Source organism: Amblyomma americanum, chromosome 6 (genome assembly GCF_052857255.1).
Source record: "Amblyomma americanum isolate KBUSLIRL-KWMA chromosome 6, ASM5285725v1, whole genome shotgun sequence".
Classification (NCBI taxonomy): Eukaryota; Metazoa; Arthropoda; class Arachnida; order Ixodida; family Ixodidae; genus Amblyomma; species Amblyomma americanum.
In genome coordinates this window covers 107620275-107722634 of record NC_135502.1, presented here as the reverse complement: position 1 = coordinate 107722634, position 102360 = coordinate 107620275, and the positions used below count along the sequence as shown (strand labels likewise).

General features: G+C 48.6%; 1 protein-coding gene across 4 annotated transcripts; it reads left to right on the top strand.

The window, feature by feature from the left end:
• Positions 1-5452: 5452 nt before the first annotated feature.
• LOC144093952 (uncharacterized) lies at positions 5453-86110 on the top strand. Of its 4 annotated transcripts, none has more exons than XM_077627723.1 (19): positions 5453-5563; positions 27798-27902; positions 31536-31619; positions 33300-40442; positions 42351-51380; positions 51462-51545; positions 51656-55993; positions 56522-56649; positions 57432-57702; positions 59186-59326; positions 60617-60692; positions 61034-61080; positions 64367-64617; positions 69482-69589; positions 72036-72197; positions 74141-74457; positions 75467-75587; positions 82598-82690; positions 85005-86110. In XM_077627723.1, exons 3-19 carry the CDS (start codon positions 31592-31594, stop codon positions 85059-85061), a joined length of 22395 nt encoding a protein of 7464 aa, XP_077483849.1. In that variant the 5' UTR covers positions 5453-5563; positions 27798-27902; positions 31536-31591; the 3' UTR covers positions 85062-86110. The 4 variants fall into 4 exon arrangements, with proteins under 4 accessions (XP_077483849.1, XP_077483850.1, XP_077483853.1 ...); XM_077627724.1 differs by lacking the exon at positions 5453-5563 and having other exon boundaries at positions 27804-27902; positions 42351-48107; positions 48447-51380; XM_077627727.1 differs by lacking the exon at positions 5453-5563 and having other exon boundaries at positions 27804-27902; positions 47307-51380.
• Positions 86111-102360: the final 16250 nt, after the last annotated feature.

The following is a 102360-nucleotide window of genomic DNA, read 5'->3' as shown; positions in this document are numbered from 1 at the left end:
GCAAGCGTTCGGAAGCAGGAAATGATTCCTGTAATGACACTTTAATTGAACTTGTATCGACAGGGCACAGGCGCTTATATGAAACAAAACATACCCCAGCCAGGGGCGACATTCATTTTTTCGTTTGCTTTTGTTTACCTCTACATTATTCATTGTTTATAGGCGCGAAACACACATGAACACAAGGCAGGTAGATGGGACGGAGCGCTCCGTCCCGTCTACCTGCCTTGTGTTCATGTGTGTTTCGCGCCCTTAGCCAAACAAGAGCCATTACCAATTGCCCAACAAGACATTCTCCGAATGTACACTCTTTGACGACAACTATTTCCCAATGAATGGTTTGGAGGGTATATAAAAACAGAGTCTTGCCTTTCCTCTTCGTTTATCAAAGAGGAACTTTTCTTGTAAGAACGGGTTCGTGAAGTTGAAAAGCGTGTCTTTTTTCTTATGATAGCCTGAATTCCACTAAGTGTGGTTTGTTATTCAATATCGAACAAAAAGGGTTTCTTGCCTGAAACCTGTTAGTCTATAATACTAAAAGCTTAACAACTTCCCAAGATCAGTCGTTTCGGTGTCTTGATGTACCGTGAACCGAAATTATTCTGTGGCTAAACCCAGTCTCGCTGTTCCTTTGAGGACAGCCACATATATTGAATAGCGTACTTACATGTCTGAACTATCTTTTGCTCAAATAAACAGCATCTTTGCCGTTACCTAATCAGCTGCGTTTAATTCATAAACAGCGTAAACTAATAAACGTTCTCGTCTGTCAGGTAGTTTTTAGCATTTTTGTTTTTTACTTTTTCAAGAAGTGTACCACTGCGCAGATATTTTAATTTTCGAACAAGGTGAAGAGAACTAGCCTAGAAATAGTTTAAAAAATACCCTTATCACTAAGTACAAATAGCTCACGCAATCGGAGTAGTGCCTCCCGAGTAAAAATAAATTGAAAATAGAAGTGCAATTCGCAGTTGCCAGCGCATCTCAAACAAAAGAGTGGATGTCTGATTGTATATGCACTTATGTTAGTTAAATTTGCTGTTATTACCGGGCACGACATCCGGTGAACACACTATTCTCTGCGGTCGGTCTGATCCTACATCTTGCGAATGCTGCATGCACTCTAAAAACGAATACACCTGTATCAGAGTAAAAAGGGTGTAAACTGCCCTCTAGCACCTTACTCCCTTCTATAAGAGCGAGTGTGCTATTGAGGACAGATTACTCTTTTTTGACTCCTTTCTGTTTACCGTGTGCAAAGTCGAAATGAGACGCTATATGCCTGCATATTTTTTTTACTCCTGTCAGTTTCGTTCCTTTCGTTTGTCTACGAAACACTGTCAGCGCCACGTCAACGGGGGAATGGGGCATCCAAAGAATCCTGCCACTCTTGTTTAAAAAAAGTTAATTGAAGTAAGCTTCAGAAAACTTCGCCCGCAGCTTTCCCGTCGTGCCTGAAGTGTCGCAAAATGCTGGGCGATATTTGATTTGCTATCTTAGCTCTCTAGAAAATCCTCGAAGTCTCTGCGACATTGGCTGCATTTGTGGTGCGTTTCATTTGCGCGTGGGCGACCTTCAACGAAGCCAACAACAACAACGTTGAATGCCTAGTCACACGCCGGAGGGGAAGTCATTTCACGGGTTTTAAACAGCGTAATTGCTTTCGAAGAAAATTTTCAGGGCTAAATGCAGAACCGGCAGCTTCAGTTCTGCTTACGGAAGAATGCATTTACGAGGGGGCCGAAATCGCTGACTTACTTATTCGTGGGGTTCGCGAGCCCGACAAGAAGCGCCAGCTTCGCGGATACGCGTTGACCAAACACTAAATTATATGAACTGTACTATAATCGAAGATCAATTTTCTATATCGTTAGCTGTGTAGCGTACTGAAAAAAGCATTGTATATACACTGTGCAGTGAAGTATTTGCCAGGAAGTATTTGCATTGTTTGATCAAACCGCATCCGGAAGCGCTTACTTAAATGAAGGAATACCTGGAGATCATCGCTGGTGTTTCCTCAGACCCATATACGTGACCGAACGTTATGGAAAGTAAAACGTATGCGTGCATGGGCTTGAGCACTCCGTATTGTTGGAAAACACGTGACAATTCCACGCTCTGTGTCATGACCGGAAGAACCACCGGGCGCCAGAAAAAAAAAAAAGCGAACCAACGGAGCAGAACAGGTGCGTCAAGCGCGGAGTTGGGCGCGCCAGGTAGACATTTGCCGACGCAACTGGGGCGTTGGCTGCGTAGCGGGAAGGGCTAAAATAAGTGCCAACGTTAATTCACCGCGTAGCAGCTTTTTGTCGCCGCCGCCGCGATTACACACGTGCATATGCGGGCGGGAAACGCGAGGGCCCGGAACAACGTAACAGCGGCCCAGCCGGCAGAACTGGGGCGTGGGAGCGCGCCAAGATCACGTGCGCATGCGCGAGCAGCACCCACTGTTTGTTTCCACTGAAACGCGACGCTTTTTGAATGCAACGCGGCGGTCAAAAACGCGGCTGCGTCTGCGTTCGCCACGAGCACTCCGGCACGGCTCTGCAATCACGCTTTTCAGTGCGCCAAGTTAATTTAGCCGCTGCAGCCTCTTCTGCGCTGTTCCGGGAGGCGCAGACGAAAAAAAAAAGAGCATACACAAAGGCACAAAGCTAAAAAGGCAAAGTGGCAAAAAACAAAAGCCTGATAGGAGAAGGCTAGCACGAAGGAAAGGCATTTCTTGGCCTGTGCCTGATTAGTGCATTTCTGGGACGGAGACCAGAGTCGTGCGGCGGCTGTGCGGCCACTCGCTGCTGTATTCCCGTGGTTGGCCGGACGAAAAACAGTCCGAGATAAGAAAGGTTCTCGTGGTTGGGCGTGCCTTCTTGCCTTTGCTCTCTTATTTACTCTTTCTTTTGCTTCTGCGGCGGGCTGTTCCCCGATCAAACCTTATTTAATCGCGGCGATGGCGGTGCGGCCTACATAGACCACGCTCTGGCACGGCCGGAATGCAGCACGTGACTAACGGCGGCCTTACGCGGGGCGTGGCTGTTGGCGCTGCGGTGTCGACGGCGCACCGCGCAATGCCGTCCGCGCCAGCGCGGACTGCTTCTCTGTTGGCGGTGTCGCTGAAACGTGCGGCGAGCTCTGTGTCGCTGATTTTCTGCGGTATCATTATTGGATCTGTTCACCCGAGAAACGACTGGCACCGCCGTAGTGCTGAACGTGAGCTGATACGGCGGAGTTGATGTAATAGACCTCCTCTGCCCACCCTTCCGTCCGGAAATAGCCCTAATAGAGGGCGGATTTTCTTATACAAACTGTAAAGACGGAGTGCAGGAGATTGATGCGACACAGAGCAATGCACGAGGTGTTATGCTAAACAGCTTAAAGGTATGCCGTTAGTAACGTGCCCTTTATTCCAATAATCGATATGCGTTCATTTAACGAAGGTGTTTACATTCGCCGAAGGGTCAGCGAATGAAAACTACTAAATGTTGGAGTAGGCTAATGCAGCGCTAACGTTCGTGATGTCAGAAACTGTACTATCATATTGAAACAGCTTTTCAGATATACCTAAACTCTTTCCATGCCGAGTGAATGTGCAATTAATGAGATGTGGACTAGTGTGCGCGATTACAAAACATTTCTTTTCTCGCTCTTGTTGCGTCAGTGTTTCTTCATCTAAGTACTTCTTTTTCAGTGCACTGCATTTTTAACCCGCGTGCTAGAGTGCCTTGACCATCCAGTTGCGGCGGTTAAAGATGTACTGTCAAAAACTGAACCTCGGCTTCACAAAGCGAAGAGCTTAGATATAGATTAATGGCGTGATAGGAGTGCTCTTATCCACTAGGCATTATTCGGCAGTGCACTTGCGGTTATGTCAGTTTACACAAATTGAATGCTTTTTTTTCAACTTCTTGAAACAACAGTGCGGTGCAGAGGCTTGTGCCGATAATTGCTTTTGGGGCGGTCTTCTGGGCGTTCGGCAGCATGCCATCACGTCCGCCGTCTACCTCTGCTTTGCCGAAAACCGCTGAAGCGTTCAGCATCGTTCTCGCGGACTCATATTTCAAACCACCTCCCCAGACAGCCGACGGGTCAACAGGAAGTGATCCACGGGGCGAAGAAAATCGAAGAGCGTTATTCAACCGCTGGGATTGCTGTCGGCGTTCATTGGTGCAGAGCAACTTTCACAGCGCACGCACGCACTCTCGGCGGCAGCGGTGCTTCGCGAGCCCCACGCAAAGCACTCGAAAGTGCGCGCGCGCGTGCTCGCCGTAAGGGGGCGCGCGGCCACTGCAAAGCGGCGCGCCGAGCTTAACGGGATAAGGAGCCGCAACCAGAACAGCAGAAGCAGCGGCGGCAAATGAGATCGCTTCGTGAACATCGTGCTGGCCCGAGGCAAGGGCGGCTCGTGGTGCAACGACCCGGTTCCCCCGGCTATTTCACGGTGTTGGACGGCACAATATAATCTCGGCCGAGCACACGCGCACAGCCCATTGCGAGCAGTACACTACAGAGAGCACCAGGTCTACCGGCGCTGACAGCTGGATAAACACGAGCCGCCCTCAAAATAGAATGGCAGGGGCCGGGCTACCGCGGCGCGGAGAAAATGGCGATTCATCGAAGGGGGGAGAAAATGGCGATTCATCGAAGGGGGAGGGGGAGGGGGGCTGCGGTGCTCACGAAGGGAGCTTTTTTCTTTAATTGCCTGCATACACACACACACGCACAGACTTGCTGAACGGCGCGGCGAGCTCTTTTCTCTTTTGGGGACAAGCGCTGCGGGCCTTCGTGTGTACACCTAACCACGTTCGTTGAACGCGCCCTTGTTTATGTCTGTATGCGTTGCGGCTGGTGGGGAGGAGGACGCGGGACGCCCCGCCGCCGATGTGCAAACACTGCGTGCAAACTACGCTGTGTAGGGTGCGCTTTGGAATGAGCGTAGTTATGGCTGGGCTCGAAAGGGAGGTTGGGTGCCCGTGTGTGGGGGGTGCGTGTGGACGAAGATTTCGGCTGTCCAAAGCGCGCTACGTACGTGGTCGTCCCTCCTTTGCGTTCTACGAATTCCTTCGCTTGAGTGCCCCTTTTCGTTCTTCAATGATCATCGTCATTCCAGATGCGGGCTCGGGTACCACACGTGGAACGCCCTCGGAGGGCCATTTCGACAGGAAACTTCGCTGTCTTTAACTAGACGATCAAAATATAAGAAACAAAAGAGCTTGGAAACTTTTTCGTGCAATTTCCCCCCTAGTTCTATGATTTTGAGAAGGCAGTGCCCGTTGGACATGAAGGTGTCGGGAATGATAAGGTAATGCGTCATTTTGGTGTTGCGAGAATGGTAGGCACGTGCGCACCAGGCTTACTCGAAAAACAGTGCAGTCGCCACATTTAGTTCTTTTCACTTTTATTCCTTTTCCTGGGGCTTATCGTGGCTCAACGTGATTTTCTTCTCTTTTGCTGTTTTTGCGCGCAGCCTGCCACCGAGGCGAGTTTCGCTGCCTGAGCAACTACTTCTGCATTCCGGAGCGGCGCGTCCGAGATGGCTGGGAAGACTGTCCCGACGGCTCCGACGAAAGTGAGTACACCTGCGCGTCTTTGGGGCGTCTTCGGTGGCGACGGAATGCTCACTTTATCGCTGGAATCAGTCGCTCAGCCGTGTAGGTTGATTCTCTTTTTTTTTGCTTCTTTTTTTCAATTACTTTGCCACATTCCTTACTCGCTGCGTCTGGCAGTTGGCTGCCTGTGGTGGACGCAGTTTTCGCTTTTAGGAGAGCCTGAATGCGATTAGAACGGTAAACATGACGGCGATTAAACATTTCTTCCAACCATTGCACGGTGTAGAAGTTTTTTGGTTTTAAGGGGGTTTAACGTCCCAAAGCGACTCAGGCTATGAGAGACGCCGTAGTGAAGGGCTCCGGAAATTTTCGACCACCTGGGGTTCTTTAACGTGCACCGACATTGCACAGTACACGGGCCTCTGGAATTTCGCCTCCATCGAAATTCGACCGCCGTGGCCGGGATCGAACCCGCGTCTTTCGGGCCAGCAGCCGAGCACCATAACCGCTCAGCCACCGCGGCGGCACGGTGTAGGAGTTCAGCACTATGATCAATGTGGGCACTGATTACCACGCGTCGGAGTTTTTGTCTAATTTGGTTCATTATCTCGTTGCAACGAATTCAGCTGATTCTTACACAACTGATGTGTTTTGGCTGTGCGAAGCACCGATGTGCGCTTCGACGGACTTCATCGTTGCATCCTATTCACGGGCGATGCGACTGGTTTGACAGTTAACCGGAATATGCAGCGCAGAACTGTCTGAACTGCGAAGGGAGAGACAGTTTTCGATCGAGGTCTTAGGGGGGATATGTGTAACCGACACAATTTTCCGAAATTCCATAGTCAGATTGGCAACAGTTCACATATCGTGCTCGTGGATACCACCGCTCTTGCCCCTGGCGTTTGCACATGTCGCGCGCTTTCGATAACTCTGCCGGCGGCTGCGCTTTATACGCGACGAGGCTAAAGAACTTTACGCGATAGCTTATACAGCTCGTTCGTTCGAAAAGCCGTCGGCGTACTCGGCACCACGTGTCGGAAATAATCGGAGACTGCGTAAAAAAAAAAAAAATCGTATCACGCCAACCGTTTTCCGTAGAATGTTCCGGATGGTGTCGTACCATTCATCGTTTCGTGCAGCATAACATACTAGTTAAGTTAGAGCCTAGCTCGCGGCAGGGATTCGAACTGGCGGCCTATAATCGGTGGCTGCGTAAAAAAAAAATCGTATAATTGGTAATATGTGGTTCTAGTGATTGATGATTGATTGGTGTGTGATAGGCGATGACGAGTTAATGAAATATTTTTAATGAATTGATTAATTATATAAATAAAAACAAATGAAAAAAGTGGGTTCAAAGGTGTCAAAATGCTCAGAATGAAAAGCCAATTCATGAGGATGCTAATTAAGAAAATATAGTGTGTGTCATTGATTTGATTAATTGAAAAAAATGAAAAAATGCGTTAAAAGGTGTCAAACCGCTCAGAATGGGAAGCCTGACCCACTACGATATCGCGTCATACCCTTAAGGCGGAGCTTAAGTGTCATCTCCGATTTTTCTGCTGTTCTTTTTGTTCATTTAGCGATGTACGAAGGGAATCGCAAGTGTTTTTATTAGTTGAAATAACAAAGCATTTCCTCTTTATTCACGTCACATTCGACAAAGCCAGAAGGCACTAGCATATGGTGCGATATATAGAAAATTGAATACAATGCAAGGATAAAGGAATGACAGGGATATGGAATTAGGCTTGTGAATTTAAAAATGAACACAAGACAAACGATGTTCTCTTACCTTTCTGGGGAGGTATGTGGCGGTTGACATTGAAGGTGAGGGGCATAAATGAGCATTATGTTTTGTCGCGCACACTAATTGCTTCCTGTTTGGCCATTGTGCCCATTTAACTGCTTAACTAAGTTCTGTAACTGTCACTGGTGAAATTTGGCCCAGATTTGAATTAAGCTTTTATGTCCTTACCGCCAATACGGTGGCATATGGAAACAGTTGAACAAAAGAGAAAGCAGGAACGCATGACCGTTTTTTTTTTCTTCCGATTTCGTACCTCGCGAGATTTATAATCACAGCCGCGAAACTGAACGCGGCGGCGGCGGCAAATTGCGCCCCTGATTCATTCCGGTTCCCTGTTCGACATGTGAAGCTCGAACGAGTTCGCTTCCTGGCAGGTTGCCGTTGTCCGGAAGCTCGCAATGGCAGAGCCGCTACAGGGGAGGGGGATTCAGTCGTGCGACACGTCGGCTTTAAGCTGATCGTCCTTCGCCGGGCGAAATTGGCTCGGTAATCCTGCGCAGCTTTCTTTTGAAGAAGCGAGGTCTAATCTTTTTCTTCAGCGGTTGCACCGGAACAATTAGTAGGCAGGCTTGTGTTTTACGTGCAATGGCTAAGGTATTTGATTTCACAGGTTGCTGAGAGAGGCTGCTGTCATTTCTACATTAACGTAAGGAACCGCATTGTTTCTTGCTCTAGCAATATAAACCGGAGTGGACAGGTGTTTCTTTTGAGCCTATAACCTCTGGTGCTTCTTAGTGGAGACACTGCATGCTCGAGAATATGCGCTTGCAAAGTTTTACGAAAAGATGGAGAACGAGTGAAGAAAAGTGGATTCGTGTGAAAGGCCTTACCTTACATTTGCCATGCGAACAATATCGGCGCGTGAGCACTAATCCGAAAGGTATACAGCCCCGAGCAAATTCGTTCATTGTCGCGTTGTCTCTTCGCAATTGGTTTAGCGCGAGCGCTCCGTCGTCGCTGTTGTTGTTGCCTCAATTACGATGGCACATACCCACGGTGGGGGATTGGCCAGGGTTTGGTGCAGATACAAACAGGAAAAATCTCATCCAGGTTTATCTCAAGTGCGGCACTGCCCTCTCATCGTCGTCTTCTACGTAGCACAAGTGCATGCTTTCGCACTGATTCTAATGTAGTAAACATTCTCCGTGGAGCTTATTAAACTTAAGTTGAAGCTTATGTGTGTTGCTTGCCATTGTAGAGGCTCAAAGCAGATACAGAATACAGGACTACCGGCCAGCAGGCTTGACAGCGGAACGAGATGCGCTTAAAGCCCTGATAAATAGCTCAAAACTGAGCTCACTCTCAGTAAGTCGAGGTTATTACAGGAACCACAAAAACTTATATTTTGCTGAAGAGGTAAATATGTAACTATGCGTGCCCTCAGTGACGACAGGCAAATGAGAACTGAAAGGTCCAAAGCGGTGGGCCCTTCAGCCTGCATCCCTGGAAAAGCTTGTCTTCCACTTTTAGCGCGTGCCAGGGGCAATCCGATTAGAAAGTTATCTGATCTAATCTAAGCGCAGCTAAAAACAGCGCTCAAGAGAGAATGCTTTGGTCCGGACATTAAAGCAGTTGAAGCAATCTATGCGCAACTTATAGACATTTATTGCAATCAAGACAAGAATGCATGATTGCGCGCATTTATGAGGTTAAGTTCAAGAACCACGATTCGTTTTGGTCACGCGGGAACCTCGAGGCCCGCCGCGGTGGCTCAGTGGTTAGGGCGCTCGACTACTGATCCGGAGTTCCCGGGTTCGAACCCGACCGCGGCGGCTGCGTTTTTATGGAGGAAAAACGCTAAGGCGCCCGTGTACTGTGCGATGTCAGTGCACGTTAAAGATCCCCAGGTGGTCGAAATTATTCCGGAGCCCTCCACTACGTCACCTCTCTCTTCCTTTCTTCTTTCACTCCCTCCTATATCCCTTCCCTTACGGCGCGGTTCAGGTGTCCAAAGATATATGAGACAGATACTGCGCCATTTCCTTTCCCCAAAAAAACCAATTATTATTATTATTAACCTCGAGGAACTACCCGAAACGTGTCCGGCGCCGTTCCGTGCTCTAGAAGAATGCTTGCGTGCAGTTCCCGCAAGACTTCTGGAAGCGAAAGCTTCGAAAATGAAGCGATTCGAGGCAAGAAAACAATGAAATGAAGCACAATCTGCTCCTTGGCCTTCTTTAGTGCATTGTACGCGCTTGTTCGCGATACAAATAAGCGCAAAGAGCTAGATTGGTTGAGGGGAGTCAGCTGTTTACTGCTCTATAGCCGCCGCGGTGGCTGAGTGGTTATGGTGCTCGGCTGCTGACACGAAAGACTCAGGTTTGATCTCGGCCGCGGCGGTCGCATTCCGATGGAGGCGATATTCTAGAGGCCCGTGTGCTGTGCGATGTCACTGCACGTTAAAGAACCCAAGGTGGTCGAAATTTCCGGAGCCCTCCACTGCCGCGTTCCTCATAGCATGAGTCGCTTTGGGGCGATAAACACCACTTACTGCACTGCTGCCAACTGGAACTGCGGGCCGAGAATTCGAAATTTTGTTACGTTTCACTTTTTAAGAATAAGTAAGCGTTTATAGGTAATGGCGCGACTGTAAGCAGAGACTATGGACAAAGCTATGAAGTGCAACAGCTATGCTAACTGCCCCGTCGTGGCCCGTTGTCTACCTGTTATTTTTTCTTTTTGCTCGAAAATATTTTCACTCCACCGCTGCTAACTCAGAACCAGCGTGTCTGCATATTTCTGGGTGCTTGCTTACGTTCTTTTTGTTTTTGTTTTGCTTCGGTTCACTACGCCCATATTCTTGTCCTGCTTGATTTTTTTCATCAACATAGACCTCATTAGTTTTCCGTTAAGCCGAACTAGACCGGCAGAACTGAGTAGCCCCCTGGACGGGCGTGGCTGTTTTGCCTAAGGACTCCGGCCAGCACAGAGTGTCCCCTAGGGGGCGCTTTATTGCTTCCAGCTGTGGCCTTCCACGTCGGGCTGACATTTTCTCCACGCTCCGGCGAGGCTGTCGTGGGTGGCGGGTAACGTATGGGCATGCAGCCCGTGATAGATAGGCGTCCATCGCTAAAGTAGAAGCAATTTCAACAGCCTCGTACAGCTCAGAAATAACAGCGTGCGGACAAGTACACCCTCCAAGTGTTCGCGCTGCGTGAAATTAGCTTCATTTGTTTTCACCCCTTCCTCTTTGTAACCGCGAGCCTCGAACGAAAAAAAAAAGAAACGTTTTCACGCTCTTTGTCGATTTCTTAAGCGCAGAAAATGACTTTGCAGAGATCCAGTAGCCCGACTACAGACGCTTGAGAATATATTTGGTCATATTTCTTTCTTTAAATGAAGTGAAAAATGAAGGCAGACCATCTTAGGTAAATATTACTCTTGCTCGTAGTTGGCAGCGGCTGGATGACATGAAAAGCATAAAAGTGCACCAAAAAGCAGGCATTGGGTCTAGCTGAGTTTTCGTTTCATCTCGCAAGCCCGCGCGTTTCCTATTTGTCTGCCGTTTCCTCCCAGAAAGCTGCACTATTGAACAGTAAACGGAGCACGCATTAAAAAAAAAAAAGCATTTTAGTACAAAATATTGCCAGCTTTTTTTTAAATTTTTTCAATTCCAACGCAGCGCGAGCAAAGACTTTTTTTTTTTTACGGTAGAGAAGAAACCACAAATAAAGACTTGAGCGTGTAAATAGCGACCTTCCCACATGAGAAAAACATTTTACGTGGAGGAACTGTATAACGGGAAACTGCGTGACTAGCTGGATTATTTCAACGCGGACGAGGTTTTTAAATTACTAATAATAGGTTTCTAAATGTCCTAGCAACTGACCACTGATGACCAACCACCTTGTGTCTGGCGATTTTTGGCCAAAGATGCCCTTGCGTCATAAAACCCATCGCCATAATCATCAAATGTCTTAGCGCTTCACATGTTGAGCCTATGACACCGTCTTATGCTGCGTTCTGTTTAGACTTTCGCGGACTCAGGGCTAGCTGGGCGTGCCATAATCTTTGTCGGAAATTTGAGCCGGAAGAAGAGGTCTGTAAATTCAGAAGAGAATGAGTTTGAGCAAGTTGGTGATTAATATTTGAAAAGAAAACAGCGCTGAAAAGAATACCAGACAAGAAGCGAGGCTTGGAAAAGCGCAGGAAAAGTGATCCATAACACTTATCTGGGGGTGTCGTCAAAAAACACCGCGTGGAAAGTTCAACAGTCAGGCAGCGTTATCATTACAGCAACACTATAATCTACGCATTCATCTTTCGTGATCTCAATCGTGATAATACATGCGAGGGTGGTGGCGGAGGTGTAAAACATTTACTTGCACTATTTACAAAAAAGTATTGCTTGGACCGGGACTGGAATGCCTGGCCCTCACAATCGCTAGGAGTGGTGGTCCCTAATCCGGGGCCCCTGTGGCGTCCACGGCAGCCTGGGCTTTTGTCACCAGGGCTCGTGGGTCCTGGAGAGTTAAGCAGCCGATCAGGGTAGCCTCCCAGTCCTCTCGGGTGGGGTGGGAAAGCAGGATTGGCAGGGCATGCTCACACCATGTGGTAAGTGTCCGCAAACACTTCCCCATATGCCCGAAAAGGCCGGATTGAAGTGTTCAAGCACTGCCGGGCACAGCGCCGTGTTGGTGTAGAGGCGAAGAATCCAGCGCTCCTCCGCCTTCTCGAGGCCTTTATAAAGCGCTCTGAATGCTGTTAGCGCTATCTTCGGAAAGAGCCTGACCGCAGTATTAACCTGATTTACTTTCGGGGTGATGTAAAAGCAATGTGTGCCCTGGTTTTCGCAGTAAATTATAAAGAACAGCATTGGAAGGCTCCGAAGAATCCGGCAGGGGTGGCGCCACCTCGCTGCAATCAGACTACTGCGTTCAGAATCTCCGGGATACCATTGGCAGGACTAGGATGAAAACGTAGGCGGGAAGCTATCTATCTGGCCTCAAAGGTTAGATGTCGGCACCAATTTTTCACGTTTTGAAGTTTGAGATCGCCCGTAAGGGGCATCATTGAGCGTCTCTGAAACACGCTTGCTCTTCCTTTTTCTTTCTGATTTTGAGGAAGAGCTGTTAGCAGACTGTACGCGAAGTATCTCTACTAAAATTAGCCAGAAGGCACTGAAGGTAGTACATGAGGGATCGTCGAGTGAAAACAATATGCAAAGAAAAGGAACATGATTTGGGCTCAGCTGGACAAAAGAAAAAAAGAGATAAAGGAGAGATGGCACAGATGCATAGGTAGAGATGGAAAATGCGAGAGGACAGGAACCAGAGGAAGTGAGGGCGAGTCAGCCCCACCAGCTGATGTGGAAGGGTGGATGGCGTATCGACTCCAACACATTGACGAAGCTCTTGATGGATTGACGTTTTCGTACGAACGTATCGACGTGAAAGCTTTTTCTCACCCACGTTTCTTGACATTAAAGAGAACAAAAAAAAATGGAGAAAAGGCACCTCAAGGCTGCAGCGGAGAGCGGAGGGGGACGCGCTTTTGGAGCTGAGAAAACGCACAGTGAGGTCGTGTGGGCGCGGCTGAAGACAGCTCTGGAACCCACGCACATGAAATATATCCCGAAAATTTCGAAATGCGTTCAATTTTTGCCCTACCTCACGCTTGGCTACAATTTCCTTTGCATTTTTAGTGGCCAATATTTAACAAAATTCAGCTCAAGCGTATACCGGTCTACACTGCACTTCGCGCTGTATGCGTGGAAAAGCTGGCTATAGCAGCGATGTTCCATTCGGGGAGTTTTCTCTCTTTCGGGGAATTCGAGGAATACAATTGAGCGGAAATGGAGTTTTACGAAGTTTCAGGGAAGCCTAAGAACCAAAATTGGCTCACTTTTCTCCCCACTGCGGGATTTTTACGTTCCTGCAGAGAAAGAGGACCCGAAATGTTGAATTTTTGGGTTTAATTGGGAGTATTCCATCGTCTAACATGGGACACCACCGTCCTATAGCAGGTTTCGATGGACAAGAGTTGATAATGTTGTCCGTGAGAGCACGCAGAAAAGAAAAACTGAAGTACACTGATGCCTGCTTCGAAGACCGATTGTTTATTATGCCCTTGCTCTGTTTACATCCCCGCCGTACGCCACTAAAACGGAACCTTAACGGCAAGGCAAGAGGTCATGCTGTATGAAGTATGACAAAGACTGAGAGCAGTAGTGCGACGAACAATGGGCGTTGATGACGTCACTGGACATCCCAACGGCCTGAGATGACACTCCTCTGTCAGACTGCAAAACGCTGAACAATATCTCTAGCGAAGCTTGCACCTTGAAGCGCAACTCTGTTCCTACGCACTAAACAGGAAGCGGTAGGCTGGCTTCTAGCGCACTAACATTTATAAAAGGGAATGCGCTAGAAGGCAGCTTACTGCCATTTTAATCCCGTATAGGCGTATTTGTGTTTAGAGTGTATACACCGGTCATACGGGCCCTGAGCAGGGAAAGGTAAAAAAAGAAGGGATTGGGTGGATGTTTCTTCTGTAAGGTAAGTTAGTAAACACAAGACAAAGAAAAAAAACAACTGCGAAATCAAGATTATTGAAGTACAACCGCGGTATAACATACGAGTCGATCCATGAACGAATTAGTGCGATATGCGTACAGCCGAAAGGGCTTCACACACGCCACGTCGTGGATGTGTAGCGGAGGCCGACGCAGGTTTCACGCGTCACGAGGAGCCAGCGCGGAGCAGCGGAGGCGCACGAAGGCTGTCCAAATGCGGAACTGCATTACATCCCGTAAAAAGAGGCTGGCAGCGCCTTTTGCGCTGCTCTTCAGCGCTGTGGCCGGCATGAAAGAGACGCCGTGTCTCGTGTATACACAGGAAATTCGGAACGCGCTGTGACCCAGATGCGAAAGAGAGCCGCCCCGGGAGGGCCGCTGCTGCCACTCGACGACCCCTTGGGCGCCGGAATGCAGGAAGGTGTATACCTGGACGCCGGGGCCTGCTCCGGCTTTTCGAGTAGACCCCCCCCCCTCTCCTCCCCCCTTCCTGAGTACTATGCCCCGTTTCTGTGGATCGCGCGATGGCTTTTCTTTTTCTTTTTGCCGCCAGTCCTCTTATCGAGCGTCAGCACACCTCCCTGCGATGACCTCAGTAATGCCGCTAGCTATCAGGCATACGTTGCTTCGATATCGTGCAGTGCGCTTCTGGGGCAGAGTAGGAAGACCTTTGCTTGGTGAAGTTGTGGCGAAGGTACACAAGCAAGGAACTGTTTGTTGGACGAGAACGGAGAGTTGGGCTGGTTGGTTGTAGTAGAATATGTACTAAAACGAACTTAACTTGTTCTTGCTTGTAGCGCTCCCCACATTTCAATAGGAAATTTTTTTTACAAACTCTCATCTTCGCTGCAATCATAGAAAATGCGCTCTGATAATTTTGCCGGGAGAACTGGGCAATTCTGTTTTGCGTTTCGCGTAAATATGCCATATACGTTACGCGTACAGCAGCCGTTTTGAAATATTTGCAGTGTTCACATAGAAAGCCATAATCGATGGCGTATGGTAACGCTAGTTAACATATCCATGACTATCATTTATTCTCCCTAATGGTTCTTCCTAAGTGTAGGGATTATATAGCGTGCCAAAGAGGCTGTCGCTACATTGGTGCATAGATGTGAACATAGAACCGACCAATCGCTGACGCATACAGAATACTCTTTCGGGCGGAGAGGAACCAATCGATTTTGTGTACAGCACTTTCGACCAGGCTATCGCCTGGTATTGCATACCGCAAAAAAAAAAAAACGTTTGCGCCGTACAAAGCGAGAAGATGCCTCGCAAGATCCGCCTTTGCTGCAGTCAGAGATGCAGGTGTACTGGCGGAAGAAGACGAAGACCTAGTGGGTGGATACGTGTCTGCTTCTAGGTCTGTGTTTTCGCTTTTCGCTGTCTTCTCGTGTGTGGCGTGGGTCGGACAGTGCCCTCCGTGCGACCGAATGCTGACGACGCCCCTACGGAGAAATTCCCGGCACGGCGGGCGCATTCTCAAGTGAGAAAACCCAACCGGAACCCTCAGGGGCAAGCTAGGCTTAGCTCGGCGCTGCCGAGCGAGGCCGCGCTACGCATCTGCATGGATTCTGCGTTGTCGACGACGGCTACGCGGATGCCCGCTGTGTTGCCACCTGACGCAGCCTCCACGTCCACGCAATCGTCAGCGCCTCTAGGCCTCCAGCCTGCGCCGTCTTCCGATGCTACGACTTTGGCCTGTGACATGGACTGCTCTACCGCCTCCGTGCCCGTGGCACTCCCTCAAGAAACTGTGCCCGTCGCGCCAGTTCAGTATTCCCACCAAGGGCCGTCACCAGCGTCTGAGCCTCCTCCACAGATGCCTCCCGTGAGTCAAGGCTCTCTTTCGCCTGCTGCGAACTCGTTCCGCGTTACCATCAAGCCTACATTGCGCTTTGATATGACTGCCATCCCTGCCCGGAATGTTCAAGCCACAATTGACCATGCCCTTGGCTCTTCGAACTACTGCGGGTTTGTCGTCCATCGCCCATCGAACACCATCACGGTAAACTTGTCATCCTTGATGGACGCCCAGAAACTTTGCGCAGTTACGCGGATCCCCCTGGATGACAGCAAGCATGTCCCGGTGCAAATATATTTTGCATCTGGTCCTGACACACTCCGCTGCATGGTTTATCATGTCGACAGCACGAGCCCTCCCGAGGAGGTGCGCGCAAATATTCGCTGTTCAACTCATGTTGTACTGCAAGCACGGCCTATGGGTCGCCGGGGCTCATATCTGCTCATCCTGCAAGGCCCGTTGACTCTCCCGAAGTACCTTACCTACTACGGTGCGATCGCCAAACCACAGCCCTTCCGACCTCGTCGTATTTTTTGCTATCACTGCCACAAAGAAGGACATATGCAAAATACCTGCCCTAATCCAGCAGCTGTGGCCGACATGAATGAACCAACAGCTCATTGTGCCCTGTGCAAATCGCCGGACCATGACATTCGCTCCCCCGCTTGTCCAAAGAAGAAGCAAGCGAAGAAGTTTCACAAGTCGCCTGCAAAAATGGATGTCCCTACAAGTAATCGCTTTGCAGCTCTCGCATGTGACGACAACGACTTCCCTGAACTTCCTTTATCTGAGCCTGCTGCTCACCATACGTCTCCTCGCCAGCGTACATATGCACAAGCGGCTCACCTTCCCGGATCAAATGGTACGCCCAAACATCAAGTGCATCCATCACATGTGGATACTACAGATGAAGACACAGCTTTAGACAATGCAATCGCGGAGGCTCGCCGCCGACTAGACGAACTCACCCAGCGCCGGGAACAGCGTCGTTCTCAATCCTCTCGAAGAATTCTCATAACTCGGGAGCAATCATCAGAGGAATCACCTAGGGTAAGCACTGGCCCACAATCAGGTGCCGACCACCTGTTAGCCGTGACTACCCCGACAGTGGACAAGATATTAGCGCTGATGAAGCAGGTGACATCCCTCATCGTGGAAGCTCTTCGGCCTCGTCATGGATAGCGCATCATCATCGGTGGTGGTGCAGTGGAACTGTCGAGGTTTCGCTAATAAGGCCTCTGAAGTGAACATCCGCCTTCGCGACGGAAAGCTGAGGGCATGGGCGTTCCTACTGCAAGAGCATAATGCACTGCCACGCCTTTCAGGTTTCTGCGCATACCATTCACCATCTATCCCTGATCGCCGTTGCACCGCTCCTCCCTCAGCCCAGGTAAATCTGCAATTTATATTCACAGTTCAGTTCCGCACACACCGCTCGACCTTTCACGGTGGTGCAACACACGTCAAGAGGTTGTCGCCCTTCTCGTAAAACCTGCACGCACACCCCTTATTCTAGTCTCTTTTTATAGTCGTCCTGGCTCCGCATCTCCCAATCTGGGATGGGTTCGTTTTCTACGTTCTACCAACTCGGGTATCCCTATTCTAGTTGGCGGTGACTTCAACGGCGCACACACTGCGTGGGGTTACCCATCGGATTCCTCAAGGGGTTCACACATCCAAGGGAGCTTTTCAGATCATTCCTTTCAACTTTTAAACCACCCGAATACTTCTACCCGCCCACGAGGTGGCCCGTATTCACCTGATTTGACTTGGTGGTTAGGCCCCGGTAACCCTCGTTGGGCTGTTGATTCTGATACTTGGGGTAGCGATCACAGCCCTATTTTTATCTCCCTCACGCCTACGCGTCTACGGAAAATACGCCGCACTGTACGAATAACATCATGGGATTCTGTACGCGCAGACAATCATTTATCTACATTCAACCCCTCTTCAGCATTGTCTACTCTATCTGATGTTCTCGCTACTCACACTATTACCACTACTGTAAATGAAGATGACCCAAACCCGGACATACATCTCTTGAATCTGTGGGCTCTTCGTCGCCAGGCGGATCTTTACGCTACTCGTCACCCCGATGACCCTTCGGCTCTTCCTACTCTTCACCGCGCTACCGCACGGGCGCGGCGCTATGCAAAGCGGCTAGGCAGGCAACGCTGGGCTGCATGGTGTGCCCGCCTGTCCTCTACGCAGGGCAATCGACATCTTTGGAGAGTGTTTCACGCCATGGAGCGCCCTTCTCAGGTTGCAGATTACACAGAGAGCATTCGCCTCGCGCTAAATGTGGATGAGGACACATTTGCACAACAAGCGGCCCGTCAATTTTTTCCAAACCATGACTGCACCGCTACGTCTCCACCTGACTTATCGGTAACAGAGCCCCCCGATGGGATTACTTCTGACCTCACCATGGCAGAGCTGCTGGCCTCCATTGACCGTTTAAAAACTACTACTACTCCCGGGCACGACGGCATACCTAACTCCTTATTCCGTAACTTGGAAGGGAGGGCTTTGGAAACCCTACTTGATACTTTTAACGAAGTGTGGCTTTCTGGCATCATGCCGGGAGACTGGAAGCATTCTATTGTGGTTCCAATCCCCAAGTCAGGTCAGCCTCCAGTATCTCTCTCGGCCCTTCGTCCAATTTCCCTTACCCCTACCATCTGCAAGCTTTATGAAAACATTCTAGCCGCACGCTTATCATGGTGGCTGGAATCCCATGATTGTTACCCAGATTCCCAAATTGGTTTCCGCCCACATATTGGAACGGAGGACGGCCTTGCTACTTTGGCTGCTGACGTGCTTGACCACTCTCCACAGAGTCACCTTGTACGAACCGTAATCGCTACAGACATAACAAAGGCATATGATAACATCCTTCACTCTGCCATTCTTGCCTCCCTTCAAACTCTTGGTCTCCCTCACCGGTTCCTCCTCTCCATTCACGCCTTTTTAGCAAATCGAACCTTCAGCGTGCGTGTCCACGGAAAGCCCTTTGGTAATTTCACTTCCAATAGAGGAGTGCCGCAGGGCTCCGTTCTCGCCCCCACATTATTTAATGTGGCTTTAATTCCTCTGGTTCGAGCCCTAGAGACCATCCCTTCTATCCGCGTGCTTGCATATGCCGATGATATCACCTTGTGGTGCTGTCATCCAGATGCGTCTATTCATCAGTCGGTCCTTCAACACGCGCTGGATGTATTGACATCTCGCCTCCCACCTTTGGGTCTAACACTCTCTCCTACTAAATCATGTTTCATTCGAATTGGAAATAAAGCCGCCTTACGGAAAGCTCCCCCTTTAAATTTTACGGTACATAATTCTCTGATTCCTCAGGTAGAAACTGTTCGTATTCTTGGTCTTCTCCTCCATACATCTGGGACTGGCACCCCGTGGCTGACAGCCACCCGTAAATCGGCTCACGCTACTCTAGGTCTGATTCGTCGCATAGCTATGCGCTCTGGTGGCGCACGTGCTCATACGGCCCGCCAGCTTGTGCGCTCTATCCTTCAGCCACGGATAGTATATCAGGCTCAATTTCAACGTCTCACCCGCAGGCAGTGGGACTCCCTTGAAGCTATCAATCGTGAGGCTATGCGCGTCATAACATATCTGCCTCGTTTAACACCCATACCTGTGCTACAGGAGTTCGCCCAACTTAATACACTCAGTGAGATCATCGACCAACGGGTGGCAAATAGAGCTCGAAAACAGTCTCTCAAACTTCATCGTTTAAAGACACTTCCACCGTGGTCCTATTGCCAGCTCACTGACAATCGCCCCACTGTTTCCCCGTCGGTATCAGCAGCGTATCTGCCTGAAGGGTGCATATTATACACGGATGCATCTCATTCTGCAGAGAGGAGAGTTACTGCTGTGTATAGTCCATCTCATCCGCATCTCAACTCTCGCGCGACGTATACTGCGGATACGTGCACTCCCCTGGCATTGGAACTTCAAGCCATTTACAATGCCATTGCTTCCCTTCCGCTCGTTCCAACATTCAATACAGTTCACATTTACACCGACTCCCGCGCCGCCCTTAAACAGCTGAAGGCTGTTCGACGAACGTTCCAGATCTCACAATCTATTCATGTGCTCTGCGCAAAGTATCCATGTCCTGTGCGCATACACTGGATTCGCGGCCATGCCCAGGATCCACATAACATTCAAGCGGATGCTATGACTCATCTTCATACATTAGACGATCCGCCACCTTCCCCTCTTCCCCCAGATCCGTTCCTGTCCCACGTTTCCGATTCCGAAGTTCTGCGCCAGCGAACACGCGCTCTAATTCCTCCGTGTTCGCACCCTCTCCCCCGTAGTCTTACTCGGCAGGAGGAGGTATCCGTGCGCCGGATTCGGGCAGGGGCGGCTCTGACACCATCTGTCCGTCATCGGTGGCGTGCCAAAGATCTGCCACTACCTGACAGGTGCCCTCACTGTGGCGCTGCACCGGACATATGTGATGTGCGGCACTTCAGGGAGGTGGGCTCCTCAGGGAGGTGGGCCTGCGGTGGAACCGCGAAAGTGACTTCGTGAAGTGGACAATGGACAACCGCTTCATTAACAACCTCTGCGACTACCTCAGCGCAACGGTTCTTCACTCCTTCTTTTAACTTTCAATCCCGTGCATTCCTTCCCCCCTTTCCTTTTCAACTTATGCCTCATGGCACACTTCTCGAATAAAAAAAAAAAGGTGTACTGGCAGTGCATGCCGTGCGTAAGCACTGAACAGTACGCAAGTCACGCTTGAGGAGCCACTCTTTTAGGCAAGTCAAATACGGGAGTAGGACGCAAGTTGAAACCATCAAGTACGACACAGACATGTGTAAGAATATTTGTGGACATATAGATGTGTGTACTTTAGAGGCAGGTCCTTATACAGCGGCCGCAAGAAAGATGTAGTCAATAGGACTAGACAAGCAGCTCGTCTTTGAACCGCTGTCAACACCATGCGAAACAAACTTGTACAACCTCAGCTCTTTTACAGCTCGCTTCCGCTCAGCGGACTACGGGCAGAGCTACAGTGTCTGTCTGCGCTGTGCGTTTCTGCGTCCTGCTTGGTTCAAATTGTTTCGGGTTCGAACCCGACCGCGGCGGCTGCGTTTTTATGGAGGAAAAACGCTAAGGCGCCCGTGTGCTGTGCGAGGTCAGTGCACGTTAAAGATCCCCAGGTGGTCGAAATTATTCCGGAGCCCTCCACTACGGCACCTCTTCTTCCTTTCTTCTTTCATTCCCTCCTTTATCCCTTCCCTTACGGCGCGGTTCAGGTGTCCAACGATATATGAGACAGATACTGCGCCATTTCCTTTCCCCCAAAACCAATTATTATTATTATTATTATGCTAAACAAACAAAACCGGTCTTCAGCTCCTGAGGCAGTTCACAAGCGGGCGGCACGACAGAGTAAATAAGTTAAGAGACCGCGTGCGGAAGAGTTAAACAGGTACAGCTTGACAGGCTGACCACTGTAGACAGCAGATGTGTCCCATTTACGAAAAAAAAAAACAAAGGTTCGATGAGCCATGATGTCGACAGAGAAACGCGCCGAGAGCTTCCCACGCATGTTCCACTCCTGAAGGAAACGGTGAGCTAATATGAAGTGAGCCGAAAAGCACTGCGCTTTGCAGGTGCAAGCAGTAAAACCGTGAGGTGAAGCATGAAGCCGAGGGCCTTTTAAAGAGTATACGAGGGATTCACTGTCACGTCTGCAGCTCGAGAGGTACGAGAGGAATGCACGGCCCAGCGGTCAGGAGACAAGCTTGCGTAAGCTTGGTTGCCTGTGCGCCGTCAACATGACAGTCGTATGTATGTTCGCTTAGAGACGACAGTCGCGTGCCCTTGCGTCGACCTCGTAATCTACACTGAATTTCAAGGGATGCACCGAGCCGCTTCCCGGTTCGGTCTCTGGTTTTCCTTTGCGTGCCCTGCTTCGTGGCCATGTCATTCAACGCCGTTTTTGTCTAGCTCTGTTTACCTCCTATAGTGATTCGCGCCGTTTAGTTATAGTCGGGTACAACTCAAGAACGAAGCGGCTTTTCCCCTGCAAAGGACCTCCTTCCAGTCAATGGCGTCGGCCGATTCTCATCACCCTACTAGCGTGACAGTGCAGAGAGGGGACTATCCCCGACCACGGAGGGAGGGGGGACTATCCTGTTTCACCTGCCGCTCTCCGCACTGCCACGCTATAGCAGGATCATGAGAATCGACCGACGCCGTTGGCTGGAAGAGCCTCCTTTGACGGGGAAAAGCTGCTTCGTTCTTGAGTTGTATCCGATTACAGTGTTAATTACCCTCGGCGCCGCATTTTCGTGCTTGGAATCCGGGATAAAGAAGTACGCTAACTGTTGTTGCTGGTGGCTATTTATTAATAAAATAACAATGGAAGGAAAATAAATTGCTAGCCGCGGCATCGGCCATCGATAAATGAAACACCTGAGCGGTGGCGAGTGGGAATAAAAGGACAGGGAGACGACAGGGGGAGGGAGAGAAAGGGGCGAGTGATAGTAATAAAGGATAGGGGCAGGGGGTGAAATACACTATGTACAAATACAGAATAGGAGTCCTAAGATAAAAGCGAAAAGATACTCTTCTCGCGTGAAGCACTCGTAAACGTGTGTGGTATTTAGAAGGCTTCATCTTCTGGAATGAGAAGACACATCGAAAGAAAAAAGTCCATTTAACAGTAATGAAGTTCTGTACTGCGGACTGTTTGGCTTGCTGATGAAGGATCATTATAAAAAGTTTTTCGCAATATCTTTTTTCAGTGCCAAAATAACCGGACGTCTTTGGCATGACACTCACACAGATTTCCCCAGGGGCGAGTAGAGTATATGCTGAGATAGAACAGCAGGTGGAATACGGCCTGGCTTGTCGCGCCTTTATTGAATATCGTCGGACTCCATAATTTCTTCACGCTTTAGGCAGTAGCATTGTAGGCCATGCACTGCAAACAAATCGAAGGAGGGTGCTTGCTTTTGCAGTGTGGCTTTGGATTCTTCTTCGCTGGCTGGACCGCCAGGGTGATCATTTCATATGTGTCTTTCGTCCTGAGACTTAGGATGTTCCTTTACACAGCGACGTCCTCTTGTATGCTTGGCATATTGAGCGGAAAAAAAAAACGCGATGGCGAAAGGCAACTCACACGAGCGCTGGCTCATCCTGGCCTGTTTATTGTTTTAGTTCTCTTCTCGTTCTCATCAAATATATTACATAACCTCCTTAACGTAATTTCAGTTGCGAGACTGAGTTCTTTCGAGCTACCTTGCTTTTCGCCCTCGTCTTTTTTCGTGTTGAATTTGCCATACATGCACCCACTCCAGCTCGCCCATTTCAGCATCCCGGTGACGTTCTCTTGCTTTTGAGTCATACGCACCGGGGGAAAGCCCTGCTCTTTCCTGCCTACTGGATCAGCACATGTCGTTCTCCTCCCCCATTAGTAAGAGAGAAATTCTGGCACTCGGTGTGACACGCATTCTTGAACAAATAGAGCTTCCGGGAAGCGAACTGTGCTGCCGAATATCTCGTGCGCTCGCTCGGAACGTAATTCTCGCTCCCATTCGATCAGCGCAAATCGGCTACAATGGGGTTATCGCTCGAGGTGCGTGTTGCAGCCCCGTAAAGTACGCCTCAAAATGAAGAGATCAGCGGCGACGCTTCGTACGTCTCAATACGAGGAAGGGCCGGCACGTCAGTCTTTATGCAAATAAAAAGAATAAAATAAAAGAGAGCTAACAACGACAATGAGCTAAAGACAAGTAGGGGTAGACAAGCTCTGCTGCGCATCCTGCCTTCAACGGCGTACGAGAAAACCGAGCGGAATAATTTGCTGAGCGGAAATCACTTCCGGGACTGTTCGCGGGCTACTGTCTGTGACCGCCAGTCAGTCACTCGCGTTCTGTTGACACGGTCGCACGGAAAACGTTCATCTCACCGCCCTCGTCCACTGTGCGCACAGGTGGCTTGTTGGAGGCAGTCGCACAGCGCGCGCTGCTATGGCACAGCCACAGCCGCCTGTGTAGATCACGCCAGCGCTGGCGGATGTGCGGCTGCCACATTAGTTCCGGGTTTGCGCCGACGGAATTGCGGGAAAAAAGATTCCTCGCGCGGGCTGGTGGACGCAGCCCGTTTCGGGGCATCACGCTGTTTGGCCGTGTACTACGCCCAACCTTGCGTCTTCTTTCTCTCGAGCGCCTTCGCGTTCTTTCTGTCTCTTATTTTGTTTATATCTTTCTCGTTTTCGACGCCTCACTCTAAACCGCGGTTCCGCGCGAGCGTCCTTCTCATCTCAAGAAAACCTGCTCTGCTAGAGATGCGCACGAAGAGCCTGTGCTTTCCGCTTTTACGTTTTTATACCTTCATTCGTTCCGCTTACAAAACTTGATCCGAGCGTGCCACTCAGGACATTACTCACGTCATGACTCGAGAGTGGAAGAAACACGAGAACACAAGTCGGAAAAGCAGAGGAGGGTCGTACTCGCGAGTCACGGCGCATTCATTCCTCCTCAAAGTAGACTGTTCATAATCGTTGAGGAGCCCGGCTGCTGTGCGGCTCGGACAGGCGAGCGAGCCAGGTGCTTCTCTTTCTTTATTTCCCCCTCTCCACCTTACTTGGCCGCACGCGACCCGACAGTGCCGCGGAGTCACGAAAAGGAATCTCAGTAATTGGACGACCTGGAAAGAAAGAAGAATAGAAAGAAGCCCAACAGGAGTGACAGAAGGAGGAGAAAGAAGAAGAAGAAGAAGAATCGCACAATGGAAAGCAAATCTGGCGACATCTCGCGTGCCCTTCCTCGGCATCTCACGGGTTCCGACAAAAGCGCGGCACACCGCGGCGGCCGTTCTACTTTTCCCGACCGGAGTGGGGCTGTGCACGCACGGGGAGGAGGGGGGGAGGGGTGCCCGAGGCTCATTCCCGTGGGAAGACAAAAGGGTGCTCTCCCCTCGTTCTCTTAGTGAGTTACGAAACGGGTCCACTGGCGAATTGTCGCCCGTGTCACTTTCTGTCTCCGGTATGTACGCGTGGTCTCGGGTCACGGTATGCGGAACGAGCTCGCCCGTAGCCCGGGGATGGATCAATTACCTGTCACAAAGTGGCCTGCAGGTTGCAGTTTCGCCGTGCGAGCTTGTTTCCGCCGCGGACCGTTCGTTCGCGTTCTCGCTCGCTTCGGGGGAACTGGCGAGCCGAAATGATGGCTGCTCTCTCGTGCGCTGCTGGCCCGTACTGGCTTTTGCCGAGCGCTTCGCCTGTCTCTGCTGAAGCGCTGTCACCTACCTGGCTCCTCTGCCTTTGTCGCGGGGTTTTCCTGCCCTTCTCCGGTGAACTTGCAAACGCACTATGTTTGCTCATTCAGGCCCCTGAGGTCTGAGGTAAATGCCTTTCGGGTCATCCGAAAGCCGAACAAAGGGCTAAAAATAGAATGTTCCTACTGACCTTAAGCCGCGCCGTTGGGCCTAAATACACAAAACGCGTGCTATTGGCGCCAGAACGTAATGCACGACTACCGTGTGTGCAAGGCTTTAATGCAGACTGGCTGAGAGAAACTGAATTGAGGCCATCGCTGTAGTTTGGATTTTGGGCGATTTCTAGCGTACTATATTTTTTTGTATCCTATATTTCGAACTCCGTACCTTGCGCTTTATCAACACGCACACACACGCATATATATATATATATATATATATATATATGCACCGAAACCAAGGCGCATAGGGTATTGTCTAATTTTTTTATGTGTTGTGGTAATCAGTGGGATAATAATACTTAAATTAATCGATCGCTTAAGAATAATTAATTATAAAGCAGCAGAAAAAACAACCATGCCGCCGGTGGGATCCGAACCCACGACCTCCGAATATCGCGTCGGGTGCTCTACCAACTCAGCTACGGCGACGGCTCTCCAGTCTGCTGCTCTCGTGGGTATTTATGTTTATTGGGTGTAACCGAACCTTGAGAGTGCTCACCTGCGCCACCCTCGTCCATCGCGGCGGACGTAGCAAATTAGACATTCCCCTATGCACCTTGGTTTCGGTGACTTTTGGCTCCCTTCATAAGTTTGTTAAAACAAGCCCCTCATTTCCCTTTAACTTGTCTGCTAATAGCTTAACGAGGGTCTCGATTCTGGCAGTCTTGATGCCATAGGTAGCATAAGAGGGCTCTCGCACAGCTGCCGCCCTCACCGTCAGATGACGTTCCACGTCACGCTCGCGGTATTACAGGACGTGCTACGTCCGCCACTATAGACGAGGGTGGTGCTGGTGAACACTCTCAAGGTTCGCTTACACCCAATGAACATAAATACCCACGAGAGCATCAGACTGGACAGCCGTCGCCGTAGCTCAGTTGGTAGAGCACCGGACGCGACATTCGGATATATATATATATATATATATATATATATATATATATATATATATATATATATATATATATATATATATATATATATATATATATATATATATATATATATATATATATATATATATATATATATATATATATATATATATATAAAGGCAACATTAATTACAAAGCAGAAAAAAAAACCCCGAGCCGCTGGCGGGATCTAGAGGGTCATTAAAAGTACTACACAAAAAAAAATGTAGAACAGCCTTCCTTCTAAGGGCGTAGCCATGGGGGGAGGGGGTTCGGTGTCAGAACACCCCCCGAAATTTTCTGAGCGCTGCATTCCCCACTCCTTTCAGCCTTTTTTTTTTTCGCCTGTGCTATCCACACCGCATCTATGCAATAAAATGTAAAAACGAAAATACGAAGAGTGTCGGTTTATTCTCGAAAAGATTGATGTACGTTGTCGCTGCTCTGCAATAACAAGCGGAAGTTTCTGTAGAAAAGTTTCACACTTCTTCGGCATCACACGACGTATGGCACTCCTTTTAATTGTGAGAACAACTCACGGAATTAAACATACATTTTCACGTCAGCCTACTTTTTCATCCTTTGTATTGTCCTCAAAAGATAATTGGAGCGAAAATAAAAAAAAAATATTTTTTTAAAAATCGCCTCTGCGGCCGGTCGCAGGTTCCCATGCACGGGGTAGAAGTTTTGGCAAATGCCATTCGTTCGCAGTTGCTGACTTTGTTGCCTAGCAGAAGCTACTGTGCTGTTGTACGTTATTCGAAAATATTGTAATTTGCCGCGATTTTTCGTACGTGTGTTTTCTGTGAAAAAATAAGTGTTCTTTACGACTCAAGCGCTCGGAGTCCTGCGTGCACTCGTATTCGTATGTAGATATTAGTGACCGCAACAACTAACCCTCCGGCTTTAAAGTAGAAAATAAGTAGAAAATAAGGTAGAAAAGTGACTGAGATATTGTTCGGGTGCAGGCTGTCTTTCATTTTATTTTTTTTTACCTGTAGTGTGTTACACATCCTGAAAGATATTTCTGGCTACGCCACTGCTTCCTGCACTCGCGTATTCAGTGGAAATCGCAGACGCTCTTCATATGACATTTGGTTCCAATCTGCGCTCTTTACTGTTACACGATGCGGTAGTGCGCTTATTGAGAAATTGGTCCGCCAGGCTTTGAGTGCTGTCATATGTACCCAAAACAGCAGGCTCTGATTTGCAATGTAATCTCTGCACAAATTAATCAAAGAGTCTCTAATCAAGATGCTTGCCTGTCAATGCCGTAATAGGCTAATTTCAAGCAACGAAGTAGAATTCCGTCGCTTGTCCGATAATTTGATTGCTTTTAACCTTTCAGCTTATATTTCATCAAGCGCCTTCCAGCGTGGATAGTATATTACTCCAGTTTGATGCCCTCTTCAGTTGAAAGATTTAGGTGTATAGTAAGCTGGGTGTGGTCAGGGCACTTTACGCCATCATCCTTGCATCTCAGCTGTGGCCATTCACTCAACTGCCCCGAATTAGGCAGCCTTCGGCCGCAATTGAAAGTCGCCCCGTAGCGGCAGTCAGCTAGTATGCAGCTGCAGGCTGTTTAACTTCAATGGTCATAGGAATATCCCCCATGTGGGATCAGTGCAAATCGTCTATTGTGTTTTTGCTGGTTGAAAGGGTTATCGTCATCCGTCCGGAAAATGGCGAAGCACTAATTATTGCCCCTTTTTATCTTGCAGTCTGCCAAAAGAACGAACACCGGTGTCGCTGCGGCTTCCCTCGCTGCATCAGCTCCGACCGAGTCGGCGATGGCGTCAGGGATTGCTTGGACGGCTCCGACGAAGGTGAGCGCAGCCGCAGGTCACTTTCAAACCTTTCAGATAGCCTTTTTTTTAATCCATGCATGGTGAGACAGTTGAGGACTATTGCGCACAACGAAACTTCTTAAAGTGATCCGGTTGTTTAATGATCATCTGAAGGTCCAGCCCAGTCGAAAAACCTCACAGGAACGTTCCTGTCGTCACAGCTGATTTTCTGTAATGTTTTTGACCAATGACTTGTTGAAACAACACGACTTTTTGTAGTAACAACAGAACTTTCTGTTGTTACTACAGAAAAGTACTACAGAACTACAGAGTGCAGGAAATGCTACAGAACAAAACTCCAGTACTACAGAAAAACATTAAAAAACAGTACAAAAATCTGGCGTTCAGAGTTAACTACACAATATTTTGCCCTATTTTTGACACGGTTCTGTCGTATTTTTCGACTGGGTGCTGTCTGGACGAGACGTAACCGCCGGACAGTCGCAATAGGATACTTTATCTCAACTCGCCCGTGCTTTGTTGCACGCAAAACCAGGTGATATGCGACGTGCAGAACGCACAGCATGCTCTATGCACCCGCGTGGGGAATCAAGATAAGAGACTGCGTTTATCTGAAAGTCTCGATGGGCCGCAATGACTCGGTCGCGTTAAGCCTTATTGTATATTGGATGCCGTGTCGTACAAAAGTACCGCGTAGTTACAACGTGACAGGTTCTACTTGAGCATGTAGACTTAAAAAAAAAAGACACCGCTGAATTACGGCTGAGCGTCACAAAAGAGCTAACAGGATTTTGCGGTTTCTGAAATCCGCTTTCGCGCAAAAAAATTCCTGCTTGAGCCATAGTTTAAATTACCGTACGTCTACTGGCCGTCAAGCAATGAACCCATCCATGAATTCAGATATTGCCGGAATGTAAAAAGGAATGCACTTGCGGATATCGAACAAGTATAAAAAAATATTACCCTAACGTAAGAAGTGTGCGCACAAAGAGCCCCGACAGTTAAGACAATGCGGGATGATTTACCCATTCGACGGCTCGCTGCACTGCCAGTGCCTGATGTTAACTGTACTGATGAAACAGGGAACGGGCAGGAGGAGGAAAAAAGAAAAGAAGAGTAAAAAGTAATAAAAACTGGTGTTATATTCATTGAGACTCAAGAAATATATTACGAAGTGCGTGACACTTTCGGAGCTGAAGCGAATAAGATGGCTCTGAGAAATAGGTTGCCGAGCGCACAGACCCTTATTTACCTGAAATGCAGGAGCAGGAGCTCGAAAGGTGTTCCATTGCAAGGAAACAGATTATGCGGGCCCTATGAGCAGAGAAAGTTCACGAGAATGTGTTTACAGTAATCGACGAACTAATCGGATGGCTTAGTCAAGCAGTGGATAGGTAATTTTTTTAGAAGGAAGGACAAAACACGCCTTTCTTCATTTAGGTTAGGAATCAGAAGTATGTCTAGTTGTTCTCGAATACTAGTCTCCTTTGCCGTCATCCAGGCGAATTACGTGACAGCTCACACCTTGGTCTTTTAGTTTACGCCATATGGCCTTTTAAATCCACGTGGTTGCGGTACTTGACCTAATCCCCCGCGAACACTGTCAGCTGCGTTTTAGCAATGAATATAAGCTACTAGGCTAATGCTCACAGCACTGCTGAGACAGGCATTTTACTGAATTTTGACAAGAGTACACGACAAGACAAGCCTGTCTTCATCGCTTGTTTAGTTCTGTTCTCTTCTCCTTGAGCTTTCAAAATTCGGCAGAAAGTAGCCAAGCAGACAACTTTGTTGAGACTGGTACGTTTCATTGCGAAAACATGAGCTTTTACGTAACGCTTTCGTGCTGACTACTGTGCCTCGGTGTCACGGTGATTAAACAAAACAGAAGCGTTTACCATAGCCTGTCTTATTGGGCAAAGAAGCCCGGGAACGGATTCGAAAATGTTTCTCGTACCTAGGGTTAGTTTCGCAATTCGCTTACGCTTCGGCTGTTGTATTGCCAGCTGTCGCAGTCGTCTAGCGCACAGGCACCAGTCAGTGAAAAGTTGAACCAACGTGCGAACAGAGGTTTTAATCCTGCCTCTGCTTTCTTGTTTGTCAACAACAGAAAGACCTCTGAATGCATAATGCGCGACTTATTTGTACCATTTGCCACTGTAAGTCTTAGTTCAATATCCTTTCTGTACGTATAACCCGTGCAGGTGTAAAGGAGTTGCAAGCTTCTAGCACTTAGAATCCGCGGTGCTCGCTATAAATAACTGCATTTTATTGAAGAAGTGAAATGCACAACTGTCATGAGCAGGAATAAGGATTAAGAATGAGAAATCACGGGAGGCAAAATAAATTGGCTCACCGCCGTGCGGAATCGAACACTATATATATTACCCCTACTCCTTAAACAAAACGGTTTCAATATGCGAATAGGCTCGACGAAGTTGTTCATGATGGCAGTAATCCCCTTCTCACACAGGAGAATTTTCGAATTTGGCGTTGTTCAGTTGTGGCTAACAAGAGAACAGATGTAGAAAAGATGAATAGTTTAGTCATTAAAGCACTTCAGGAAATGGGTGCTGCTTGAAGAATAATAAGCTGCAAAGCGCACTGCCCAATACAGTGCCAAAAAACAAGTAGTAAAAAAAAAACTGCCCAATCCATTTTCGTTCGAATAGACCTAGGCACAGTTTTACCACTAATACCTGCTTAGGACCACTGTTCTCGTCACAGCAATCACCACCCCATTGCTAGGAGTCCTTTTTTGATTTAGCTTTGGGAAAAGGGCGTCATGAAAAAAAAAAAAAACTCACTGAAGGCTTCAAGGTGCTGAAATTACTCTTGGATGACGTCCTGTCTTAAGGGACAAAATTCAACGGTATAATGAATCGCGTATCAATTATGCAGGTACAGCAACATGAAAGGAAAATACGGAAGTAAAGATTGCAGGGCAATGGAATTGGGAGGCAATTTACATACTGAAAGCTCTTGGTGACTGTAGTGTCATGTCGCCTAGCCACAGCGAAGTTTAAGTGTCGCACCTTTTAAGTATTCTTTTAATTTCTCGCGCATTTAGATGCTCAGCAACTTAGGGGGCCCGAACATCGTTTTCTTGCTCTTTTAAGAGGAAGTTACGATGTTTCTTTCTCTTAATGACTTGGGCGAATCTGGCTCGTCATAAGCCGACTGCCATTTCTAGCTCTTGACGAGTCCAGATGGTCGGGTGTTTTCACTGACTGTGTGTTTGGTTTACGGCGAGTAGGGCTCCTCGAAAGCGTTTTATTTTCATTTGCTGACATATGGCAGCACGAGTACTAAATGAACATTTTGGCAGATTTTATAAAATAAAAAAGTGCGCTTTAGAGGCTTAATTGGCCTAACAAAACCATGTACGCGTAAAGTTGAGAACAATACCTCATAAATAGTTGTTTCGCAAAGAAGTGAACTGGTGCAATGTATTAGCAGAGATGAGCGAATAAATCTGTCCCTCAAAGGAGGGACCCACGACTATTGCGTGGGGAAAAGGGGACAACGTTCGGGACTATGTTTACACGAGAGTTTGAAGCGGGCCCCGGCGTACTCGCGACCAACGCAGAACCAAATGTCAGAGGCACGTGTAGTCACACCCTCGCTCGCACTCGCTGTTTTGGTTGGCAGACGAAGAGAAAGGCAAGGCCTACAAGTGCCCCAGCGACAGCTCCTTGCAGGACCTCATGGCCGTCGAGCGGCGCCGGCGTTCAGGTACGTGGGCTCTCATTCATGTGCCGCTTTGTTTCGCCGTGTCCAGTTTCCAAGCGCCTTAAAACGGGGGGAACTGAAGGGAGAATGAAAGAGAGGGCATAAAAAGAGGTGAAGACACCGTTCGTGCTACTCTTGAGCAATAGGAGAGGAGAAAGGGAAAATAAACAAGAGCGGCAATACTCTTGCACCTTGAAGTACTTGTTCGACTGCCCCCTTTGTGGGCACCTGAAAAAGCGGCAACACTGAAAACAGTGGAGTTCTTTACTGTTAAGCGCAGTGAAAAGTTCATCTGGAATAAATGACGTCAGCATATCTCCAATTAAGCAGCCGTTCGTTGCGGCGGCCCTCGCAGGCATTGTAGTTTAAACGTTTCAAGTGCTGGCATTCAAGGTAGCCACTCACAAATGTTTGTGAAGAGATTGAATTCGAACCGTGGCGTCGTTCAAGTGCTATGCGCTTCTTTGTTGTCTCGTATTTCTCCTCTTCAATTGACTCTATGCCATCCGCGTTTGCTTGAGGGTTTGCTGCGGTCTGCGTGGTAGCGGGAAGGTCCCCCCGTCGATCGATCGGAGTGCATTAACGGTCACCCTTTTGCCCCAAGGAAACAGATTCGGCATGTGTGCCTTGTACGCCGTTCCCCCCATTCACCCCCCGTGGCCACTGAACCAACGTCCCCGAAATTAACCGCCGTAACACTACCATGGTCACATTGTGTGCGCCCCTGACATTAACCCAATGACTGCCCCGTTCCACCCGTCTTCGACGGCAACTCCACGCGGAGACGCAACCCAAACTCGTTCAAGCAGCCTTTCCTTTTCAGTGGTATATGGCTGAACGAGGGAACATTGACGCCACGCACCTTGGTCTTAGGTTTCGCTTTCTGCCCTGGATACAGCTTCATTGAACTCCCTTAGAAAATCAATAAAATGATTTTGCTTTCAAGAAAGGGCTGGAAGAGCCGGGATATGGAATTTGAATAGCCTGTAGCCAAGCCATCAATGTCTTGCAGTCATGACTAAGGAGAATGCTGTTGTAGATATAAGGTTCGAGAAATTGGCCCGGTTTCCCGGCGGACAGCGTCGAACTCAAGAATGGAACGAATGTAGGCTCTCAAGCTAGTCTCTTTTCATTGCAGTAATGGTAACGTTGTCAGGACTGCGTTTTGCACTAAAATGAGCCAGATTAATTAGAATTGATTGAGCGGGCGGTTTGGGGAGCTCCGCTTCAGTACTGTGATAAAAAGACAAATTAAATATATGTTCTTGTCATATTGGCTTCGTGAGAGAGACTGCGCACTACTGAGAACCCCGACCTAGCACGGCTACATTACTTTATTAGGCATACATGGATGCGTCTTTTTTTCTCCAGTCATTCTGCAATAAACATGATTTTATGAGTAATACGATGCATCCTAGACATGCAGTACATAAAGTAAGAGCAACCGCACAGCGCTTAAAGTTTTACCAAGTGATCTTCCTTGCCGAGAGCACGTTCCTAGTAGCATAGCCAGCGTAGAAAGCAGTATTTGTTGCCGCCGCTGAGATAGTTATGAGATGGTCGCGTACGGCGCTCAGTTGTCGGAACGGGTTCCTTTTTCACGAACGTGCCGCGCGTGCTCGACTCTGTCGGCAGAGAAGGTCGCGGTGGCACTGACTAGTGCTGTGCTGTTTGTCTGGCCAGACTCTGAACGGAGGAGGAGTGCGCGACACTCGGGCCTAATGACATACACCGTGGGACTGGACCACCAGGCAGAAGCGGCAGAAGTGAGCGTGGCTCTGATCGAGCCCACGGGTGCCCTGGCCACTCTCACTCGCACCGAGGTCAACGGCGAACAAACCACACTGCACACGACCGAAATACGGCGAGAGTACGTCGAGGGCACGTACACTCAGATCTTGTCCACCCATTCCACAGTACTCGAGCTTGCGCCGTCCCTGAACGAAGTCGACGACTCCGCCCATCACCAGGGCAGGAGACAGCGGCCGCAGACGACGCACGGCGTGCAGAGCTTTGGCTCTCTCAGTTCGGGAAAAGTATTTCAGACAGCCGTTAATGAGCTGTCCTCGACAGTGACGACCGAGATTCAGCCGACCAAGACAACCCAGGCTTCCCTGTTGAGCGCAGTGCCAGGCGCAAAGTCAACCACCGTCGTAGGCCTCAACATCAAGAGCGGCCAGATATCAGAGCTGAGCGAAGAGAGAGACAGCGCGGTGCCAGTGATAACTGTCACAGGCACTGAAGGTCTGCTTGTGCAGGGAACAGGCTCCGAACACGTAACGTACAAGGTTTTCACTGGAACCTACGTCAATACAGAGGGCCACGACGCCAAGACATACATGTTCTTCTTTGGCAATAGACAGTTGCCCGTCGTTGCTACGCCTTCGCTTCCAGATGCGGCCACAATGTCGGAAGAATTCGACATCCGGCCAGGCAACCAGAAGGGCGTTGTCCTGGACATTTCGCACAAGATCGGAGTCCTGCTGCCTTCCCAGACTGTTCATTCCATCTCCCCGACAGAAGTACCCCGTTCAGATTACCTCCTTTTCGGCTCGGGCAACGCACAGGGGGGTGAAGCCATGACAGGCATGTTGATCGAAGGCTCCGAACCCATAACAATAGAAGGAATGACGGGATCCCAGATGTCGACATCAAGTACTATGCACGTGACTCTAAGCGCCATGCCCACTGAGAACCACCGAGAAAGAAGCAGTTCTTCATCTCACAGAAAACCCACGCCGACACTCTACCGGCATGGGAAGAAGTTTGAGCCAACAGCTACTGGCCGAAGGGCCGCCGCCATGGACGGAGCAACAATAATAACAGACAAGTTCTTCCTGCCTCAGCACCTGGGCCTTTACACTACTTCGCCGGTTTCAGGAGCGTCCAGGACAGCGGACGAATTTCTAGAAGACGTTGACCATGACTATGACCTTCCGCCAACACAAGAAGAACCCGTGGTTATGGTGAGGATGAGGCCTCCTCTGGACCACATTAACTTAGAAGCTCTCAGACATGAATTGCTGACGCCTACGCCGCTGAAGGACATCAGGCCAACGAAAACTGTCGGTTCGCATACACATCATGATGACTTCGCTGATGATGTCGGTGATATATTTGCTACAGACGCCTTAAATGGACCTTACAGACGCGGACAGCATGAAGACGAAAGCACATCCTCTAAAAAGACCAGAGTGACGCTGTTTGGTTTCGTAGACTTTACGACGACTATATCTGGCACGGAAGTCGTATTTCAACCGGCGGCCACAGGGACTGCACTTGACTTTGGGAAGACTAGGCGCCCTCACGACGAGGATATATACAACCCATTCAATATACCCACACGAAAGCCACAGACCACTTCTTCCTCAACGAAGCGAAAGGATAGTCTCTACGGAACGGCAACCAGAGAGTTCGTCTCTAAATTGTCTATGCTAACTTCTACATTTAAAGGTGGCGTAGAAATGCAGAGTACAATGTACACATCTACAATCCCAATGCTAGTCAATTCTCGCGTGCCGAAATACAATGACGACGAGTCAGGGAAAGATTTTCACTCTTTCGCTCCAGAGCCCGACATGAACATTCCGGAAAGCTCGGAAGACTACCTGTATGACAGCCACGTTCTTGAAAATCTAATGCCTTCTTCAAGCTTCAGCCCCGAGGACCTTGAAACGCCTAATTTCTTGTCGTCGTACGCACCTCCGCAGTCAAAGGAGCACCCTGTGGCGTCACCAATCTTCGGACCGCCAAAAGAGAGCAGCTCTCTTCACCCGTCAGAAACAGTTATGGTATCTATGATTGAAGGAACAAAAACAGAGAAATATCCAGTAACTCCTACTCGACCATCGCTCTCAACGCCTAAGCCGAAAAGAAAGAAAACATACAAGACTGGTTTGGTCAGCTCCATAACAGGCACAGATATCAATGGGGACATGACTACTGAATGGACAACACTTATCATTGGCACTGTGATTAGCGGAAGGTACGCCCACGTAATTCAGAGCACATCCAGCATATTTTACACGCAATCAAAGACAGAACAGATGGAGCAGGTTACAACGCCAAAGGCTCCGCCACCAGCGCCAGGCCTTGTGCTTCCTAGCGACATCCAGATTGAGGGAGTGTCTGATCGAGCCGTGACCGAACAGGACATTCAAGAAGACACAGAGACGCCTGCTCCGGTAACGGAAGAGTCGCCCCCTGCTGAAAGTGCAGAAGGAGCTCATGATTCCTTGGACGTGTATAGCATCACGTCTAACTTCGCTGTCCCGCTCATAAACCAGTCACGGGTAATAGAAGAGAGCTATGAAACGGCACTGCCTGGTCGAGATCAGCCGTCAGTAGTGGACTTATCCGATGGCCTGCACGTTTCTACTCTAGTTCCATCAATCGAGCCGTCTTATGTGTCACCGTCGTCTACGTCCGAGGTCGCAGTTTTGACGGACGGGTTCATCCTCCCCAGCGTGCAAGATAGTGCTAAAGAATACGACTATGACCAGCAGACCTCATCGACGAACACCGAAGAAGAGAAGCCGAAGATCATTACCATGGGCTTTATATTGCCTGGAGCTGACCCTGCAAAGCAGTTTGAGGATGACCTTGTCCACACCGAAGAAGTGAGACTTCTAACTGACGGTTTTGTGCTGCCCGGTCACGATCTACCTTCCCAGCTTGGAGACGATCAGACTCAATCAACGCTGCAAGGAAGGATCATTGACAGCGTGGCGCCTTCACAACAGCAAGCAACGACGGTCACATCATACCCTATTACTCACTACTCTACATTCACGTACTATTCAACTATCCCGGGACCCAGTGGTAGCACAGTGAATAGCAGAGAAGTTACAACGTCTCAAGTGTTTCAAAACAGTGAGGAATACGAAGAAGCTCGGAAACGTGGCTTCGAGACCATCGCACCCGAGAAGTCAATGCTTCCGCTCGATCCTTCGCAGACAGCGACACTGATGACCACCTATACCTACCACAGCACCTACACGTCTGACGGCTCAACACTCGTTGCGGTCAGCGAGAAGACCATGTCTGATCTGCTTGCTCCTTCTGAACAAGATGACAACAGCGTGGAGATTTCTCCAACTGCTGTAAGAAATTCAGCCGTCACTCAGACGGATCACGAAATATCTACTCACCATTCCGATGCAGCAAGCAGTGCACACGCACATATAGAGGAGCCGAGTGAAGGTATTGTGCCTGATGTTACCAGCTCGACGAAAGCAACGCCGCCTTTGTCCTCAGAAGGAGCACCTACAACCTACTTCACGACCTACACATACCTTACTACGCTGTTCAAGGATGGCACTTCGAGTGTAACGAGCAGTTTGGAGACGGTTTCCAGCGTAGTTTACGGCTCCTCAACTGATTCAGCTGGCCAGGAGCACGGCAGCCTCACGAACGTTGCCCCAACGCCCATGGTCCCTGTCACAACGTACTATACCACGTACACCTATTTCACGACGCTTCTTAAAGATGGAACTTCGACCGTTACCAGCCGGGAAGAGATTGTTTCGAATACTGTGCGTGGACACGACAGTGCTACAGCGACAGACTCAAGTGTTTCGATCCAGCCGACGAAGACGGATTTGCTGTCGACGGTTTATACAACGTACACCTACTACACGACGTTTGTTCGCGGAGGAAGCACTACGATTCGAAACAGAACGCAGGTCGTGTCAAAGGTGAAGACTGTTTCCCAGCCAAGTACAACCGAACTCATCACTACTCCTGTCGTTTCTACGTACTACACTACGTACACGTATTTCACAACAGTCAACAGAGGAGGTACGAAGTCGGTGAAAAGCCGAGAAAGCGTAAAAACGAACATAATCACAAAGTACCCGAAAACGCATGCGCATGAGTCCACGCCGCTGCCATCTATTACAACAACCTACACTACGATTCTGTCACCTGTTACAGTTTACCGCGACGGAACACCCCGGGTGTCCTTTATATCCAGGACGTCAGCCATAGTGAAAACTATCGATGGCTCTTTCACATCACCGTCTGCAGAAGCCACAGAACCGGCCATTCAAGCTACCCCGACGAGTGATATGGATTCCATGTTCACCACTTTCACGTATTATACGACCTTCTACGAAGACGGTGCGCCAGTGATATCGAGCCGAGAAGAGACCGTTACAAATACGGTGTCAGAGCCGGCAGAGACTCCTCGCCTCGAAGAAACGCAACGGGATCTTGAGAGCAGTACCATCGTGCGCACCTACTACACCACTTACACGTACTTCACCACATTTGAGACTGACGGAAGTCCGACTGTAACCAGCAGAGAGGAGATCGTGACAAACTATGTGACAATGACGCCTCACGACATAATAACGGGCGTTACACCAACCAGCGTCTCTTTGGAGGTCCAGCCAACAGACACGTTAACGACGGAAGAGACGCCTCCGTTGCTTAGCTCGCTTCCTGAAGGCCTTGACCTGCGTGAGCTTCTTCGGAACGTCCCGGTGACCCACTACACTACGTACACTTATTACACCACGTTCTACACAGACGGCAGCTCAGTGTTGTCAAGTAGGACGGAAGTTGTCTCGAATGTCGTGGGTCCTACTGCTGCTACTGCGGCCACGCTGCCAGCCGGCCTCCAGGTTGACGACACCGACTCAGAACCGCCAGCGACGTCAAGCATCTCAACAGAAGACCTAAGTTCCAAAGGTTCTAGCAGCGCTTCCACTGAGCCTCAGTCTGAAGTTGAATCTCAGGCCTTCTCTGGTTCTAGCGTTCAGCAAACTGCTACCACCCCGTTGAGCCCTTCTTTGACAGCCAAGCTTGAATCGAGCTTTCACAAGGCCTCTTCAAAATCCCCGACTGCACCGTTTAAGTTCAGGCTCAGGACCCCACTTTTGAGAAGTCGACCAAGGCCTCCACCACCATCAGGTGCACATATTGCCAGCGCGTTGGGTGCACCTTTGATCGTTGTGAGAAACAAACGGGAGGTAAAGCAACACGATCTCGACGTCGCGGAGGCAAGAGGAGATGAAATATACGCGACGCCTGTCACCTACTACACGACATTCACGTACTTCACCACATACCTAAAGCCGGATGGACGCACATCGGTTGCCAGCAATCTTCAAGTCATTTCTTCAGTTCATTATCCCACTCAGCGGATTGTGCCCACACGAACAATTTTCCATGACCAGATCCATCGCACCGAGAATGTACAAGTCTATCCGTCGCACCAAGGCGTCGCAGGGTGCATCCGGTGCAGATCAGACATCAAGACCGCTTATGTCACACATACGGACTATATCACCGAGTTCGTCCACGGAAGGCCAGTGACTTCAACGCGCTATGTCACTCTCACGAATTACGTGACCGTCACACCGGGACAAACGGTATACGAACACAGGCCTTCACAGATCGTTGCCGTTCCCGGTTGCCGCCACTGTCGACAGCAACCGCAGTATACTACTCACACCTACTACACGACTGTCCTCGTCGCAGGTCGACCGGTGACATCTACGCGCTATGATACCGTCACGAATTACGTCACCGTCACAGTCACTGAAGAACCTATACACCAGAGGTCAAGACCAACCGTGGTTCAGCAAGTCGTCCCTCATCGGCCGGCAACAGCGGTTGATACAATTTACACCACTTATACCTACTTTACGACTAGCGTGATCCACGGAAGGCCAACTGTACTCTCCAGGTACGAGACGTTAACAAATTACGTTACGATTACTGCAAGAGACGACGCAGTAGCCGGTCGCGCGATTCAACCCACGGGCGCCTATCGACCTGTGATCATCCGACCCACGCCCGTCACAGATACGGTCTACACGACGTACACTTACTTCACGACAAGGCTCATTCGAGGACGACCGAGTGTCGCGACGCGCTACGAGACGGTAACAGACTATGTAACTGTTACAGTAACCGAGCAAGACCGGATACGACCAACGCAAGTCTATAGGCCTATTTACCCAACTCAACCTGGTTACGAGCCTCATCATACGGCCTACACTACTTACACTTATTACACCACACGCTACATAGACGGCCGACCTGTGGTAAACACTCGATACGAAACCCTCACCAACGTTGCCACCGTAACTTTGACCCAGCACACTCCTCAAGATGTCGGAGCACGAATCAGACCTGCGGAGGCGGGACCGTACAGAACATACCACACAACGTACACCTATTTCACAACCCGATACGTTGACGGCTCAGCCATCGTAAACACGAGAAAGGAAACGGTGACGAACACGGTGCTGGGCGCCCTCTGCCGCACTTGCCCGGCGGGCTTCGTGGAGGCACGCTCGGACGATGCTGGTCCGCACCACCAGACAGCAGCGATCACTCGCACGCTGGCGCCAGGGCCACAGATACACGCTACGCCCACCACTTACTACACCACCTACACCCACTTCACCACCATCCTCGAAGCAGGGAAGCCTGTCATCCAGACCCGCTACGAAACATACACGGACATCGTCTCGGGCCTTGTGCTGCCGACTAGGGCACTTGTAGCGCCAGAGCCCAGCAAGCAGGACTACCAGCAAGCCCAGGTCCTGGCCACGACCGACTACGCACAAGAGCGAGTTCAAGAGCAGCTTCCAGTCTTCCAGAAGATAGAACCATCCAGACGCCGGCGCTCCCTTCTGACGGCCACTGCCGCGCACGACACTGACGGCACAGGGTCGGCGCAAGCCGAGTACGAACTGGGTGGAGGACGCGGAGAAAGTGTGTCCCGAGTGCTTCGCCCCCGAGCCCAAAGAGGGCTCTCCGATGACGTTAATGCTCCCCAAGCTCGGCCCGGCAGAAAGATGCTGAGTCATGGTAAACACAGTTACTTTACGCTCCCTCTCACTTAATCTACTAAAACACTAAACCCACCCTTGGAAAACTCCGCTCAGCCGCTTCCTCTTTTAGCTTGCTAATCGCACGCAGCACCTCGAACCTGTGGCGTTTAACTGTTGGACGTGTTTATCGCGCCTACCGGTGTGGCGTGTCGTTATCGTCCGTCTGGTTACCTTTTGGGGAGGCCTCTCTTTGACGCTTTAGTGTGTTTTACTAATGCTAACCGGTTTAGAGTGTTACTGTCTATTTTTTCTTGGTTGGTAGTGTCTTTGACTGTTTACGCTTGTAACCCATGTGTGCGTTTTCAACCCTAAGCGCGTAATGTTGTGCATGCTGACATTTGGACTAGTGTCTCTAATGGGAAAGCACGGCAAACGTGTATATTACTTTCCCTGGGGCGACGATCGTCGCTGTAACTGTCACGTTCTTTAGCCGTAAGGCGAGTGTAATCTGAAGGCTGTGTACAATCCGACGAAGAACAATGGGACACTGTCGCACAATCAACGACCCCCTAACAACAGCGAGATTAACTCGGATGCAGTACGACAGAAACAAACAAAAAGACAGAGAGAGCGAGCGAGAGAGAACACAATCGCACAACCATAGGGCTTGAACAAACGGAGTGAGCTTCGAGTGCCCCTTCCCTACTTGCCCTTTCCTTTCTGCTCATTCCGGCGGAAAGAAGCTCGGACTTCCCTCTCGAACAGTGGACCCTCCTAACTGCAAGCAGCACCGTGTATGAGCGAGCCCTCTCGACGAGCAGCCGTCTCCGGGAGCGTTCTTTGGAGTGGGTCAGAGAACTCGACGGATGGACGCTTGCGCGGGAACTCTCTACGCAGTGTCTCGCTGACGCAACGCAATGAAGGACGCCCCCCTCATTCGTCGTCGGCAAGATAGAGACTACGAAGATCCAAGATGTCAGTCTAGAGAGCCGACCGGAGGTCGCGAAACCTGCGGCCGTTATCGCCAGAAACCACTCCCCGACCCCTCCTTCCACCCCTTCTCCCTCGCGCTGTTCCCCCTTCCCCCACCTTTTTTTTCGCCCGCTCTCTCTCCGACGGGCGTCAGCTTTGAACCAGATCCAGCGTGCACACAGATCAATTTCTTTTTTTCCTTTTTTTTTTTCAAACTAAGGAGAAAGGGCAGGGCAGACATAAGAGACCGATTTGCAACCAATGTTGCGGTAGAAGAAACACTGCTCTCAGGGAGGCCTCTTCCAAATAGCTGGTGCCTCGGCCGTTCCGCTTGCAACGGACCGCGCTTGCACTTCGCGCACGGCTGGCAGACCCGCCTTGCCCGAGCCTCTTCACGAGTGACCGGCGCTAATTGGCTTGCTCTAACTCCCAAATGGACAGCTTCCGCGCTCGGCGTATTTCGGCTGCTGGCATGGCTTGCAGCATGAAAATACGCTTGCGCTCTGCTGCAATTCGCACTGCCGCTTTGCTGTCGTGTTGTAGCAGCACAGAGTGTTATAACATAGACTGTCGTAGATACGTATTTGAAGTAGCTCTTACATGACTGATGTAGTGTTTTACTCGTAGAAACTAATCATGATGCTTACTGTCAGGATTAACTCACCTAGAAGCTCATGAAAGTTTGTTTATTTACATAGTGTAACAGCTTTACCGTACCAAACGGCGTAACATAGAATGTATATCTAAAATCCTTTGACTAACTACTCTTACTGCTTTAGGAAGTCAGATTGACTCATTAATAGGAGTTCTTCCGTGTACGCATGTTGCTTGCGCCGCAGTACGCTTCTGCTTCCCCGGCCTTCTATTTCCTTGTGTTTGCTTCTCGCGGAGGAAACGCTTGAGTTTATATTTAAAGAAGCCGTAAGTGCGCGCTTCGAAGCTCGTTTGACGCGAGGTTGTCATGATTTTTCAGGTAGGTTCCCAAGAAGCCCCTTAAGGGACGCCACATCGACTTCTTTCGCGCACTTGCGCCATAACGCAAACTCACTAAAAGGCTCGAGGCTCCCACCTCAGCGGTTTCTGCCAAAGTCGTCGGCCTCCTCTGTCTCCCTGTCCGACACACGACTTTCCCTGCATCCGCAAACACCTCCACAGCAAGCTCTGTCTGAGCCCCCTGTCTATCTGAAACCGTCCGTCTACTACCGGGAGGCACGGCGAAATGAGAAAGATTACGAGGGGCTGCGCAGAACGGCCAGACCTTCTCTGCTGGCGACGCCTTCTCCCCAGACTTTCTACACAACCTTCTCGCACTTCACCACCGTCCTGAGCGATGGCAAGCCAAGCGTCTCGACGAGGCTTGAAGTCATAACTAACGTGTTCACTGACGTCGTTCTGCCCACGCGAACGACGGCCGAGGTTCCCGCACGCAAGCGAAGTAGGGACGTAGGCAAGGCCGAAGGCAACGTCGTGGCTGCCGAAGATTCGCTAGAGCTGAGCCACAGGCGGAGGCCGCAGCCGAGAAAGCTGCTCTCCCTCAGCAGCAAAGAGAACGAATTCCCGCTGCCGGACCAGTTCGTCGTGACAGACGAAGAAGCAGCTTCGGCTAACCGGCACAAACCTGGACTAGTGGCGCGTTCTGCGGGAACAGAGGGAAGCTCCGCTGCGAAAGCCAGGGACCATCCCGTGGGGCTCATTCAGTCTGTCGAAGCAAGGGCTGTACGGGACGGAGCCACAACGGTGTACGCGACGGAAGTCTACGGCACCTTCATCAACGGCGCCTATGCACAAGTGGTCTCCACGGCTGTACGGGTGTTCTCTGACCAGCACAGCTCACGCGTCCCGCCGAGGCAGGAGTCCGCGTCGTCTCCCTCACAGGCGCACCCGACGGGCCTGATATCTTCCATTGCCAACACGGTCATTCACGACAGCACCACCACTGCCTACACGACTAATATTTATGGCACGTACATCCGAGGCATGTACGCCCATGTCGCTCAGACGACGTCTACTGTGATTAAACCTCAAGCCTCTAAGTCAGCGTCTAGTATTACGAAGAACCAGCAGTACAAAACGGGCCTCATCTCTTCGCTAGTCAACACAGAAATCCACGACGCGACGACGACACTTTGGAAGACGCAGATCTACGGCACGTTTGTGAATGGGTTTTACGCCCACGTAGCGTCTACAGCGTCGGAGGTGCTCAAACCGACCAAAAACAGTTTTGTGCAGCCGACCAGCACCCAGACTCCCACTCGCACAAGTGTCGCGGCTCAGCAGACGAAGACAAAAAGCTACACGACAGGGCTGCTCTCGGCGCGAACGAACGTAGTAGTCAACGGGGGCACTTCGACAGAAGTGGTCACTAATATTTATGGAACGTTTGTTGGCGACTTGTACGCCCAGGTGGCACGTACAACTTCTCGCGTCCTAAGCGAGACTGCACCGAGCAAAACTGGGGCCAACGTCGGCCACTCGACGACAGCAGCTAAGCTGATAGGTGTAATCTCGTCCACTGTCCAGAGCGTGACGCACGGAAGCGTGGTCACGTACTACACGACGGAGATTCATGGCACTAGTGTGGGCAGCTTGTACGCGCAGATCGCTAAGACTTCGACACGAACCGAGACTATCAAGCCCACCAGCACGCAAGCTGCTTTTGTTCAGAAGACGGGGCTGCTTTCGTCCAGTGTTTTGAGCAGCGAAGTCCACGGTGGATCCACCACGCTGCATGTGTCTGAAGTTTACGGCACTTACATTGGAGATGCCTACGCTCAATTTGGAAGGTCGACGCGTAGGATTATTGCACCCACAACGACTAACAAGGAGCCAGAGAAGACGGACACGCAGAAAACGGGGCTCGTTTCATCAGTTGTGAGCACAGAGGTGCAAAATGGAAGGACGACCCTCCATACGACCGAAATACACGGAACTTACATCAACGGGTTCTACGCTCACATTGCGCGGAAGACGTCCAGCGTGTTGCAGCCTGCTGGGCTGCAAAAGACGCAGGCCCCAGCAACGACAGCTAACTCGGAAACGCTCGTTTCAAGCGAGGTCAGCACAGAAATTAGGAACGGGGCAACGACGCTTCACACGACCAATGTGTACGGGACGTACATTAACGGCTTCTACGCCCACGTCGCCAGAAGCACGTCCAGCGTAATATCTCGCACAGTGGCCCCCACTTCAACTGCAGAGACGCTGAAGACTGGGATCGTTTCTCGATCTGTGCGGTCCGACATTAACAATGGATTCGTAACCGAGTATACAACGGATATTTACGGAACTTTCATCAATGGCTTTTACGCTCACTTGGCAAGGACCACAACAACCAAGTATCCTGAGCCTACAACAAGCAAGTCTGAGTCTATAGACCTTCTGTCTAGCTTCTACAGTTCGTTATCAGCCCTTGCCTCTTCGAGCGCTCCGACACTCACAATAAGCGATCAGTCCAGCTGGATTACACTGTCATCGTTTCCAATTTCGAGTCCCGACTGGAAAACCACAACCACTGTCGCAAAACAATCGTCCGTAATCGTGCTGCAGTCGTCGGTCGTCCTCCCCGCCACCGGTTCTCTCAAGGACTTCACTGTTATACTGACTCCGTCACCTAGTGTAGAAACCATAAGCACGCTAGATTTGTCTAGTTCCTCTTCGACGAAAAACAGTGTAAACATAGTAGAATTAGATACGACCACGGACAACATACTTGACGAAATCGGTCTCACTACTGTGCTACGCATTGATTCGTCCCTCGATGACAGAGCAATAGTGCCGACAATAGAGGAATCAGTGTTGACCTCTTCAATCAGCACAGATGAAGTGATATCATTCCTCTCAGAGCCAACACCTGTAATTACGGAAATACCTGACAGCACATCATTAGAGACTGAGACACCGCTGGAAACGGCCGCAGTCACCGAGTCAAGTCAAACAAACGAAATTCTTGAAAAGCGGTCGTCTGAAGTTCAAGAAACAGTGACAACACGCATAAGGCCAATTTTTCCAACGAGAAGGCGCCCTAATGGGGCTAAGCGGCCTATTAACCGCGGATCGGGCGACTTCAGGGACGAAGAAGAACCCGAAGACTATGGCAAAAACGAGTTTCTGGACGAAGAAGATGAAGATTACAACGAATACGAAGAGAAGCAAATTGAGACACCCGAACCACGGTCGTCTAAGAGGCATCGACCTACACGAGCTGGCTATACGAGAGGGCCTCGCCAGCCACAGACAACTCACCAAATCAAGCACCAGGCAGAAGACGAAGAGTACGACCTTTATCACGACGATGACTACGAGCAAATTTCGGCGCGATCAAAATCACAAGCTAGCAGAAACGAGCAGCCATCGCCTCCTTCCGGAGTGAACATCAGACCTTTCAGAAGAGACCGCGCTTCATTTGTCGTGCCGTCAAGGGCAGCAGTCAACAAGCCAGCCTTCACGCTTCAAATACGAAGACCCCACGGACGACAAAGACTGAATGGAAGGCGTCCCCTAAAAGAAGAAAAGCCAGAGGAAGAGGAGATCGAAGCCGAGGAAGCTGTTCACAGTTCTGCAGCGACACCACAGTTGCACCTGGGACGTCGTAGAGGCTCTGCGAGACCACTGGCTGGCAAACCGCCACCTGCTAGGGCTCCCTTCACAAGAACGAGGCCTTCAGCCGTGGAGAAGACCCATGGCATTTCTCCGAGCAGGCCGAAGTCAGAGGAAGAGTATTCTGATTACGATGAAGACACCGACTATGCAGCAGAGCGAAACCCGCGTGGCCGAGGTCGCCTCAAACAACCTTCAAGAGGCCCCCCTAACGTTCGAGGAAGAGTGAATTCCGGGGTAAGACCATTCGTGAGACCTCAGCAGCACACAGATGAAGAAGAGTCCAACGAAGACGCCCATTCAAATTCGAGGCATCGCGGACGACAAAACCCACTTGCGAAAGGCCGCCGCAATCCCAGCCGAGCAAGAACACCAAGCCTGAAATCTTCATTCAACACTGTAAAAGACGAGGAAGAGTCCCCAAATCTACCTTTCGCCAGGCTCCGCGGGAACAGAAGGCGGTCCTCTTACAACCCCAGGGCTCGCAGGACTTCCCTTACTTCAACAGGCCGCCCATCAACAAAGCCCGCAATTACTGTCACTTCAGTGATAACGACTGTCAAGACTCTTCCTATTTACCACGGTTTCAAGACTTCATACGCAACATTAACGACGACCGCCCTCGCTTCTAGCGTCATTCAGCCCACGCTGTACTCAACAGCTGTGGACGATTCAGGCAGGACAAAGACGATCCTCAATTCCAGGAGCGACGCGAACGGCCCTTACACGACATTCACAGAAGTGCTCATTACCACCAGCGACTTGCAGCAGTTTAGGCTTCTTCCCATAAAAATAGGGTTCAGCACCCGTACTGACACAATAACCGAGACGACAGTCTTAACCCAACTTACAACCTTGTACAGTACCATAACCCCAGAGGTGATTCCAACCACTCCAGCCACGAACCCCCCTGGCTTTCCGGTCCCCTTTTACCCGCAGATTCCTAACCAAGATTTTAGCCTACTCACCTCTTCGTACGTAACAACGGAAACAATTGTGACGTCGACAGTGTTGCCCATTGTTCTTCGTGGAAGGACGGTTCTTAGCACCGTAACTACAACAAAATTTTCTGAGTCAACAGTGACGAAGACTGCGTCCGTCCCTGTTCCCCAAATTCCAACAGCGGCTCCTTTCATACCGCAGCCCTATTTTGCGGTGCCGCAGATAACAACAATGCTGACGTTGTATGTCACTGGGGACCAGGGGGACGTCATTCCTGTAGTTACCACTGTCACTGTACCATTTTACCAACAGCCTCAGCATTTCTTTCACACTAAAGTAGCGAGAAGCGTTCCGGACAAGGCTTCTCAATTTTCTACTTTGGCTTCCACAGCGTTCATAGGAGTCGCCGTCGACGGGTCCAGACAGGACGAAGTGTCCGGAGGTGACCGTTCGGAAGAGGTTCCACTTTTCAGCTCCGGCATCGAGCCCTCGCTCGACCGTGCGTCGTCCTGGTCATTGGCACAGTCTCGGAGCCCGGGGAACGTTGCTTCTGAAAGCATTTCAGAGGCAGACGCGGTGACTACCATTTCCATGGGGCCGCTCACCGAGGTTTACGAGCAACCTGCCACCGACATACCAGTTCTGCCCAAGCCGACGAAGGGTGGCTCTGCGAAGAAGTGGAAGGCTGAAAAGAAGCTCACTGCTGGACCCGATATCAGATCTGATGAAGACAAGTACGGTATCGGCAGGAAGTTCATCTCTCGGAAGTTGCAGCAGTTTGAAGAACCAGAAGATGAAGGCGTGAGACCCGCTGCAGACTTCACGCGCATACGTGGAAGAAATCGTGTTCGTGCTACGCGTGTCCAGCCGCTACATCTCTCCACGCCAGAAGCGCTCGTCGATAACAGTGGCACTCATCAAGCTGGGTTTGATCCCTCAGCCGTAAGTCATGACGAACCCATTGATGGCGGAGTGCGCAGCGGAGTGCGTCGTGGCCGAGTGTTTCGAAGACCTGTGCACAGGAACAGGGCGATCCTGGACGGCACTTCGCCAAACGAATTCAGAGGCCCCCACGGTGGCTTCATTCGGAGAAGGCCACCTCACATTGTGCAAGACCACGTGGACCTAAACCCAGTGCAAGAGCCAAGCTCCGCTTTTCATTTTGGCGACGACCATCAAGCCTTCAGTCCAGGTAATCTTCTTGAAACCCCTCTGCCTGCTTTCTCTTCTCAACACATTCTTCCTTCCCCCTCTTTGGACAATTTCCTGTCGTCTTCTTTCGTGGGTGGTGGATATTCTTTTCCGGCACCGGAGGTTGTGGCTACTCTTACTGACCCTCTGGCATCTCCACTTAATCACGAGATTACGGCGGATGCGGTTGCTCTTTCGGGACTGGAAACTTCCGCTCTACCCCAAGGCAAAGTGAGACGGATCAAGGTTCTCAGGCCTGCCCCTCATGGTGAAGGATCCCTCGGTGATGGTTCAAAGAAGGTCCGCCGCGTCACGGTAACTCGGACGTTCTCCCCGGCAGGTGCACCGACCAGATATGAGGACTTCCGACCCCAGGTGGATACCGCTTTCAACCAGGACGACGGCGGCTTTAACCACTTTGGTCCCCATCACAATGTTGTTCCCGTCGCTCCACCCCAGCCTCAGCAGCAGCAGCCTCACGACGTTCTCAGGGTTCCCGCCGAGGTAACGCAACAGGCTGGTTTGGGACATGGTGTCCCTTATGATCATTTTGCCACTGGCGTCAATCAGCAGTCGTTTCCAGGATTCAGTCCAAACGTTCCTTATCAGTACTCGCCCGCCGTGCCGCAGCAGTTCGCGCAAGCAGAGCCGTACTCGCCTCGCGTGCCCGAACAGCACGATCATTACCCGCAGCTCCAGCCGGTGCAGAATTTTGTTCCCGTAGCCGAGCAACCTCCCGTTCCACAACCGGCGCCCAACCTCAACAACTTGCCTGAAGAAGTTGCGCCTCCTCCTCCTCCGCCACCACCTGTGTCCCCAACACGAAACTCGCGCCGAACGGTGTTCAGAAGAATTCGTCCCACGAAATCAAATCACCATGGCGAAAGGAAGACGTCTCTCGTGCGGAAAACGCGCCCTATCGTGTCTACACCCGCGCTTCAGCTGAGTTCTGTCAATATCGAACCAACACACGTCTTCGTTTCGGCCGACTCGATAGATTTCAACAGGGTTTTGGGCTCTTCACAGCAGTCCCTGGAGTATTTCGCGCCAGCTTCGCAAGACTACTTTGCCCCAGTGTCGCAGGAAGTATTGAACCCCGTGTCCCAGCAGTACTTTGCCCCGGCATCAGACCAGTACTTTTCTCCGGCGTCCAGGTTTCCCGAGCCGCCACCACCTCCACCGCCTGTGTCAACGGAACCTACGTTAGAACAGCCTTCGGCTCCCGCAGTCGGACAGAATCAAGAAAACTCAGCTGACCTGGTCGAAGACACGACGCCCAGTTCGCACCAGTTCAGAAGAATAATTCGTGTGAAGAAACCGGGCGAAGGTAAGGGTGGTCAAAGACGGAAAGTAGTTTTGAACAGGAGGCCGTCCGCCAACAGCCTACAAGCACGTGGACCAGCAAACAACGTAAACAACGCAAACGAACTGGTGCCTAAGAACGTCGACGTTCCTCCGCTTGTTTCCAGCCATGTGTTGTCCCCGAGCCAAGAAAACGCTAGTCCTACCGCGTCATTGGAAATAGGAGCAACTGTGCCGCTTACTTACTACACGACGTTCACGTACTTAACCACCTTCCTTCATGGCACAGACACTGTCTACAACAGCAGGGAAGCAGTTCTTTCGTCGGTTGCGACTGAAACATTAGATTCTAATATAGTGAACGTCATTCAGAATCACGGTGGTTTCACTACGGCACCCGACGGCGTCTCCACGGTTAACTTGGGGTCTAGAACTAAAGGAGCGGCAACAACTATTGTGAATCTTGAGTCCCGCCTGCAGATATTTAACAGCGATATCTATAAAGTTATACACCCTACCCCAACTGCCCAGACGGCTGCCACGTTCAGCACTGAATCGCCGGTCCTTGCGCATATACAAGAGCCGCAGTCTCCTCACCACAGTGCCCCAGTAGAAGAAACGAGCACAGTTCAACTAACTGACCTTTTTAACGCACAGAAGACTTTCTATACTCTGTATACCTATTATTATACGCTGTTCGATGGAACAGAAACGAAAAATTCTGTTCGATCTGAGATATCTTCTAGTATCGCAAATGACAACAGTCCGTTCCAGCCTCCTATCGCGCAGACAAAGATAAGAAACGGACTTTTGCCTCTCGGGCTTGACGTGACCACTGTCCACCTTGGCTCAAGGAACGTTGAAGGAACGACGACAGAAGTTAACCTCGGGATGCGGACGGTCATTAAATTTGACAAAATTGTGGACGCCGACATCGGGCGAGTACATGAGGACATTGCGCCGACGGCGTCGTATTATCCCACATTTGCAACAGACACCGTGGACAACAAGATTGATTTCATCTCTAATCAAGAACGATCTTCTCTGCTTGCTGACGCTCTGCAGCCGTCATACTCTATCGCTCACGGTGACGTTCAGCCGACGAATAATATTCATGCAACGCCAGTGATCCTGTTTCCTGTGGACGAATCAACGAACGCCCCAAGGGCAAAGCTTAGGGTAGTCACAACACGCGTGAGGCCGGCGGGCGGTCTGAAGTCAGGTGTGTTCCAGGCAGCTCCAGGCGTGAGAGTGCGCATCAAACCTGTCGTAAAACACGCTGAGGATTCATTCGCTTCAAGTGCAGCGCCAGACTTGTCAAGCCACGTATACGAGCCGTTTAGCTCTTACTTTATCACATCGCCAAACCCGAGTTCTGTGGTGACCGGAGACGAGCCGCTTCTGTCCTCAGCCATATTCCCATTGACAACCCCAGAGGACGAAGAGAGCCACAGGGGCAAGAAAAGGCTCAAGGTGACGCTTCGAAGACCCATCCCAGGTGACAAACTGGCCAGAACAAATTCCCTGAACACGAGGTTTGTGAGGCCGTCTCGTTTCGAAATTACGACAAAGCCGCGCTTCTACGTAGTAACACGGACGAACGCTGCCGGGGTTACTAGGCCCACGAAAAATCCATTCACCGTGAAAGTAAGCAAGAGGCTCAAGCCAACGGACTTGATTCGAGCAACTCCGTCTGTTATCTACGAGACATTCACTACGACTACGTCTGTTCCGGTAATATTTGGCCTGCAGACAAGCTACAGAGAGGTTGTGATTACGGCATCGACGCCCGTGACACTGACCACATCGCCTACCTATGGTGTAGAAGATCACGACTTGATCGAGCCTTCCCAGACTGTGATGCTAACGTACTTCACCACAACTACCTTCACAGTGCCGTACACGCTAGGCGATCAGACTCTGTATACAACTGTTCTGGAGACCAACTCAAGGGTCGTCACCGAGACTGTAGGTAAGTTGAAAACTCCGGACCAGTGCTTCGGATATGTTAACCATTTCGCTGATGCATTAACTAACTGCAATTTTGTTTTAGCTGCAAGTCACGTTGTAGATGCGCTACATGCGTCGCACTTCCCTGAAATAATTGGAGACCAAAACGCTCAACTCATCGGCAGAGGTAAGTTAACATAAAAGTTTTGAAAATTGCATGCATTGTAGGTTATGCTGCTGGTAAAATGCCATTAATTTCGGGTACGTTGCATATTTCATTCACGTACGAATTTGCAGGAGCTGCGCCCAAACACGAGTCTTCGTTGAATCTGCTGGCATCCCATTACCAACACCGGCCAGGGTTGTCGACGCGCGTCTCAGACGGCGTTACCCTCATTGTTGCCAGCGGTGGTGATGGCGAGGCGACTACGCACCTGTTTCCACACCAGCCCACGCCGTACACTCTACAGCCGACCCTGCTGCTGGACGCAGTCTTGATGAAGGAGCACTTTGATGGACAAAACGTGACGCCGCAGCCGTACTCCGTGTCCTACAGCACGAAAACCTTGTTCACAACGTACACGTACTTCACAACGTTCTTTACGGATGACTCTTCTTCAATCGCAAGCTCGGAGCAAGTTATTTCGAACACTGTTACGATTCCCGTGACGCAGAACTTGTACCCGACCATAACGCCGTACCTCCCTGAGCCTAGAGAGCCAAGCACTATTCTGGAGACTAGCGAACGTGTTGTGACCAGTACTTCCTACAACACGTTCACATTCTACGCCACTCTGTTCAACGGGTCAAGCTCCGTGGTCACACCCTTTGAGGAAGTTCAGTCGCAGGTGTTCGTCATCACAGAGTCGTTCACAATTACGAGAACATTGCAACCGACGTTGTCAGTGCAGCCGCACTCCACACCTGTCTTCTCACGCCCAGAACTACAGCAGAGTTACCACTATCCGGATCACGATCAGTACTTGTCGCATCATTACGAAAGTCAGCAGCCGCAGCTGTACGGTGTCTCTGACATCTTGAAATCCCAGCAGCTGAAGCCGACTACTGTTTTGAGCACGTTGTATTCCACGCAGACAAACTTTATCACGTTCTTCCAGGGTACAAGTACAATTGTGACTTCCATAGAGGAGGTTCTGTCAGATGTAGTTACTATCACTATTCCTCAAGGTCTGGCTACTCCTGTCCTGTCGTCTCCCCAGTTGCCTTCTCCGACAACAACATCTGTTCCAGAATTCAGCACCAGGACTTACCTCACCACTCAGACTCAGTACGTGACATTCTTCAGAGGAACGGAAACGATACTCTCTTCGATCGAAGAAATTGGCACGACAGTTGTAACAGAGAGGGTTGGTTCCCGACCATCGGTATACTCCAGACCAGTGTCGACGCCTGCGCTGTCTTCTCTTGTGCCGTACAAGTCCAGCACGCCAACCTTCGTGCTGCCATCTCACACAGGAGCTCCAGCAGACTTGGTGCCTTCGGTTAGGACCTATTACACGACGTATACGTATTTCACAACGTTCTACACCGACTCTAGCTCGATTATTGCGAGCAGAGAAAACGTTGTTACGTCGCAAGTCACCTTGTTTGTGCCTCGGGCGTCTCTGACGTCATCCGTGAGAACAACTGGGCCTACAAGAATACCGACGCTGTCTACGTCCACAACGGCCCCCACTTCAACTTCCTCGTCGAGGCCCACAACGACGTCCACATCTCGGTACACGAGGCCAACATCGACCACGCCTCCGTACGACACTAAGTTATACACGACTGGAACAACGTATACTACTTACACCTTCTACACGACTCTGTTTGGCGGGCAAGACAAGATAGTTATTTCCAGCGAACAAGTTGTGCCTCAGATTGTGACCACAAGAATAGGCTCCAAGCCATCCACTACATCTTCACGCCTGAGACCTACACCCACTGTGCTGACGCACATGACCACGTACACTTACTTTACTACTCTTGTCAGCGACTCGGACACGATTGTGTCGTCGTCGGAAGAAGTCATAACGCAGTTGGTATCGACGACCATATCACCTTCTTCATCAACCAGCTTCGTACCGGAAGTGAATATCATTACCTCCTCGCTATATAAGCCGGTAAAAGAAGGCGCAGTCGTGGAGGTGACCAGAAAAACGGCAACAACGGAGGCCAAGAAACCAACTTTCGGCAGCAGCTACAAACGCCCGTCAACTGGCACATACCTAAAATCTTCTGTCACCTTGTTTGCCTCTTCAAGCTTCATTCCAACCTCTTCTCCTAGAATAACAACAGTGACACCTAGCTTCACCATCTTGGAGTCCCCATCTGTTGAAGAAGAAAGCACTAGGCCATCGATGGGAGTCTCTACAACCGTTATTGATGGCTCTACCGTGATCTTCTTTACGGACATTGCTGCCAGCCAAGAAGAAGAAGCAGAAGCCGTCAGTTCCGAGTCACTGGCGTCGTTCTTCACATCTTCAATGCTTTCTCCAGTATTTGTGCCCTCGGCCTCACCGTCCCCAGAAATCCTTGAAAGCTCCTTCTTTACTTCGCCGTCACCTTCTTCAGCCGTGACGTCTACCACCGTTCTGGAAAGCAGCACGAAGTATGTTGGTGCCGACAATGAAACAACTACATTGTCTCCTAGCGTTACGCTATTCATGGTAACTGGCACCGATGGTTCTTTGACAAGACTGACAGAGGCAACATTCACGTCTAGAACACAAGAAGTTGCTCCGAGCAAAGCCGAAGCCCCTGCTATTGCTGACATAATTTCCACGGAGATACCGTACTTACAGGCTCCATCACCATCTTCTTCTGAGTCTAGCGCTGCTGGCAGCGCTGCCGGAACAAGCTCACCATCGAAACCAATAAAACCAGGCTCGATAATAGACCTCGCGGACGTTCTTGGAGGCAACGCGAATATTGGAGGAAACATTGGGGAAGCCATCAAGGGTATTGTCCATTTGTTGTCTAACGGCAAGAAGAATGGAACGGAAGGCGCAGGTGATCTTCAGCCCAGCCAAGTGAAGGAAGACGTGCCGCTTCCACCAAGTGACGGGGTGACTGTGAGCAACATCGAAGAGCCCGTCTACATTCCAGTCGGTGCTATCGCGTCCGATATGTCCGCAGCCGAAAGAAGTCAGGCAACTGATTCGATGTCATTCGACAAGGACGGCATACTGCTCACTTCTATCTCGCACGGAAGGCCGTCGATCATGGCCGAAGGCGTTCATACAGATGTGCTTACCGGAGCAGAAACGGTGTTCATTCTTCCTACGGACGCCCACTACGACGATGACACAGGTGAAGGAGAGGGTGTTCCAGAACGCGTTGATAAGGATACATCCGTGCATTTGGTCGGAAGTGTACAAAAAGCACCGCTGCCTTCCACAGACGCTACTCCAGCATTGGATGCCAGCACAGGCGTAATTACCGGAGACAAGACAATTTTCTTCGATGATTTTGACAAACTGGCCGAGCTCACGCAGAGGGCCGAGGATAACAAGGGCGGCGTCACAATATCGGACCCTAAGGAGATTTCAAAAATTGTCGGCGTCCAGACCATCTTCTTCCCGGACACAAACGTGCTCCAATCTTCTCTCGTAAGCGAAGTTCAGATCACAGGAGCAACTACCATCTTTGGAGAAGGCTTCACACCCATCCTCCCAGGCACGCAGGATTCCTCGGAAACACTCGCCTCGTCCGTTCAACCCACTGTCGTTGGCGGTGCGAAATCAGTCAGTGGCGCTACTACCATCTTCTTCCAGCTCGACGGCGACACGGCTCCGATCCTTCCATCCGTATCCACGAGCGTCTCCACTGTGACGCAGTACGTCACAAGCGTGGAATCCGTCACTCGAACGCTGACCCTCACGACAACGAAGGTGTACTACACGAGGGACAGCCCGCTGACGATAACATCCGTCTTTACAACGACTATCGCTCCCAGGACTTTTGTGTCGACCATCATCGGAAGCCGCACTATACTGGGCACCTTGTCCGAACCGTCTGCTTCCGTAGACGCCCAACTGACGACGCCTCTTCCGAGCGAAGCCACCACGACGGTTACCACCACGACCCTCATCTTCAACTCCATCACAACCACCGTGGTTCGGACGTTGGTGCTTCCAACGGAAAGACCGGAACCGACTCGTTCGTCCTCGTTCGGCAGCCTTCCGACGACGTCCATTCAAGTCACGCCCGAAGTCCGGGGAAGAACGCCCGAGTCTGCCGACAGCAAGTCTCCTCCAACGCTGCGGCCCCCTCCGCGACGCATCACGACTCCTCGACCGACCACCGCGGTGCACGGCAAGAGACCGGTGATTCCATTCAGGGCTCCTTCGAGGACGCCGGACACGGCGAGCACCAAGCCGATGCCGACGGGGCCGAAGTTCAAGATCCCGTTCCCGAAACCGCCGACCACGACGACGACCACGCCCAGGCCAACCAAGCCGCCCAGGACGAAGCCTGGCAAAGCGACGCCAGTCGACGGCTATCCGCCAGTGTGCCTGCCCGGCTGCAGTATTGCCAACTACGAGGTCTGCCGCGAGGCGCTGGACGGTACGTGGCAGTGCATGTGCAAGCCTGGCTACGGAAGACAGGACGGCAACAAGACGTGCACAGGCAAGTTGCTGGCGGCCTCTCTCCTCTGCGATATTGGTGCGATGCATGAGAATTTTGTGACAGCGTCTTTCGCTTTCATAAAGGACAGGAATGCTTCGAGGCGCAGCTTCGCACAAAAGGATGTCTGCCTTTAATCGTTCTTGTTCCGAATTTGCGGTGCGAATCATTCATCAACCGCAACACCTCGCGATCCGGTATCTTATGCACTCTTAGGTTTCTTCCAAACCACCAGGAATCGGGGAATAGTTTGAAATCTCTCTCGTAAAAGTCTTCAATAACGTAAACAAAACAGCAGGTAGCTAAATTTATTCTAAAGCGTTAACTGAGACGCGTTAAACGCGTGTTAAAAATACCGAAATTGCACCAGTTCTCAAAGCAGCCAGACCTATGGGACAAAGGTGCTTAGCAAAGAACAGCGACTAAGTTTAGAAAGCGAGTTTCAGCTTTACTTGCAGCGTGACGAATTTTTTGTGCGTTCAACACGTCCTATTGCAAACATAAAATTAAAAATATATTTTGCTCTTACAGAGGTCGAGACATATGTGGTCATCCTGCGAGTGGTGAAGATGGGAGAATCGGCCGTGTCGTATCGTACAGAGCTCTCCAACAGCCTCTCCACAGAATTCCAGCAAATCGCCGACACAGCTAAAAAAGCGGTACGTTTGTTGTATAAAAATTCGTCATCTTGTTATTTCCGCGGCCTTAAAAAAATCTGGGACCAATATGTGTTCACGGAGTCACGGCACGACATTATAAACGAAGCTTATCTATATGCGCCAAAAACACTGCTAAAGAGCCAATTCACACGTCTGCATTTAAATGGGTAAGCGGTGCATTTAATCTGGCATCGCAAAAAAAAAAAGAACGTGTAAAACGCTTGCCGCGTATGATAAATGCGAGGCGAGTGGTAGACCTGGGTAATACTACGAATCTATCCACGGTTAATTGAATCAAACTGGGAAGCGTCTGCCTGTAATATTTTCCTCATTCAGCTGCGATACTTACAAACCTGTGCGGCGGGCATGATTCCAGTTGTTACGCAAAGAACTGCCCATTCTGAGATTAAGTTATGATTCCCTGTAGCAGCGACTTTGCGGGTTTGTTCGCGAAACTCCCGATCGCTCCACTTTCGTAAGGACCAAGTCGTCGTCGCTCTTCGTAGATAGTGGTTTGGATATCTGAGAGTCGTTATCAGAGGACCCGCTGCAAAGCCAGAAATTGTCAACTGTTAGAAGCGCACCAAAGCTGTCCCAGAAACGCAGCGACAGCAGTTGTTTCAGGCTACGATAAACACACCAGGAGGGGCCTCAGGCGCAGATCTTACGAGTAGCGAGACAGAGCACCAGCACGTCTCGCTCCACTGGCATGGCCACTCTCGCGAGAAGTACTAAAAAAAGCAAAAAAAAAGAAACCCCGCGAATCTCCGCGTTATCTGCAGATGGGCGACGCATACAAGAAGACGGACGTGGAAGGCCAGTTTGTGTCATCGAGCCTGAACAGCATCTCGGAGGCCGACGATTTGGACACAGCCGACAGCGCGCCTCCTGGCATCCTGCTCAACTTCACCGTGGCCATGGCCAAGTCGGAGGCCATCACCTCCGAGGTGATACGCGATCAGTTGAGCCGGTCGCTGCGCCAGTCAAACTACAGCATCGGACGGAGCCCGCTCTTCGTCAGCCCCAACGTCCACGCCGTCGCCGCTGTTCAAGGTAGGTGGTCGCCACGCTCGGCCTCGGTTAAAAATGCGCAGCTCGTCATGTTCGTTTCCCGGAATTAGGTGCTGTGCGACTCGTTTTGCATCGCCACTGTTGCAAATTTCTTGATGCAAAGGTAAACCCTCATCCTCACCGTTACTAAACCTAGGGCTTCTGGCAGGGCTAGACTTAGCCCCGCCACACGGCTTTGTAGCGAAGCCGTTGGGCTATACTCTCTTGACAAATGCTGTACGCAAAATTGGCAAAACCGGATTAACGCCAGCGATAACGTGGTACTTGTAGTTTATAAACGATATGGCACGACAGCGGGAGCGGCTGTTACAGATGCAGTGATGATACAAAGCTCGGAATAATTCAAAGAAATGTTGAAATATTCTGACATTGCACTGTAAACTTATACAACAGACGGTTTCAGAAATAACATTGATACATAAATAAATAAAGTACGAGCACCCTAATGAAACCACAGCCGGTATGTGGCGCTAACGTTCCTGACATAATTTGCGCCAGCCGTCCCACTTGTCAAGCAAATAGAATCCACTACGTCATTAAGCGTCCAACCATACACTCCATGTAGGAGACTATATGAGTAAAAAGGGAGAATGGTCTCCTCTAGCGCATTCTCTTTTAGGGCCAGAACGTGCTTTCCAAGCTCTGGGCAGATTTACATGAATAAAACTATGGGATACTTACGGATGTCAACGGAAACAAATTCCCTCTTCAAAACAAGCGACGTTAGAGCAGTTACGAACATTTTAGCCCAGTTCTCAACTCCTTCTATCTGCTAACCTCAGGGCCTCCGGTGCCGCGTTTAGAAGCGTCCTCTCGTTGCTAAGTGCATCATGTTACTATGCTTTGCAGCGGGAATATGCCTCATTTGGCAAGGGTAAGCATTTCGCATATTTTGTGATCAAAATGTACTCCGGAACTTGGGCAGCATTCCCTGCCCCTAAAAGGGAATGCACTAGAGGGCAGGCTACTCCCTTTTTACGAGGCCTGAAGTAAGAAACCCACCCATAAGCTCGAGCAACTCCTTTTTGCTTAATAAAGTTTGTCCTCCTCTTCCCACGTAGTCTTATTCCTGTTTGGAATATAAGAGTCAAACGCTGCCATGATGCTCCCAAGAGGAATCGTTTGGTTTGGTTTGGTTTATGGGGGTTTAACGCAACAAAGCGACTCAGGTTATGAGAGACGCCGTAGTGAAGAGCTCCGGGAATTTCGACCACCTGGGGTTCTTTAACGTGCACCGACATCGAACAGTACACAGGCCTCTAGAATATCGTCATCATCGAAATTCGACCGCCGCGGCCCAAGAGGAATGGGGACAATGAAGTAACATTAAAAGCAACCCAAAGCTAACGATGTCTTGAGGCTTCGGAGCGCCTGTTCGCACTCTTCCAGAGAGTGGCATCTGGGTCTGGTTACATTGCTTTCTTGATTTTTATCTCCCGCTGCGCTTCTCGTTTCCGCCTTTCAGACTACGACGAGTGCGGTGACTTGGACGCCAACGACTGCGGCCGGTTCGCTGTCTGTGTCAACCTGCCCGGGACGTACACTTGTTACTGCAAGAGTGGTTTCGAAGACCTCGACCCGCTGCGACCGGGCCGTGTTTGCTCAGGTCAGTGTGTCTGCCACGCATCGTCACGCAGGACAAAAGAAAGAAAACATAAAAAAGAACGGACATGTAAAACTGAACGCGTTCTGTCGTCGGCTCAGACCTTGGGGAGCTGGAACCCTCTGGCCAAATACCGTTGATTTTGAAGTAGTTTTTTTTTGCGCGCAATGGGACCTTCAGCACACTCTTATAAAATAGGCTTCTCGACCTTTCTAGCATGGAAAATTTTTTGCGAAACAGGACAGCAGAAGAGGCGAAATACAAAGGACTAACGGGTTCGATGCGATTTAAATACGAATTAACCGATTCGGACAGGAATTGTGTTCTGCTATCGTGAGAAACAAGGAAATTTGGATGTGCATATCGAAACCTCTTATTTCTTCAAAAAAAAAAAATCCGGAATGCCTCAAACGTTTTAGGAATTAACGCACGCAGCCCACTTCCGCGATGCCGGATATTCAGGCCTACTAATTAAAAAAACACATTTATGCCGAATATTTATTTTCTTTGTCATCCGAAGGTATTTCTGCAACGAATATTCAACTGAAGTGTCCTATAATAAAATTTACCACAGCGTGAGAGCAGAAAAATATTACAGCGCCATATAGCAATACATAGCCGCACGGGATAACTTCGCGATGTCCACCTTTATTATTGTCTTCCAAAACCGATCATATTTTCTAGGTACGGAATGGCCCTACCATTCTGATTGTGGACGACATCACCTACTTCTGGAAAACACTTCTAGGTGCCTCGAAAAAAAACTTAAACAATAGCAAACGCCGTGCTGCAAAGAAGAATCCCTGGGGTCGAAATTAACCCGACGTCCTCCACTGTGGCGCCTACATTAGCCATCACGCAGCTTGGGGACATTTAACCTCATGTAGTTTATCGTTTATGTGGGTCTAGCGTCCCAAAGCGATTCAGGCTATGAGGGAGGCCGCAGTGAAGGACTCTGAAAACTTCGACCACATGGAGCTCTTTAACGTGCACTGGCATCGCACAGTACACGGCCCTCTGGAATATCGTCTCAATCGAAATCGACCGCCGCGGCCGGGATCAAACCCGCGTCTTTCAGGCCGGCAGCCGAGCGCCATAACCACTGAGCCACCGCGGCGGCTCTAGCCTCACACTTAGTATCACCGTGAGAGCACAGTAAGGCTTTATAGTAGAGGGCTTCTGCTTATTATCTGCTTATTCTGCTTATTATGTACAGTGTCGTGCACCGTTGCTTTCTCGACTAGTTGCGTGCCTGTTTATCTGGAGCTTCCTGTTCTTGTTACGTTCACCCAGGAGAAATAAGGAACTGTGACCACTGCAACAACCGTGGAACGTGCCTGGTCAATGACGAGGGCAAGAAGACCTGCCGGTGAGTGTGCGGTCCTATTTCATCGAAACAACCGCCAAATAGTCGGCTTCGCTTCCTTTGGCACTTCAGCATGTCGGGGATGCACGTACTCCTGGGTCTTAAAGACTCCTTCGTATTTTGACTTTCAAATCGGTATTTATTGCCTCAGGGCATTAACGGGTGTGTAGTTTACCTTTTGATGTTACAAGAAGCTTATAGCACGCGCAGTTTGTTCGTTCGTAGACATCAGTGAAGTCAACGCGTTTGGTATAGAGTATTAGAATTTGCACTGATGCTTGCGCTCTGCCACAATGTTTCGCCCTTTCTGTAATGTGCTGGAATGTTTTTTTTTTTATCCGCAGCTGCAACCGCATGTTCTTGGGACGTCGCTGCGAGATCAACGGACTCGGTAAGACTCCAATGCTTGCGCAATGCAATGATTACTTTGCTCTCGAACGTCACCAATCATTCTGGAGGAAGGCGCCACTGTAGACTGAACTTTCGGTTCCAAATACGCAGTGGTTTCTATTGCATCATTTAAAGACCTTTTTTTGTTCTGCCATAGATTCATGTTTCCGTTAAAGATGATTAGCTTAACGGATAGAAACTGAGAGGTCTCATTTAGACAACGATTTCGCGCTACTTCACGAAACCTGTATGTTTCCAGCAACTCGTTAGCACCACGCAACGGTCGCTAGAGGTTTCACATGGGCTTCCGATTCGCGAACGCTAAAAAGCATTTGGGCCATGTAGAGAAGGGTTATGCTGAATGTGTTGCTATAGGCGCTTTCGTCGTCGACAATCCAGGAAATTGCTAAAAAAGTAGACGCCATACCTGGTACCCTGCTGCAACACTTTCGGAAACAAGCTTTCTTTAATCATGCAATGCAACGAAAAAAAAAGTGAAAAATGAAAAAAAGGGGGTTGGAGTTCCGTCCCGGAACTGCCTCTCATTCTGGCGCACTCACAACGGTGGTCCCTGATGTCGCCCTCAAGCGATGCCTTTGCTACCTTACGTTTGTTTTCACGGATCATATATCCAGGCAGCCAGAGTCGTTTACGCCTTCGCATAGAACTAGCAGATTTTCTGCGGCGAGCTTCGCTTATAACACAACTCTGTGAGAACTTTCGTGGTTAACCGAAGATTAATTTCCGGGGCCCGATTATCTGAGCGATACGGGGGAAATTAAAGTTGCGCCACGTCGTTCCGGAAGGCGGTGTTGTTGCTGTTGCTTCTCCAGGTATGAGGACTAAATTAAAATAGAGGTTGCACCGCTCAGGAGATTTCGCTTCAAGCGGGCTGCACTACACGTTGTATGCGCTAGTATGGCGGCCACACCGGTTGACGGTTTGTAATTAGGAACTGCACTGCTCTTATTATAAGCGATCTACACGGAATGCGGAGCGAGACTGAGTGTGTTTGCATTGCAAGATGAATTCAAGGCTTTCGAAATAGAGGGTACGTAAGAGATAGCGTCGCAACTGTCTTCATGAATGCTTCTTTAGCTATTTCTGATTTCTTATCGAAAATTTCCCCCAAGATTCGCATTGCTCAAGAGCTTTGGGAGAAGTTTTGCTTTTGAAGGTAAATTAAAATAATTCACGGCTTATTCAGACCAGGGCAACACAGTGGCAACAAAACAAGGACGCGGGCTTTCCGCTCGAAACTCATATAGGCTTACGAAGACGCTTGTGTCACGGTGGCTTTGCGTTCTGTTCTTCAAGCGACCACGACTCATAATCTATGCATGGCTGCGGCGCGCACGTACTCTGACGGGAAGCTTAAGCCACGCTTTTTTCTCTTTAAGGAAGTGATTAGGAAAAGAAAACGGCAGGGAACAACTCGGTCCCCGTGAGAGCGTCCACCGAGTGTCACGACAGAGGTCGCTCACTAGCGGCCCATGAAAAGTAAAGGTGGCAGTCCGCGACGAGCCGTCATTGTTCTCCCGAGCGGCTGATTACCGATGCTCGCTGTTCTATAAGCGGCACTTGCGCAAAGAGAGCGGCCTAAATAGGCTCCGCCGTCGTCCGCTCTTCACTTTAAACGGGGGCTGCGCCCTATATTTAGCCACACTTCACTGAGCGTCTCTTGCGGTGCGTTTAGGAGCGCATCCGTACGGGCCGCTAATGCAATGAACGGTTGACCCTCTAACAAACGGCCGCTCATGCAGCCCGCTTGCTTAATGACGGCCGGAAAGGGATGCTTGGCGCAGCTTAAGTCTTTCACGCGCTCTTTAAACTCTTGGGCAAGGCACCGGTGCGTGTAGGGTTTCCGTGAGGGACGAGAAGGCGTTATGTTACCAATTCCGCCTAATTATTCACAAATGACCCATTATATTAGGAGGGAGTCGACTTTTTCCGCCATTTTAGAGACGTCTTGACCAAAAACAGACGCAAAGGAAGCAGGGGAAAGCAGGATATTACCCGAAGCACTTTACCTCAGGTTTGTTTAAAACAAAAGAACGAGAAGAGATTTTGCTTTTCGTCAACGTATGTTAAGAGGGATCAGTCGTCAAATGGAAAGCGCTTATTTCGTAACTACATGCTGCCTACCATCGAGCCGACTTAACGCATGTAAGCGGAGAGGCTATTCTTCTCCTATAATGGGTCGTTGATCTGCAAGGATGTCTTTGTAGCTTAGCGGGCTTACGCGTGATTTAAACATTGTGCAGCGCGAATTGAGGACTAAATGTCGCTCTTGCAACACACTGTGCGACGGGCTTTCGCGAAACGGATGAGTGTTTCTCTTTTGAAAGCTGAGAACTGAAGTGTACGTGTTTGGTGAGTGCGTTCCTGAGTATAGGCAGCAGTGTCGGGGAGAAAAAATCGTGTGAACGGCGCTTTTGCGACTTCAGAATAAAAACCATTCGTTTTTCTAAAAATAATAACAATGCGTTTTATTAGACAACATTAAATAAAATTTCTTCAATTTATTTTTTGAGGGGATGCGCAAATGGTTTATTTTGGAAACGACTGAATATCGTGTCCACAGCTTTCGCATAACCAAACGTGCACTCAGGCATCAGGAGCCGTAAAATCGATGGTGATTTTTCAGAGTTGTAAACATACATTGCGGCGGATGCATTCAAGTGTGCATGCTCGGGTGAACGCCTTAAAGTTCCTGAACTCTCTGAAGAAAACAACATCACTAAAAAAAATGGTTCCAGCCCGGACCAGGGTGTAGGTGCATGCAATATTTCATTCTGGACAAGTCACAGACGAGAGGAATTATCATACTGTTCACAGAATCGCGGCACTGGAATTTCTCCTATCCATAGTGTCAGCGATTATTAGTTGTTCTTCTAATATTTAATTCGTCCCTGTTGACATCTGACACTGGGACGTCCTGTCATAAATTTGAGCCCGGGTTGAGTGTCTACTTTTATTACTTTTTATTACTTTTATTAACATTCACTTGCTTAATCGATTTTAAACTTGTTCCTCGGCACCAATGATTCTTAAAAAGCTGCAGTTAATTGCCTGCCATAGCCTGTTACATGATGATGACAGGAACAACAAATTGTGATCCTTAGAGGCAGCTCATTTCCAGGACAGCTAGCAGCAGCCGGAGCCACAAATTCTGTTATCTCCGGCTATAAAACTACGTATTTAGCATCACTTTGTAGGTTGTGTAAAGTAGTTTGTCAGTACATGGGGCCAACTCCGTAATCCCCTGCCCCACGCGCGTCATGCAGTGCTGGCGATCGCGCTGCCGATCGCGCTGGCGCTGCTGGTGATGATGCTGTGCTGCCTGGTGTGCCTGTGTCGCCGCTGGAAGCGCCGGGCGCAGAGGGCCAAGGGCCCCTTCCGGCTCGGGGCCGTAAGCCCGCTCGGCGGCACACTCGACAAGAAGGCCATGATCACCGACACCTCGAGCGAGAGCAGCGGAGAGCACGCGCTCAAGCACTCCTACGCCTTTGACGGATTCATGGTCGGACCCGGACCCGTACGTTGACGTCGCCTCCCTCTGACTGTTTTGTCACCATCGCGTTCTTTTTTTTCCCGAGCTAATTTCCTTCATGGATTTGTTTCTGGTTTTTTCAGTCAGTTGTTTAGTCTCCTGTAAGCACAAAACACTGGTCTGCTTTTTTTTTTTTCACAGTTGCGCGCTTAGAAACGGAGAAAAGGATAACCTCGCTTTAGACGCCTTAATACCTCTATATTTTTTGTCGCGGTTATTAGGCAGCTTTTAACACCTCACTACTATCAGAGCGCCTTAGTTAGGAGTGCATGACAAGCTGAAGTGCAGTGGATTTCAAATGGACGTAGGACACTTCTTGTAGAACGGTTGTACTTAACTAGCCGCATGGTAGATCTTTGTTTCGCACTTCTAAAGCCCGCGACTTCACACTTCATGGTGGTGTGTACAGTCATGGAGGAAAGTTTGCGGGAAAAAAATGCATTAGCTGGGAAGGTTGCATTCTTACAGAGGATGGAGTACGCACGTCTACTCATGTTTCTATGGGTTTCAATGGTGTGCTGGTCCTACCGTACCGCAGTAAAATATTTTCCGCCAATGCGCATCCCGCAAACTTTTATGCGTGACTGTACTCTTCTTCATTTTGCTTGAATCGACTGAAGCGTTAGGAGCCGTACAAGCGCTTCATAGCTTGTTCTGGCCGCACTAGAAGCGGACCGGAGTACTCCAGAGAGAACTTTGCTGTCGCAGTATGTTTTAGCACCGCAAGAAAGGCGTGGCAAAAAAATCTGAACCGAAGAGCGAAAAAGCACGCAGCTAGCGCACGTATGATGCTACTATAAAGTGGAGGCTGCACTTATTTCCAGACATACTACTGAGCTCTCCGATGTCAGCTCGCGCCTACTGTTAAAACAAAATTTCACGCAGTTTATGTGCTTTAAAAACTTCTTTCACGTTTTTTGGGAGGGCATTTGAACCCAAAGCCTCCTTCTATAGATGGTGCATTGGCTACTTAAACTCATTTGCTATACCAGCCTTGTAAAACTGGCCTACTCCAAACTATTGCTTTGCGTCTGACAATTTATTTGCCTCAAACAAGGATAACTGTGCATTACCAAGTTACTCTGCCAGAACTAAGAGGTCCAGTACTCGGTTGGCAGTTAGCCGTTCGTGATGGCAAGCTTAGCAAGGGCAGATGAGGTGGAATGAGTGGAGATCAGCAGTTAATTCCCGACTCGGTGTACTTCGAAGAAGGAGGAGTTCATTAATGAAACGACCTCCGTAGTTCCCTAACATATTTAGGCTGCCTCGTTGGCAACGACCGCCTCGTGCCCGTGTCCTGCTTGCCGTGCCATCGTGAACGTGCAAGCATTGCCAGCCCTGTGACCTTGCTTGCCTGCTTATTCATGACTGCAGCGTAACAGTGCTCACCGCCTCGCCCTAACTGTTTTGCCTTTGCCACTTTTTTTTCTTGCCCCCTAAACCGCGTAGGACCACACCATGCAATCAAAGAAGTCCAGCCGAAAGAGCGACATGAGCCTTAACCGCAGCCTCTCGACGGGATTCAGCGTGCCGCACGTCGTCATTCCGCGAGCTAGACATAGTCCTCCGAAACAGGTAAACCACAACTCGCCCAAAGGTCCCATGGTCATGTGGTGACGAGCGTCCTAACAGCGCAATCTCAACCTAACCTTATTCAAGCCTAGACTAAACCCAAAACAACGCCGGTCGGAACTTGTACAGCCGCCCCTTTCCTCCTCCTCCTCCTACACACGCTGTGCGCGAAATGCCACGTGACCTCCCCTCGCCCGACCCGAAACGGCTGTGTGCAAAGCGAGGACGTTGCGCTGCGCTCTGCTCCTTGTCCCAGAGGACTCTTCCCAATGCTCAGGCTGTGCGCGGCGGTACAGGTTTGACCAGTCCTCTGCAGGCTGGGACGATTTCAGGTAAATGAAATCAGGATGGCGCGAAGTGTCCCTCCCTCCCTTCCGGCACGCCCTTGCCCGCCCTGGACCCAACTGACTTCGTTCTGCGTGACATCGCCCCGGTGTTGACGCGTAAGATCGAGATGGAGACACTGCGTCGCTCCGAAATGCACGTGTGCTGTGTGTCTCGCTGTGCGTCTGTCGCGATACTGGACACTTCTTGTGCGACAAAAAAATATATAGAAACAGACTTACCAAGTGCGATGATCCCGACAGACGGCGGCCTGTTACCTGCAGCAAGGCACGAATCAGCGGACGACGGCGGGATTGTTTGTTGTTGAGAAATCATCACTGCAGGCTACGTCTTGTTTGTTTGTGCTTCTTTTAATGCTGCTCTCGGCGAGTACCGCTTGTACTGGGTCTGTCTCACCTGCCAAGGGCACAGGGCCTACCTCTGCCGGGCCTGTTTAAATGGCGCAGCAGAGGGCAGTAAGAACTCGAAGGCTTTTAGAAAGATATCGTGCGCTTTGTCTCCATCTATGGCGCACCTCATCAGGGAAAACTCGGAGGCCTTCTTTTAAGCACCTGTGTTCGAGACGGGTGTGACTTAGCCTGTATGCTCTATTTTTTTTTTCGGAATGATTGAAAACAACGATTGATGTTACGTGCCATTGTACCTCAAAGTTTTCTGTCTCCGTTCTCATCTCTTTTAGTTTCTCGCTCTCTCCACTTTGCCACTCTTGTCTGGTTTATTTCCCGACTGCCAAAAAGGAAACAAGACAATCGCCATCTTGTTGATTGCGGAATAAACGACGCGGCGCTACATTTGCAGCGAACACGCGATTAAACGTAACTTTCCTTTTTCCACAACAAACACGCTTTTTTGTCCGTATGACGTCGAGGTGGTCAAACATCATCGCTGGATACGAGCTATGCCTTCAGTCTCCGCTGCTTGATTCACCGCGGACAGCGCTTACGATGGGACAGATCAGACATAGTGATACTAAATATACGATGATGGCAAGTTATGAAGAGTGACTTGATATGCTTGTATAGATGTCTATTAACAGTTTGTGTTTGTTTTCTGCAATGTTTATATTATTGTTGTGAAAATAAAAGGAGACAATGCCTAATCCTTCCCTTCTGGTGTCAGTGGTGGCCAGTGCTTCATTTTGCATGTGGGGTTGCAAGCGTTGGGTTAACTTTTGGTTTTTGGACTAATTAAGTTGTAAGGGCAGAAGATTGATTACAGGAGTTTTTATCCTTTTATAACTGGCGGCATTGCATGTGATTTCTAAATATCATGCTTAAAAGAAAAGCATGTAACCCTAAAATTCCGACTGGGAGTGCTTTTGGGGTAAGCGGCGTTAGTTTAGGCAATCCGAATATTTATATTAATGCAGAAAACGTATATGCAACCTTGCCGCCTAGAATTTGGGATGAAAACGCCTTATTCATTTTTCTGCTGGAATGTTCTCCTGTTGGGTCATTTGGGTTGTGACAAGGGCTGCTTTTCGTCTTTATCACTACATTGTGGTCGATCAGTACCAAGAAGCGTTGGTCCGTTTGTTGGTACAGGAAGGAAACCTCACCTAAATTTAGGATGTGTGACATTGGTCAGACGAAACGCAAGTGCTGAATGTTGTTTTCTTTTTACCCTCTTCACAAGGAATGACATCGATTTTGTAAGTTTTGCCTGCTCACTCTGCACTCGTGATTTAATCAATGAAAATTAGATCAAAGGCAAAATTTAAACTCATTCCACAATACAACTTCACTGATTAGAAAACTCAGCGCTTGGTAAATGTGCCTCTGCTCTGAGTAGACACGGCTTTATTTCGTTCCAATGTTCCTGCCATTCTGAATGAACCTGCAGTCGTGCTAATTGCAAAACGCTGTTGCATATTTTTAAAGAGTTTTGAAGAGTGTCGTTAGGTGCGAAGGCTAAATACTATGCTAGGAGAACTCTCAATAGCATGCGTCGTGAAACTCGGCACTTGCGTTTCCTTTGGATCATGCTTGCGCGATGCCAGCGTGTGACGTCATTAAGTGACCAGAGCACCATGAACCCCAATCTTTGGCTGGTGTGCGGCTCCTAACCCCCTACGTGGACCCGGTATCCGGACCCTCTTCTTCCAACCAACTCTCACAAAAACATGCAAGCTGGTGAACTGTGAGTTAACCCTTTCCTTCCCGTTTACATGGTTACATAACTTAATAATTGTGCACCTTTCTGAATAACAGGACATTTTATTCTTATTGTTTTTCTTACCCCAGATAACATGTGTTCGCAACTTATAAATTGACTTGCAACTAAAAATTGACTGGCAATGTAAAAGAAATTAACAGCTCTTGTTTGAGTGCCTCATATTAGCTGCATAATGCATACATTCTACTAAAACTTAATCAGTGTTTACAGTGACAACCCTGCGTTTATAGTTCACGAAGCACATCGAAGCTTTCTTTTTGTTGCTATCATTGGCAATCAGCCTTCATTATATAAGCATTGATTACTGGAAACTAGGACACAGAGTTCTACGATGCTGGCATGGTGAGCTGCTGGCAAAGCAGTAGGTGCATTCTATAGCTAAAGGCAAAAGAAAAAGCTCTAACGTGGGTTCTTGCGGAATAAAACTTCGTTATGCATAGCGGTATGTTTGTTATAACCGCTCTTTTCTATATTTTATCAATTGATATGCACAGGAAATCTGAGTTACATCCAATGCGGCATATTGTGCTCACGCCACAGCGAGGCTTAACTGAATGTATTGTAATAGTCGTTAAGCTGGCGTGTCGTGTTAAGTGTTTATTTTCTAAAAAGATTCTCAATTCAATTTCTCTGCACTCAAAATGTCTTAAAGTGCGTCGGGGTACACGATCCTTAAGCTGTGTGTTTCATCGCAAAAACTTAAGATACGTACTGGACTCAAATCCCGCGTTGTAACTCTGCAAAATGCGAACTGCAGGCAAGGCCTCTGAGTTCCGGAGCCATCGACACTCTTGGCCGAGACCAGGTGGACATGAGCAACATGCAGAGCAAGCTGCTCTACGTCCTCGACGGCTCGACGGGCAACGTAAGAGGCAGACCCGTTTCATTTATCTGCCGCTAGCTTGGATTGCGAGCACAATCCGCGCTATTGTTCCGACGGGGGCAATGATCTACGATTGATGGGCGAAGGTAAACGCGGTAATACGGTCGCTGGGAAAGAGAGAAGAGAAAGAGAGAGCAAGAAAGAGTAAGGACTCCGCAAACACAGAGCGAGAATGTGAGGAAGGGTGAGAGGACCAGAAGGAGCGACCGGGAATGGTGACGTTATTGCGATCCAAGTGCTTGGCGTGCCTCGCTATTGGCTCCTTCTGGTTAGAACGTAGGGCACATTCGTTGCGAACGAGACATGGTGCAGCGGGACGTTTAATGAGAGCAATTTGTGTTTCTAGGAACGGTAAACCTTATCGCTCTCTCAGAGCCCGGGCTGCCCGGGCATGGCGGGCGCGCTAAGCAGGCAAGTAAGCTCATATGTGGGTGCTTCGTGCTACGGAACCAACGCTTAACTCTCGACAAAGCACTTACCCTTTACGACAACACGTAAGCAGTTCTTAATTTTTTTTTGTTGTCAGATGAGGTCGGCTTTGTTTCCTGCCTTTTTGGCTGCACTAAGCGAGCCATTGAAACGCTGTACGGAAGTGTTGTTGTTTGGTGCATAACCACAGAAAAGCGAAAAACAGCACGCCACTAAGTGGGGCTACATGCAGTTCAAGGCATCTAGCGCGGCCGAATAAGTTTTAGTGCGACAGCATTAGGACGACCATGACGACGAAAACTGTCCGGCGTCGGTGTGGGCCTCGACGTTTTAGTGAAGCCTCCACCTGCCACGGTTGGCAGGTGGTGTTTAGGGAGAGTTCCCGCTCTCCACCTGTCAGCTGGTGTAGTACCGGATAGACTGAAACACCGGATATAATGAAACACCAGTGTTTGCAACTTGGTAAGGACACTGCAGTGATAGGTGACATTGATTGGGTTCTAGTGATGATAGCGGCTTAGTGTAGGTACAGGTAGCGGTAGCATTCTCGCGGTACAGTTCGTGCTTCAGGATGCTGAACGACAACACAAAGGAAGAGAAGGTAGAGTAGAATTATTCCGCATTTCTTCCACCCTTCAATTTTTTTCTACGACATGTATATTTTTTGGAACTTGTAATCTGCCGCTGCACTGGTATCCGTCAGATTTTATGATTCCACCATTGTTAAAGGAGTTTTTTATACATATAAATTATACTCACTATTTCTACCCATTAGCAAGCAAGCCGAGTAACTTGAGATGTCCAACGAATTACTTTGCTTTCGCCGTGCATTAAAGGGCTACGTGCAAGTGAAGTCTTTGGGATATATTAAAAAAAGGAGAGACCACTGAATCCAGCTGTCTTGCCTCGAATATTTTCATTAATGCATTGTTCCACCTGGCAATTTTCGACTATCCAAAGGAAAAATGTCCAGATTTTGAGGTAAGGCTTTCACTGAGGATGATAACGATTGTTGGGGTTGGTAACATCACAAGTAACCACTCATGCGATGCGGTAGAGAAAAAGCCGGCTTATGGTTTCTTGACACGCACACAAAAGTGAACAAGGGCGGGGAAGCCCTCATGGTGCTTGTCAACGTTTTGACATGGGGACTGGTCTTCCTCTGGGCAAAGCGTTCATCATTGGCGGGGTTTATATAGAGCCTTTCACTCCGAGGAGGAAGGCCCGGGAATATTCGACATGGCAGATGCCAAAAGACTCTCAGAGAATAAAGTTACAACCTTTCTCTCATCTCGAGAGCACGCTCTTCTTATAGGCATTACCAGACAAACAGCGAGCGACTGCGAAGTTGTTACGCATTTTGTTGAGCATTCCTGGAGAGGCATAGTGCCGCCGCTTTTGAGCCTATGTCGAATACTAAGCTGTCAAATATGCATATTTCCCGAAAGAAGGCATAGCATTCCTGCGGCGTTGAACATCAAAATCCCGTCCACTTTTTCACACACTTTTTGCAGCAGCGTATGATGGCAGCACTTTCGCCTGTGCACTGCGAGACTTTATCTAGGCAGAATTGAAGTCCGAAGCCCATTCAAAATCAGGGCCACGCCTGTCTTTAAACAAGTAATCAAAACACTGAATCGATGGCCGCGTGGCTAGCAGGATAGGCTAGCCATGTTTTCGTAGTGAAATTTTAAGCAGCTTAGAAGAACTTTTTGTGAGTGGAGTTTTTTTTTTTTGAGTTGGTGCATGGTAATTGTTAAGAACGAGTTGCACACACGAAGTGGAAGGTGAAGAAGTAGTTAACGAAGAACAAAATGGCGTACCTAGAACATACGGGCTTATATGCATTTCTACAGCTGTTGCATGGAGCACCTGGCGTGTTCCTCTTATATTTTTTTACATATTTTTATATATATTCTTGTGTACTCAAGTTTCCTCATTTTTCTTTTTCTTTCTTTCTCTGTTTCCTTTTTCCTTTCAACCTGTCTTCTCCTGTCAGGTGCGGCAGCCAGCGGACAACAAGTCGGATGAAGGACGCTTCGCTTCTCTGCCCGACACCAACACGTTCAACCGCTGGAAGGGCGGCCACGCCAAGGAGGAAGCCACAGGCGCGAGAAAGAAAGGCTCCAAGAAGTCTAGTCCTGCCTCTAGCGAGAAGAAGGTATTCTTCTACGCCCGCATTTTTATGTCCCATTATTGCACTGCTTGTAACAATACGTAAATGAATTTAACTTTTATCACGGGCAACCAGAAAATGGTGCTCGTAAAAACTACCTGTTTGACATGTCAGCCGACATTCCTGCTCTGCTTTTTTTTTTCTTCGAAGCGTGGTTAGGTTGGGTGGTAGAGGTACGCAAACGTTGCAGTTAGGGTGTTGATAAAGTATACCATGAACTATGGCAATGTGACGTGTGGTCCTAGAAAACAGTAAGAGAAGGAAGGAGCAGGTGCTTTTTGATGGTGACTGCTGATGTTAGTTTGGTAATAAATATGCGATAGCAGAACCAGGTTTTCTCTGGGCGAGGTGCCTCTATTCAAGCCGCCCTGAAAGCTAAAGCTGCCCTGAAATGTTTTATTCTTTTCTGTCCATGTGCTCAGAGAAAAGACGCGTGTTGAGGTCTTTCTGGCGTTAGTGTTTGTGCATGAGAGAAATACGACTTACATCCAGGTTTTGCGGTACTGTAGCTATTGGCTTGTGGGTTCAATGAACCCAATAGGTCCGTTTCTTTCAGACCTCATTGGTTCTGTAGTCCTTGCTTATATGACACCAAGAGTCGCTGTAAATCGCATTTTAGTTTTTCACTCTGTATAGCTACATAGCAGCGTGGGAACAGTTGCTCAGTCTTACTTTTTGTTTCGGATAAATATGATAACAGTTGTGATTATATTACTATCGCTGTTACATGGTGTTGTCCATTGTAAGCATGTTTAGGGAGACTGCTGCACTGTTTTTACAATTCGAATACTGCAACAGAGAGTGTAAATTCTTACAGATAAAAACAAATGCAGATTGGCGCTCGCGAATTCTACTTTGACGATAGCGGGAAAGAAACAACACACCTGAAGTGTAATTGCGAAAACATGCGAAATGGGAGCACATAAACCTGTTCAAAAGGAGCCGACTTTTGGTGCAAGTTCTGCAGAGGAGAGCCACGAGTGGCTATAGGAAACCGAAAATAGCGCATCCTCAGGGCCACTGACGTGAGCGATAAAAACGTCTTGACCAACAACACTCTGGCTGTTTTTTTTTTTGTTGATGCCGCGTTTTATACTCTCACGCCTAGCAGGACACCAGTTAGCGTAGAGGTTGAAATCTTTTCTTTTATGTTTTCCACAGGCGCGGCTTCTGAAACCTTACATAGTCAACATTTCTAGCTACAGGACGCAGTGCGATTGCTTGAAGAGAAGAAAACTGCAGTTACAACTGCAGTCTCGTTCTGCAAAACTCGCATTCAGATATGGCATAACGCAGTGAATTTGCGCAAGTTTCCAATGAATGGCTGCGAATTCGCGGCTAATACTAGCCTGTGTACTTGTAGATACTTGTACAGTATCAACTAGCCCACCAAGCTATCTTATACCCCTGTTGCACTAGCAAATTTAATGTCATTCGTTTGGAATGACATTCGCACCTAATGCGATTAACCTGCTGCTACACGGTAACATTTAATGTCATTTTTGATGGCTTAAGTGCCGCAGAATGGCCTGAAATAATATTTTAAGCTTATAATATTGCCCAGAAATGTTCTCACCCGCTTTTAAAACACTGCACAACAATTTGTAACATATTTTAGGCGCGTTGATGTGTTGGAATTGTACTATATTTTTTTTTCACTGATCGTCACTGTCATCATTTTCGAATGAAATTATTTTTTTGCCGTGTAGCACTGAAAGACACCGGATGACATTCGATTGGAATGACATTAAATTTGCTAATGTGACAGGGTTTTTAATCCAGTTGGGCTGGGGAGTGGCACTTGGTAATGAAAACCATCGGTGCAGTGCCTTCGCCTGGATACATCGCAAAAAGTGTGCTGTTTAAGTGAAATAGACTTGAAACCAGACTGAACGCGAGGTGCTGTTTGCTTTCTGACCCGCCGACAGGCCAGCCCACCTGGCACGACTACGGCGCAGCGCCGCCCCGACGCCCCGGCGCCTCCTCCGCCCCCACCTCCGGCCCCGATTACGCCGGGCACATCGCGCTGGCTGGACAGCTCCAAGCGGGCCGCCGAGCGCCAGCACCTGCTGCAGCAGAAGCAGCAGCAGCGGACGCACGGCGAAGACGCCTCGCAACCGTCCACATTCTCCCGAGACGTGGACAAGTTCCGGAGCTCGGTGGCGCTGCCCGACGCCGACCCGCAGGAGTCGCAGTCGCAGCAGAACGAGGACGCCTACGGCACAAATACCTTCACTAAGAAGAGGTGAGGCGGATGATTGCTTCGCGCTGGTTTATGTCGTGTTTTTTTTAGCCCTTTGGTCGCAACGCTTGTCAGCCGTGCACCCCTCCGTGCTCTAAAGGCACCACAAGTGGAGGACAGCACACACGAAAACGGAGAGGGACGCTCTCGCGTTGTCTTTATAGAACAAACAGCCGCGAATCATGCCCTTTTGAACACCGCGTGTATTCTTCGCGCGGTGTACGCGTTCATTGCATTCTGAGTCTCCCTTAAATTCAGTGTAGGGAAATGCACAAGCGCTCTTGCGGTTCTGCCTTAATTGTGAATGCGTGTTTAGAAAAAGTTCGTAAAACATTTCTTGTCATGTCAGCTTTGCTACGACGCGCTTATCTCTTCGCGGACAGCAAACTCAGAGGAAAGGCCAGGCGTCTCTATGGTATGTTTTCAGAAGCGCGAAGAAATTTAAGGAGGACACAGGACGAGACACGTGTGTCATCCTCGTGTTGCTTTGCGCTACTCAAAACCGATGCAAAGCCAACTAAAGTAAGACTATAACGCTAACCACGTGACGCACTCTACGTGACACAACAGATAGATAAAGACGAGGATGGTCCCATTTAGTTAAGCGAAATCAGCCAGGCTTTGATGCCTTTAACAAGGCGAGCATGACCAAGCCCAGTCAAGCAGCCGAATTGTACAACAAAGCAAACCACCCGTTACTCGTCAGCTAACTCTTTAGAAAACCACTGAATGATGTCTAAACTCTCCAACAGTCTACACTTTAGGTCACAAGAGCGGCTGCTGACCTCGTCATAAGGGGTAATTTCCTCATGAGCAAATCTCAGAAAACAGATGCGTATAGTGGACAGGAAAAGTGGACGGTCCCGGACTAGGAACCTCTCCTAGAATTTGTAAGAGGCTGAACCTTAAGGCCAGTCCCCAGTCTCTCCTGTAAATAGCCTTGAGTAAATGTTTTCCACCACCACCACCGCCGGTGGCACTAACGGAAGTGTGGTCTCTCTCCGTCTCACAGCACGGTCTCGGAGGCGGGCCGGTCCTACGACGAGACGACCATCCGGCCGGCGGTGAAGAGGCTGCGGCCGCCGGACGCGCCGGACGACGCCGTACCCAGCACCTCGCGCGGCTTTGCTGAGGTGAGCGCGTCCACAGCGGGCGCAAAGAAAACATAAAATAAATCGCGTAGAAGACAGTATAACTAGATGCAATAATGTGACAAAATTATAGAGAACTAGGAAACTCACAATTTGTTTCTTTTTTTTTCTGAGTGGATGAAATGCTTTGACTACACTAGACGCGAAGGTGACATTTCGGTGGCATCTGTTTTCCCGCTCTAGTCTCGAAACCGGACGGGGACAATTTTTTTTACTCTAAACACGTAAAATAAATTTTGGTCTTAGGAGTAGTGGTTGTGTGAGCATGTGTTTTAGTCTTTCGTAATATAGAATTTATAGATACCTTATTACTCCCAGTGGAACTGATGCAGTTACTAAACCTTAATCTTTAGGCAGTCTTGGTAGCTCTCCATCGATCGCGCTTTTACATGACATCCGACTACATCCTAGGCTATTTATCATTTTGTATTTAGGCATAAAAAGAGGCAAATAATTCGATTCTTCCATCATCTTCCGAAGATGGAGCTTCCATCATCTTGGACTCTTCTTTTTCAATGAACCCGTCACCGGGCGTGTGACAGGGATGCTATCAGATGTACGAGACGTGGGCATGGCACTGATAGCGAACTGAGAAACAGGCTGCGGGAGGGGAAAGATTGGTGGGAGGAAAAGCTCATAGCTTTAAAGCTCCTTTACTATTTGCGATACGAACTGCTGAAGCTTCGAATAATAGCTAATTTAGACGAACAGATAATCTGATCAGAGACGATTAACGACCAATATCGGAATGTCAAAGATTGCATTGTGTTTTTCAGATTATTCCTACGTTTCTACGCGCTTTCTACTAAATGATAGCAGGCGTTGTTTTATTTATTTATTTACGAGTCCAGAAGACCACCATCAGCTGAAATGCAGATCATCGCACCTAAGCACCGAGGTGCTTAGATGCGGCTGAAAATAATATGTAAATATTGCCGACAATAAACCTTCTTTCGATTTTATTCTATTCTATTCTACTTAGCTTGGCAGAGCGCGCTGAGCGCGTTATATATGTATAAAAAACAAGCTCTGGGCTCATCCGACATATACAACCAGAGCACAGAAGCGACTTTTGAAATGGATTGTCGCGAAAACGTTCACGGCCGATTGTCATTGAAAGGAATATTGGAAACAATTTCTGAGGATTGCCGGCAGCGCCATGCGTCCATACAAATGCCCATATTGAATCGACAGCGAAAGTAGCTTTAGGCCAATTTCACCTAAATGCGAAGGCAAGATAACCGATGGTCGTTAAGGTGATCGGACTAGATTCCAAGAGAAGGCAAGCGTAACAGGGCGCGGCGGATGAGATTAGGAAGTTGTCGGGGATAAGGTGGCTACATGTGACACAGGACCATTTAATTGGATATAGGAGAGGGTTTTGTCCTGCAGTGGGCGTAGTGTGGCTGATGATGACGATACCTAGAGCTCTGTACGATCTCCAGATAAATCCTGCAGAATTAACGCTTCGAGGGTTGTCGTGTGATGAGGAATACTAAAATATAAATAAAGAACGAATGGTGAACGAGGCTGGAAAAGTAGGGGAACAAAAGTAAGTTTCAATACTCGCACGCTGTCTTTTCTTTCTGTATAGAACCAAGGAAATGCCGCACATAGTTATGTGGTAGAAAATCTGCCATGGGCATATCTCGGAGAGAGACTTTTCTTTCTAAGCTTGCGACATGGGTAAAATTCCCGCGACAACGTAGCTTTAGACCTTGATCCAAAGTTTATTATTTCGCTCTGATATGACCACTCTGGTCTCATTAAACAATTTTTTTTCATTTATGAACGAGTGTTCAAGTTGAAAAAGCTAGAGAAGCACTGAAAGAACGCAGGCCAGGTGGTAGGAAAATCACAATAGACATGCATGCATAGCACCATTCGAGGTGCTGAGTTCTGTCTGCAGTGCTGCCAGGTACCCACCGGTTCTTTATTGGCTACAAGATTCCCCCTGGCCTGTTCCTCGGCTTCCTCCGGGATGATATGCTTGAGGAAAGGGCCTTGGACCAAACTGTCGCAAATGCAGTTCTACAAGAGCTGTTCTAACGTACAAATTTCAAGAAAATATTTCTCGGGAAAAATTAGTCACGCTCTAGTAATCGGTATTACATACTCATGGATTTCGAAGCGGGCAAGCATAGGTGGTGTTGGTATGTAGAATCCAGAATTGTAGACTTTGGCCGAAATTTTTCTTCGCAGATATTTTCATTTGGAACGATTTGGATTATTAGTGTGCAAATTTCCGCTCAAAGCTGTATGGCACTCTGAGCGTTAGTTCTCGTTCCTTTGGCAGACAAGAAACTGGCCTGGTTCTGATTTGAAAGCTTTGGGTGCTAATTATACCTTCTCGCCCGGACGTTGATCATCCAGCCAATCATCTGAGCCGAGCTCAGAGTTCCCGTCGGACGTTGGTGTTTACAACGCCTTTCTTCTTCGGTTTCAATCTTGTCGATGTCATTAGCGTTCTTAGAGCAGGCAAACTATCTCAGGCAGTGCTCAGAGGACTCATAAGTCGCGCAGGGGGTTACGGCTTTGCTCGCGTGGAGGTCGCGAATCCGTGGTGTGAGGGGCTGGTTTCTGCAAACGACGAAAAGATGATCAGCAGATGAGGAAAGAGTGCGCTGCCATTGAGCGCGTTTGCTACATTCCTATCTGCGCACCTCGTCTGTTGACGTCATCTGTTGGCGCGTAGAGCATCTGGCGTTGGCAAACGACTTCTTGAGTGCGTGCGGCTCTGTGGCTCGAAGCGTTCGGAAAGAGATCTGAAAAAAGGGGCCGATTGAATCGTGCGGAGAAAGATCAGATCACAAGCGATGGTGACCGAACAAAATATTTCGCAACCTGTTCTTTTTCACGAAGAATATTCGGTTTGGACACAATAGTTAGAACTGAACGCTTCAATGGCATTGTTTCGACCTTTACATTTCATTTCTATTGGCCTGTACTGGAAGCCGCAGCCCAATAAGCTAGAAATTAACTCCATTTGGTTTGTGGTGGTTAAACGTTTCAAGCGACTCAGGCTATGAGAGACGCCGTAGTGAAGGTCTCAGGAAATTTCGACCACCTGGGGTTCTTTAACGCGCACTGACATCGCACAGCACAGGGGCCTCTAGAATTTCGCCTCCATCAAAATTCGACCGCCGCGGCCGGGATAGAACCCGCGTCTTTCGGGCCAGCAGCCGAGCGCCATAACCACTCAGCCACACCGGCGGCAAAATTAAAGGGAAGCTGAAACGGTTTTCAAATAGCATGAAACGCTGTGGTTGGAAAGAAGGGACTTTGAAAATCATGTGTGTAAATTTTTTTTCGATTCTGTTCGCAAAATGAGCCGCAATCGCTTGCTAAAAACCCGCCGCCGACACGCCCTCTTCGTTTCCGGAAGCGCCGAATGGGGGAACGGAACTGGCGGAAGTGACGCCATTCACGGGTAGTCTGCCGGCCGTCTTGCTTTGCTTGCTGCTTTTCGGCCCGGGCTTTGGTGAACGATGGATCCATAATTTGCAAAACGCATTTCTCAAGCCAGCTTATGCAACGCGCTACGTAGCAACACAGTCGGTGTTGGCCGGAGATCCCGTAGATGACGTCACGACGATCCCGGCCATTCGCGGCGTTCGCTCGGCGCCCTGAGACGCTGGTGCCCGTTTTATTCCAAAAAAACAGCTTTTTGCGTTTATTTCCGCCCTTTTGGAATGCGATATTCTTTTTCAGCGGACTCTAAACTATAAAATGCCGCATGGAACTCATTTTTTTCGAAAAGTGCTTCAGCTTCCCTTTAACTCTATTTAGGCACGTTAATAAGTTACATTAAGAAAAAGCAAAGGAGTGCTAATTTCTACACGTTACTACTTTAAATTGCAACCCTAGTGAAATTTACAACGCAAAATAATTCTTTTTGTTTTGAAGGATATTCCCACATTTTCCAGGTTAATGCTAAAGGTGCCTCACCTATCGCTACCTTGTTCACAGGAACACATGTCCAACAATCTTAGACAAAAATTTTGAATACTGGGAAACTTTAAGGTACTGGTACAGAAATATTAATGGTATAGGTCCGTTCTTCCGATATGTAGCAAAATATTTCTTTTAGAGCGTTTCCATCGCTCGCATCGAGCATTTAAGACTGCCATAGAAAACCAATGGGGAACGGTTTTGAGGAGAGCAAAAACGTTAATAGCAAAAAAAAATGAAAGCCTGCCGACGGGAGATGAGCGGATATATTGATTATTATAAGGAAATCTTACAATATATGTAAAAATTGCGCTCAAAAACTTTTTGGTCTTCAAAAATGCTTTTGTCCAGAAGTGTTGGGTATGGTTGCGTAACTGTCTTATTTCATTGCGTCTCTGTGATTTCTTGCAGCCAAATTTATGGCACGAGACTAAGCTAGCGGCGCTGATCTTACTGTGGAAACAAACCCACCAAAGAATAACATTACAAATCATGGTGCTTTAAGATTTTGCTTATTCAACATTGTTCACATTAACTGGTTGGAACGTTTGTAAGTTATGTTTTACAGAAATCATCGACATAGGCCCCCTAGAAGAGGGCATTGTGTCGGAAGGGATGGACACCTTAGCCGGGAAGAACAAATTGCATAGAAAAGCAGTGAACCAGAAATGGTAAAACCAAATAAAAACAGGCATTGTACTTAACTAGTATAGGTCTGGTGCATGCCGACAAGTATAATACTCAGCGTGGGTGTACCGATGCAAATGTTATAGATAGTACTGAGTGCTACGAGGAAATATTGTTGCAGGAAAGCTCGTGAAATCTGGTTAGTCATGATTTTGTACATGTATGCAAGGGTAAGTTATACCGATGGGTAGTGGTGAGGGGTATTCAGAAGTGCACATGCAAGGGTGAAGGACGTGTAAGGCTCAGTACTTTGGAAGGATGATCGCGTCGAGAAAGTAGGTCGCATGCTTGCTTGAAAGAGTTCTTAATCAGATGTTCCGTGTCAGAATTAACCCTTACAAAAAGCAAGAGAAGCGTGCTTAGTGTGAAGTGACAAGAACGTACGTACTACTCTTTGATGTGGTAACACTGGTGTATGCTGAGTAGTCTCAACAAAAAATGAAGCGAGCACCAAAACTTCCCAGGGCTTCAATGCTATGTTAGAATAACCATGACTAAGGTAGCAAATGACGAATGCGTGGGCAATTTTAGTCCTGAAGAGTGGGCATATTGGCGATTTAGGGAATATAATACTACCGTATTAAATATGGCTGGAAATGAAGTCCTGGTTTCTAGTGTGTGGTTTTATGCTCGATAGGAATGTATAAAAAGTAAGGTGTAAATCTACAAGGAGAGGCATGGGTAAATGGCACGTCCGTAGTTTTGGTGTGACTGAAGGTTATTTTCTTTTCCGGATGCACCGTGCAATCATGGCCTCAGTGTTGTATTAGAATGCCAGAAGCTACGTAATACGCTGCAATCGTTTCGAAAGAAGAAAAGTGTTTCGTAGCTTTGATACCACTGTTTAGTGCGCCTGAATTTTTGTCTTTCTTTTGCGTTTCACTATATAGTGTACACTTAATTAAACACCCCTTGTGTCTCTTGTATATATCCTTCCTGATGTCTCGGATTTATGCCAGATTCCTGCATGTCTCATTCACTGCATTTGCATTGCCATTTGCTGCCATTGTCGTGTATTCGGACGTTGGACCCAGTTAAGCCCATTTATAGGCTTTTCTTTCACGGTCCTCAGAATTTATGATGCTGGAAGTAAATAAAATTGAACTTTAAAAACAAAATGTCAGCTGGTTACAATATATTGCGCAGTCATCGACGAGTAGTATTATGACTGGTTGGGGAAGTCGTTCATGTCAAGAAGGAAAAGCAAAGCGCCAAACATGCATGCATTGCGTGTTGAGGCACATATACAGTTCGTGGAGCAAAATGTCGAGTGGCAGTCACTCACACATGCGGACTAAATTCTTTGATGCATCAAATCGCGAGGTCAAAGCGCACATTTGTTATCTGTATTTGTAGTTTGCGATGTGGTGGACGGTCAAATATGTTCAAAAGTCTAGAAAAAGTGCGTCACCTTGTATGCCAGTGCCTACCGATGACTTTAAGTCGTTAGTGATTCCAGCAAGGAGGGCGTCGCATGGGAAGCCTTTGGGGAAGGTTAGCTGATACTTGAAAAGTATCTCATGTTTTGAATAACGGCCTCCATGAGAGAATATGACACGTTTCATTTTGCAGACAGTACTCGTGGGAGAACAAGAGTGGACAGATTTAAGGGGCGGTATACCATCTCCCGGACTGAAAATCTTCAGTAATGTGGATGATGGCAATAAAAAAAGGGCTGTGGTTAAAATTAGAGGAATACTCTGGGCTGGTTGTTTAAACAGCTTTTTATTCGGTGCAATGTGACTGGTAGCCGAGGATATTTTATACTTGGGTTATAGTGCACCAAACCAACCTCATTAAATTGAATTTGTAGCATTTTTTATATTAGGAATTGAGCTATTATTGAGAGTAAAGATATGTTCTTTCCGCGTGAATACCTCTGCGAAAATAGTTTAGATATTTTACGTAGTTTGTTTTCAGATTACCCGCACCATTTCTGTTAGTAGTATATTGGTACCTTCTTTGTTTTATTGCACTTCAAAACCTTCCTCAATTGCTTGTTATCATGAATGACAGATCATGATTAAAAAAAAAGAAAAAAGAATTTACGCACGGCAGCATTAAAACACGCTATATTGCCACAGTAGCGTCCTGCTTTGCAATTGCAGATAGAAGCCACGGCTGAGACCCGCATTGCCGTTCTATCCGAGCCTCCGCTTTCTCTTATCCTTCTTCATTTCACAGAACCTTGAAAAAAAAAAAAAACCGTGCGCGCTGCCAGCCGCAAGCGCCTCAGATTCCTACTCCAGTGTGTTAGGTCTTTTTGTTTGCATCCATTCTACTGTCTGTCTGTTTCTTCGCAACAGTGAGGCGCATTTTGTTCACGACAGGATGCCCCAATCTCTTGTTTTCAGGAAAACAGCCGCTTTGATGACTCCGGAAATGACATCGCTCCTTCAGCTAGTCCAATCCAGGGTCTTCGCGCCGACGCCTCGAGAACGCGGAGGGTAAATCACTTGTTTTCCATCCGCGCGTCGAGCGGGCGCCTATCAAACCCATACGGCACCGCTCCGATTTTGCCTTCAACTGATTCTTTCGTGCCTCCCAATCGCACGAAATAGGAGGGCGGGTCGAGTAAAGCATTCAATCTGGGGTATTGTGTCTTGGGACCGACCGGTTTATCCAGGTCTTAGGAAGGAAATGGCGGCCGTTTTATCCTCTTCCGAGAAGGCATATGCATCGCTATTTTTGCCTTCAAGCGACCAGATAACACAACAAATTCAAGCCCCCGAAGTTTGCGTAGACTGTCCTATTACGTTTTTGTTTTCGATTCTGAGATTGTAAAGCGCTCAAGTGATCGATCGTCTGAAGGACACACATTTTATTTTTCTGATTTATCACGCACTGCAGAGTAGTAGTATCCGAATAGTCATTTCACGCCATCTCGTCCAAGACTTAATTCGCCAGTATAGAGCATAATGCCGCTAAAAATTCGCTTTCGCTCAATAGGCACCTTTGTGCATGTATGAAAAACAAATTTTGTTATGCTAATTCAATTTTGACGCAGGTGGGAGTTTATAGTGTATATTACCTTTGTTCGGGCTTTGGTTTCAGTATAACAAAAACATGTTAGCGCGAACGTTTCGGCGCACAAACGCTGTAAATGTAAGCGCAGCATGTACACTAATGTTTTCAGTTATCACCGGCGCTATTTTTTTTATCCCCTTGCGTTTGTGCGAGAAGGCAGTTCTGCATTGCTTTCATTAAGAAACCTAGCAGCCGAGCAACAGATCTGGCTATGCCGCATTTTTTCTGCGCTGGTTCCATTCGTGAATATCAGTCCACGCAACTCAAGCTAACTTGTATCGCCAGCCTTGTATTTTTTTAATGATTTCATGTGTACGAAAAAACAACAACAAGCAAACGTGCTTTATATTTCTAGCGATGCTGCACTCACCTCGGCAGTAAGTGCCAACAAAGCTTTTGTGGCAATGCCATTCCTGATCCAATGTTTAGGGAACTCCCCCAAGGGGGAGTAGATTCGAAATAAGGGAGTAATTACTCATTGATATCCACCCAAGCGCCGACATACGGCTACACAGGAAAGCAATACAGCTTTCGAAGCAGCTTCGTAGCTGACGAAAAAAAAATGGGACGAAATTGCCAATTTTCTGTGAGAGCTACATTGCCTTCCTTTGTAGCCATATGGCTGCGCTCGGGTGGATGTCGGTGAGTAATTACCCCTTTTATCATGCTGTTTCTGTTAAATGATCATTGGTCAAAGGTGCTTAGTTCGGTGAGATGGCGGAATTTTTTTATCTCTTGTATTAAGGCGAAAACTTTCACACAGGCATGCAAAGAGCTCTCATAGGATTTTCGCTGCGTAGTTAGTGCGAGGAAGATTCATTAACCTCAGGCTAAAAGGCACTCCTGTGGAATGACATTCCTTGGCCAAGGTCTCCGCCGCAGCTCACAGTAGTGCCTGAACTTTCTCAATAATATTCTTTTATCATAGCGCTACCACTTACCACTTACCGCTTGCCGCGTACCGCACCCCGCTACTGCGCACGCTCATTGGCCCCGAAGCGGAAGTCATACGCGCTGTGGACGGGAACGTGGCGCCATCTGGTTCCCTCAAGGCGATCGGCGCATGCGTAGTGGCGGCTCACGATACACTAAGTGGTAGCGCTAGTGACACGCGCTCTGCTAAGAGTATAAGATAACTGCTGAGGATTGCGTAAGCTTCGTGAGGGGTTTTATATCATACGTCCTGTTTTCCTGACGTCATCGAATTCGCTTGTGGCAGAATAAAAAAAGGAATGGCATGAGAAAGATAAAGTACAATGCCGGACAATTTCTGCTCAAAATTGCACTTAATATTCATGTTTTTAAAAGGCAGACAATTACGAAAGAATACGTTGTTGCTGCTCATTGTAATATTCGCAACTGCTTTCGGTGAATGCGGCAACTCGAAGAAATGTAGCGGTCCCGTTTCTCATGAAGCATTCAGAACGTGGCTTACGAAATTCTTTTTTAGACTGTCCATAGACTTCTTTCTATAAAGTATATAGACTTTCTATAGACAAATCATACATAATAGTCTACAGACAAACAAATCCTGTAGACAGTCTATAGAAAACCTACTAATATGCGTACATGTATTCTAGTAGACTCATGTGTGTAGCAAGTCTATAGACTATGAACCGACAAATATTTATAGGAAGGCAATAGAGCCTATAAGAACTCTAGGAAGTCTAAGACCATTTCGATAAGGGTGTGCTCCTTACTAATTCTTTTCTTGCATTTGCCTCTTGCTTGCAGGCTTCCAAGTCGGGATCGTCGACAGGAGACTCGGATGTTGTTACGCGACCTTTCTAGACGCCTCGGGCAAAGAACCTCTCGGCGTTCTTCGAATACACCAGAGAATGACGCTTGCCGCATTATTCTTAACCAGATAACGACAAAGTGAAGCAGCGGTAGTGCTACCGCTGTTTTAGTTCGGAGACTTTGTCTTTTTCTTAATTTGCGCCCGCTGAGACAATCGAGTGTACCCTATCCATAAACCTTTGTTTCGCTATAGCTGTGGTCGTTTAGTTGCGTTTGTTAGCTGCATTCGTTTCGCTGGCGCTTGAAAGTCGCACAGTCGCCAGCCCCGCCTTTAGAAAATCACTTGTTGCCGTCGCTGTTCTAACAAACGCTACAATAATTTTATCCTCGGCGGAAGCAGCTCCTTGGCTCGTTCTATCTATGCCTCTTTTGACAGACCTGCATGAGCGGAATAAGGGAAACTCCCTGACAGAGCTACGATCGGCCAAACTTTTATGTTGCCATAAAATTCGCTTACATGTGCGCAATTTGTTTTCTTTTTTGCCAGCGAGCGCTTGTACATAATATAGACTATCATTGCTTCGTTTCATTGTACCATATTTTTAACCGGAATGTGCATATGTAATTAAAAGACGTGTTTTTTTTTACACTGTGAAGCACATCTAACGTTTTGCCCGCAATACTAGCTTATATGATGCTGATTCTATTGAAGTTTTGCTTTTTGGTGTAAACTTAGACAAACCAAGTTATTAGCGCGTTTGTTGAGGGCTTAGCTGCTGAGTCCAAGTATGGCCAACTCAGTGCAATGGCTTAGGCGAGGACATGTACCACTAATGTCGGTGCGCTCCCAACAAAGAATTAATTCGCTGCGCTTGAGCACCTGGCGGAGAGCGCCCGCCTTGTAAATAGTATTGATTGAATGCTCTCCTTCATCAGGTGTTCACAACGCTGCCGAATTATTATAGGTTTCTTGAGAGAGGTCCGATAACACATTCCCGCGCTCATATTCTTTTTGTGGCCTATTCCTGCAGCCCCCATTGTTTACAGATGTTTTGCTAACTGTAAAAGGAAGTCAATAAATGCATTATTAAAGGAAAATAGCACCCGTGTCTTTGTTGCAAAGCGAAACTTTCTGTCTTTGAGCTGGCTTCAACAGCTCAAACCGAGCTGATGACGTCAGTGCACAAATTGCACCGAAAAAAAAATTGGCGGCGGTTTAGCTCTCGTTAAGCCTGGAGTGACACGATACGTACAGCTGGCCGAGTGGAACTTGGTCATGTGACCTACCACGTGACGAACCACATGGCCAGCCACGGCGCCGCGCCGCCGGCAGCTGCTCCACATCACGTGACCCACCACGTGACAGCGTGGCGTCGCAGCCACAGGGTGGCGGCGCCGCCACCGCCACGGCGCCGCCACGCCGAAGGCTCGCAATGCTACCAAAATGTAGCTATCGCTACAAAAAAAAGACGCGCGAAGAATTCACATCCTAAAACATTAAAAGGCATTTCATCTAATCTGATGGAAGAGGGACTAAGAACGTTCTGCATTGTGCGATGCAGCAACACCCAAACACATTTACAGGAAATCTGTTCTCTTTGTTATAAAAGTGCTACATACAAGAGTATGATATCTGATATAATGGAATAATACATCTGATAATGTGATATGAATAGGATACCTGAGAGGCTCGATAGGGTGCATTCGAAAGAAGGAAGGGAAAACTGTAATGTCCGCTCTGCTGACTTTTATAGACGGTATTGCTTTGTGGAAGTCAAAAGTTGCTTGCCCAAAGATGATGGCGATGATAAATTTTTATGTCGTAAGGACAGCTGATGCGAAAGAGCGCCATGGCACAAGGTAGTTTTCAATGCACAAGGTGGGGTCAAAGACCCATTTTTTCAAGCATTTCACCCTAAGAAGCCGAGCACCGGGCAGGAGAAAGTTTGTACCCACTGTGTCATTTGTGGGTGTCCGGCGGCACTGGGGATCGAACCCCGCACCTCCCGCATGCGAGGCGGATGCTCAACCACTTGGCCACCGCTGCGGTCGCTTGCCCAAAGAAACAAACACCTAGCTGTGGGACTGAGAAATATGGAAAAAGAATTTAAAAATTACATTGGGAACTAACGGCACTTAAAGGGACTATGCAACGAACAAAAAGTCACTTGTAAATGTTTTCAATGCTTAGAAATGATGCTAAGAAGCATTCACACCAAGCATGAGTCTTCAGAACTGAGCCGGCAATTTATTGTGAACTTTTAAAAACCGTGTTTTTCAAAATTCGCGGCCCGATTGGTATACTCGTAGTGACAGATTTTGGAACTAAAATCGTGGAACAAAGACGTCACTGTACCATGACGTCGCCAGGCCACCACACGCTCTCATTCGCTGGAGCCACGGCAGCCACGACGTCACGGGCACACTTCCGGTAGCCGTGAAAATCGTCTGCTCGTGCCTCGCGCAAGCGCGAGCCAGGGCATTGCCTTCGCGCATATGGTTTCAATTTTCCTCTGCCGCCTCCTTCTGCCGGGAGTTCCGGTGCCACTCGCACGGCTCTTCGTGGCCACGCATAGGGCTCGATGCCCATGACGACCGTAAGAGCGAGCAGTCGCACCTCGAGGTCCGGGTTTATTACTGCTAATTACCGCAGATGACAAGCAAAGAAACCAGACGCGCGCCACAATCAAGGAAGGAGAAGAGACCGGAGAGATGCCGCCACGCCGCCGACGTTGCTGCTGGGGGGGGGGGGGGGGGGGCTAGGAGCGACAACCGGAAGTTGCAAAACAAACGTCCGCGGATGACGTATTCATGGGCGGTGCCCAGTCCCAGAGCGGTTCTCTTAATTTTTTTCTGGTGCTGCTCGTGCACGAGTTGAGAGGGGAGAGGAGCAGCGTAATTTTTAATCGTCTATATCTTCGCTGTTATTGATGCTAGCTCAAAAATTCTTGCACTGGGGTGACGAGTGATCGAATGCCTATCTCTCGTCTGTTTTACGAAATCTCAATTAGTTTATTGCATAGTCCCTTTAAGATGCGATAGCGTAATAGGTTACTTCCCAGATATGCAGAAGGTCATTCTCTACATTCATAGATCCCTGGGAGTCCTCATTCCCCTCCTGGCGCAGTGTTGCAGCGGTTAAGCGATGCGTCACTGCCCTGCGCGGGCAGGTGCTGCAAGCGCTAGGCCTTGTGCGACCCAGGTTGCTCTTCCCGAGCGACCATTCATTAATTAAATTGCCATCTGCCACGGCGGGTAGTTTGTTCATTATCCGGGGGCAGGTTGTGACGACGCCGCGTGGTCACGCGACCTAGGTGGCCCACTTGCCTCCTAGGTTGCTCTCTGGGGACCACCTGCCAGAGTCATGCCCGCGATTTTTCGCTCACAGCGCCGTTCTGGAGAACGGCAAATTTAAAGCTATGGCGTTAAAACATATCTTATTTTCATATAGGAGGAGAAGGCGGAAAACCTGTCATCATGGACGCGGCGCCAACGGCGCCACCTAGGCGGACCGCAGTGAAAATAATCAGGGACATTTTTTCGGGTAAAATGACTGTTTATGGCTTCCAGAATATATACGAAACATCACAAGTGTACAGGCGAGGGTCCCATTGTCAAATACTGCACCGGGACCTTCGACAGATCAATAATACAAGAAATAATTACAGCATAAGCAGCGGATAATTATAAAATATAGAAAATAACAAATCAATACTTCAACACAAAAACAGTCTACAAGCAAAATAACGCAGGTAATATACATAAAAAGAGAATAAAACAACAGCATTCCAACAAAAATACCTTGAGCTTATTCTTGAATGCAGGCAAGGAAACTGATGTTTTCAGAGTGGGGACAATGTATCCCAAAATGAAATTGCTTGAAACGACGACGTCGTTTTACCATAATTGGTATGGACTTTGGGGAGCAGAAAATTGATTCTTGCTGCAAATCTGGTAGGGTTGTGACTGACCAGCAGGATGGGGTCTACAAACTGAAAATGTAGGGTGCCATTTATGCTCATTATGCTCATGCAATAAAGAACGAGTATTAGTAGAAGAGGAAAAGCTGGTGGACTTGCAATAAAGAACGAGCATTAGGGGAGAAAGGGCTACGGGTAATAATGTGGATGGCCTGGTTTTGTGAGTGTTGCAGAGACGATAAATGACAATGATAAGTATTTCACATGCGATAATCCCATAAGTGATGTGACTATGTATGAAGGCATAATACAAAGATAGGAGTAGGTTGCAGGGAAAATATGGACGCGCATTATTTAGCACTCTGATGCCAAACATAGATTTTTTTGATGAGCGATATGGACGGAAAATTTAAGGGCTTAATCAAGAATAACGCCGAGAAAGTTGCTGTAACCAGAGGCCGGAACATGCTGGCTACTTTTGGATATGAATTTCGTTTTAGCAGGATTAATCATTAACTGATTATCAGCACACCATTTGGCTAAATTACTTAGAACGGCATCAAATTCAAGAGTCAGATCCTCTATGTACGTATTAGATAATGACACGGTAGTGTCATCAGCATATAATACACAGTGAGTCGGACTAACAGAATTAGGAAAGTATTAATATGGTTACGTGGTCCAAGGCGAGGGCGACGCAAGAACGACCCGGGCACAGCACACAGGTTGAGAGCACAGGGCCCGCATAGAGAACCGAGCACAGAGCACCCAAGCCCAGAGCACGCGCACCACCTAGACACTTCGTTCACTTCGTCTTCACTCACATTATCCGTTGCATGGCGCCCGGTTGCAAAAACACCGTTCCGGTGTACATTAGAGCGTGGCACGCGATTGCGAGAGGTAGGGCTTGAGGCGAGAGATGTGGACATTGTCACGCTGAGCTGCACGGGAGGTGGTTTTTGGGAAGGCTGGGTCGACCTCGTAGGTGACAGCGGTGACCTGGTGGAGCACACGGTATGGGCCAACATACTGGGACAGAAGTTTTTCGGTTTTTCGCAAAGCCCGACGCTGCGAGATGGCGACCAAAGCAAGACGAGGGAACCAGGGGAGAAAGCGACCATGCGGTGGCGGCGGTCGTAATAGTCCTGCTGTGAGGCCTGCGATGCCAGTAGTCGAGATCGCGCCAGTTGGTAGGCGTGGTCGGCCCGGGAAACTCGTCGTGTGCGTATTCAGAAGGCGGAGAAGTAGATGTCGGAAGCAGCGTATCGAAAGAAAATTGGGGTTCGTGGCCTTACAAAAGACAGAACGGTGAGTAACCGGTAGTGTCATGACGGGAAGAGTTGTAGGCGAAAGTCACGTATGGAAGGGCGATATCCCAGTCGCGATGGTCCGGGGAAACGTACATTGCGAGAATATCCATGAGAGCGCGGTTGAGGAGCTCTGTGAGGCCGTTGGTTTGGGGATGATAGGTGGTGGTCAGCTTATGTTCAGTGGAGCAGGAACGGAGAATGTCGTCGATAACTTTAGACAGAAAGCAACGGCCGTGGTCGGTGAGAAGATGGCGGGGTGCACCATGACGGAGGATGAGGGAGTACAGGAGAAAGTCGGCAACGTCAGTAGCCGTACTGGTGGGGAGGGCCCGCATGATTCCCTAGCGAATTCCATAGTCTATAGCAACGGCAACCCATTTCTTTCTGGAGGTGGACTAAGGAAACGGGCCCAAAAGATCCAAGCCAACACGGCAGAAAGGCTCAGGGGGCACATCAACATGTTGGATCATACCCACTGAGATAGTGGCAGGACGTTTCCGGCGCTGGCACTGGTTGCAGGCACGAACATAGCGGCGTACGGACTGGTAGAGGCGGGCCAAGAGAAGCGGCGACGTTCCCGGACGTAAGTACGCGACACCCGGATGTTCAGCAGAGGGGAGATAATGAAGCTCGTGGAGGACATCGGCGCGCAGGTGCTTGGGCCCAAAGAGCAGGAGTTCGGGGCCGGCGGGGTTGAGGCTTCTGCGGTATAGAGTGTCATCATGCAGCACAAACCGGCTCAGAGCAGGGCGAGATGGAGAGGAGTTGAGGCGGCCAAAAAAGAGCGGAGCTCGATATCCCGTCGCTGCTTATCGCCAACGTGAGCAATAGCAGAGATCGTGAAGAGGTCAGTGGCGTTTGCACTGCCAGGATGGTCAGAAGGGTCAACGGGATATCGGGAGAGGCAATCAGCATCGGTGTGTAGCCGACCGGACTTATAGACCACGGTGTAGTCGTAGTCTTGTAGGCGTAAAGCCCAGGGACCTAGCTGATCAGTAGGATCTTTCAGTGAGGAGAGCCAGCAGAGCGCATGGTGGTCGGTAACAACCGTAAAAGGGCGTCCGTATAAATAAGGCCGAAATTTTCCAGCGGCCCACACGAGGGCCAAGCACTGGCGTTCTATGATGGAGTAATTGCGCTCCGATGTAGAGGGGAGGCGGCTGGCGCAGGCGATGACACGTTCAGACCCAGATTTCCGCTGAGAAAGGATAGCACTGATTCCATGACGGCTGTGGGAGCGGCAGTGGGAGCAGCAACATCGCAGAGTGTCAAGACTGGCGAGGTGGTGAGCTTCGAGATTAGAGCGACAAAGGCGTTTTCTTGTAGGGGTCCCCAGGTGAAAGTCATGTCCTTTTTGAGCAGATCACTGAGGGGGCGGGCGATGTCAGCAAAGCCGGGCACGAATCGACGCAAGTAGGAGCACGGCCCCGGGAAGCTCCGTACGTCGTTGCAGGAACGTGGCATCGGGAAGTCTTTCACGGCGCGGATCTGAGATGGATCAGGGTGAGCACCCGTGGCATCGACGACGCGGCCCATGATTGTGATCTGACAACGCGCGAAACGGCATTTGGAGAGTTGAGCTGCAGGCAGGCATGACGGAAAAGTGAATCTTGGAAAGGTCCTCGAGGTGAGAGAAAAAGCTTGGGGAGAAGACAATTACGCCGTCGAGATAGCAGAGGAACGCGGACCATTTTTGAATCCATGCAGAAGGGCGTCATCATACGCTCGAAGGTGGCCGGTGCGTTGCATAAGCCAAAAGGCATAACTCTGAACTGATAAGGCTCATCAGGTGTCACAAACGCGGTATTCTCACGGTCCTGGTCAAACACTGTTTTCTGCCAATAGCCGGAGCGAAGATCTATGGAGGAGAAGATTTTGGCACCGTATAGGCAATCAAGGGCGTCGTCGATGCACCAGTAAGAAAGGAAGTTCGCCTAAGCAAGTTCCGGATTTGCTTAAGGGACGACGGCTGTCTTGAATCACTTTTTCACAAGGTCGCTCTGCGCATGCGCGTCTCTTCTCCTTCAGCTTCACTGGTTGAAATCCACCGCTTTTTACTGCGCATGCGAAATTCACGTTAGTAACAGGCGCCTGCGACAGGTGGCAGCAGCTGTCAAGCACACACTTGACACTTCATAGGCGCAGCCGGCTCCTCGTGGAACCTGATTGCGCCTGCTTCTCCCACGTGAGTTCCTTTTCATTCAGCAGCAGGCGAATTTTCGTCACTCCCCAGAGGGCGCCACATTTTGTGAAAAAGGCGGATTTCTGGCTTTAATAAAGCAGCGTGCCTCCTCCTTTAGGCTCAAAGTATGCACTGTTCGCACCGCCATCTTGTCTTGGATTTTGTTCTGTATAGGAAAAGCACTATTACAGAAAGGCAAAGCTTGAACATCTATGAATGGCCACAAAATGCGCTTTGTCTGTCGATTTGTGTGCCTCTTGTCCCGTCTTGTTCGCGCAGTTTATGCCCTTTCTGTTCACCACAAAATTGACTGTGACAAGGCAAGGATCATCGCAACCGAAAAAGTAGCAGCATCACGACTTCATTTGGAATCCCTAATCATACAAACTACGTCACATACGTTAAACCGGAACGACACTAGTCTAAACCCGATATACGCACGCTTCTTGCGCTGATTATTCAACCATATTTAAACGACCCTTGTTTGGTGATGTATAGACTGTGAACAAGGCTTCCGTGTCAAGAACGAACCGTTTTTTCACTGGTCGGCTTCTCTTATTTTTCAAACATCTTTATTCATGGCAAATGTTCACATTAAATCAAATTGGCTCTGAAACTGTTAATTGAGTTGATCAGAATGTGTCTTTGCGGGGTCGGAATAACGGTGAACATCTTAGCCTAGAGTACGGTCTATTATTCTGTTTTAAAGTACGCTATCTTTTTGGTCCGCTAACACTGCCAAGCACGCTGCTAAATATGTTCACCTATCCCGTCTTTCAGGCTGCCGTGGGGTTAATAAACACAGAGGTGGTTGAGTCTTGATAAAAAGTTTAGGAGCTCGAATGTGGCACAAGAGGATGGACAACCAATTCACGTCCCATGTGCAAGTCTTGATGTACTGCGCACTGAGACCCCACTCATTACTGAACATACCAGCGATTTCAGAAGTCTTCGAGCTCTGTAGCCCAGCAATCTCTCTAGCTTGGTACATTTATCTAAGTACCCCACTGCACAGGCTAAGTGACTTCTCTGCTGGCGAGAAAGCTCCCCTAATGCTTGCAGCACACACGTCAGCACAATTCGCCAGTATCACCGTGAATGTGCACAGTGATATACACATTTGCAAAATCCGTACTCATTCAGTGAGCCAAATATGACGGAACCAGCAATCCGTGAGAAGGTAGCTAGCACTTGGTGCAGCAGGCGGAATATAGCTTGCTTTTGCGTGTGCTGTCCATGGTCGGTATAGTGCAGATGTGCGCGTGCCCGCTTCAGAGGCTTTGCAGTAGTGAGATTCACTAAAGCCATCCTGAAAACAACAAAGAGCATGCTATTTAGGAACATATCCAGTCAAAGCTGCTGCGCGGTTTGCGGCTTCATCATTGCCGTAATATACTTGTAGAACTTTTGTGCGGCTACCACTAGTTTTCTGGTTAGCACTGCTGCTATTGCTACTGGTACTAGTTGTAGTTGCACTACTAGTAATAGTAGAAGCGCAAAAATGTTATTGGGGATGTCGCGGCACAAAAACAATTAAAACGACCGATCCAGGATGACGCGATCATACTCTCATATGGAGGGTGTTTCATCAAAGATTTTACACAATTTTTAAAATAGGCTTTCTGGGTTAAACAACACTTTTTTAGGCATAGCATTGCCAGTGGTGTTGTACATAACAATACAGCTAAGACGTGTTAACTAGCAGGCTGGTTAACAGATACTGAAAAGTTAAGTTCTTAGCTAATATTGTTAGGCTCTTGAATTATTGAAATGGGTGTGGCTCCCCGTAAATAATAGCCATATCAGTTTTTCAGAATTTCAAAAGTCGCGGTTACCATCGGAGCTGTGAACCAAGAAATTTTGGCTATTTCTAAGAGTTACGTGCACTGGAGAGTTTCCCGCGATTCCGCGAAAAGTCGTGGATAGGAGCATTTTTTGCGGAATTTTGTGTAAGCAAACACTTTCTGTTTTGATGCTATTATTGTTAAAGACACCACCAGGAATGATAGTATGACAAAAATGATTAGTTTTCTTTGTTTTCACGAATATAACGCGAGGAATGAGTTTGATAATTGAAAGGAGCTTTAAAAGGGATATTACGATTCCGGTCAGCCATAGCCGAGGGTCCACACACACGCGCGCGCGTAAAAAAAAAAAAACGCGGACGGCATACTAAAATATAAAAGCACCGGCTACGTCAACGTTATTTAACAGGCAACGCTTGAGGTGCGCGCTCAACACACGAGTGGAATTAAGGCTCCGATACATTAAAGCACGCTTGCTTTCCACGCACCAACAGCCGCCGCTACTTCGCGTTACAAGCTGCCCAGTCCTGACACCGTTTGCCCCCTTTTCGCTTTCGCTGTATCACTCAATTCTTACTAGTACTGTATTCTCTGTATATCCATAGGTACGTATTACTTTGTACTAGCACGCCGCGCACTTTGACCAGAGTTAATTTTTGAAGCTGGCTTCTCCTAGTTTCCTGGAGCCTAGTGGCAAAAAACACTTTAGCTTCTGTGAAAAGGTCAAGAAGTGTATTCTGAACCCATTTTAAAATTTTCTCCCGCGGAATTACGCTAATTCACTGCTCTCAATTTGCGGAATTTAAAGTTCTCCGCTTCAGAAAGTTAGAGTCCTCAGATATCTCTGGGACACTTTAACACCGGATCAGCTGCACCCCTTCCGGTGTGATCGTATGACCCGTACGTCATTCGTGACGCCACATTTGGTGGCAGAATATTTCTGCAGGACAAGAACGCGCAGTCAGGTGACCCAACAGCCACTTCCTTGATACCCTCGTGTTGCATCTATTGCAACTAGTGCTGCCTAAACAAAAGAGATGCCAGGAGCAACAGCAGCAGCAGCAAACGGCTCTCGCGGTCACTTAGCAAGGTTGAGCACTAGTATTTTTTTTTGTAACCTGTGATAAACTTTGCTAAATGAACAAAACTCGGACCAAACTTTGTTCTCCGTAGAATTTAGTTTGTAATTTCATGGGTTTCCTTTTCAAGGGTAATTAGCATATCATTCATTCTATCTCTAGCGCAGAGAGGTTGCCAAGGCGCCAAGATCGGCTTCGCGTCTGGAAAACGGCTCGATCAAATGAAATCCTGACTGGTCGTCACGCAGCACTGAGACAGAACCAAGGATCGAGAGCAGCACACAGAGGGGCCGCGTTCATTGCGTCAGCGACGACGGGCTGCTGGACCCTGTGTTCTCGCGCATGTGAATAGTAACGGAATAGTAACGGACCTAAGACAGATTCCTGAGGAACACCAGATTTAACAGCAGTAGGGGATGAAACAACGCTGTCTAGTAGGATAGCCTGCAATCTATCTTTGAGAAAATTCTGCGTCTATTTTAAAATGTTTTGTCTGATGTTAAATGTCCGAAGTTTAACAAGTAGGTGGTGAAGAGAAACTCTGTCGAATGCTTTCGTAAAATCAATGAAGACAGCATCAATCTGACCTAATGAGTGAATGGTCGAGCGAATATTAGTGATGAGTCTGAAAAGCTGCGTTTCACAGGATTTCACCTTGCTGAAAGCCACGCTGGCTAGGAAAAAGCAGTGTTATTTACCAAGTGCTGCTTGATGTTACTGTACAAAATGCGCTCAAGGATTTTACATGAAATAGACGTTAATGATATTGCTATGTAATTACAGCAGTCATCGTGGTTGCCGGATTTGAAAATGGGGATGCCGTGCTCGAATTTCTAGTCAGAGGGTAGAGTACGCTCATCCATAGATTTTTGAAATAACTTACAAAGAAAAGCGAAACAACATGGAGCAGTGGTTTATAGTAATATCGTGGATATACTGTCGGGACCAGCACTTTATTTGACAGGAAGACGGTGAATTGCATTTAAAACACTCTCTGGCGACACAAACAGATCCGACATTCTAGCATAGTGTGAATGAGGAGAAATACATGAAGGAGGAATGTTATTTTCAGTAGTTAATGCGCTGGCAAATGACACGCTGCGTTGGGTAGCAGTCTCGAGTGGGGAGAGCAGGTGGTCTCCGACCTGTAGAATAGGCTGAGCTTTAGAGTTGCTGCGGTTGTCGACTTTCCAGAAATGTTTGTGATTAGATTTTAGAAATTCTGAGAGTGTAGTATAGAAGAATAAATCCTTAGAGGTCTTTATTACAGCTTTACAAATACGCGCTATATTTCTGTACTTAGGCTGCGCATGTAATGTATTTAATGTATATTTTACTATGTTTTTATGTATAATAAATATACTAAGCGGGCAAAAGTTTTATTTGGCGTAATTGTAAGAATGTTCAAAATGTTACTCCAAGCTAACTTATCATTCATATTGGAATTTAAGCATGGGGGAAAAAATAGAAAATTAATATGAAATTAATGCAATATGTTTGAAATGCATTTTTAGCACAGCCTCTACACTAACTGCAAGAAAAGGCACACGTCTTGTGAAACTTCAGAATAACGGCCTGGGTGGCAATGATGAAATGAACGGGTGCGCATGTGCCGTATTTTTGTTGTGGCGTTGTTGTTGCGCCGCCGTTCGTCTCGCCCTGTTAAACCTGCCCTACATACTTCGAACACGTTCAACACAGGTTTGCAGCGTTATGAGAACAGATAGGCAGAACGTTCCCGAATCTAAGAGCGAAATCGACGCATGCATGGCTGTAGGCTAGGAGGCGGTATAAAGTTGCTGTGATTATTCAGATTCGAAAGGGTATTCGAAGCAGGTTCAACTGGTACGGTGAGCATGAATCGTGATGATGGGTGTTACTACGAGCTCTCAGTAACATCGCGAATTTCGGATGACACGCGAGACCGCCAGAACTCGTGATGCCACAGCGCCAAGAGGAATCGGTCTTTCGATGTTTTAAGAACTGAAATGACTACAGACGGCTAGCTAGAATTTTTGTTAATTGAAGAAGGCGCGTAACCTTAATAGTTGAAACTAATAGAATTGAGGTAACCTGCTTAGTAGTTAAGATTATTGCCATGTTTTCTGAGGTCTGCCAGAAATGGCTTAACTGCGCCGCAAAATCAGTATGTGTCTAAAAAATTCCTTCAAAAATTTCAGACTGGCTTCTCTGACACGCCATGCATAACTTGCCAGCGTTGAAAAACACTCTTAGTACCACGGGTGAGCTTATTAGCCTAAGATAAGGTGCACAGAAGGGGACCTTATAGATAGCTGATGCTTGTTTTACTTCGTATTAGGAATTCAAGAGAACACGCCAGTCTAGCATGAGCAGTGATCGTAAATTCGCACCATACGAAGGAAGCAGCTAGGTGGTAAAGAATGAGCTGGAGCACATATGGCAGGTGCGGGCCGCCGCGGTGGCTGAGTGGTTATGGCGCTCGGCTGCTGACCCGAAAGACGCGGGTTCGATCCCGGCCGCGGCGGTCGAATTTCGATGGAGGCGAAATTCTAGAGGCCCGTGTACTGTGCGATGTCAGTGCACGTTAAAGAACCCCAGGTGGTCGAAATTTTCGGAGCCCTTCACTACGGCGTCTCTCATAGCCTGAGTCGCTTTGGGGCGTTAAACCATCATAAACCAAACATATGGCAGGTGCACTAAGAGCAGGAACAACAGGTTAACCAGTTTAACCATGCAGCCGCAACTAGGTTTACAGTAATAGGTTTCTGAAGATGGGGAAGAACACTTCCGTGTTAATTAGAGATCAAGAAAGAAATATTTTCTATTCTAGTCAATGGAACGAGAATTCTAAAAGATGGACATTGCCTCGTTATAGCGCAAATGCGCAGCATACAGAGCAAATAACCGCTAAATTTCGACTCCATTATCTGCCTGTCTTACGCACTTGCCTGCCCTCGATAGCTCCATAAGAAGCTGCCGGTCTCCAGAATTTCTGGCAGCTCGTTGCTCCACGAAAAGGGTGCTTTGTGTTTCGGGGCACTTTGTCTACACCTATTACCGGTATAATTACAGATATCGTTAACTCGTCACCCACTGCGGCACAAGGAGCGAATGCTTTTTTTTCGTAATCAGAGACACGCATTACTAAGTTGTTAAAATTCAGCCCATATACTGCGACTTGAACCGGATTTAATTCTTGGTCCTCCGAAGTTTTGTTTGCGTGATATTATGAATTCACTCGTGATTAATTCCTGGCCTAACGCAGAGGGGCTGCTAAGGAACCAAGGCGAGCGCCATCCCCAGACAGCGGCTCGATCAAATGGGATCCCTACTCGATGCCGTGCAGTACTCAAACAGAGGCGGTGGCTGAGAACATCACGGAAAGAGGCCGCATGTACTTGACTACCGACGATGAGCTGCTGGACCCTGTATATATGCGCGCGATTCCTAGCGCTCAGGAATATTGATGCTGCATTATTTAGAATTCAACGTATGAAGCCTCCAACTGGAGAATTGCTGGGGGCAGGACTGGAGCATGATAAACAATGGAGAAAGTAATTAAGCGGCTAATGAAATAGCAGAATTGTTAATGGCAGTGTTCATTTTTCAGTGATTATATGCAGCCGTTGTAGGTGAAGGCAGAAGCCTTCGAAAATGAGAAGAGTGTTGCGGTATTTTGTGTCAGTTTATAACATTTACATCATTTATAAAGCCGTTGATATTTCTGTGCATCAGTGTTTGTAGTAGAAGGTAATAAACACTTGTAATCGTGCAGATGATTGCAGCTTACGTTGGAATATGGACAAGACTGCAGCAACCGAACACTGCCATGACGAAGGCAATGCATTAGATTTTTTGCAAACCTAAGTGATGCACTTAGCCCGCATCAGTATACTTGTGCACCGTAAAGTAGAGATTAATTTTTGTATTCGATGCATAATTAGCAACATCAATTCACAACTGCAGTCCAGATGCCAAGCTCACTGCCACGAAAGTGTGGACTCGAGATTCTGGGCATGTAGAAAGTATGGTTGCAGCCTTCTGGAAAGAGCAGCATATGAGAATAGAACCACTGCCGAAGTTTGGCGCTGCGAGACTCTTCGGTCGCTCTAATGGAACTATCGGTATCTACAGTTTTTCGATTTGAGCATTCTCAAAGCATGAGGTAAGCGGTACCAGTTCAGAAGCTACACTGCATGACGTAAAAGGTCAGGGGTGCCAGCGAAATAAGCTACACTACACGGTTTGTGGCTTATGAGAGTCTCAAAGTGACTCAGGATATGATGCACGCTGTAGTCAAGGGCTTCGGAAAATTTCGACCACCTGGGGTTCTTTTAACGTGCACTGATATCGCACAGCACACGGGCCTGTAGAATTTGCCTCCAACAAAATTCGGCCGCTGTAGCCGGGATCGAACCCGCGTCTTCTGGGTCAGCAGCCTAGCGGCATAACCTCTCAGCCTCCGCGGCAAGTCAGAAAGGGTGGAGATTGTGTAAAGAAGGTTTTTAAGTCAGGGGATGACTGTCTGCAGCTTGCTGTTGCAGGACAGGCTCTTTGTAGAGGCAGGGGGTAAATGCGGTGGTACTCGCGATGCACGCATGCAGAAGTCCTCGTGAGGAAAGTACAACCTCGGCGCTTGCTCCTGTTTTCTGGGCCTGCCCTTAAACGTCCCCGAGGAAGCCGCGTTCTGTTGCTCACTGACAAACGCGGGAATGCGCTCATTTCCTGGCACAACTGAATCCTCTGGTACCCAGATGATGCGGCAGCAGCAGGCATGGTGGCAAGTGTAAAGGTATAGGATTGACTCCTTCCCTCAAATAACCTATACCCTCCACCGCAGCGTTTAAAATTTCAACCAAGTGGATAAAACATATCTTCAAAAATTTAATTATATTTTTAATCGCAGCGTGCACACACTCAACCATGTGGGTTAAAACAACGTGTTTTCAATCAGTGTCTGCGCCATTAGAAGAGACTACACGTTTCATTCGGGGTCTTAATAATTATCTGTTGTTTAGTACAATTGCTTCCTTGGAAGCTTGCGGCGTAGTTTATGGCTATCGGTTTAGCGAGGTTCTCGATGTGAGGAGTGGTGCTAGCATGTAGTTCAGCGCCGTCGGGTGCCGGAGAATTGTCCGTGCTGGCCAGCAGTGCTCGGGCATTGAAGACCTTTTCGTGCATAACATGAGGTCAGGCCCGTCTCACCAGCACTGCTGCACCTGCATCCAGAGTATTCACAGCTTGTTTCGGGGCTGGCGTTTTTCTGGCTGCATATTTTGTGGCATGGGTGCGACGCGGTTCCGGGATTGCAAGTAATGGAATAGCTGTACGGACTGGCAAAGAGGAGCACCGCAAACTGAGTGGTCAGGGATGCGAATCCGAAGACAACACTGCCATGGAAAAAACGGCACAAATTTTTGGAGAAAAATTAGTATCAGCGGCATGCCCAGCTAAACACGAGCACCTGCTTCTCTACGTCATTGCAGAAAGGGTCCTTCTCAGAAGGGAATAACCCAAACCCAACCCAAAGGACGAGCGGTATATGCACCGTAAAATCCAAAGAGACGAACAGAAAAAACTGTGATGCGCTGTCGCCTCCTTACTCCCCCTTCTCCACACCTCACTCGCCTTGAATCGACTGGCATTACTCGAGTGGCGAGCTAACTACTTTGTGACCTCTACAGTCACCATCTCCTTAACTATCCTGGTCAACCTCACTGTCGGATACGTGGCGCCTACTTTGACAACACCCACACTTATTGGACCAGTCCACGCTCCACTAAGCCACTGAGCCATCTCGAACACATATTCCTGCCCCCTCAACCCATTTAACCTATTCGAGTAATACTTGCGCCGATCCTCCTGCTGCATTTCTCCAACCATATAATCAGTATTTTGCGAAACGACCAAATGCGCCCAGTTGCATCCGCCACAAACAAACCTACACCAGGCAGTGAGTGACCCGTACATTGCAGACGAAATAGAATCTTTCTTTCTCCCTCAGTGAGAGAAATACGGTTTAACATGGTCAAGTTCCTGACCCATAAAAAGGGTTCAGGCAAGTTCAGGCGGGCGTTCAATGTGACACTAAAGAGATCGACGCCCTTCAAGGCAATGGGCTACAGTCGTAGAGAACCCTAGGGCCCCTGACACTTGCATGTCGAAACCCGGTCGCTACTTTATCTAATGACACATTTCAATGTCATCTCAAAATGGCGAAAACTGCAGATACTGCGATAGATTATGATGTTTCGGGTGACACTGAAGTACCTGCTTCAATGCGATGGCATTCATGGGGAAAGCTGGGTACTTTGGCGTAGGCAAGGACATTGTGGCTACATAGTAGATTAGGCAAGAGAAAGACGTCCACTCGAAGCCTTGTATGGATAGCGCGCAGCAGAGGATTAGACGAAAGTGACATACGGAAAGGCTCTAGATTGCAAGCTTTCCTTTAAGGCAGAAGGGAGCGGCCCTGCTGGAACAGAGCACAAGCTCCTATTAGAAATGTACACGGCAATAAATTTAGTCACCACCGCGTAATTTACACAAAATTTTCAGTGCTCAGGCATTAGAAAAGCAAGTGGCTATATTGAGGGCAACCGACAGAATCGCCCGAAAAACAGAATGCCGGCAGTGTCGTCTTATGGCCAAGCCGTACTCACGAGATATGCACTGCCCTCTGCACGACGAAATTTTCTGTTTTTAATTTATAAATATAAAAAAGGAAACACGACAAATCGATATTTGTAGCCCCTAGGAGTGTGTCGCCTTTAGGTAGCATTCAGAGACACTTTGGGGTCACGTTTTATTGCCGGCTCTCGGGAGCTTTTTCATCCTCACCATCATCATCATCATCAGCCTGATTACGCCCACTGCAGGGCAAATGCCTCTCCTGTGTCTTTCCAATTAACCCTGTACTTTGCCAGCTGCTCCCACCTTATGCCTGCGAACTTCTTAATCTCATCCGCCCACCTAACCTTCTGCCGGCCCTTGTATGGCTTGCCTTCTCTTCGTACCTACTCAATTACCCTTAAGGAATAGCGGTTATCTTGCCTTCGCATCAAATGCCCTG

Coding starts and splice junctions, on each gene's coding strand:
- LOC144093952 (XM_077627723.1), top strand. CDS start 31,592: ATGGCCGTCGAGCGGCGCCGGCGTTCAG. Junction 64,618..69,481: donor TCATGGTCGGACCCGGACCC/GTACGTTGACGT, acceptor TGCGAACTGCAG/GCAAGGCCTCTGAGTTCCGG. Junction 75,588..82,597: donor CCTCGCGCGGCTTTGCTGAG/GTGAGCGCGTCC, acceptor TCTTGTTTTCAG/GAAAACAGCCGCTTTGATGA.